At 36.9% G+C, this 143,348-nt stretch overlaps 9 protein-coding genes, 4 long non-coding RNA genes and 1 other non-coding gene across 26 annotated transcripts; 9 read left to right on the forward strand and 5 right to left on the reverse strand.

Moving 5' to 3' along the window:
* Positions 1–16,952: 16,952 nt before the first annotated feature.
* Positions 16,953–18,882, reverse strand: LOC147549554 (F-box protein At5g07610-like). Its single transcript, XM_086669418.1, has one exon. It carries the CDS (start codon positions 18,654–18,656, stop codon positions 17,418–17,420), a length of 1,239 nt encoding a protein of 412 aa, XP_086525544.1. The 5' UTR covers positions 18,657–18,882; the 3' UTR covers positions 16,953–17,417.
* Positions 18,883–41,010: 22,128 nt separating this feature from the next.
* On the reverse strand, positions 41,011–44,250 carry LOC147549555 (uncharacterized). The gene is made up of 4 exons (XM_086668322.1): positions 43,536–44,250; positions 43,012–43,454; positions 42,481–42,906; positions 41,011–41,706 (listed from the first exon to the last, which is right to left on the reverse strand). The coding sequence occupies exons 1-4, from the start codon at positions 44,248–44,250 to the stop codon at positions 41,179–41,181; spliced, it is 2,112 nt and encodes a 703-aa protein (XP_086524448.1). The 3' UTR covers positions 41,011–41,178.
* Positions 44,251–45,410: 1,160 nt separating this feature from the next.
* Positions 45,411–45,885, forward strand: LOC147549556 (uncharacterized). The gene is made up of 3 exons (XR_015238532.1): positions 45,411–45,503; positions 45,646–45,692; positions 45,766–45,885. It is a non-coding gene; the product is annotated as an uncharacterized LOC147549556 (long non-coding RNA).
* Positions 45,886–45,920: 35 nt separating this feature from the next.
* On the reverse strand, positions 45,921–46,888 carry LOC147549557 (uncharacterized). Its single transcript, XR_015238533.1, has 3 exons — positions 46,557–46,888; positions 46,362–46,399; positions 45,921–45,976 (listed from the first exon to the last, which is right to left on the reverse strand). It is a non-coding gene; the product is annotated as an uncharacterized LOC147549557 (long non-coding RNA).
* A 1,165-nt stretch (positions 46,889–48,053) lies between these two features.
* Positions 48,054–51,486, forward strand: DER2.2 (DERLIN-2.2). 5 transcript variants are annotated; one of them, XM_086672670.1, is made up of 7 exons: positions 48,054–48,326; positions 48,636–48,735; positions 49,225–49,439; positions 49,527–49,610; positions 50,537–50,590; positions 50,740–50,923; positions 51,068–51,486. In XM_086672670.1, exons 1-6 carry the CDS (start codon positions 48,228–48,230, stop codon positions 50,920–50,922), a joined length of 735 nt encoding a protein of 244 aa, XP_086528796.1. In that variant the 5' UTR covers positions 48,054–48,227; the 3' UTR covers position 50,923; positions 51,068–51,486. The 5 variants fall into 5 exon arrangements, with proteins under 5 accessions (XP_086528796.1, XP_086528792.1, XP_086528793.1 ...); XM_086672666.1 differs by having other exon boundaries at positions 51,161–51,486; XM_086672667.1 differs by having other exon boundaries at positions 51,176–51,486.
* A 590-nt stretch (positions 51,487–52,076) lies between these two features.
* On the reverse strand, positions 52,077–57,267 carry LOC147549559 (tobamovirus multiplication protein 1-like). 3 transcript variants are annotated; one of them, XM_086672663.1, is made up of 12 exons: positions 56,961–57,267; positions 56,662–56,836; positions 56,306–56,396; positions 56,172–56,224; positions 55,560–55,652; positions 55,207–55,278; positions 54,595–54,667; positions 54,431–54,476; positions 54,261–54,324; positions 53,573–53,626; positions 53,155–53,232; positions 52,077–52,499 (listed from the first exon to the last, which is right to left on the reverse strand). In XM_086672663.1, the coding sequence occupies exons 2-12, from the start codon at positions 56,821–56,823 to the stop codon at positions 52,407–52,409; spliced, it is 879 nt and encodes a 292-aa protein (XP_086528789.1). In that variant the 5' UTR covers positions 56,824–56,836; positions 56,961–57,267; the 3' UTR covers positions 52,077–52,406. The 3 variants fall into 3 exon arrangements, with proteins under 3 accessions (XP_086528789.1, XP_086528790.1, XP_086528791.1); XM_086672664.1 differs by having other exon boundaries at positions 56,662–56,841; positions 56,961–57,179; XM_086672665.1 differs by having other exon boundaries at positions 56,662–56,833; positions 56,961–57,132.
* Positions 57,268–69,550: 12,283 nt separating this feature from the next.
* On the forward strand, positions 69,551–69,622 carry TRNAW-CCA (transfer RNA tryptophan (anticodon CCA)). The gene has a single exon. It is a non-coding gene; the product is annotated as a tRNA-Trp (tRNA).
* A 44-nt stretch (positions 69,623–69,666) lies between these two features.
* PPR336 (pentatricopeptide repeat 336) lies at positions 69,667–71,402 on the forward strand. Its single transcript, XM_086670458.1, has one exon. The coding sequence runs from the start codon at positions 69,862–69,864 to the stop codon at positions 71,050–71,052; it is 1,191 nt and encodes a 396-aa protein (XP_086526584.1). The 5' UTR covers positions 69,667–69,861; the 3' UTR covers positions 71,053–71,402.
* Positions 71,403–90,789: 19,387 nt separating this feature from the next.
* LOC147549562 (two-component response regulator 24-like) lies at positions 90,790–94,927 on the forward strand. 5 transcript variants are annotated; one of them, XM_086671115.1, is made up of 5 exons: positions 90,828–90,953; positions 91,389–92,364; positions 93,655–93,732; positions 94,167–94,462; positions 94,667–94,927. In XM_086671115.1, exons 2-5 carry the CDS (start codon positions 92,283–92,285, stop codon positions 94,811–94,813), a joined length of 603 nt encoding a protein of 200 aa, XP_086527241.1. In that variant the 5' UTR covers positions 90,828–90,953; positions 91,389–92,282; the 3' UTR covers positions 94,814–94,927. The 5 variants fall into 5 exon arrangements, with proteins under 5 accessions (XP_086527242.1, XP_086527243.1, XP_086527244.1 ...); XM_086671116.1 differs by having other exon boundaries at positions 90,790–92,364; XM_086671117.1 differs by lacking the exon at positions 93,655–93,732 and having other exon boundaries at positions 90,796–90,953.
* A 6,864-nt stretch (positions 94,928–101,791) lies between these two features.
* LOC147549563 (two-component response regulator 24-like) lies at positions 101,792–106,594 on the forward strand. Its single transcript, XM_086668323.1, has 3 exons — positions 101,792–101,885; positions 106,092–106,207; positions 106,421–106,594. The coding sequence occupies exons 1-3, from the start codon at positions 101,792–101,794 to the stop codon at positions 106,592–106,594; spliced, it is 384 nt and encodes a 127-aa protein (XP_086524449.1).
* Positions 106,595–121,526: 14,932 nt separating this feature from the next.
* LOC147549564 (two-component response regulator 24-like) lies at positions 121,527–125,623 on the forward strand. Its single transcript, XM_086671120.1, has 3 exons — positions 121,527–123,129; positions 124,878–125,173; positions 125,364–125,623. The coding sequence occupies exons 1-3, from the start codon at positions 123,015–123,017 to the stop codon at positions 125,535–125,537; spliced, it is 585 nt and encodes a 194-aa protein (XP_086527246.1). The 5' UTR covers positions 121,527–123,014; the 3' UTR covers positions 125,538–125,623.
* A 2,245-nt stretch (positions 125,624–127,868) lies between these two features.
* Positions 127,869–131,515, forward strand: LOC147549565 (uncharacterized). Of its 3 annotated transcripts, none has more exons than XR_015238803.1 (7): positions 127,869–128,188; positions 128,334–128,430; positions 129,924–130,064; positions 130,167–130,266; positions 130,415–130,464; positions 130,564–130,766; positions 131,268–131,515. It is a non-coding gene; the product is annotated as an uncharacterized LOC147549565 (long non-coding RNA). The 3 variants fall into 3 exon arrangements; XR_015238804.1 differs by having other exon boundaries at positions 128,007–128,188; positions 130,415–130,455; positions 130,699–130,766; XR_015238805.1 differs by lacking the exons at positions 127,869–128,188; positions 128,334–128,430 and having other exon boundaries at positions 129,942–130,064; positions 130,699–130,766.
* A 1,711-nt stretch (positions 131,516–133,226) lies between these two features.
* Positions 133,227–137,018, reverse strand: CLS (cardiolipin synthase). The gene is made up of 8 exons (XM_086668715.1): positions 136,315–137,018; positions 135,073–135,139; positions 134,927–135,001; positions 134,742–134,793; positions 134,333–134,418; positions 134,176–134,250; positions 133,895–133,989; positions 133,227–133,800 (listed from the first exon to the last, which is right to left on the reverse strand). The coding sequence occupies exons 1-8, from the start codon at positions 136,860–136,862 to the stop codon at positions 133,686–133,688; spliced, it is 1,113 nt and encodes a 370-aa protein (XP_086524841.1). The 5' UTR covers positions 136,863–137,018; the 3' UTR covers positions 133,227–133,685.
* A 238-nt stretch (positions 137,019–137,256) lies between these two features.
* LOC147549567 (uncharacterized) lies at positions 137,257–137,923 on the forward strand. Its single transcript, XR_015237503.1, has 2 exons — positions 137,257–137,347; positions 137,546–137,923. It is a non-coding gene; the product is annotated as an uncharacterized LOC147549567 (long non-coding RNA).
* Positions 137,924–143,348: the final 5,425 nt, after the last annotated feature.

The following is a 143,348-nucleotide window of genomic DNA, read 5'->3' on the forward strand; positions in this document are numbered from 1 at the left end:
GAACGGAAAGTTCATGTCAGAATACCTCGCTTCGGAAATAATGGTAAAAAACGTCGAATAAAGATATCACGGAAGGAGTAAGAGCCTTGGGCCAAGTAGCCAATTTAACAGATAAACACATGGCAGCTGGAGCTTTACCCTTGTCTACCAAAGAATGGACACTAGCCCTGGTCCTGGAAGCAACGGCACCACCTCTAAGCAAGAGTGGAGCACTAGAAGAAGAGCTGATGGGGACAGAGGGAGAAGTCGGACTACCAGATTCGTGAATAATAACACCATCCAGGCTCCGCCGATCACAGATTTAATATGGGATTTTTTCAAACCAGAAGAGGATGGAAGATCATCGCCCGTAGCCCGTTTTCTAAGGAATCCTGATGACACAAAAAAAAAAAGAGAAGAACCGAAACATAAATATTTATAGAAGGAAATCATCATAAAGAGCATTCCTAACAAAAAAAAACCTCACCGGAAGAGAAGGAAGCATTTGAGCCTGATGGAGGGCCTGAAAATTAATCAAGTTCTCGGGGATTAACCCCTCTTTTCCCTTGTCCAAAGCAGTCAAAGCCTCATGACACTTGATGTCTTCGGCATCAGGAAGGATCTTGGGACGATCATGAGAAGAAACAGGAGCACGAGGAGTAAACCCAAAATCTTCAGTGGCACAAGAGAGGCGAACAAAAAGAAATTTCTCCTTATAATCTTTGGGGATATTAGGAGCAGAGAAGAACGGACCAATACGAGAAGAAAAATAGTACCAATTCCGATCATTGGACTTAAGAGAGAAGATCTTGTCAAAGGCATAAAGACTAGTTTTCTCAACCTGTTGAAGACAAAGGAAATAAAACACCATAACGGTCATCAGAGCATTAGGACTCAGCTGAAAAAATTGGAGCCCATAGTGATTCAGCAACTCAACGAGAGCCTAAGTTGAAAAAGACTTCATAGACTCCGACGCGACGATCATCGGTGTAGCAAATCCTATCGTTAGGAGACGGGAGAATAGGTTCAATAGTGTTCGCAATCATATGATCAGACCGGAGAACTTCTAGGTCATGCTGGGTCATACGACTGCAGGAGCGCATCTGACCGGAAAACTCTGAAGCAGAAGGGGGAGTAGCCATGAAAACCGAAGCAAGGAAGGCGCGCAGACGAAAGACGCAGAAGGGGAAAGAGAAGATGAAGATTTTGGCTGAAATAAAGAAGACGGGAAAGGAACGAGTTATAGCAAGCCACCACGCTTGAATACAGAAAGACCGGAATCCGAGCCAACGCAAAAAGAACCAATGGGAACAAGACACGTGGCGGCGATCACCGTTGGTAAAACCCTAGCGTTTCCTTTCAATCAAGGGAAAAAATCATCGACGGTCTGGATTAATCCAAGACGGCGCAAGGAATTAATAGAACACTGGGGAACTCTCCCACTAGCAAGACACCACGTGTCCACGCATGCCGAAAGGGCTGCCGTGAATAGCAATCCAAAAGATCAGCGTCGAAAACGGGCAGTCAGAGGATCAAATTTATGACGTCACCAAATCACGCATGGAAAAGAAATCAATTACTTGCGCAGGAGATGAAACGTGTCTCGGGAAAGTAAACCACACGTCAAGATGAAAGCACAGCTGGGATGGCTCTAGCTAAAATAACACTTGGTCGAAAAATACCTCCACTTAGCCGATACCAATAAGCTCTGGAGCATCAGCACAACACTGAGTTCCACCAACCAGCCCAGGTCTAGGTAAGACCCAAAGAGTTTCACGAAACAGCTCTTGGACAGGTATTACTCTCGACTTCAGACCTTCAAATAAGTAAAAACACACGAGTTACTTCTACTCCTTAGTCTCTTTACTTTCAACTAAGGAGTGGCGGGACTCATGATGATGCATAAAATGTCCAGAAGTTGACTAACGTCTGAAGAGTTAAGATCAGACCTGAAGTCTCTTGGAACGACTCGACTTAAGGCATCAGGACAGCTAAACACCTGACGGTCCGCCATACGTTCCCCTAACTGGAGGGTCGGCCGAAAGAAACCAGCTCTGCATTAAACGCCCTTGGCATGAATAGGTCAGCCCTGGGATCTTAAAAGGAATAAGGGGGGTCTCCACGGGTTTGCCCCATATCTTACGCCCAGAACTGGGGAGATATCAGCTCTGCGCGACCTAATGACTTAATCCCGAAATTTCTAGAAAGATCTCAGACGGCCTCACATCTTGAAGTGTTTAAGCGCGATTGGACTCCACGTATCTAGAAGAGGAAACTTCTCCTTTAAAGTCTATCACTCCGGCAAGATATGTACAAAGTATCCTTGAACTTAGGAATTTTCACTTATCAAAGATCCGGGATAGACTCGAAGAGAAACCCTAGATATGCAAAAGAGGTAACTTCCCTTACGGTTTGACGGCCACCGCCTCACCACCGCCACTAATCACAATCGGTTTAACTTCGCCTATAAAAGGCCCCCCACTTCGTCCTTCAGAGGACATGTTCTCTTCACCTCAGAAAAGATCACCCCATACTCAGAGTTCTCACAAATCGCCCCCCAAAAGGATCGATCAATATTCATTATTTTACTGCAAAGAGCACCCTGACTGTCTTAAGTGTCGGAGCGGTTTTCGAACCCTTTGCAGGTTTTCCCCGCCTCGGGAACAGACGAAAAGGAGCAAGGAGTTGGAGCAAAGAAGCAGAGCGAAGCAGAGCTGAACAGAGGAATCTCTCCTCTCTAAACAGAATGTACCATCATAACAGACGCTGTCATGCATCAACTCCCTTTTTCATGTTGATTTAACCGGGAGCCAATTTTCGACATCAGCGGAGGGTATGAACCGCAAATAAAATGGTAAGCTCTAAGGCCTTACCTTATGAATATTCACGTGGGCGAAATATGAAAGGCCTGACTTCCAGGAGATATAAAGTAACTTGCCTACTTTGACCGTCCGGGGAGATAATGGTAGGTCGCCCTTGATAATACGATTGTCTGGTCGCCCAGGAGAGAGAAAGGAACGGTCGTCTGGTCGTCCAAAAGAGGGAAAGTAATGGTCGCCCTTCCTGGGTCGTCTGGTCGACGAGGAGAGAAAAAATAGGTGCTTTCTACCACAAGGCCCTGTACTTGATAAGATAACCCTGTACTTGGTAAGATCTTGTATACGGATGCAGTAATAATACTTATCTGAGAGAAAGGAAGCAGGACTATGCGATGAGGCGGGACTCTCTCAAAGAACAAGACTCTATTAAAGAGAAAGTGAGCTGATGATACTTTGTATGAGATAGAAAGTAATGGGATTCGCTGAATGCTTGATAATCCAGTGCTTTAGTCGGGAATTTGATCATGCTCTAAGAGAGAGAGAGTAGTGGGGTGTGTTCGGCGATCACCAGGTCCCTTGTATCATTCTTGGTTCTGTCATTTTATAGTGTCTTGGGTCGACCGTTGCCTGATGATAGTTGTCATCTTTAATGGTTGTAAAGGACGGGTTGTCACCATTAATACGGACTTCGCAACCCCTGAACGGACATATCTGGGATATTGTCGTCATGAATGATTGTAACGTCTTTCCAACGGATATACGGCAGAAGGTTTACTTGAGACTTCAAGGCGGACCTCTTTATCCAGGGTTGGACATGCCGTATTTAAACATTGATTCGGGGTGTCTAAAGATAAATGGGTCGGCCCCATTAGCCATTAATTCACGGGTTTGGTCACCGTGCAGGCCCATTAGTCATGGATTTCTGGGGGCGCTCCTGATGACGTATTTTGGCCCATACAACAAGCCACGACGCGTCTGGGAATCCTGGTGCATCACGGCCTAGGGCCGATACGCGAACACCACCACTTGGCCAAACACATCTTAAGATGCGTCTGGGCCACAGGACATGACGCTTTTTTGGGCCAGAATATGTCGGCCTGGACGCGTTTTGGGGCCAGAATATGTGGCCCATGGCTGAGACATGCTCGACTCATGCCTAAGGCATACCTTGACCTTGGCTCAGACAAGTCCATAGACCTTAGCCCGAGAGGGTCCCGGGCCTTGACCAAGGCTTGTCTCGGGCCATTTTGAGATCATCCCGAACCGCGGGTTGAGAGTTTTTCCGGCCCTTCACTCGAGTTGGAGTTTTTCAGATTTTCCTCTTTTTTTTGCACCTGTTCCACACAAATTTTTCTGAAATTGACCCGAGCTGTCTGTAGGGCCAAATAGAGTTTTTCTTAATATTGATTTTAGAAATCATATAGATAAAACAGAAACGCATCACTACTACAAATTTTGCGAAAATTGACTTGAGGCCTGTTTGGCATAGATTTTTTCTCGAAAAGCGATCTAGATTGTAGCGAACCTAGATTCGACCCTTAGAGACGAATCTTATCTAGCATGCATACTTTATTATATTATGAATGTCGTATTATTGTGTATGTATGAATGTGATTTCGGAAACTAGTATGGCGATAGAAGTTTTTCTATTCTTGTTTTGAAGCATAAATGTGTGCCCGATGTAATTAATTTTAATTTTAAGTTTCATACGATATCTGCATCGTTGAGTCTTGTAATTAGAGTTTAAGGTCTACAGAGTCTACTAAAGAACTGAAGGATGTGATCATGGTTCGAGTGGGAGAAATCAATGGAGGTTAAACGATGGAGATCCAGACAAACCAAAGGCAAAACACGAAGTATCTTAAGAAGATTAGATCTCTTAGGATAGGGCCACACTAGGATCTTTATGTCGTTGATTTATTTTCTCACATTTACATATTTATTTGCGTTTTACATCGTGGATGGTCATGTAAGAGTTCACCGTAGAGCATGCACGACAAAAACTTTTAAGTCCTTAAAAAGACTTTTGACTAAAGCCTACCTAGACAAAGACGCCTTCTGCACCCTTGTTAATTGGTGGGCCTACACGTCTGAATAGTTATTCTGAACGAATCAGCAAAAATGTTTTAGATATACAAATGATGAATCAAACACATTAATGTGTGATTCATCAACCAAGAGTCATAAGAGTGTGACGAGTAAAGAGTTTATTCACCCAGGACGACAGGGTTGAGGGCAAGGTCCTAGTCCTCTTAACCTTGAAGAAATAGAATCTTGGAATCGCATTATTCAACCTAGCCCGGTTTTCATTGGAGAATGTGGCGAAAAACTGTTTTTGCGATGATAACAAGTTTTAGTATTTTGTTTTTCTTTTAATGAATTGTATATATGGCTGTTAGAAAATTATTTTCCACCTTCGTTCGATCCTTTAGAAGGAACTTAACGAAAGTAATTTCCTTGACTGAAAAAGAATCCGAGAAACGTTCTCAGATTCAAAACAAAGAAAGCGTTAGAGAACATACAAATCCCAATGTTTACTGTTACCTCAATGGTCGAGGATAAAAACAGGACATGACTATCTGGTAAAGGTCAAAACGAGTCTTCGTGAGCATCCATAGAATTTTCTCTTTCGAATAGATTAATGAAATGGATGCATACACAATCATTCAACAGCCAAAGGAAGCGTTCCTTTAAGAGCTGTGAATGGAATGGTATGATAATACCTCTAAGACAATTCTGAAAGTCATCTTGAGATGGAAAAATCGAAGGTTCTCCTAACTTCGATGTGATATGTCTATTTGAAAACATGGAGCAACTAGGATTCCCTTATTATCAAGAAAATACGACAGATTTTATCGCCTGCCAATAAAATACAGAGTGAAGAAAGATGGGTAAGACCTTTGACAAGTCACTCCGGTTCTGGAAGACAATTGAGCAGAACATATGGGAATGCTAACGTCTAAGAAGGCATACATGGGATTTTCAGCTTTGGAAGCAAAACAAAAAAAAGGCATACATGGAAGTTTCTAAAAATAGGGTTGCACATGCTGCTGGTCGGACGCATCCAGAAGACGCGTCCCGGACACAGCAGCAGACGCGTCTTGGTCTGCTGATCGAGACCGTCTCGGATTGCATATCCGAGTCGGTTGCATCTGTCATGGGATAAGGGCGCGTCCCAGACGTCCCGATTATGTCTCGGTCTAGCACCCGAGACATATGCGACTACTAAGGGCGCGTCTAGGACGCGCCCCAAGCAGCCCTAGAGTGTCTCGGCCAAACCCGAGACACACGCGACAACACCAGATGCGTCCAGACGAGTCTGGTGGCTCGGGTAACCCGAGCACGTCTTAGATGTTACCCGAGACGTCTAGAAGCTTCCACCAGTCGCCATGGCACGTGTCTGGTGCATCCTAGGCATCTTGGTCTTGGGCTGAGATGGCCAGGAGTTGCGGCCAAAGCGGTCAGATGCATCTGAACGGCCTAGGGTTCTCGGACGTCTCCCGAGACACCCATATGGCTCGGCCTGAGGCCTAGACACGTCTAGGATGCGTCTAGACCTAGGCTAAACGTCCTGACATGCGGCCAGGACGCATCCTAAGCCTCGACCGAGCCCAAGATGCATCTAGAAGCGTCTGGCTCGGTCAGACTCTGAATGGGTCGCTCTTGGACTGAACCTATTCTAGACCCGACTCTCTTTGAGCCAGACCATCCTAGTGGGCCTTGACTTCCGAGTCTTAGGCTTTGACTAATGGATGTTTTGGGCTATTCCGAAGTTGACTAGGGTCTAAGGGCCAAAGTTCCACGAGTCTTGACTTGAGTGGGAGTTTTTCAACGAAAGTCTTAACTTTTTCTCCCGATCCCACCAAAATATTATCGAAATTGTATCGGGCCACCCGAAGGCCCGAAATAGGTTTGTCTTAGAATTGATTTTGAAAATCGTTAAGAGTCAAACCAATTTTCCGAAATTGACCCAGGCTTTCAAAAAAAACCCAAAACGGAGCTTTTCTTAAAATTGATTTTAATAATCATAAAAGATAAAACCGGAACGCACCACTAGTCGAGTTCTTTGAATTTAGACTTAAGGTTCGTAATGTGACATGAGATGTCAACAAAAGTATCTCCCGGATTATCATGCACATATAATATCTTTCAAACCAATTTTTTCCGAAATTGACCCGGGCTTTCAAAAAAAAACCCAAAACGGAGCTTTTCTTAAAATTGATTTTAATAATCATAAAAGACAAAACCGGAACGCACCATTAGTCGAGTTCTTTGAATTTAGACTTAAGGTCCGTAATGTGGCATGGGATATCAACAAAAGTATATCCCGGATTATCATGCATATATAATTCTTAGCCTTTAAATATTATATGAATGCATTTGATGTGAATGCGGGGAACTCGTATGGTCATAGAAATTGTTTCTTTTATTTTTTGTTTTGAGCACGGATGGGTGCAAATTTGTAATTAATTTTAATTTCTAGTTTATTCGATGTGCGAGTCGTTGGAGTCTTGTAATTAAAGTTTAGGGTCTATGAGTCCATTGAAGAACCTCGAGGATGAGATCCAAAGGCGAGTGGGAGAAATCAATGGAGGTTCAAAGATGGCGATCTAAGGCGAACCAAAGATGAAACAAGAAGAAGCCAAAGGAGATTAGATTTCTAGGTTAGGGGCCACACTAGGATCCATGTCTGCTTGATTTACTTTCTCGCGCGCATTTACTTACTTATTTACGCTTTATGTCGTGGATGTTAGTTAGGCTAAATAGTTCACTATAACACATGCCAGACTAGCATAAAAGTCCCTAAAAGTAATTTTGAGTGAAGTGGCTATCCAGATTAAGACACTCGTTACGCCCTTGTTCGTGATGGTGAGTCGGCCTTCGCAGAGTACCATCTCTACCTCGGGACAATGCGGGTAGGCCTATGGAAGAGGTGTACATGTCTAAATGGTTCCACTCAACGAGATCAGCAAAGAAGTTTTGGATACTCAAGGCAGAAGGATAGATTAGTCATTCATCAATGAAATCTATCAACCGAGAGTCATAAGGGTATGATCAGTGTAGTTCGCTCACCTGGAACGACGGAGTCAAGGGCAGGGCCCTAATCTGCTTTACTCCTAAGAACTGGGATCTTGGAATCACGTTATTCAATCGGGGATAATTTTATATTGAATAATGTGGGAAAACTGAATTTTTCCAAAAACGTTAACGAGTTTAAAACTTTGCAATTCTTTTATGTAGTTTTAAGATGACACAAGGAAACGGGTTCAACCTTGAAACACACCTGGAGGTGTTGAACAATACTATCCATGAAGGGAGGAATCAAGAGATACTTCGCAGATTGGATTGAGAGTTTGAAAACGAGTTAGATGTCTTAGACTATCCAATTTCAGGATTGGATGCTATTTCGACTGCTGAAGAAGTAGAGCATCAAAAGGATAATCGAAAGAGGGTGGAATCGGAATCAATAACGTCCTGGATATTATCAGCCATGGAGGTCACTCTTGATGAGAAACCTCTTAACATGGAAATCCCCACCATGACTCGACAAACTGAGGAGTCAATCCGAAGAAATTCGAGATCGGAGAGGTTTGATACCACCAAGAAGTTACTGAGTCTTCGCCTCGAGGAAGGAAAACCAATAGGTATTCATGTTCGGCAAGTGATATAACTCTTTGCTAAACTAGAGGGCCTGGGTTCTCCTATTAGCCAAGTGGCGGCTAACGATATAATCCTCTATTCACTTCATAAAGGGTTCAATCTATTTCGGATGAACTATGGTACGAATGGATGTAACAAGCCCTTAGATGATCTTGATGCAATGCTTCAGGCAGCAGAGCGATTTATAGTGGACATGGAGCCAATGGAAGAAAGGCAGAAGAAGAAACCTGCGTCAAACCTAAAGACAAAGGTTGTCCTTCTAATGCTAAATGTTTCTACTGTAATGGCAAGGGCCACTGGAAGAGAAACTGCCCTAAGTTCTTGGAGGACAAGAAAAACATAATAGTAGTTTCCTGTTCAGGTATTTACAGTTAACTAGGTTTCCTCCCCGTCCTACGGACGGGGAAGATCCCTCTTGGCTAACGCCGTTAGATTGTATATTTCTTATTTTCTTCAACCATACAGAAACAATCCAAATTAAATTAATGTTGAAAGTTTTTTTGGAAAAGTAGTTTCTTTGTGAACAATTTTTGAGTATTAGAATCTTTGGAATAAATTTTGACATAAATAGAGGAAGTTTTAGAAACCGATTTTCAAAACCAATTTACCTCTCTTGAAGAGTAACCGTGAGGATTAGTGGAGAGATTTGAGGGCACAACCTCCCCTTTTTTCTCTCTATTCTAAAAGTGGGATACTTTTACTTAATTACCCCAAAAATATTTATGTAATTACAAAAATGTATTTAAACAGTTTTTATTCATGAATTATCGTCCGTTGGATCAGGCTCCAACCAAATCTCTAAAACAAAATGGACGGCCAGACTTATCCCCTGGATAACCGACCGAGCTGTTTTAATATAATAGATAGTAGTTTCCTGTTCAGGTATTAACAGTTAATTTATCAAAGACTGGAAATTCCCAAGTTTTGGTATAAGATACCAAAAATGCCCTATCATTGTGAATGTACAGGAGAAACTGGGAACTGAGTATTTGACGAAAGGAAATTAGATCTAAGAGGGAGCAGAAGCCTAGACTGCTAAGGACGCTGAAAGGGATCAGAGTCTTCTTTAGACACTAATCTAGATTAAGTATTTTTTAGTTTAACGTCATCTTTGTACCAAGTATTATGGAGAATCAATAAAGAAGTTCATTTCTATATTCAGATGTTATAAAAGTGCTAAATCAACAAATTATACCGAAAGATTCTAAACTTGGTTAAGTCTGCAAAGAGACATGAGACTCTCATAACAGACTCATCCCAATGACAAAAGGGTGTCCAATATAACCAAGAATGCTTAAGAAAGCGTTGAATCGACTGAGAAGAAAGAAGGTATTGAGTCAGAAACAGAAGTTGATCGTCGTCATACTTCTAACCTATCCAATATGGAACACCCAATAGGATAAAAATGAAAAAGACGAGTCTAACCCTGTCCTCCAAAATCCACTAAATCTAGACACAACTTCCCACATATTACAAAAAATCCGTCTAAAAGCTAAGCCTGTGTAAAAACATTTTACAAGGATACAAGAAATTAGCTAAAAGTCTGACGCAATTTCTTTAGAAAATTGGGCTTTTTCCACAACCGATCAGAGAACAAGGTGTTTGTTGCTCATGATGGTATTCTTGTATTAGTTAGCGTAATAAGGTACTAATTATTACAAGAATAAGTGGGAAAAAAGTACAAGTCGATTTAATTCGACCATGAGAAAAGTCATGAGGAACAATCATGCGAAGGGAAGTTTTATAAGGCCTCCCCAATTTTGTTAAAAGGCCTCCCCATGAACCATTTTACATGGTAAATTATCATTGAGGGGGGCCTTTTAACAAAAATGAGGGGGACCTATAAAATCTCCCTCATGCGAATTGTATATGTCGATTTAATTCGACCAAAAGCAACAAAACTGTTAAAGACAGTTAACCGCGGTATCACGAAAGGAAACAAAAGGTAAAGATGGAATCTAAAAACCTACCCGCACATAGCGAATGTGATTCGCAGGAGAACTCTCAAGTAGTTGAAAGTAGGTCAAAACGAGAATATCTCAAGTAGTTGAGAGTAATCTAAATTGTTGCTCAAAAGCCCTTAAGGTCAAAAGTTCATCTCAAGAACTCAGAAGATTAAGTTCTTTCTGAAGAGATAAAAGACCTGCGCAGAGACGGAAACCGACTCTAGCTTTTGGCCAGAAGTCGAAAAGTATGGAACCCATATCTCATCAAGCCATGAAGCTTGATAATTTAGTCAACGGATGTAACACCCCTATTTTCTTGATATACCAAATTAGGTGGAAATAATAAAAGTCTAGGTCAGTTTTGTTTAGATGAAATACTGGTGGGTTTAAAAACCCTATTTCTCTTCACTTTTGAGGAAACCCTAAAGAAAAGAAAGAGGGTGCAGCCGCTCCTTAGTGAAGGGATGATGAATAAAGAAGAAAAGTGATGGAAATAGAGTTCTCTAGTGAGAGAACAAGCCATGGTTGTGGTCTTAAAGTCATCTAAGGCGAAAAGAGGTAGATTTCCTATCTCCTAATTTTTTTGTAGGCTCTTTAAATTTATTCCATGATAGGTATAGTATTGTTAATCACATGAAAGAAAGATTAAATGGCTTAGAGACTAGTTTTATCTAGAATTTCATAAAACACATAGAGAGGACAGTATTTTGGTCTAAATTCAACTTACATCTGGTATTGATATATGAAGAATCTCGGTATTATTCTTATATTTTTGGAAAGGTATGTTTGTCTACTTTCTAGGAGTTCAAACGGTTCATTAATCCGAGTTCCGAGTGAAGAGTTACGATAGTTTTCGTATAAGGTGTCAGAACAGTGTCTACTGCACGTCGGTTTATATTAAAATTAAATCTGGTGTAGATATATAACGAATCTAAGTCTGATTCTTATATCTTTGGAAAGGTCTCTTTGTCTAATTTCTAGTGGTTCAAACGGTTTGCTAATACGAGTTCCGAGTGAAGAGTTACGATAGTTTTTGTACAAGGTGTCAGAACAGTGTCTACTGCACGTCGGTTTATATTAAAATTAAATCTGGTGTAGATATATAATTAATCTAAGTGTGATTCTTATATGGTTGGAATTTTTGTTCGTCTAGTTTTCAGTAATTCAAACGGTTCATTAATCCGATTTTCGAGTGAAAAGTTATGATTGTTTTCGTACAAAGTGTCAAGACAGTCTCCAATGAACGAATTTATTGAGATAATTCACATGGTTTCTGTTCTTTAGGCAATGTATCTCCTAGGTAGATAGATACCTTCTAGTGGTGAGTCTATGTTTGTTAATTATTATTTTTATTTTCTTGTTTGAGATTGTGATGGTCCTAAAAAGTTACCTAAATAGGTTTCCACCCGCAAGTATACGGGCGTCAAGTAATAGTTCCGGTAAGACCGGTTCGTTCCTCAGAGACTAAGTTAAACTAATTCTAACCTTAAAACTATTGAGATTTAAAATTGGTTTTGATGGTGATAAAATAGAATTATAATATAAAACTCAAGAAAAAAAAAAAATAAATAAATAAATATTTCGATATTCAGAAAAAGGGAACCTAGGGTTTTCGAATCCGTTTTCCTAACAATTCTAAGGACAAATTAATTTTGGTCTAATTCGATAGTTCTTTGTATAACTCAGGTTTTCAGTCCATGAACGGTCTAAAAAAAACCCGGAATATATTATCGTTAAAATAATAAAAACTGTAATAAATTTATCATTAGAATAATTATTTAAACTTCATCTAAAACCCTAGATATAAAGGACTTAGCTACTCATGGTAGAAACGATAAATATTTGAAGTAATAGAAGAAAAAGAAGAAAGAAACTTACTTTTCTACGCTTCTTTCACCAAACAGACCCTTAAGGAATTGATTTCCTTCTGTTTTTCCCGGAAATCTGCCAAACGCACCCTCAGGGAAAACGATTTTCTCGTCTTCCCGGAAATATTTTCCTCTCTGGAAATTTATTTTCTCACCTTCTTCAACCTCCTGTTTCTCTCTCTAAACTTTCTGTTTCTTTCTCTTTTCTTAATCTTTCTGTTAATTCTCTCTCTCTATCTCTCTCACAAAGACAAAGTAATTAAAATCAAAGAGATATAAAATTGAAATCAAACATTACCTCCATTAAAGCTCTCGGGTTTCTCTCTCTCTCTACAATATCTCCCTGTTTCTCTCTAACTTTCTCTCTTCCTCTATAATCTCTCTCTCTCTCTCTCTCTCACTAAGAAATTAAGATTACAAATCAAAGAAACAAAAATCAGAAATTAAAACAAATTGAATTTAAGCTCTCGGTTTCCCTCTCTCTCTCTCTCTACTTTCTTCTTTAAACCGTCCCCCTTTTCTTCTCACTCTCTCTCTCTCTGTTTTACTGTTTGTAGTTGAGCTTTCCAGAGGAGCCTGATCCCCCAGCCGAGAGATTCTATTTTAGAGCATTAATCGCCAGCAAATCTCGTTTTTCAAGTCGAAATCTGATCTCCATGATACTCTCGGTTCTGTTATAACCAACATCTCCTTCCAAATCTCTTTTTCCATTCCCTTCTTTGGTTTGAATTTGAGAATATCAGGGAAGGAGGGAGAATCAGTTTTACGTACAATTGTATGGAAAGGTTGGGATAATCCGGTGCTTCGCGGCCAGAGTATTGAGAGTTACCGCACCGGGTCTTGTGAAGCCACGTGTTGCCTAGATTCAAATAGATGCCGATCCTTGCGGGGCCACCAGAATAGGTTGTAACGAAACACACGGAATCAGCACTCAAGATGTCCCGTGACTTTGTCGACAGCTGTTAGGGGTGAAATTCGCTGTTGCTGGGACCATCGAGATTACGTACGTCCCCCTGAGCACGGCCGTCTGATGGATCTGACCAAACCACACGTACTTTCATCCGTTGGATTACAGAGACCCACCTTCTTATCTTGTGTCGCGCTACATGTCAGCAAAAACAAGACAATGTGGGAGTGACCCCATTTGTAACCGACTGTATACCTCAATCGTCCAGATTGCTCCACGTATTCCGGCTAGATCTGTGCCACGTGTATTTAAGTGATTTGGTCAACCAAATTTGACTCCAACTTTGACTTTGGCTAATTTGCTCGTCCGGACTCCGATTTGACTCCCGTTTTCGCCTACGGGCTCGTCTTGGACTCTACTTTCCATCCGAACACTAATCTTGACCAAGAAGTCAGTATCAACAAATGACCAAAATGCCCCTAGTCTCTATTCTTTCCGACTTTATCCGTTTTGCACGCGTAACTCTGTAAAAAGGTACCTGAACATAAAAGAGAGTAATTCGTGAGAGTAACTGCTCTAGAGAGACTAACTCGTCTAAATTAAGAGACTCAAATGGGACATTTCCATGTCTCATCAGATTGCGATCCACGTGAGGATCTACTATGAGCATCATCCCTTCTGACTTGTCATGTGATGTTGACTTGAATTGTTTGGTGAGCTTGTTTGTAATTCTTGATATGGGTCAATGTTTGTTGTGTATTGGTCTGAGATACCTAAACGAGAGTTTGATGATTGTGTCTTTCGACATAGTGTGTTTGTCGACGTACATGTCAAGTTTGTGGCCATAAAGGTTTACCTTAGTTAAAGGCATGATATTTTCTATCTACTGAAAAAAAAAAGGAAAGATCGTTGTATTATCAGAGTTAGTATTAGATTAAAATAATACGAGAACCGGAAAACCTAATAATTAATCAAAGGACATAAATTATTAGTTTCGAGAGGTATAGGATAAATCTGATATATTATGTTAGTATTCACCGTTAAATTTCAGATAATGCCAATGATGAATATGAATGCAATGCTTCCTTGATTGGGGATTGAGCTTGCCTACCCGAGACTTAGGTTTGAGGAAATCTACTGCAGTTGGGTTTAACCCAGCTATTTTGTTTTTCAGGTAACTATTGTGCACTCATGGTAGGTGTTGCTTGTGGATCCAGTTTGAAGGTCTCAAATCTTCGATTTCAAGGCTGTTAGCTTGAGATTTGGGATTTGGGGCGCTACAAAGTGGTATCAGAGCTCTAGGTTTAGTGGTCCTAGTTTTGTATTGTGGGTTTGATTGTCGTCGTTAGACACGTCATTGTTATGAACACTTTAATTAGTGTCTTGCACAACTGGTTGAATCTAGAATGTGCTTTTGGAATTGCTTTCTTGTGAAAACTTGAAAGAAGTTGTCTTTGTGTTTTCGGAATCTAAATTGTGATTGCAAATTTTCCATGGGAAGGATAATGGTTATTGATGTGATGTACTTTTTGTTTGTGATGCGTGCGAGTAAATGTCTTATTTGACCGTGATGTCAAACCTATTTTCTTGATATACCAAATTAGGTGGAAATAATAAAAGTCTAGGTCAGTTTTGTTTAGATGAAATACTGGTGGGTTTAAAAACCCTATTTCTCTTCACTTTTGAGGAAACCCTAAAGAAAAGAAAGAGGGTGCAGCCGCTCCTTAGTGAAGGGATGATGAATAAAGAAGAAAAGTGATGGAAATAGAGTTCTCTAGTGAGAGAACAAGCCATGGTTGTGGTTTTAAAGTCATCTAAGGCGAAAAGAGGTAGATTTCCTATCTCCTAATTTTTTTGTAGGCTCTTTCAATTTATTCCATGATAGGTATAGTATTGTTAATCACATGAAAGAACGATTAAATGGCTTAGAGACTAGTTTTATCTAGAATTTCATAAAACACATAGAGAGGACAGTATTTTGGTCTAAATTCAACTTACATCTGATATTGATATATGAAGAATCTCGGTATGATTCTTATATTTTTGGAAAGGTATGTTTGTCTACTTTCAATTTATTCCAGGTTCGTATCCAGAGTACATACAAAAGATTGAGTACAACATAGAAATGTTGATAAAACAGGTTTCATTTCACCCAAAGAGTGTACTCTGTTAAGCCTGCTAGAGGCAACCAATATCTATCTTCTATTCTCTCAAACTCCTGTTAAATTTTCTTTTTATCTTTCTCTTTAAGATCCTCATCTATCTGTCCTCTGAAATTTTAGTTGTAGTTGGATTTCTTCGTTTTGTTGTTCTTTTATTATTGTTCTCCATTTGTTGTTCTTATTTTTTCCTCTTTTGTTTGTCATTTTTTCTATGTGTTATTTATTTTATTTTTTTCATTTTTTTTCCATCTTCTTCTTTATTAAGTAGATGGGCTTGATGTAGAGAGAATTTGGAAGGAAGTATTATTTAGAGTGCCTATACAATCGGGGATACCAAAATTGAGATATGTGCTACTATAGAATTTCACTTGTCATTTTTACCCGCGGCACTCACCGTTTTTTTACTTCAACAGAAAATACTTTAGTTGTGAATGCACATAACTAAAATGGTGAGTACATTTAAATTTCCCTTTCCTCTCTAGAAAACTCAATCACTCAAAAAAGTTAAGGAGACAAAAGAATTTTTATGGGTCGCTCAGATAAAACGTACACCAACCAAATTCAGAGTTTCTCGCATAACGTTGGCAAGCAATATTTTCACCCCCTCTCATTTCTTTACAAAACCCTAACCTTCGCCTTCATCAAATTGATCCAGCCTAATCACCATCATGAACCTCTGGTTCAATGTTGAGGCTTGTAGTTGGCAGAAGTGAATCTGCGTAGAGTGCCAGAGCATGAACATTTGGAATTCAGTTGGCTCAGTTGAATGAGGCATCCACAAAGCTGAGTTCTGACCTGAAAGTGGTCTAAAGATAAGGCCTTGTGTTTATTGGAGTAAATCTCCATGGGAGCAGGACATAGTTTTCCTCGGCTTGGGCAGTCAAGGGTAGACATTGAGTAATGGGATGATCCATTACTCCGCAGATTTTGCATCCTTTTGCAAATAGCTCCAGGATAATTTTATTACTAAATTTGATTACCTTGTCTTCATCAGTGAAGATAAGGTTGAGTATAGCTAAGAAAGGAGTTCACACATCGTACACAAACTTAAGTCGAATAAAGGAATTAGTCACCTCCCCAAAGTTTACAGGGAGCATTTGGAGGATATAACCCATGCAAGAAAATATGGTTGACAAGTCTTCCTTTATTCTGTAAAGGAGGCACATCCTTTAGAATGCACTACATTGGTAGAGGTGGTGGTCAGAGTGCGGGTGGTGGTGGTGGTTGGAGTGGTGGTGAAGATGGAGGAAGAGAGGTAGAATCAAGCCATTCAGAGGAAGGGATGGGGCTATAGACAAAAAGTGGTGCCCTAAAGAGATTCCCTTCAGTTACTATACACAAGGCTCATAGAGCCTGCAAGGATGTTCAACTCAGAACAAAGATACCGGCTACATCCAGAAATCAAATTAATTCAGAACAAATAGCAGAGATAAAAAGAAATCAGATTAATAACATTAAAGAAGGTTTGTTGAAAAAGGTTCAAATATCAACGAGTATCATTTATTAAAATTATGTGAATTTTAGCGAAGATAGCCTACTTATGATAGAGAAATACCCTCAATGATGGTAATTTCTATGTAAACAGAATGAAGTCAAGGAAAGCTCAAGCATGAACAAACATATCAAATGAATAACTAAAGCATGAAAAGCTTCTTTAGTAGTAAATACTTCTTGAAGACATTACAAGGATAGAAGAGCAAGAGGAATAACCACTACTCCACAAAACTATAATATTCTCTAATCACCAATCAACTTTAGATAGTTCAAACAAAAAACTAGATATAAGTATCTTCACAAATTAAGATAGAAACCACCTTCGGACAACTTCAAATAGCAGTTTTTCTAATGCCAAGCTTCTAATTAAATCCATCATACATATGAGTGAAGAGCATGGTCTTGATTCCTGCCAAGTGATTCTTCGCATATACTTCTTTCATACGCATTTAGTAGCAAGACAAAAAACAAGAAAGGTATGAACTAAAAGGACAATAACTAAATATACGAGGAAGTCTTCAAAGAAACCCAAGAGAGACACATCAACATGAAGGGGTGGGTAGTCAAGCAGTGGTTAACTATTAAACAGAAGTTAGTGACTCAATATATTGATGAGCATGAGACCAGTGATATGGAAACGGATCATCGTAACTCTCTGCCTCCGGGTTGGGTTCTATATTAGGAAGTTTTTTGAAGCTCATTTTGTTGATATCACAACAAAAGACATTGTCATATCCTACACGAAAAATCATTCGCGGAGATCGTTCTTCTTCATTCTCCTCTTCAACAAGAAAGACAGTGAAACCATTGAACCCAACTATACCCGGATAAGAAGTAGTCAATGATTCAAGATTTATATGATATTTAAAATTCCACCCTATGTAATGAGTCTCCATTTCAAAGACATCAAGAAGCGTGTTACGGTCATTGCATACTCTAACAAGATACATATGACCTTTACACTCCCCAAAGTACCCAATCCTCCCTTGATACTCTCCGGAAAGAATCGGAGGCATAGGCATTTTCTTTACTAGTTCTTGCTCTAGATCGAAATAAAGAGAACGAGATTCATCTACCAAACTGCTTATCCAATGCAAGTTACCGTTCCAGAATACACCAGCTATAATAAATGTATGTTCATACCCGTGGAAAGGTGTTTCGCAAACCCTCCAAGACGATGTTTTCGAAGAATAAATTTCAATATAACATAAATGTGGATTGGATTCTTTTATTGCAATAAAGACAACTTGATAATGTGGTGATATAAGTGGATCAAAAGCTAGGCTAGCCATACAAGTTGTGCCCTCATATCTCATTTCAATTGAACCATAATAAGTTTCTATACGTGTAGATGAAAGAGGAGGAAGGATTTTGTATTGTTTAGTGGTGGGATTAAAGATGTAAAACTCAAGATGTTCATGCCAATGATAGAGATTGGGAGAACTCAAACAGAGAAGAAGACCATTAACAGATCTTGAAATCCTTGATTTTACAAACATACCTCTGTTACCAAAAGGTAAGGCATTGAAGGGAGTGAAGTCAGTCAAGCTGTTGCTGCCGTTGACAGCTCCTCCCTTCACAAAATTGATATGACTGTAACAAGGCATTTGCAAGAAAATAAGAGAGGTGGGAAGGGTTTTTCTAAAGATGAAATGGTTGGTAATGAAAGTTGGATTGGAGATAAGTGAGTACCAATCTTTTGAAACAGATTTAAATACAAAGAGGGGTTTCCCAGGTAGACGAATCAGTATTTGAGTAAGGAGATCAACATTACTTGCTACTATTGATGAAGATGATGAAATCTTAGTAGACAACTCCATTATCTTAATGAAAGATAAAAAAGAAAGAGAGATAATACTTGATAAACAAGAAACAGAGCCACAGAGGTACTAACCTGAAATTCAAAGATAAAATACACAGAAGATGCTCATGAAGAAAGCTAGAAAGGGGAACTCACATACCTCTCTTTCTAGACCAAGTATCTTCTGTATAACCCTGATCATAGAGAGAGACAGAGAGTCGAGGGTTTAAAGGTTTATGAGTATTATGGGTAAAGTGCAAAGATGTCAATGGGTAGTGGTTTATCCATTCGGTTCTGGAGCTGAACCAGAACCATTAATATTGGGTTCTGAATATCCATTCCATGCTGGATAAGCATTTAGTATCAACAAGTATTATTGGATACCTTAATGGCTTAATCTAATATGATTTCACCACAAATAAGTACTTTTTTTTTTTTTGTTAAACTCACAAATAAGTACTTGCTATCCAACTCTGCTAGGTGATTAATTGATTTTTTAATTTAAATGTCAAAATTATTTCTTGTATATTGCTCATCAGATTTCTCTCATTGAAGTTTTTCATCAATGTTTCTAGTTGAACGTCTAAATCAGAACAAGATCTGAGGAATTGAAATTCCTAGGTTGATATATTAATGTACTAGTAGGGCTAAAAATCTGATATACATCGGCAAGAAAAATACTGTTTGGTCCATTTTCTTCTAATAAGGTGGTTACTTGACCAACAACTGTTAGTCCAGTTAGTAAGCGCATTTACTTCGCAATGCAATGGTTCTAGATTCGATTTTGTAGAAGTGAAAATCTAGGAATATTAAATTTTGGTATAAATAAAAGTTGTTTCTGTGGGTCAATAGTAATTCGGCAGTTATCGTAGTTATCACAACCCAATGCCTTTGGAATGACCATTTTAATCAATATATTAAAAAAATGATTACATTAGATTCATTAACTACTTTTGTAGAACAAAGTAAACCATTATTTATGCTTTTAATGATTCAAGTTTAAAAATTTCAAATTTTTACTCTAGTGTGAATTGAATATGAGACGTCTGAAATTTAGAGTAAATGCATTACCGACTGGACTAACAGTTATTGACCTGACTGAATTTGGTACAACATAAAGTGTCCCCAAGAACCTGAACAAGGTAAATTGATGATGTTAATGACTAATGGTGCAAAATTGTCTTGTTGGACCATTTTTTGTCGGCCGTAGCATTGCCCATATGGGTAAAGGGTAAAGATGTCAATGAGTAGTGGTTTATCGATTCGGTCCTCGAACTGAACCAGAACCATTTATACGGGTCTGCATCTACATTTCATACCCAATAAACATTCGGTATGGACAAGTATTATTAGATTTACTCTTTATATAACTTCACAACTCATTCAATGATTTTCAATAGATACTTGTCATCAAACTCTATTAGGTGATTAATTGATTTTTTTACATATTTATTTATCTGAATTAAATCTGGCATACTACTATAAAGGTCCATGTTCTTTCACGAGGGCTTCTTGCCATGGGCTGGACAACCGCTTACCTATTTTATAGGTGAACGAGGGTATACCCCGTATCCAATGGGCACATGTAGTTCTATAATCTTAACATTTTAGGATAAGTAATCTTAACATATAGAGCCAAGAATCAGAGCCTATTTTGGCTCGAGCCGACTCGTCAAACTCAGAAACGGAACGCGCCATTGCGTTCGTCTCGTCGAGCTCTTCAATTTAGAGCCAAGAATCACTCAAATCCGATTCCGGATGAATGAGAAATTCAAGGTTAAAGTTTGAACGAAGAACGGTTGAAATAGGTACTAAATTGTCAAAAAGGACAAGTCAAGTTGAGGGGCATTTGCGCGAAGAGGACGCGCTCAAATCTGAACGGCCAGCGTTCATCGCGCGGGTTTGCGCCAGATCCGACATCTGGCGTTCACTCCGTGTTCGGGCACGCGTAAGGCTACATCTAACGGTCGGTTATTCATCTGTGGGACAGATTCGGTATGATCTGACGGATCAGATTCTGGCCGAGTTTTTCAAGCGCGATCTGATGGCCCAAGATGAACCGACCCTCTTATATTCAGTTATAGCCCCTGGTTCCGAACAATTGTGTTCTTTAACCCAAAAGACACTATACACCTATTCAATTCCTATATAAACCCATCAAACTCACTTCATTTTTCATCAATTCCATTCATTCTCTTCTTCTCTTCCCTTCTAACAATTAGAGGTTCTGGTTAGCCTAGAATATCTAATTAAAGAAGTATTTTCTAGAGGTTCTGGTTAGACTAGAATATCTGGAAAAGGAAGAAAGAAGTCTCGAGTGAAATTTGAATTTCAGAAGCATCTAGAAGATCATCCGCATTAGTCCAAGAGCTCATAATACTGACAAAGGTTCGTCCGCTTTCAGAATATAGAAGTACCATCTTAAAATTCTGAAAGGTTAGTCGTTGTATCCCGAAGGCATTCACCCTAACGTTTGGTACTGTTACGGGGGTGTAAAATGTCTTAAGGAAAGAGAATTTATTCTTGCCTCGACTACATTAACACCTATCTCGGTTAGTCCGAAAGAAGGAATATTGATTAATCATTATTCCTTATTAGTTTATCTCTCTATAAGTCAGAGAAAGGAAACTCTGTCTAAATTAAGCCAAGACAGAGAGAAATCGACTTATCGATTAATAACCAGAGAACAACAATCTTAAGACATTTTATAGCGATTATTTCTCTGGTTATAAGATATTAATTTGGTATACTTTCTGTGTGTTTCAGAAAAGGAAATGGCACGAACAAGAACCACTCTACGAGTTATTCCGCCTAACACAAACAATGGGGAAAAACCAGAGAAGTTCAAGGGAACTGACTTCAACCGATGGAAGTTGAAGATGATGTTCTACCTAACGACATTGGGTCTGGTTAAATACTTAACCGAAGAGAGACCCACCCATGCAGAAATAGAGGATGAGGCACAACGTACTGCTGAAATAGATGCATGGAAACAAGAAGACTTCTTGTGCAAGAACTATATCCTGAACAGTTTAGATGACGGACTCTATAATCTATATTCGGTTATAGAAACGTCTAAACAACTGTGGGACACCCTTATCAATAAGTATAAGACTGAAAAGGCGGGTGTCAAAAAGTTCATCGTAGGACGATTCTTGGACTACAAGATGACTGATTCAAAACCAGTTATGACCCAAGTCCAGGAACTGCAGAGTCTCCTACAGGAACTACAGGCAGAGAACATGATAACGAATGAACCTTTCCAGGTCCGAGCTCTGATTGAAAAATTACCCACGGGGAGGAAAGACTTCAAAAATTATCTCCGCCACAAGAATAAGGATATGAGCCTTGAAGAACTCATCCTAAAGCTTCGAATCGAAGAGGACAGTCGCACTGCCGAGAAGAACTCTGAAAGACTCTCGAATGTGAACGTCGTAGAGACTGGTCCAAGTAAGAAGCGTAAGCATCTGTCTAAAGACGGAGGAAAGCCGAAGAAAAAGACGAGGTTCGGCCAATGCTACAACTGTGGCAAACGAGGCCATATGGCAAAGGATTGTCGTTCCAAAACCGGCAAAAGACATAAGAAGCCGAATGACCAAGCCTCGCTGATAGAAGATACCGAAACTCAGAATCTATGTGCTATGGTTACTGAAGCCGAAGAAGTGACTGAGAAACTTCAGAACTTGAACCTCTGTGCAGTGGTATCTGAAGTCAACCTGGTTAACAACCAGAGAGAGTGGTGGGTCGACACCGGAGCAACTCGTCACATTTGTGGTGACAAAGGCCTCTTCTCCTCTTATAACGAAATAAGTGAAGGAGAAACCCTGTTCATGGGAAACGACTCAACCACCCAGGTCAGAGGAAAAGGGAAGATCATACTAAAGTTCACTTCAGGAAAGGAAGTAACTTTGAACGATGTACTTCATGCTCCAGATATCCGAAAGAATCTGGTTTCTGGTTCTCTTCTAAGTAAGAATGGGTTCAAACTAGTCTTTGAGTCAAACAACTTCGTCTTGTCTAAGAATGGGATGTATGTTGGGAAGGGCTACTTATGTGGGGGGGTTATTTAAACTAAATGTAACCTCTGTAACGCCAAAGGCGTCTATTATTAATAAAATTAATAATTCCGTTTATATTGCTGAGTCCTTTAATATTTGGCATGAAAGACTAGGACATGTGAATAACAAGTCATTAAAGAAATTAATGAACTTAGAGTTAATTCCGAAAGTCGAAATTGATTCAAAACAAACATGTCAAACATGTGTAGAATCAAAGATGACTAAGACATCATTCAAATCAATAGAACGAGACACAGAACCTCTAGACTTAATTCACAGTGATATTTGTGACTTAAAGATGGTTCAAACCAGAGGTGGTAAAAAGTACTTCATCACCTTTATCGATGACTCCACTCGGTTTTGTTATGTTTACTTACTAAGGAGTAAGGATGAAGCAATCGATAAGTTCGAGCTTTATAAAACCGAAGTGGAAACTCAACTTAATAAAAAGATTAAGACTTTGAGAAGTGATCGAGGTGGAGAGTATGAATCTCCTTTCGCCGAGATATGTGCGAAGAATGGTATAGTTCATCAAACTACGGCTCCTTATACACCTCAACAAAATGGTGTAGCAGAGCCGAAAAACAGAACATTAAAAGAAATGATGAACGCTTTCTTAATCAGTTCTGGTTTACCTCAGAACTTGTGGGGGGAGGCGATATTATCGGCGAATCACTTATTAAATAAGTTACCCCATAGAAAAACCGGTAAAATTCCATATGAATTATGGAAAGGGAGGATGCCATCTTTTAAATACACGAAAGTGTGGGGGTGCCTAGCAAAGGTATTAGTTCCTCCTACTAAACGGGTCAAGATAGGACCTAAAACTGTGGACTGTGTATACATAGGGCCCGCAATAAATAGTGGCGCCTATAGATTTCTAGTACAGAAGTCTGAAATCGAAGATATACACGTAAACACCATTCTGGAATCGAGAGATGCTAAGTTCTTTGAACACATCTTTCCTTTCAAACAGAATTCAGAAGTCTCATCTGAAAGTAGAAAACGTGTAAGAGATGAGGAAGAGGAAAATCTAGAAACATCTAAAGAAGATGATATGGAAATCGAGGAAACAACACTCGAACCTCGAAGAGGCAAAAGGACAAAGAAAGCTAAGACATTTGGTCCTGATTTTCTAACCTATATGGTAGAAAATGAACCTCAAACTTTCACAGAAGCAATGGCTACTCCAGAAGCTCCATTCTGGAAAGAAGCTGTTAATAGTGAAATAGAATCCATCATGCAAAATCATACATGGGAGCTAGTAGACCTCCCACCAGGTTGCAAGCCTCTAGGCTGCAAATGGATTTTCAAAAGAAAATTGAAACTCGATGGATCTATAGACAAGTACAAAGCAAGACTTGTCGCAAAGGGATTCCGACAAAAAGAAGGGTTAGATTACTTCGACACCTATTCTCCAGTTAGTCGAATCACCTCAATAAGAGTGTTAGTAGCTATAGCATCCTTATATAATCTAGAAATTCATCAGATGGATGTGAAAACCGCTTTCTTAAACGGACAACTCGAAGAAGAGATATATATGAACCAACCAGAAGGGTTCATAGCTCCGGGCCAAGAAAAGAAAGTGTGTAGGTTAGTGAAATCACTATATGGGCTAAAGCAAGCTCCAAAGCAGTGGCACTTAAAGTTTGATGACACATTATTATCAAACGGATTCAAGATCAACGAATGTGATAAATGTGTCTATACAAAGGTAACTGCTAAAGGATGTGTTATTCTATGTTTGTATGTAGATGACATGTTAATTATGGGAACTAATTTAGATGTCATTAATACAACTAAAAAGATGCTTTCGAAAACTTTCGATATGAAAGATTTAGGGAAAGCAGAGGTCATTCTTGGAATTAAGGTTTCCAAGACGGCTGAAGGGATAAGTTTATCTCAAACACATTACGTTGAGAAAATCTTAGAAAAATTCAGCAAAGATGACCTAAAAATGGCGAACACTCCGATAGATCCAAGTATTCACTTAATGAAGAATACAGGGAATGCAGTAAGACAATTAGAGTACTCTCGGATTATTGGAAGTCTAATGTACCTAATGAACTGTACTCGACCAGACATAGCCTACTCAGTCAGTAAGCTAAGTAGATTTACGAGTAACCCGAATAACACACATTGGAACGCCATAACGAGAGTGTTACGGTATCTAAGAAAGACGAAGGAGTACGGACTCCATTATACCACATATCCCGCAGTCTTAGAGGGATATGCAGATGCAAATTGGATATCAGATACCGACGACACTAAGTCAACCAGTGGATATGTGTTTACACTTGGAGGGGCTGCCATATCTTGGAAATCTTCGAAGCAAACGTGCATTGCTCGATCAACAATGGATTCAGAATTCATTGCTCTAGATAAAGCAAGGGAAGAAGCAGAATGGCTGCGACAATTCCTTGAAGATATTCCAATATGGCCAAAGCCGGTGCCTGCAATCAACATACACTGCGATAACCAAGCAGCGATTGCACTGGCACAAAGCAAGATGTACAACGGTAAGTCTCGACACATTCGTCGGAGACATAATACCGTTAAGCAACTTCTCTCTGAAGGGATCATAACTATAAATTATATAAGATCCAAAGATAACCTAGCGGATCCATTTACAAAAGGGTTATCTAGAGAGTTAGTAGTTGCATCATCAAGGGGAATGGGGCTAACGCCTAAAGTAAATGAGTAAAGGCATGGTGAAACCCTACCTAGATGACTGGAGATCCCACGATCTAGGTTCAAAGGGCAACTGAAGCTATATCCTGACTCGACAGTAACACTGTAAGAGATCTCTATCTCTTACCCATTCCTAGGATGACAACAGTGTTACCTGCATTGAGAGGTTAAGCATTAAGCTTTTAATGAATCCGAAAACTTAGAACTTGATTCTAACGTGAGGTATAGCAGGATACCTTATTACGGATAACCTATATGTGTGTGAATTGATGCCGGTTCTATGGGAAGGTCGTCTAGGCCGACTTCTCTAAAGCACACACGAAATCGGGAATGTTCAGGGCCGAAATGAACACAACCGAGAACCTAAGTCGGTAAGGGATTAGCTGTGTGATAGCTATTCAGGTTTACAATTTCCAGGACTCAGTTCAAGACGATAAGTTCACTGCCGTCCTTGTAGACCTTGTAGTTATTCACTAGGAAAGGTTCAAAGTCGAAAGACTACCTTCTTCCGATGCAGCGAAGTTCCGCTTATGAGCTCTGTCAGTGTCAGTCTGTCAGTATAGTATGTCTGCATATATCATAGCATAAAACCTCAAATTTTCATTCATGTGGGGGATTGTTGGAATCGGAGCCTATTTTGGCTCGAGCCGACTCGTCAAACTCAGAAACGGAACGCGCCATTGCGTTCGTCTCGTCGAGCTCTTCAATTTAGAGCCAAGAATCACTCAAATCCGATTCCGGATGAATGAGAAATTCAAGGTTAAAGTTTGAACGAAGAACGGTTGAAATAGGTACTAAATTGTCAAAAAGGACAAGTCAAGTTGAGGGGCATTTGCGCGAAGAGGACGCGCTCAAATCTGAACGGCCAGCGTTCATCGCGCGGGTTTGCGCCAGATCCGACATCTAGCGTTCACTCCGTGTTCGGGCACGCGTAAGGCTACATCTAACGGTCGGTTATTCATCTGTGGGACAGATTCGGTATGATCTGACGGATCAGATTCTGGCCGAGTTTTTCAAGCGCGATCTGATGGCCCAAGATGAACCGACCCTCTTATATTCAGTTATAGCCCCTGGTTCCGAACAATTGTGTTCTTTAACCCAAAAGACACTATACACCTATTCAATTCCTATATAAACCCATCAAACCCACTTCATTTTTCATCAATTCAATTCATTCTCTTCTTCTCTTCCCTTCTAACAATTAGAGGTTCTGGTTAGCCTAGAATATCTAATTAAAGAAGTATTTTCTAGAGGTTCTGGTTAGACTAGAATATCTGGAAAAGGAAGAAAGAAGTCTCGAGTGAAATTTGAATTTCAGAAGTATCTAGAAGATCATCCGCATTAGTCCAAGAGCTCATAATACTGACAAAGGTTCGTCCGCTTTCAGAATATAGAAGTACCATCTTAAAATTCTGAAAGGTTAGTCGTTGTATCCCGAAGGCATTCACCCTAACGTTTGGTATTGTTACGGGGGTGTAAAATGTCTTAAGGAAAGAGAATTTATTCTTGCCTCGACTACATTAACACCTATCTCGGTTAGTCCGAAAGAAGGAATATTGATTAATCATTATTCCTTATTAGTTTATCTCTCTATAAGTTAGAGAAAGGAAACTCTGTCTAAATTAAGCCAAGACAGAGAGAAATCGACTTATCGATTAATAACCAGAGAACAACATTATAAAGGTCCATGTTCTTTCACGAGGGCTTCTTGCCATGGGCTGGACAACCGCTTACCTATTTTATAGGTGAACGAGGGTATACCCCGTATCCAATGGGCACATGTAGTTCTATAATCTTAACATTTTAGGATAAGTAATCTTAACATATAGGTAAATCACATCCTGAACCGCCTGTATGAAATTTTTAAGTTCTACAAGTTTCCACATTTAAAAACGTGTATATATACAATAGTGAGATGTTAATGCGGTCTAGGAGGCTGCAAGTCTAACACACTTGATGATGAGGTAATTTAGTACAGTTGGTGTCAGCTATACAAAACAAAGGTCGGGTTAGCCAAGTCATCACGTGTGGGAAAAAAACCAATTTACGGAGATCATTCTTAATTGGTATAGTTTGTGGAACCCAATGTCTAAGGCAGACACTACTCGCCTGATCCAATTACGCTTACATATATCACAATTATATCTTACTTATGTTTCAAACAAGCTAGAGGAAAAAGAGAAGAGAGATAGCGGGGAAGAGAGGAGAAAGGGAGGGGACGAATAAATATGGTGATTAAAATGGAGGTGGTGGTGTAAGTTGATGCCATGTGCCCCACTAATAGACGGAGCATGCCCCTGTATTTGACAGAGGAGACGAAAATTCAGTCCTCTTTGTAAATCAGACTGATCGTACGTGAAAGATAAGAAAGCGTAAAATCAAGCCATTCATAAAAGTCTCAATTGGGTTTTCCTTATTGGTGTGAGCTATCCTTGTGTGCCCCTTAAAGCTTCCGTCAATCTTTTTTTTTGGGGTTGCCAGTCACAAGGATGGGGCTAGACAAAAAATGGTGTCTAACAGATTCCCTCAGTTATTATACCCAAGGCTCATAGAGCCTGCAAAGATGTTCAACTATATGTCCCAGATAAACATTCCAATCAAGTTAGTCAACAACCCTTGGTCGGAGTGGTAAGAGGTATAGTTTTCCAACTTGGAGGTCATGGGTTTGAGACACGCTGAAAAATTCAAAAAAACATTCCAATCAAGTTAATAACACAAAAGAAGGTCACCGAAAAAAGGTCCAAATATCATATATTTAAATTATGTGATTTTTTTGCGAATATGACCTACCCCTATGATAGAGAAACACCCTCAAGATGGTAGTAAATTCAATGTAAACACAATGAATTCAAAGAAAAGCTCAAGCATGAACTCACATATCAAATGAATACCTAAAGCATGAAAAGTTTCTTTAGTACTAAATACTTCTTGAAGAAATTACAAGGATAGATGAGCAAGGGGAATAATTAACCACCAATAACCTAACTATAATATTCTAATCCCCAACAACTTTAGATAGTTACAAAAAAAAAAAACTAGATATATAAGTTTCTTCACAAATTAAGATCGAAAACACCTGCCCACCTTCCTCCATAGACATGTGCAAAAATCTCAAGTGATCTGAATAGAGGGTTTTCAGCAATGGGAGAACTTCAAATAGCAGCTTTTCCAATGACAAGCTTCTGATTAAATCCATCATACATATGAGTGAAGAGCATGATCTCCTGCAAAGTGATTCTTTGCATATACTTCTTTCACATGCATTTAGTAGAAAGACAAAATAAGAAAAGTATGAACTAAAAGGACAATATCTAAATATACGAGTAAGTCTTGAAAGAAACCCAAGAGAGACACATAAACATGAAGGGGTTGTCAAGCAGTGGTTAACTATTAAACCGAAGTTAGTGACTCAATATATTGATGAGCATAAGACCAGTGATATGGAAATGGATCACCGTACCTCTGTGCATCCGGGTTTGGTTCTATATCAGGAAGTTTCTTGAAGCTCATTTTGTTTATATCACAACAAAATACATTGTCATATCCTACACGAAAAATCATTCGCGGAAGTTTGGCCGGCCGGCGACCCTGCCGGAGAAGATGATGATGTGGCATGGTCAAATGATGGAGAGAAAATGTGGGTGAAATACACCTTTAAAGGGGGTTTTTTTCACCCATTCAAAGAGGGGGGCCCTTTAACCAAGCTAAGTCAAAGGTTTTTTACTAAGTCAACGAAACCATGGGGAGGCCTTTTAACAAAAACGGGGAGGCCTTTTAAAATCTCCCTTAGAAATTTATCAGCAAGCAGAGCTGACGGATCTTATTTAAGTATTAGTAGGCGAAATAAAGTGATGTTTAATATACACACTACACAACAACGATCCTTATATAGTTAATAGAAATGGGTACAAAATATCGGAATGTAAATGATGAGAGGATGATCTAACTTCAAGTAATAAAACACAATAGGGATTTGATGCTGGAGTTGAATACTTAATTCCAAAATCGGATAAGTTCCAAACATAAACTCCAATATATAGTATTGATTATTCAAATGTTTGCTAAGATGGGGCTAATAAATTTGGTCAAATTGGAAAAGCTAGGAAAATAGCTTCAACCTAACATTGAAGTTTAGCAATTCAATAAGTTAGATAAATAGGGAAAGTAGTTAATTAATGAATCATATCTTCAATTGAGTTCAAGCATCTAATAATTAGCATTACTTACTTAAGTAATAAGTATAAGGTAAGATCAAATCAAAAACATGAAGTTGCATCAATATCTCAATTTCAATTCAAACATGGGTTTGATTCACACTCCATGTTCTGAGAAATATTTACCATCCGAAAAGAGGAAAAAACGGAGTCTTTGTCTAAAGAAATGCGTTGAGAAAGGGCAAATGTAAAGAACCCTTCAACGAGATAGTGTTTTTTCAAATCTCTCAAAATGGAATCTGTTCCAAACATATATGCCATGGTTCCTTACTTCGACAGGGTGCAAATATCTAGACATGGAAGGGAAGTAGGCTGAGAGTGTTTCTATCCAGAAACCGTTGCAAATTCTACAGAAGAAATAAAACCTTAATACTAGTAAAGATTACTAGAAATTATCAAGGTTGAAGAAAGCGATCTTCAAATTAATTAATAATTGGCAAAGTTTAAACGACTACATCCGTACGTAGTCAAACTAAACTGTCACCTAAGACAAAGTATGAGACTCATACACAAGTCTAAGGCATGAGGTATATTTTTAATAAACCTTGACAAGTAAATTGAGTGGTTAAAAGGAGTTTTATGGAAGAGGCTCAAATTTACAAACTCTCGTTATCAGAAATAAACTAGTTATTTCACGGTCGTCTAAATTTGGTTTAGTATTTAAACGACATCCCACAGATAATAGAACATTCCGAATAGGTTTGTCAGATACGTGATCTGATAAATGAAATCCTATTAAGTGAACTTGAAATATTTATTATCATCTCCCTAGTCCAGGTCGTTACATGGACAACAATGACTAAGGAAGACTAGCACGTGAGGTCGATGAGATAGCGCAGTTTCATAGGCTATAGGAATAGGAATCTTCGGCACGACTATGTGGGTGTGTAATGGGGATTATACACTGGATAAACCTCAAATGAGAAGTACATCACTCGTGATGCACGTCAAACACTTCTTATTGGCAAAATTGGAGAGATTCCTCAAAATCTGAGTGCTCCACTCATCTTATATAAGGAATGTCCGACTTTGGTTACGTTAAACGTCGCGCCGTAAAAGGAGTTTATAAAGGCGGATACTGGGAAGGACATGATAGACATGAAGTTAAGTGGGAGTGCGAGAATGAATTGTGTCATCCTAATTACATTAGGTAAAAGTGTATCAGTGTCGCTTGATGAGTAGCAACTGAAAATACTTGTCCTCGGCATCAAGAAAGTCTGAAAGACGTGACGTATCAGATGAGATACAAATTGACACGAGAATCGAGCATTGCACTTGTTCTAAGTACAAGTGGGAGTATGAAGGAGATGTCTTTCAACCAAGAATGCAATGCGAGAAATTTGTCGGATAGGACAATTGATGAAGAAGATCATCAAGTCCGGTTGATTTAAGGGTCGTAGTGTTTAGCTAGAAACCAACTACGATCCTCGAATTACAAAGTAATTCGCGGCTAACTTCGATCGGATCCTACAACGGGTTACACATAAGAATGGCTATTTAATCGGATGATATGACTAGTGGAAATGAGATATATAATCATGGGAGAGTCCCATAAATATGTCTTATAGGCCCAAAAGAAGTTTGGGCAAAGATAGCACAGAAGGCTCAAAAGAGGGGTTTTGGGCCTAGAGCCAAAAAGGGACTTTTTTTGGGCTCGGATTGGACTGAAAATTGGAGGGTAGGTTCCCCTAATAGGGAAGGTTAGGTCTGCTAATTTTGGCCGGGTTTGGACGTCCCCTCATCAAGGAATTGAGAAAATAGCAACTAGTTTCTATTTTCGACTATTTCCTTAATCTTATTCAAACGGGTCTTTTAGGAAACCAAATTTGAGTAGAACTCTTATTAGAGTTCTATATAATGACCCTTAAGGCAGTGAACAAGGTGTGGAATTTATCTAAGAGCTTTCTTACTCTACAACATTAAATAGAGAAGAGAAAGTGAGCTAATTCCCAAAAGCTATCAACTAGTCAAATAAAAAAGAAGTTGCTCTTCTTATTATCAAACTACCATTGGAGTTCTAGCTAGCTTACAAGGTGGGAGATTAAGTAGACCATTCGGAGTCCCAAGTAGAGGAGCTACAATTGGAGCTCTTGGTCTTCTCAAAGCGATTGGAAAGGTTCGAGGGAAAACTAGCGATTAAGGTAAATCTCTAACTCTTAGTTGATTATTAGTGTATGCATGCGATCCTGGGATACTAATGTTAGACATGTGATGTTTGAGATTCCGGTAACAACATTAGTAGACACCACCAATTCTCAAAAGGAAAAACCTCAACATTTGTTGGGCCTTCTATTCCGGGACCATCATGACAATTACAAAGCAATTCATCTAAGAAAGTGGGTCCAGTTTCTTTGTTTTCTTTTCATGTTTCAAAATAGTTTGTTTCCGGTGCTTCAGGACAGAAAACTTTTTTCTCTCTTTCTGGTAGGGATTTCCTTCCTTCTCATAAGTAGTAAAAGAAGAGCATGGAGATAAACATGGCTTGTAACCTCATTTGAGATTCTTCTGGATTCACATTTATTCATAGATTTGTTGGGTATGTGAAGATTCAGTAACTTTGTTCGTGCGTTGCAAATATTATAACTCATGAATTTTGAAACACTTACATTATCTGTTCATTTTTCTATGACTATTGAGAAATGGCAAGCAACATCAATGAAAAGCAACATCAACAAAAAACAACAACCAGATGATATATACACATGTGGGAATGTGTCTTGTCAATTTTGATATAATTATAAGGAAAAAGGGGTGTGGTCTGGAAACACAAAAAGTACTTACGTTTCAGTTTAATCGATTTATTTCTTTGACAAGAACAAGGTTTGTTTGTAAAAATGGATATGATGATAATTATTTCATATATCACTTTACAGGTAGTCTGGTAACTAATTGCTTCCTAGTGGTTTTGAAGCAGGGGCGGGTCCACATAGGGGCCCGTGGGGGCATAGGCCCCCACACCCCTAATGTGAACTCCTTTATGCATAGAGGTGCCTTTAGTGTCTTTCTAACAAATTAATTTTGTTAAGGGGCAATACGCAGTCTAACAAAACTGTTGGTCATCATTAATTACAAAGAGTTAATTCCTATATGGCCCCCTACTTTGTGACCAGCTTCCTTTATGGCCCCCTTTTTTTCGTAAATTCAAATATGGCCCCCTATTTTTAGATAAATGTCATTACTACCCTTCTTAATTCTAAATTTAAAACAAATAAAAAAAATTATTTCCACCTCACCCCTCTCTCTCTCTCTCCACCTCATCTCTCCCTACACCTCATCTCTCTCTCTAATTCACCTCTCTCTCTCTCCAACTCTCCTCTCTCTCTCCAACTCTCCTCTCTCTCTCCTATTCACCCCTTTCTTCTCCGGCAAGGTGGCCGGCCGGAAAATTTTCCGGTCGGCCACCTTCAAACTTAAAAGAAAAAAAAATTCCTCTCTCTTCTCTCTCTCTAAAACTTTTTTTTTTTTCGAAAAATATCTCCACTCTCCCTCTCTCTTAAACTCCGGCGAAGGGGGTTTCCCTTCGCCGGAGTTTAAGAGAGAGAGAGAGTGGAGAGATTTTAAAAAAAAAAAAAATTTAGAGAGAGAGAGGAGAGAGAAATTTTTTATTGTTTTTTTAAGTTTGAAGGTGGCCGGCCGGAAAATTTTCCGACCGGCCACCTTGCCGGAGAAGAAAGGGGTGAGTAGGAGAGAGAGAGGTGAATTGGAGAGAGAGAGAGAGAGGGGTGAGGTGTAGGGAGAGATGAGGTGGAGAGAGAGAGAGGGGTGAGGTGGAAATAATTGTTTTATTGTTTTAAATTTAGAATTAAGAAGGGTAGTAATGACATTTATCTGAAAATAGGGGGTCATATTTGAATTTACGAAAAAAAAGGGGCCATAAAGGAAGCTGGTCATAAAGTAGGGGACCACATAGGAATTAACTCAATTACAAAATTAACAATTCAAATGGCCCATGGCCCACCCGTCTTTTTGAGGGTCATTGATTCTTATGACCCTCCATTGTTTTCAAGGGAAACATTAAAAACACTCACCATTTTTGTTATAACACTCACATCTTTCTTGTAACTTAAACGAAAATTACCTTTATGTGTGTATATGTCAAAATTGGTGAATGTATTTAAAATTTATTTTGTTGTTTTAAACAAACTAATTGCCCCCAACACATCCACTCACCCTATCAACCAAGGAACATTATTTTTACTTTAACTTTAAAATTATTTATCGACTAAGAAAAATAAGAAAAGAATTCCATTCCATCAGCCTATACTAATATTTTTTTTCATATAAACTAACTTGAATCCTAATTCCAACCCAAATAGGACATAAATAAGAATCCAAAAACTATAATCTAGTCATTTTTTCTTTTCTTTTTTTGAATTGTTCAGCGTGTGTCTCGAACCCTTGATCTCTAGCTGAAAGATTGTACCTCTTACCACTCCAACCAAGGGGCAGTTGGCTAGTCATTTTTTTCTTCACAAAGTCATGTTCTCATCTTTTTTATTGGTCCTGACATCAAAAGAAGATAGATCATGATTTTTCTTTTCTATTTTCATCTTTATTTCAATGAAACTGAAATTTATGTCATTTTAACTTGTTTCAGTCAAAACTTTTTTTTTCTCTCAGTTCCAAAACATTTTAAAATTTATCTGGATAGAATAAATATTTTTTACTTGATACCATAAGTAACGAAGTTATTATGCAACGATTTAAAAATTTTATTAATTAATAAAAATCATTTTCTTATAACATATGAATTTGTATTTTTTTTTTTAACTTAAATGTGCCCCCACATAAGAAAAATCCTGGCTTCGCTACTGTTTTGAAGAACTATACTTTTCATAGTAGAAGGTAGGCCAAGATTTGATTGACAATGAATTAATTATGTAAGATATATTTGGATTAATCAAGTCAACTTTCCTGTTTAATTATAGGTGTTTGATCCTTGCATATCATTATCTACTATTTGATGATTTTGCGACCTAAGTTGAAATAATTTATGCCAAACATGTGACCAAATTTTACAACTTGCAATAACAGAACCTTTATCCCAATAACAAGAAACCGAAACTTCAATTCAAAGCGGTAGACATTGTTCAGAAGCAGGTAATGCAACTACTGCAAAGACAGAACGAAATTAAGTTGCAAAAATATAACCTACAAATTCTAACTTTAGTTCAGTAGCAGAGACTCTTTCAAAGACAACAACAACCACAATCACATATTGTGAGAGTCGGTTGGGTGAGATTCCTTATTATGAGAGTCGGTTGGGTGAGACTCCTTTTACTAATTGGACTCAAAGATTGGAGTCGGCTAACTTCCTATTCTTAGTCGGTGGATGTATATATATATAGGAGGTTTGAGCAATCATTAACATCAACACAAACACAACAACTATTCAACATAGAGTGGGAGTAAGTAAGAGAGAAATAATATTCATTGTTTTTTAGCGGTGTTTAGTGGAAGCGATCCAACGGCTTGTACGAGGCTTTGGCATATGCGCCTTGAGCATATGTCGGAAAAGGGTTTATCTTTGATTTGCGGGAAAGGCTTGTTGAAGGACATGAAGAAGCCTTGCATGGAATTTTGTGAGGATTGTGTGTTCGGGAAGGCACACAGGGTGACGTTCTCTTCAAGCAAGCACAGGAGCAAAGAGGTATTAGACTACGTATATACCGATGTCTGGGGACTGGCAAAGTTAGCTTACAAGGGTGGTTCCAGGTATTTTGTTACATTCGTTGATGATCATTCGATATTTGTCTGGATTTATTTTCTGAAGCATAAGAATGAAGTATTCAACACGTTCTCGATGTGGAAAGCAATGGTTGAGAACAAAACTGGTTGAAAGCTGAAGACGTTAAGATCGGATAATGGGACCGAGTACACGGATGGGGCATTCAAGGAGTTTTGTAATCAGGAAGGCATTGTGAGGCACTGGACAATAGTAAACACACCTCAGCAGAATGGAGTCGCAGAGAGATTGAACCGTACACTACTTGAGAAGGCTAGATGTATGCGCTCCAATTCGGGATTAGGCGTAGAATGGTGGGCAGAATCTATTGCTACAACTTGTTATATTGTGAACAGGTCTCCACATTCTTCTTTAGATGGCGGCATACCTTACGAGCTGGGGTCAGGTGCACATGCAGATTGCGGGAGACTTAGGGTTTTCGGTTGTACGGCCTGTTACCATGTTAAAGGTAACAAACTTGATAATAGAGCAAAGAAGACAATTTTCTTAGGATATGCTACAGGAGTCAAGGGTTATCGGGTATGGTGTACGAAAGACAAGAAGTTTGTAATCAGCAGAGATGTGGTGTTTGATGAGTCATCTATTGTAGTGGAGAAAGCTACGGTGCCTAGTTGCGGTGATGTTGGGTCTACTAAAGCTCAAGTAGTGGAAGTAAAAGCCGAAGACTAACGGGTTTCTAGGAATCATGATTAGGTGGAGCATCAGGATAGTACTCCGGATGAGGAAATTGATGAACCCGATCATGAGGAGGTTCAAGGGGAGGGTACACAAGTTTTACAACAACAGCAGCAGGATGTTTCGGTACACACTAGGCCGAAACGGTTATATAAGCCGGTACAGAGGTTAGGGTCAGACAAACCTCTTAGGCATTACGGGCAGGCAAATGTGGTTGAATATGCACTCTCGGTAGAAGACGACGAGCCGGTCACTTTCAAACAAGCTATTACCGCGGAGGAAATAGGGAGTTGGTTAGTTGCTATGCAAGAAGAGATGGAGTCTCTTCACAAGAACAAGACATGGGAGGTTGTCCCATTGCCCGAAGGTAAGTCTATTATTGGTTGTAAATTGGTGTACAAGAAGAAAGAGGATTCTTTCGAGATCAAGGGTACAAGGTATAAGGCAAGACTAGTGGCCAAGGATTATGCACAGAAAGAAGGGGTCGACTACAATGAGATTTTCTCCCCGGTAGTGAAACATACTTTTATACGGGTGCTATTGAGTATTGTTGCTCACAGTGATCTTGAGCGTCAACAACTCGATGTTAAAATCGCCTTCTTGCACGGAGATCTAGAAGAAGAAATTTCTATGTCTCAACCTGAAGGATACAAGGTTGAGGGTAAAGAAAATCAAGTATGTCGTTTGAGGAAGTCTCTTTACGGATTGGAACAATCCCCACGCCAATGGTATAAACAATTTGATTTTTTTCATGCTAAAGCATGGTTTTCGCAGAAGTGACTATGATTGTTGTGGATGACATGCTTATTGCTTCTCGAAGCATAGTGGAGATAGATAAGTTAAAATCTCAACTCAGTCAAGAGTTTGAGATGAAAGACATGGGCGCTGCAAAGAAGATACTGGCAATGGAGATTAAGAGAGAGCGGTCAAGTAAGAAGCTATACTTGAGTCAGAAAAAGGTTACATCGAACAAGTAGTTTCTCGGTTCGGGATGCAGAATGCGAAGGCGGTGTCAACACCCTTGGCACCACACTTCAGGCTCTCGGGAAGACAATCTCCTACTACTACGGTGGAGAAGGATCATATGAATCGTGTACCGTATGCTAGTGCAGTTGGCAGTTTGATGTACGCTATGGTGTGTACTCGTCCGGATATTTCACAAGCGGTCAGTGTGGTTAGTAGGTTTATGGCAAACCCGGGGAAGACACATTGGGAAGCTGTGAAGTGGGTCTTGAGGTACTTGAAGGGTACCATTGATACGGGTTTGTGCTTTGGTGGAGACACATGTCAAGTAAGCGGTTATGTTGACTCGGATTATGCTGGCGATCTAGATAGAAGACGATCTACTACAAGTTATGTATTTAGGGTACATGGTGCTCCAGTTAGTTGGCGATCGATGTTACAATCTACAGTTGCGTTATCTACTACGGAGGTCGAGTATATGGTTATGGCCGAGGGTGTGAAGGAAGCATTGTGGTTGTGGGGTCTTCTGGATGATCTAGGGATTAAGCATGAGTGCGTAGATGTATGGTGTGATAGTCAAAGTGCGATCTACTTGGCGAAGAATCAGGTTCATCGTGCTCGTACTAACCATATCGATGTCAGATATCACTTCGTCTGAGATGTCGTAGAGGAAGGTGGTGTTTCTCTCATGAAGATTAACACAGATGAGAATCCCGCGGAATGTTGACTAAAGTGGTGACGTGTAGCAAGTTTCAGCATTGCTTGGAATTGCTACAAATCGGCTCGTGTTAAGTTGCCCGAAAGGGCGTAATGACGACAAGGTAAATTTTATGTGAAGGGTTGGTTGAACTACGATAAGCTTGATCCTGTAAAAGGGTACGTAGGCAGCCATGGTCATATGGTGCAGTCGGATGAAGTTACAAGAAGCAGGTGTTCGTCCAAAATTTGAAGTATATCAAATTGCGTACGAGGTGGAGAATTGTGAGAGTCGGTTGGGTGAGATTCCTTATTGTGAGAGTCGGTTGGGTGAAAGTCCTTTTACTAGTTGGACTCAAAGATTGGAGTCGGTTAACTTCCTATTCTTAGTCGGTGGATGTATATATATATATATATATATATATATAGGAGGTTTGAGCAATCATTAACGTCGACACAAACACAACAACTATTCAACATAGAGTGAGAGCAAGTGAGAGAGAAATTTTATTCATCGTTTTTTAGCGGTGTTTAATTTCTTGGTCGTCGAAGATATAGTATAGAAGGTTAATTTCTATACGGTACCATCTTGGGACGAACTTGCGGGTTGTGTGAGTCGTCTTCATCTATCCTTCAGTAAAGTTTTTCTTGTTCGCCCGAGGACGTAGGCTTTAAGCCGAACCTCGTTAATTCTGTTTTGCATATTTAGTTTCTTGACTTAGCTTTTCGATTAATTTTCATAGTCGGATCAATTTCTAAGATAGGTTCGATAACTTCCGCGAACTTTTAGTACTAACACATATGCATAGCTCACTTAATCTAAGCATTAATATTTTTTACAACCTTGAAGCAAATGTAAATGCAAGTTCTCCGTGTGATTTTTTAACATATTTCGACAGCCCCATTAGCACATAGGTAAAAAGATTAATTAGTATTAGGAAAAATGGGTCTTAGGTCTAAAATGTGAAAATTTATGAAACGAAGCATGACTCATTTGAAATATAAGCCAAAGGTCCAAAAGTAAACAACAAGAATGATAATTAGATGTGAACATGTGGTTCCCCTAGTGGTTGATTGTGTTGACATAAATTCCAAAATCCTGGAGGTCTCAGGTTCGTTTCCTATAAGAAGTAGAATCCATGATTATTGAATTTGGGTTATTAAAGGTATAAATAATAAGTTTGTCGGGCTTTAGACCTCTTTAATATGTTGTTGGATTTTGACCTCTTTCATTCCTAATTTAATTTCGGTGGTTATCATGTTTATCACATCTTGATGATGTATCAATGTCATGTAATGTGTAACGTAAATTGTAGTCCATATTCATGAAAAAAGTTGTATCTCTAAAATTAGAATGATAATTAGAACGATGGAGAATTTGTAAAATGAAAAATTTGGCAAGAAATAAGAAATAGATGGTCCATTTTTAACATGTTAAATTTTCGGTTAATAAGGGTTGTTCTCTGTTAGTCCTCACATCTGCCCTCACAATGTCTTGAGGGTTTTTATATGAGTTTCAATTTTTCTGATCATTTGATTGAAGCTAATGGTTTCAAGTACGCTCTTTCTTCATAATCTGATTCTTTTACCTATATTTGTTGTTAAGTTTCTTAAGATTGGATCGGTACATTCAAGTCAAATACCTTATTCATCAGCACCTAAAATTAATTTCTCTCTTTCTCCCCTTTCTTTCTCTACCCATTTCAGTTCTCACTTACTAACCAAGTACTTTTAACAAAAAAAACTTACTAACAAGGTAAAGAATTTACCTGAATATACCTCGTACAGTCGTACTATAATATTCACCAATTGTCCATCAGTCCAGATGTCTATCAAAGTAAAAAAAAAAATTGAACATTAGTAGAAATATGTTATTTTATATGATATGATAAAATCAATGATGTTACGATAATAAATTTCTGTCAATTTTCAATAAATGTCCACGGATATCTAGATGTCAAAAAAACTCCAAAAATTTATTTTTGTATCATTAGTAAAAATATATTATTTCTAGTAATAATAATTTTTGTCGCAACAATCCCACATTGGTGGTAAGACGGAGTGTGGTGCTTTTCTTAAGAGGTTAATCACCATTCCCTAGTGAGGTCTTTTAAAACCGTGAGGCCTAGGTGTGCCAAAGCGGACAGTATCACTAGCAGTCCAGAAGGCTGGTTCGCACCATCCTATAACACGTCATCGGCACGATTTGCTCAACTGTGATGTGGTTTTGGGAGGGTGTGTTGTAAAGAAATCCCACATTGGTGGTGAGACGTAGTGTGGAGTTCCTCTTAAGAGGTTAAGCTCCCTTCCCTAGTGAGGTCTTTTAAAACTGTGATGCACAGGTGTGCCAAAGTGGACAGTATCACTAGCAGCCTAGAAGGCTGACCCGCACCATCCTATAACATAATAACATATTCACTACACATTTTTTCTATAAACTCAATATTTTGAAATATCCCCAGGACATTTTGACTATAGACTAAATGTCTCAATGTCTTGAACTGTCTAGTCTGTAAATAGATGTCATGAAATGGTCTGAAATGTCTACAAGACATTTTGTCCATGAATGTCCCTCGAAATCTCTATCCACTGCTACCCCCTTGTCCCCCGCCCTTACACTTTTGAAGGGAAAAAAAATCTACTACAAACCAGCGTATTTTTGTCGTTAAATTCTCTAATGAAACATTAACTGATCACCCAAAGGTAATTGGGCATGGTAAAATTTCTATCATGATAAGTGAAATTTGGTTGAAGTTGATCAGAAATTAAAATAAAATGCCAAATGAATTGATTTATCAGATAAATTTTGATTAATGCTCTTTATCCTTACAATCACTAAAATATCAATATCACCTCACATTAAAGGCCAACTATTAGCAATTATAATGGCTTAGAGCATCTCTAATGGGACACTCTAACAAAAACTCTAAAGTTTAGTTATCAAGTGTCAAATAAAGATTCTCCTGACTGTCAATGTAGAGACATTCTAAATTTTTTTGGTCTCCAGTGAACATCTCTAAAATCTTTCTACTTAATACACATGTCACTCTTAAATTGAATATGAAAAAAGTAGTTGAAAAGAAAAAGTTTTTATTGGTTTAAATTTTAAAGTGACACTTAGAGAGTCTCAAAAAGACACTCTAGTTTTAGAGTTTTTCTCTTTAGACACTCTATAATAATGGTGTGTTTGGATGCAGGAATCATGAATCCACGGATTCATGAATCCAAATGATTCATGATTCCATGGATTCATGAATCCAAATGATTTTTTTTTGTGTGTTTGGTAACCTATAAGAATCCTAGAATTCTTGTTTCCTTCATCTAAAATCCTTTAGCTTGTTTGGCAAACATAATTGGATTCTTACAAAATAAGTTTTTAATTAAAATAATACCTTCATATTCATGAATAATATCCAAAAAAGAAAACCTCATCCAAGTATTGTCTTAAAAATAAAAAGTAAGTACTGGTAAAAAAAATAATGTCATCTCTTGTCCATGCTAAAATAATTTGCTCTCGATCCACATAAGTTGTTCATCTGGTTCCATTGTTAAGAAAAACCTCCTTCTTTCAACATCATGATGGAACCATTCCAAGCAATTGATCTTTGTCTCTATATCTAACTGGAGGGTGTCAAGTGCTTTCTTTACGTCTTTCCAGCAATTGTCGTCCATGTTGTTCCTTTGGGCCATTGCATTAGCAACATTTTCAATTGCGACACGTACTCCGGTCATCTCTTGGCTCAAAGTTGCTGAAATAGAACGACTACGCTTATTGCGTGTCTCTAGAACGGAGCCGCCACGTTTAGATGAAGATGAGCGACATTGATCACCGCCAACATCAAAAGAATCGCAGTCAACATCAACTTCGGTAGAAGGAGCTCCTTCATTTGTGTTAGACTCATCATCGGTTGTAAGATTAGTTGTTGTTTCTCTATCCCCAACTGCCGGTTCGTCTCCGAACACTTCAACCATCTCTAGGTACAAGTCAACGGACTTGTTTCTTAAAAATTTCAATTTTGGTCTTGCCTACAAATAATAGAGAGAAAACCATAAGAAAACCACAAATAAAAGCTGGAATCATAACTTTATAACAAAAATGCATGGAAGTAAAGTTTAACTGCCTCACTGATTTGGCTTAATTTGCAAAGAGCATCTATTATCACACTGTATGAAACAACATCAGGAAATAAATTCCATATTTTTACCATCTTGGTTTGGAATTCCATAGCAAGACCCACTTCACCAACTCTACATAGGCCAGTTATAAGAGTTCCACATGTAACATTATCAGGTCGAATCCCAGAGTCAGTCATTTTATCAAACACTTCAAGGGCAGCACTAATATTTTTCTGTAGACACAGTCCTTTAATAAGTGTATTACAAGTGATCAAATCAGGCTCATACCCACTCTTTTGACATTTTCCCATTACACAAAATGCATAGTTTACCTGACCTAATTGACAGCAACAGTTAATCGAAATATTAAATGTGAACAAATCCATTTGGATTCCAACCAAAATCATCTTTTCATAGAGGGTAAACACATCTGAGTAGGATCTAGTTTTGGCAAGTGAACTCAATAGTTGATTAAAGGTAGAGGTAGATATAAATGGTTTAATGGAAACCAATTTATCAAAGTAAACAAGGGCATTATCAAGATTCTTAATATTCCCAGACTTACATTGATTAGGGAATTCCAAACCAAGATGGTAAAAATATGGAATTTATCTCCAACCGAAGCATTCTCATAACTCTAGTGATAAATTCATGTAAGATAGTCATTGAAGGTATTTAACTTACTTGTATAAGTTCATCCCATACTCGATCCTCAGCAATAACCATATTCCTACTAGAGCTCCAACCGAAGCCGCTAAGTTTCAGAAGTTCTTCCACACCGTTTTTTAACTTCTTCATTGTTTTTATTCGATTTTGAATGTTAGCTTTGCTGATTTTTTGTTGACATAAGGGTTGAACAGCATTTGAAATAGCAACAAAAGCAGGTCCTTTCCAACCGGCATTACCACCTTTACCTTTGTTGCCAAGAAGAGTTTGTTCTCTTAAAGTGTCAAGCATCGCTTTGTCCATTGGAACAGTCCATGTCACATTCTCCTTTTTTTGCGAATCAACTTCATTCATCTCTAATAGTTCAACAAAATAAGAATGTAAATAAAACAAGTATACAAATTCGTAATTCATATCATTCTGAAATATCAATGACATATCATTCTAAAAATCAAATACGTATCATTCTAAAAATCAATGACATATCATTCTAAAAATCAAATACATATTGCTCTAAAATATAAGTTCATATTATTCTAAAACATGTTAACGCTGACACTCATTCCACATCCTAAGCGCAAGAGCATCTCTAACTCTTGTCCAATTTGGATTTGGCTCGAGTCCTACTACATCATCCCTTTGATTAGTTACTTCATCATGTTCTTCCTCGACGGCATCTTCCCATTCATCACCATTATCATCTGGATCTATATCTCTTATTATATTGTGCATAATACAACAAGATAGAATTATTTTTATTTGCGAATCCACAGAATAAAATGGAGATGCTCGTAAATAGGCGAATCTTTTCTTCAAGACTCCAAACACTCGTTCTATCACATTACGTAAAGATGAATGTCGATAGTTGAAAAGCTCCCTTGGGTTCGCTGGTTTACGTCCTTTATAATCAGACAAATGATATCTAGTCCCACGATAAGGCGTCAGGAAGCCCGGTGCAAGTGGAAAACCGGCATCACCAAGGTAGTACTTGTCTATCAAACAAAAACTGTGCATTAGTACATTGTACAATGATGTCAACCATCAACAAAGTTTAAGAGGTGGCATAGCTATACCAGAAGGAACTATTAGCTTGTCTTCACACGTTGTGACAGCAGATCTCAGCAACCTACTATCATGTACAGACCCTTCCCATCCAGCTAAAACATATGTTATCTTCATATCAAATGAGCAAGCTACTAGAATATTATGTCTAATATCTCCTTTGCGGTTACGATATCGTGGTTGGTCTTCTATAGGTACAGTTGCAGGTATGTATGTACCATCTATTGCACCAACACAGTCCTTAAAATATGTTAATGGCCAACCACATCTATTACCCATTTGTGGGGAAAAAGTTTCACGTGCCGGCTTCACCACCTCAGGACCAAGTCTTAAGACAAATCGCAACACATTATGAAAATGTCGATGAACTGTTTCAGATGACCTAATCAAATCGAACCCGTTATGCCTCACACGCGAGTCGTGACCAATAGTGAGGAGGAATATAGCTACTTGTTCTTTCACACTAACCCACCTACTAGGTCGTAGCCCTTTGCCTACTAACATACAACACAACTTATTAAATGTGTTCATATTCATCCGAAGCATTGCGTGACAAGTTATATCATTTTCTGAGTATAGTCGCTCAAGAATCTGGTGCCTCTCAAATTCACGACTCCTAGGTGGCTCTCTATCTATATACAACTCCGCCAAACATCTGTGATAAGAAATCCAGGCAACAAGAATAGATAACCATGCAACAATCTCAAAGTCATGCGAGAAAGGCATCTTCCTACATTTCAAAACATACAAATTATTGGTTTAAAAAGTGCTTTATGGGCTGCATAAGACAGACGGATTTACAAGAACATGATACTAACAACAACCACATGAAAGAATAATCAACAAGGAATTCGAGCCACACACAACATATCACTTCCCCAATTTCAGTATGTCGTGTAACCAATAGCATGACTACTAAGCAACATTCAGACATCATAGTATCTCAAAACAAACCATCTAAGGTGTATCATAATTATCGTCTATAAAGTACGATGGTTAATGTTTAATAAGGTACTTAAACATGAGCCTAAGATAAACCTTGAAAAGTGTGTGCTTGTTAATAATTTCAAAATGATTTTTTAATTGTGACAATGAGTAATGAGGACCTAGATGTTTTTTTTTATTGTGACAGTCTTTTTAGTCTGCATGACATTATTCTCGAATAAATTTTCAACGTCAGGTATTTTAGTGACTGACTATTCTTACAAGATCTAAAGTGAATATATATGGTTGTTCTTTTTCTAGAGGACACACAATTCCCTTCAATCTAGGGCAGTGAACAGAGAAACTCTAAAGAAGGAGATATAGTAGGTTTTTCCACAACTATGAAGTATTGAGTTTCATAGGAACCAACAATAAAAATAACAAAACTGGTGAATAATAGCAGAAAGAAAAAAGAAAGAGACACTAAAAGAAGAAGGAATCAATATATGATTAGATAATAGCAAAAGCTTAATAAATTCATGTCCCAATTTAACAAAAGCAAGAAAACTAACTCAAACATAGATATACCCATACATCTAATATCAGTATCAATCATAAAAGCAAAAAAAAAAGGAGAAACTTAAAACCATTTAGAGCAACTCATTGAACAGTAACCACCAATCCCCACCATTGTGTTGAAACTTAGTAACATACAAAGTATCGGACCTATGATCACTTAAAGAATCGCTATACCGGAGCAATGGGGGGCTTAAAATACAAATACTTCAGTACCTGGAGCAATGGATTTCTATTGCGAGAATGCAACGTTTTCTAGCTAACCAAGTCTATTGCTAATTCATTAATACAATGTCAAATGTCTTAACAGTAGAGTGACTCGTGTGTGAATTTGAACAAGATGGATATTGTGGTTGTTAATAATTCCAATCTCAGGTAAAGGATAGGCATCCCAATCTCTACTAGCAACTTATGACAATAATGCAATAGCATATAAGCAAGGTCAATTATCATGAAAGATCACAAGGGGTTAATCACAGGTATTTATATAATTCAATAGTTTCTAGTATTTTCTTCTTCTTTGAGTTCAAAAATAGAAAAGTTTGGAGGTGCATAACCTTTTGGTTTGTATTCAAGTATATGCCTGAAAGATCTAAAAGTTTTATGTCAATTACTGTGCAGATTCGATCTTTTTTCTCGCATCGAAGTTTCTTAAATCAACTTCTCAGGTTTGTTTTATGGTCAATGGAATTCTGCTGTTTCCAATCTAAATCCTATCTTACACTTTTAATATCTCTACAGGGTGCAGCAACTACGTGTTATGTTGCTTTGAGACCAGAAATAAATGGTGTTAGCGGTAAATACTTTGTCGATTGTAATGAAAGTAATTGTTCGAGTCTAGCAAACGATGAATCTGAAGCTAAGAAACTTTGGAAGCAAAGTCGTGCATTGATTCACCTACAATCTTTATGTTGACAAACTTGAGAGCCTAACTCCTATAGATGCCATAAACCTAAAATCATGAAATAGAGAAAATATAAAGCATTTCTAACAGATATGAAGATCGCATTTGAAAACCCTAGAAGATGAAAGAGGGAAGTGTGTATACCTTCAGAGGGTTTTGTGGATTTGGAACTATTATATACCTAGGTAGTTGTTCATTGGCACAAAGTGATAGAGTAAACAATAGAGATTTTGAAACCCTAGGTAGTAAATCAATACTAGGTATACTAAATTGGTCAATTATCATATATACCCAAGTTGATCAGAACAATAATCGAAAAACCCTAGAATTTAAAATGCTAGTTTGACTGAAAACTAGATATCAACCATTGACTGTTGCAAAGATATAATCAAACCCTAGAGAGAGAGATACGAGTTAGAATTCATGAAAATACCTCACCCGAGCTTTGATCTTCAAGCTTCACAAAGAAATCTGAAAATCACAAAAGGTTAGAGTGAGACAGTTAGGGTTTTGAAATTACTAGATCCGGAACTTCAAGATTTGTGGAGAAGGAGAGAGTGATACGAGTTAGAGAGAGAGAGAAAGAGAGAGAGAGAGAGAGAGAGAGAGAGAGAGAAAGAGATAATACCTCACCCGAGCTTCAGCTTCAAGTTTTTCTCTGAAAATCGGAAGTGTTGGAGAAGAAGACGACTGGAACTCCGAGTTTGAGATCTGTCCGAAATTCGGGAGGATTTGGGTTGATTTGAGAATTGGATTTGGGGCGTAAAAATCTAAAATCCTAGCAAATCTTAGGGGGTAGGGTGGAATTCTGGGCTAATACAAATTATGGAATTAGAAATCCTTGGGATTCAAGAGTCCTAGGATTTTGTGTAGCCAAACAGACCAAGAATTCATGAATCCTACCAAATCCCATTTTTGGTAGGAATCCTAGTTAGGAATCCTGCATCCAAACACACCATAAATGTATCCACCTCATAATAGAGTGTCTAACAAAGTGTCCCATTGGAGATGGTTTTTTAACAAAAACTTCAAAAAGTCATATATGACACTCTAAGAGCATCTCCAATGCAAAACTCAAAAAAATCTCTATTCATCCAATGTGTCAAGTTTCAATTGAGATTTTCACTCCTTGGTGGCGGTAATAGAGATCCTCAGTTTTTTTGTGTCTCCAATGCAAAACTCTAAACTTATCTTATTTACTTATGTGACATAGTTATTTTAGTAAATAAATAGTTAGTTATTTTAGAAAATATAAAAAACTTGATTTCTATTGGTTGAAAATCAAATATTGATGAGTTGGACAATTAGAGATATTTCAAGAGGACACTCCGAAAATAGAGTGTCCTCTTGAGATATCTCTATTCCACCCTCGACACGTCATCTTAGATATCCAAATAGAGTGTTGCATTGGAGAGGATTTTTAAGAAAAAACTCTAAAAATCCTAAGTGGCACTCAGAGTTTCTAAGATTGAGTGTTGCATTGGAGATGCTCTAATGCAACACTCAAACTCTAAATCTTAGAGTGGCACATAGGATTTTTTAGAGTTTCTTTAAAATCCATCTTTAATGCAAAACACAACATGAATCTCTACAGTGATGTGTCAAGATTTATTTTAGAGATCCTTAAGAGCACACTCTAAGTTTAGAGTGTCCTCTTGAGAATCTCTAAGTGCCATATAAGCAAATCAATTAGTTTTAAACCAAAATATAGGTTTTTAGAGTTTCTCTTGAGTGTTGCATTGGAGAAGGTTTTGCAATAAAGTGTCTCTAAATGACAAACCATTTAGAGATCCATTTCTCACACTTGACAATACGATTTTTAGAATTTTTCTCAAATCTTGCATTGCAGATGCTTTTAGAGATTGAGTGTCCCATCGGAGAAGCTCTTATGAGGTCCAAAAGAACACTTGTTGGCCAAATCACATAGATCTAATGGTCATTAGATCGTGACGTACGAGAGAGATCAAAACACGTCGATAAGGAACTACTAAATAACGAAACTTTTCCCACGTAAGCACAAGTAAAGTGACGATAGCCGAAATAACAAAAACACCCTAAGTCCTAACTAATCTATTATATTACCTCTTCTATATAAAGTTCACCGCAAATATGAAAGGGTATTTCCGTCACAAAAATCAACATTAAAATGTTATGAAATTCTCAGCCTTTTTCACTATCAGATCGAAATCCTCTCTCTCTGTCTATCTGCACCTTTCAGAGATTTGTAAGTCTGAAATTTCAGTTTTGAGCTTATCCATAGCTGGTTAGGGTCTTGGGTATTGAATCGAAAAATCTGAAAATGGCTCAAGCGGTTGAGGAATGGTATAAGCAGATGCCTGTCATCACTCGTTCTTATCTCACAGCAGCAATTGTAACCACAATTGGATGTTCTCTTGAGGTTTGATTTCTCTCTGTGTTTCATTCTATTATTAACATTTTTATTTCACTTTTCCAGGACCTTTAGAGTTTGTTTTTTGTTTTATAATTTGGCACCTTTTTTGCCCTTTTAGTTAGATATTTCGTTTTTTTAATGAAATGTGTCTCAATGATTTGTGTTTATATAAATTGGGTTTTTGCCAATTGAACAGAAAATTGATCATTTTAGTTTCATGGGTTTTTTTTCCCTTTCCCAATTGATATTTTTAACATTTTTTTATTTGCTTATGGTGATTAGAGTATTTATCAATAATTTGTATTCATATTGCAGATAATCTCTCCTTATCATTTGTACTTGAATCCGAGACTAGTGGTTCGGCAGTATGAATTCTGGCGCCTCTTCACTAACTTCTTATACTTTCGCAAAATGGGTAATCATTGAACTTCTTAGTTTGGGAATTCTATTACTGTTTTAATTTAGTAGCATTTGAGATATTGAATGTGGCGAACTCGTTCATGGGTGTTATAGCCTGTTGAAATAATCCCACATTGGTTGTGAAAGGGGCAGGGGGTGAGTTTATAAGTTTAAGGAAAGGGTTACCTCTTGGGCTAGCTTTTGGGGTGAGATGGGCCCATGACCACCCAACTCAACTGTCAAATATGAAGTTTTCATATCCTTTAGGAAATGAGGTCTTCATGATGCTACATAGCCTTTCCGTTGTCTGTCAAGCTTTCTGATAGCCTCATGTATTTGTCCGTGACTTCTCTTTTTAGTCTTTACATTACGATTTATTATGATCGATAATGAGTTTGAGGAGATAGCTTTACTCTTTTAGGTGTATTTTAAGTTTAGTTGTGAAGAAATGCTCAGGAAATGTGTTATCTAAATGGTTGAGTTAGTTACTTATTGATTTTGACAGATTTGGACTTCTTATTTCACATGTTCTTCCTTGCCCGTTACTGCAAGCTCCTCGAAGAAAACACATTCAGAGGAAGGACAGCTGATTTCTTTTACATGCTCTTATTTGGTGCCACTGTTTTAACCGGGATTGTTCTTGTCGGTGGAATGATACCTTATGTTTCAGAATCTTTTGCACAAATTTTCTTCCTCAGCAATTCGTTAACCTTTATGATGGTCAGTTTCTCTAAAATGTAGTATGCTGGATCCTTTATTATTTGTTAGTTTCTAATTAGCGAGTTCCATTTATATGTTATATTTCAGGTATATGTGTGGAGCAAGCAAAATCCCTTTATTCATATGAGTTTCTTGGGGCTTTTTACCTTTACTGCAGGCTATCTACCATGGGTAAGTGTGCTTTAATTGGTCCTCGGCTTTTATGCCAGTCAGTTGATTCATTTTAAGACACTCATGTTCTTCTTTCTGTTCATCTACATTGGGCTATTAAACATTAACATGAATGGACTAGATTGTTATTTGTATTATTTTCAACTTTGAAACTTTCAATTGATGGTCACCTAATTCTGGAGGGTTATCTAATCAAAGTGGAATTGCTCTGAAGGTGTGTTTAGTTGTGGATGTGTCTTCAATATCAAAAGACACTTGTAGTGAACACAAGTTTGTGTAGATTATACATTTGAATGGAGAGTTACAACTTGGTAGGAAGAGACGTAATTTGGGTTATGGAAAGTCTCTATGAACTTCATGTAAATCTTTCACTTATCCTGTTTAGGAGATAATTATAGTAGGCAATAGTTGCAGAAGCTTGAGAGTCTTATTACATAGTTGAGAGTAGTTAGGAGCCATGTGGGAGCACAATAATTCGTCTAGTCCGCTGGAATGCGTATAATAGAAGTGCGACCTTTTGTGTGGTCTTTGCATCTTCAGAGATGTAATCCAAAGAATTATGATCATTGCTTGCATGTTTTAAGAAATAGAATCCAATTCTTGACACGGTTATTAATTTGATAAGTGTACTTTCTCGTTTTTGTATTTCGTTTTAAGTTTGCATGATAATATATTTTTGAAGAAGCTGATTGCAATATTCTGCAACACTTAACTGATATTGTTTTTCCCCCTACTGTCTATATAAAACTTGAATAATGAGTCTTAAGAGTTTATCTTTCATTATACAGAAACTACCTATGATATACAATTGGATTGTTTTTGCCATCCAACTATTTCTTTTAATTGCATCCCCAATACCAACTTTTTTGGATTTTGTTAGTTTGTTATGCTTGATCATAGAAGTGAGATCGAACTTTTGTTTGCAGGTACTTCTGGGTTTTTCTGTACTCGTTGGTACCAGTGCTTGGGTAGATCTACTTGTAAGTTTTTCCCCAGCAATTAGTATCCGTATTACAATACTGCAAGTTTTTATTAATTCTGTAATGCTCAAGCTCTTATCATATACTGTAGCGAAAAACTAAAACGGGCTACTTCTCATTTTTATTGATCTCGACTTGTTAATGAACAGGGAATGATAGCAGGCCACGCATATTATTTCCTGGAAGATGTGTATCCTAAGATGACTGGTCGACGCCCACTAAGAACTCCAACTTTGATCAAATCACTGTTTGCCGACGAGACTGTCGTGGTCGCTAGACCAGCGAATGTGAGGTTTGCTGCTCCACCTGTTGATGAACTTCACCAAGACTAAGGTGCTGTTTATATATATTTTTGTTAAATCTGAATCAGAATTCTGAAAAAATAATGTGTAATTTACTTGTATAGTTTGAGTACTTGCATGTGTTTACTTCTCTAATAAATTTAGATCTTAAAACAAGTCTTCTTCTCAAATTCAGACTTGTTTTGAAAGCTGAAAACATATGAATTGGATATAAAAGACTTGTCTCAAGATCTTAAGATAAAAGCATGCAAAACAACTAAAATTACAGATACAATCATTTCAGATTCAGATCTACAAAATGAACAAACGGCACGGCACCTAAGCCAACCCCAAATTGAAGAAGACTGACAATTTGGAGTGTGTTATGTTACTGATCTTCCCTGCAAATATTTGTTAGGACTTCTGATTATGATAAGAAACTAACAGAAAATATGATGGTGTAAAATTTATACTTTGTTCTTGGTTAAGTTTTTCTTTTCATACCAGTTTTGTAATTTGAATATGGAGTTGAGGTAGGATGACTAATTGAGTTCTCTCTTCATATCTGCAATGTCAAAAACATAACTATTCTGAATAGTGAAGTTTATTGTTTAATTCCCTTTTTAAAAGTATACACAGATGGCTTTTTGTGTTTTCGGGAAGGGCTCGACAAGATCAGTGAAGTAACCTCTCTTTCTCTCTAATTTGACCACTGAGTCGATTGCATTTGCTGAGCACTTAAAGCTTAGCTCTGTTTTCTTCTTCATGTCAATCTTTCTATGGGAATTTAAACAGATATATATTCAATGTACCAATGCAGAATATGTTTTTTCTTTAGATTATTGATTTTTTTTTTTTATAATGGAAGACTTTTAGGGGTCTAGATGTTCAAAAAATGAGGTTTCTTTTTGCCTCTAAGATGAAAGGAGTAAATATGAAACCAAATAGCTCTTTAGAAGTTCAATAAATCTAAGGAGATTTTGACATTTACCCCATTTAATAGTAGTATTTGGACTAGATCTCTATTTTTTTGAAATAGTTGGTGCAACTGGATGAAAATTGTGTGCGCGAGTGGCACAGAAGCAACCGGATGAAAATGTCCTCCAAATTTCCGAAACCACAAAATAAAATTAGAAAGACTTTTATCCAACATTAACATCATAAGATAAGAACTGAGAGCCTGAGACAAGCACAATAAATAGAGCTTTTTGTTTCCTTCAATGTGAAAAATAATTTTAGAACTATCAAACATCCAATACTACATTCTTTGGCATGATAGTATTATTCAAAAATCCCTCCCCATCCATCAAGAAAAATATCACAACTCCACCAACAGTTCCCGTTAAACCCAATTTACCAAAAACCTATTGATTTTAACCGTTTCAGAAACCAAGCGCTAGTGCAAGCTGGGAAGACAACTAAACTGTATATAAATTACACCAAGAAAGAGAAAGAAGGGCCTCCATGGTGAAGAATTAACCGAATTTAACTACACGTTTCTTCGTTCTCTTCTTGCTTCAGTAGGTTTCATATGGTTATCGGATTGGGTGGTACTGAGCAGAAACCCTTTTAGGAGGAAGCTTGCGCAAGATGAATAGCACGAGAGCTGAAGGTAGAATTTCGGCAAGCTGTTTTTTTCAGGCAATATGGTTAGTCAGACATTTCACTAGAAGCCCACAGGAAATTTTGAAGAATGTTATGCTTCTTGATCATAAACTATCTTTCAAAAACTAATATATTTAAGATATCATGATGATTGCATCATAAGGATTCACTACAGATCATGATTTTATATCAAATGTCATAGAAACATCAAAGGATGGAAATAAGCGCATAAAGTGCCACGGGAATTAACCCTGGAAGGCCATAGAAACTAACCTTGAAAGGTCTTGAAAACCACTTCATTTGCACCTATAAATTAAATGGAGTACTTGAGAGAAAACACAGTGCCAGTATCTATCCCATGACCTCTTGTTATTTTCGAGGAACACGACCAATTGGGCAACAAGCCTATGTGATAATTTCTACGTATTGTATCACATCCATATTTTTATTTTATGACCTCTTGTATCATTAGAGTCATGTATTTGATACAGTAACAAATGTAGACTAGTTGGATCTTTAGGTATGAATTAGTTTTTGAAGGTTTTTGGATCATGTATCAAACAAGTATACTTGCACAGTGTTCCTCTCTTCATTCTATTGTCTATGGTTCAAGCATAATTTCGGCAAAATGTTGTAAGGAGAAGAGGTAAGTGCACTAGTTGAAGCATAAGAGCTTACCAAGTAGTATATTAAATTCAATACTGGATGATCCAAAACGTCAAGAGATGCGTCCTTGTCAAAAGCAGATAGAGCCACCTGCCGCAGGAAAAGTAATAGTTTATAAAATTGTGGAGTAGCTAGTAACCAATCTGAAAATACATGTGCCTCAGTCTCCAGATATAAATGTGCCTCAGACTCAAACAAGAGGTAAAAATGATTCGAAGGGCGAAGGCGAAGGAGCCAACCTCCCTGCATTTGAACCCTGCATATCTCATCTTTGTGTGACACAGGAAGTTAACTTCTTTCAGTTCTATAACCTAGATGCTTATACTCTTATCAAAGTGATCAAGATCCCTTAGAAGAATTAGGATTCTGGGAATAAGTTATATGACAACGAAAGTACTTGTACAGAAAGAGGTTGGTTTCAACTACTCACCACAAAGCAACTAATAAGAAAGCAGGTAAAACAAACAGCTGTTACAGATCCAACCTGTACCAGATTCAGAAAATATAAAACATTAGCAGCCCAAAAGATTTCCATTATATATTTTAGAAAAACTCATGCTGTTTTATGTAAATGAACGAAGAAATATGCACATGTTTGACCAACTTAGCAATGTCTATCTGAAGTTCATATTTTAAGAACACTATTATTATTCTGAAACTTTTTGATAGCTTTAACTTTTTATGCTTAAAGTGGCTCCAAGAACCAGCATTTCAGATGAATTCTGCACAAGTTATCTCGGCTTCAGATCTAGCTAATGAATACCCTCTGAACATGCTACCATTCCACATGATATTGTCCTCTTCTAATATATGCATATTCTGAACAACCTCTTGCAACTTCTTCACTTTGAACAGAAGCCATAATATCGTATATCATACTTAAATTAAAGAAGGTACGAGAACCACAATTTCTTTGTGTCATGAAATAAGTATCAGTAACACTAGATATACATGTCAATATTTTCAAGAAAATCATACCAGCTCTTTCTATAATTTCTTGCTACCACACTTTGGACTTCCATATAGATTCGAAAACGGAGAAGTACGGGATATAGAAATCTCATTGACAGCAAATCTGATTTATGGACTAACTGAAAGAAAAAAAAAAAAACACAAACCTCACGAAGTTTGTTTTTTCGTCCTTTAGATTCAACAGGAAAGTTCCTCAGCATTGAAAATAGTCTGTAAGAAGGAAAATGGATTTCAAAAACTGCTTAGAACCAAAATCTTGAGATAGCATGAAGCAGATAAATGCTACAACAAGAAAAAAAAAATTTAGAATTCTAACCTTCCCCCGTAAACCAGGAAACCTAGAGCTGCAATGAATGATACAGCTGAAAAGCAGAGAAGGAAACAAGCATAGTTATTCAAAGGAAACAATGATAATGCCAACTGAAAATAAGAAGGCTAACTACCGCCCCCTCAGTTCTGAGACCTCCAACGAAATTATACCTGAGAAAAATATCTTTCCAATAGACTCTGAAACATTGTTGTCATTTATCCATGTGTATACCCAGAGGATCGCCTGGGACCAAAAAAAAATGTAAGATCAGAACATCAGTAGTCCCTTAGGGAACTAGAAAACCCAAGGTTGTGTAAAGCCCTGCTCTCAGATCTGTTAAACAATGCATCATGTGAACCCGTGATACTTCGTAAAATAAACTAGAGTATGGATATAAACTTTGGGTGCGAAAAGTGAACGTAATACTTCGCTTGGGTGCATTAGAAGTGTAACACAGACCATCATAATCCATAAGTTAAACAGCTCAAATATTAGAGCTGTTATACATTCACCAATCAGTCGGCCGATTTCATGATCCTAACCATTTATTGCATCACTATAGGCTATGGATATTTGTAGCTGATGAGATGGTTAGGTACTTAGGTAGACGAACAGTGCCATTTCAGTATATCCAAGGGACATACCACACTTCTTTTAGCAACTAGATAATTCACACAGAGTGCCACCATCATCCAATGAAATCAAATTCAGATTAATCAATTTATGGAGATGTATTTTATTATTAGGAAATACAGAAAATAAGAGGTAGTTGAGGAGAGCACCTGTATGACATATACGACACAATTGACTGAAATGTATACAATCCTAAGCTTGTCTGTAGGAAGACTTCTTGCCTGTCCATGTTCAGAGATGAAAATTCGATCAAGATGAATCCTTAACCTTTGCTATCTGATTTAAGTATGATAACTAGAATCTCTTCCAGAGTTCGAACAATTTTTATTTATTCATTTTGATAAAATGCAAATATATCAAAACTAAAACCAACTAAACCGAAGATCTTTATTTGCTTCTTCCCTGAGGTTGAGACCCAGTAACGTCCTTTTTTACTTGAATGAAGTAATATAGAAATAATATACATCATAAATAAGAATCTGAAAGCTGCTTTATCACTTGCCTGATGATATATCTCCGCCCAGAATAGGACAAGCAGTGTGTAGGTAGAGAAAAATAGGAGTCCGGGAAGGTCCAACAATAACAGAGTGAACACCTGGTACAAGAAAGCAAAAGAAAAACATCGTTAGTTCATACAAGAGACTTACGGAACACCAAGTCACCATTTATATATCCCTCCCATTTATTGAAAAGAATTTTCTAAACCTTATACTTCGTAACCTACTGAAATACAATAAACTAATAGCTTAATTCTATTTCTCAAGCCAGTCATTTACGTGATAACTTCACTGCACAATTTTCTATTCCCGACTTTACTTCTTTGGATTCTTTTATCCTAGTAGCCTCCAGGATACCCATGAAGCCACAATTTGCAGCATGTTCCTCTAAATTTATAGACAATAGGATTTCCTTCATTATTTATTTCGTAAGTGATAATTGATAGTTTCGGTAAAGAATAAGAGTTTCAGACTACTCTTATCCAGAATAGGTACATCCCACATTATTCTGGAGCACACCCGAGTATAACGCAAATGATAACTAGCTACTGTTATGGAACATCAAGTAAGAGGGTGGTAGGTCGAAAAAAAACATAAAAGATGGAAATTCAACTTACCCTAATCTTGAAGAGAAATATATTTTTATGGAATCCAAATACAATTGCCCTAACTGCAGCATATAAGTTTCAAATTAGGCAACAGTAGACGAGCATATAATGGATTAAGTAGCTATAAAACCACCGAGATTCACCTCCATTTACAATGAAATTCATAAGATGAAAAACTTTCTGAGTTGTCCATCCATATTCAGGTACTCTTACTTCAATCCTTATTAGTTGAATCTGCACAATTTCAACAAAACATTCTCCACTTAAAATTCGGAAGTTTCAAATTCAAATAAGCTTATAAGAAAGCAAACACAGTAAGAATTAATCCTAATTTAGAAAAGAATAGTTGGTACATATTTAGGGCAATCTTAACACCAAATAACTTAAGAAAAAAAAGCTGATCAAGCTAAAAAATTGAAGCTGAAACCCTAAATTAACAAGTTAAAGATCAAATCAAGCTCATGAAAAGAAAAGTAAATCAAGATAGATGAAGATTAACCAGAGCAACGAGAGAAACTAGGGCATAAGCAGCAGAAAGAAAGAAGAAGATTCCATCCTGCCATTGAGTTGAATCGTTGATCTCATTCCACCAATCAAAAGAGGCATGAGACAGGTATGGCGTCGTCAACGATGAAGAGACATTAAAGGGTAATCTCGTCATTTAGCTTCTTCTTCTGAGCTTGAACAAAAAAGTGAGCTCAGATGAAAATCAAAAGGTTAGAAGAAGAAGAAGAAGAGATAGAGACTTGAGTAGAGAGAGAGAAATGAGGAAGTAGAGAGAGAGAGATCTAGTAATACCAGACAGTCCAACTTAATCTTCTTTCCGGTAAAGACTAGAGAGAGAGAAGTCTTTGTTTGCCTTTTGGTGGTTGAAAAAGCGGTTTCTCTCTCTCTATCTCGAATTCTCGATTCCAACTGGTCGACTTTTTATTCTTTCATTCTCCCCGGTCTAATAAAACAAGTTTTCTTTTCTTTTCTTTTCTCCAAATAAACGTGTATCCAATTTACTATATGCCCTAATGTTAGGGGATAATTACATTATACTCCTACCGGCATCATACTTCTGCGCCTCTCTCTGCGCTAGCAGCCTAGCAGTTTGATATGGGGTAGGTCCGGATTACGTTTGGAGATTTCGAGGGATTTCGAGGAATAGAGTTCAAGGGTGTCTCGTTTTTTACTTGAAATATAAAGAGTTAATTCCTATATGGCCCCCTACTTTGTGACCAGCTTCCTTTATGGCCCCCAAATTTCTGTAAATTCAAATATGGCCCCCTATTTTCATAGAAATGTCATAACTACCCTTCCCATTAATATATTTTCAAAATAAAATTAAAAACAAAAACCTAAATTCCACCTCACTTCCCTCTCCACCACTCATCTCTCTCCACGTCACCTCTCTCTCTCTCTCTCCAAGTCAGCACTCTCATGAAGGTCGCCGCCCGGAAAATTTTCCGGCCGGCGACCTTCATACTTAAAAAAAAAAAAAAAAAAAAATTTTTTTTCACTCACCTCTCTCTCTCTCCAATCAGCACTCTCATGAAGGTCGCCGGCAGGAAAATTTTCCGGCCGGCGACCTTCAAACTTAAAAAAAAAAAAAAAAAATTTTTCACTCACCCCCCTCTCTCTCTCCAATCAGCACTCTCATGAAGGTCGCCGGCCGGAAATTTTCCGGCCGGCGACCTTCATACTTAAAAAAAAAAAAAAAAAAAAAAAAATTTATCACTCATCTCTCTCTCTCTCTAAAAATTCCGGCGAAGGGGGTTTCCCTTCGCCGGAATCTGGTCTGTTGAAGAACAGACCAGATCGGCCTGTTCTTCAACAGACCAGTTCGGTCTGTTCTTCAACAGAACAGACCAAATCGGTCTGTTCTTCAACAGACCAGATTCCGGCGAAGGGAAACCCCCTTCGCCGGAATTTTTAGAGAGAGAGAGATGAGTGATAAAAAAAAAAATTTTTTTTTTTTTTTAAGTATGAAGGTCGCCGGCCGGAAATTTCCGGCCGGCGACCTTCATGAGAGTGCTGATTGGAGAGAGAGAGAGGGGTGAGTGAAAAAAAAAAAATTTTTTTTTTTTTTGAAGTTTGAAGGTCGCCGGCCGGAAAATTTTTCGGCCGGCGACCTTCATTAGAGTGCTGATTGGAGAGAGAGAGGTGAGTGAAAAAAAAAAAAAAAATTTTTTTTTTTTTAAGTATGAAGGTCGCCGGTCGGAAAATTTTCCGGCCGGCGACCTTCATGAGAGTGCTGACTTGGAGAGAGAGAGAGAGGTGACGTGGAGAGGGAAGTGAGGTGGAATTTAGGTTTTTATTTTTTATTTTATTTTGAAAATATATTAATGGGAAGGGTAGTTATGACATTTCCATGAAAATAGGGGGCCATATTTGAATTTACAGAAATTTGGGGACCATAAAGGAAGCTGGTCACAAAGTAGGGGGTCATATAGGAATTAACTCAAATATAAACTATTTTCAATTAAAAAACGATGGTACACTCTGTCAGTCGCTAAATCCCGTCAGGTGACGCAGACGGGTGATGTGGCCAGACCAGATTTAGAGAGAAAAAGTGAAAATTTTCTAAATCTGGATCGGCCACGTCATTCGGTCGGGATTCAGCTGGGAGACTGACTGGACACACCATCACTGTTGTTTTCAATTGTGGTTGAATTTTATCAAAAACCCAAATCTTTTGGAAAAATTAATTGTTTGCTATTTGTTTGAAAATATATTTTCGTGGAAAAAAAGTCATAAGAGACTAATTTGTTTTACCTCACATTTCCCTCGTATCACTAAAAAACGTGATCTATATCTTTTTTCACCCTAATTTTCTCTTTTCAACAAAATTTCTCTTTCGCCTATCTATCTTAACTGAACTATCTTTGTCATCTATTTGTCTTGACTCATAAAGAGAATCAATTCCTTGTATTTAATTAAATTTGATCCACCAGTAAAATCCACACGTCTTTCTTTACTACTAATTTAAGAACTGAGTCGACTTCAATTTTTGCGTACTTATTTCTTCTTGATTTTTTCAATTTTTAGTTTAGAATAAAAATGCTAACCATGATTCTAGACAATAGGATGGAATCGGAAGAAATCTAAACTTTGATTGAAATCCCCAAACATCTATATAAATCTCAAACAAAAATTGAACATAAACCCCCAATTATATTCGTGAATCTCGAACAAAAAATCCTAACTTTGAACTTCAAAATCGCAAAAATATATATCCCCAATTGAAATTCCAACACATCTCTGTAAACCATCAAAAGAAAAAGTAGAGATATTTTTGCAGTTTAAGGAAACAATTCAATGAGTCTGAGTGGAAAAGTGACATTCGATTCCTTTTAGGGTAACCCGGTATGCTTAAATAGGTTTGGGGGAACTGTAGGAGTGTGCGGCTGATATGATGCGACGATAAGGAACTGGCTTTGATAATAATCACGTGTGTAAAGTGGTTTGGGAGATAATATTTGTTAAGTATCTTCTGACACTGACAGATCTTCTGACACATAACAACTCATGTGTGAAAATCAGATTTTTGGCTTTATTCTCCCTTTTGTGTCATCGTTTATTTCTTTAGACAGAGCTCGGCTCGAGGAGTCGAACTTACTCTAGATGATCTCTCTAATGTGTGCCTCAAATCAGGGTAGGGCTCATATTGCGAAGGTGATTCGGATCCACCTTCCCTTTTGCCTCGAGGCAGAGTGGGGATTAAGTTGTCGATCTAACTTGCGGGCCTCCCTCAACTGTTCCGAGATCAAAGCAGAGCTCTTACCAGAGCTGGTTCAAAATCGTTTCCTTCTGAGCTAACACAAGGTTCAAGCTAGGTGCCTGTGATGCTCATGGTGACCTCCCATATCAGGGTTCAAGTGACAAAGTTCTGTCCGATCCACCTCCTTAATGGCTACGACGACGGTTTGTTTACATACAATCTCGATCAATCTATTGACTTTTTGAATTGGGCAAAGGTGGGCAATATTAAGCCCATCATTTATAAATATTGAAAAAAAATCTTTAACCCCTTCAGTCAGTACCCGTGGACAAAATTTTAAAGGCACTCAGTTTAGTTCATTAACACACCAATTTCAAGAGGCGTCCATTATTTTCAACATTCCTACCAGCCTAACTTGATTTTACATGTGAAATTTTTTATTTTCTTTCTAATTAGAACAAGTTCATTTTGACAACTTAATGTTTTTAAACGAACCAACCAGACTCTTAATAAGAGTTACTCACCTATCATAGGTGGTTTATTTTTTCTATTAATAACTCAAAGTCGTTAATGCCAAAGTGATAAGTAAATAACTCAAGCAAAATTCTTTTTATCTTTTTTTTTCCACTACTATTCTTGCATGAACATCAATTTTAACTTAATTGAGTTAGAATTATTCGACTTCATATTGTACATAGAAGAACTCAGAGGAGGTAGTCAATCAAGATTTTGACTGAAATCCTAAAGTTTGCGAATATCTTCGAGTTCAATCACGGGAATTTCAAAGTGAATATCAGGGCCTTCAATCGCGAACATTTTAAAGTCTGTGAATGTCTGAGATATTCATGTCTGAGATATTCAATCACATATATCTCAAAATCCGCGAATGCTCGATATAACAATCACAGACATTTCAAGATTCGCGAATGTTAGGGTCATTTGTTAATCCATGGACTTTGTTGGATTTAAACTTTCATTGACATTTTGGTGGATTCTAGTAGAGAAAAAGATAGTCAAATTTGTTAACCGAAAAATGAGTAAATTTTGTGGATATTCCGGTGGAATTAGTTTAGGAACAAAAATAATGAAAAATGATGATAATTACAAAAGAAATATTAACAAAAATAATAAACAGAAAGTGCTCACCACCACTTTATGTAGTGGTTGGACACCTACTCTCCTACCAAAGGTCCTAAATTTGATTTACGTAGAAGTGGAAATCCATAATTGATTGAATTTAGGTATAAATAAGATTGAAATATGAACAAATGGGCTTTCATGGCCCATAAGATGCCTCTTTAAGGGTTTGTATATGGACCTTAAGGTTCAATATGTCTTTGAGATGGTTGCTATTGAGCTTATTCAATCCATGATGTATCAATGTCATGTACTGATTGACCGACTCTTGAGATTATGTGAAGTACTTAAAAAATATCAAAGCCAAATTTATCCGCTAAAAAAAACAAATGACGGTAGTTAAAGTGAAGGAGTACTTAGAAAAACATTAAAGCCAAATTTGTCTGTAAAAAAAGACAAATAATGGTAGTTATCGGGTTTATTGAACTCACGTATCTATTCATTATGTATCCATCCATATCATTGTTGAATGTTACTCTTACAGTCCGTGTAAAAAAGATATTATAGTAGCAGAGGCATCCATGAATTAATTGAGGGCGAGCTGAAATTTAAAGTACACATAACCATTCAAATTTAAGTTTTCGAGTTTATAATTAACTGAACAAGGTTCCATAGAAAATATGATCTATATAATATTAGAATAACTATATTGTATATATATGTATATCAGAAAAATAGCTACCGTATATCTATCCATGTTTGATAGATATGTACACCAAAAAAGAGCAAAAAAACCCAAAAAAAAAAATCGTCGACACCACGAAATCAATATATACCAAAAATAATATAAAAATTATTCAAGTTGTACCCTTTGGTTCTTCAAGCGGTTAAAATCATCTATTATCGACTCCTCATCAATGTCTTTACCAAGTTCTCTCTCAATGTGGGCAATCATGCAGTCTCTAAGAAACTCGTTTTTCATTTTGCTGCGGAGTGATGTTTTAATAATAAGCGTTGCAGAAAATGTTCTTTTTCTTGTTGCCATAGAAACATGAAGTGTCAACACAAGGCGTAATAATCTTCAGACTTTCTTGTTTCCATCAATCGCTTACATAATGCCGAAATAGTTTATATACTTTGAAAATCTGCATGATTAGGAATATCGAGCTTATAATGTTGTAACTGACTTTTCAACATATATAGTTCATGTTTGCTGAAATCATGTGGGTAAAATTTTTCAGCAAGAGTATAAATATCATCGATATTTAATAATTTAAAATGAACACTAGGATCCAAAGCACAACTAAGATAGAGGAGCTCTATTGTTTGCTCAAGAAATTTGTTACTTAACTCCATAAATTGCTTATCTATTGCATCATTAAAAATGACAACACGGTGGTGGTGCTCTATTGTAATATCATCATGTTGTTGACAAGATCGACTTGTACCCACCATATAACAATCAGTAAAATCGGGTATCTCAATGTTATGATCCTTGCTAAGTAATTCTACTTTCTTCTTAAAAGTATCCCAACTATATTGTCTAAATAATTGGAAACGAGTTTTGTAGTTCTTACTTGATTCATAACATTAATGATATCCTGAGTTTTTTTTGTTGAAGGAGTTGACAAAATATTTCAGTGGTTCCCACAATTTTACTAACCAAATGCATAACAAAGACAAATTTAAACTATTTTATTTTACTATGAACACATTTAGCTTCTCCACGCATACTACGACTTCCATTAGACTTAATGCTTTAAAACTATACAAGTTGCATCAAACATATCTATCAAACTACTAACCGATCAGAAATGAGAACTCCAACGATTAGCTCCAGCTCGTTGCAAGGTACCAATTTGGTTAAAACCCTCTACCAGTCTCAAGCTCATTTAGGTCTAATTTCTTAGATATTTCAGCTACTTGAGTAGATTGCAACTCACCATGACGTTCCGGGGAAGCAGGAACAAGATTGACAATCGAATTCAACATTGAATAAAATTTCCAAATAACTCTGACTTCTTTGGAAATTTCAACTAATGTTAGTTGTAGTCTATGGGCAAAACAATGCACGTAGTATGCAGACGAGTAATTTTTAAAAAATAATGCTTGCAATCCATTCCAGACATCTTGAGTATTGTTAGCCCCGACGTAACCTTGACTTCGTATATTCTCTACTTGAAGGTTGTAACAAAACAAAATATCAAACATCTCTTTCTTTAAAGTCATTGCAGAGGTGTCTTAAGTACCCTGAATATAAAAAAACGTTATCGAATATATCTTTCAATATCAACAAATCTCAAGCCAATAACCATTTGTTCTTTATTAGATTCATCTTATGCGTCATCAACAAAGATGCAATATTTTGCATTACCAATTTCCTCACGAATTTGATCTTTCACCTTGCTGGCAAGAATATGAAGAACCACTTTTTGAATTTCAAGGGATGTATACTTTGCATTCCTGAAGCATTATCTAAGACAAATTCCGCAATATATATCTTTGTTGATTGATGTAGAATACTTGACTAGTTGAATAAAATTACCATAGTTTAATGATTGTGCGGATTCATCATGACCCATAAACCTAAATGCCTAATTTGCAAGCCAACGAATACAACTGATTGTTGTGTTCAACCTTCACCTATTTTTTTTCACTTCTTCTTTAGATTGTGCACTCATGACCGTGTTGATGTGTTGAGAAGGTCTCATTAAATCTTCACAAGATCTTACGACATCTGATGAGGAATGAAAATGTCCCATCTGAATCTCTTAACTAAGACTAGTAAGTCCAATTCGAGCAGTTACTCTGATGAATTGTGTGTTTCTTTTGTCCAGGTGTCTTTTACAGAATTGAACGCAGAAAAACTGATAAAATCGGTAGAATGACACACTAGAGGGCATTTTGGACAGTTGGAGGTTAGAATATTCTGGAAATTTTAGTGCTTGAATGAAATATAGAGTCAAAGACGGATCCGTAGGTGAAAACGGGAGTCAAATCGGAGTCCGGACGAGCAATTTAGGCGAAGTCAAAGTTGAGTCAAAATTAGTTGACCAAATGTGGGCATATGGTGGTCAGTGACATGTGGCGCGAAGAAGGGAGACAAATCTGATGGCTCGGAACGGGAGCGGTCACTTTTCGGTAAGACGTGTTTGTGTAACGGGACGAGACGGAGTTCATGATTTAGTACAGTCGAAGCAACAGTTGCATTCGTACTCCTTTACGCGCGGGGCTCGATCTAACGGTTGGAGATCCCTCCTTTCTCGATCCATCAATGTGGCAGCACGTTGCACCTTCTTCTGTTGGGCCGCAATCTATCTTATCAACTCTCTTGACAGCTAACGGATTTCTTAACCGAGTTGCCCCAAATCTTGGGAATCTTTCTTTATCTCTCTCTCAATAGTCCTCTTATATATATTAAACCGAGAGAAAGAAGGATACAAGATAAGAACCAAAAGAGAGATTTTCTCTCTAATTCAACAATATTTTCAGAAAGTTAGAGAGAGATGACCGAGCATGATGGAAGGGAGTTAGAGATTCGATTTTATTTTTGATAGAGCTGGATACCAAGAGAATAGAGAGAAACAGATTGGGCCGAGATTGTATGAAGATGAAACTGAAGATTTTCCGAGTTGGTTTGGGCGAGATTTGAATTGATCTTTTTGGGTTTATAAAACAGAAGGAGAAGCACAGAGAAGAAATAGACGTTTTGGGGAGAACAAGGAACAGAGAGAGAGAAAGAGACCATTATCATTCTCAGATCTTCATCATACTCTTTTGTTTTATTTTCTTTTTCTGATAATCTCTTTTTATTGAGAGAGAGAGGGTTTACAAAGAGAGAGAGTTTACAGAGAGAAAGAGTTTGTAGAGAGAGAGATTTATATTAAGTTCATGTTATAAACTCATTGTTGATTGATTTCATTATGATAATTTCACTCTATTCGGTTATATTAGATAGAAAGGAAGAGTTATAGTAGAAAGAGAGAGAGAGAGAAACAGAAAGTTAAAGAGAGAAAGAGAGTTGGAGAAGACGATAAAACTATTTTCCCACAGAGAATTCAATTCTGAGAAGAAGAGAAAATCGTTTTCCCGTAAGGCGCGTTTGGCAGATAAACGGGAAAATCAGAAGGAAATCATTTCCAGCGAGAAAAAAGTTATGTTTTCTCCACTCTTTACTTCTTACTTTATTTTCTGATTTTGATCATAATTTCCATGAGTAACTAATTTTTCCATCTAGGGTATTAATGAAACCCATAACGAGAATTTTATTGATTCGATTTATATGCAAGTAATTACTGTTTAGATTAAATCTTATTATATATTAAAGTTTTTATTGCTTTTAACAACACTTTCCGGATTCTAGAGCGTTCATGTTATAGAATCTGAGTAAAACAAAGTACTTAGTTGACTAAGGCAAATACGTCGTCTTTAGGATTGTTTCGTGGACGGATTCGAAAACCCTAGGTCCCCATTTTCTGAATATCAACTTAATTGTTATTTAAAGTTTATGTGTTATTTTTATTTGAACCATATTACCATCAATTCACTTTTAAAATCATAATAGTTTTAAGGTTAGAATTTGAGTTTGACTTAGTCTCTGAGGAACGAACCGGTCTTACCGGAATTTACAACTTGATACCCGTGCACTTGCGGGTGTAGACCTATTTAGGAAACTTTTTAGGCCCATCAACATCCATACGTTGAGAATTGTGATCTCCAACATGAGTTAAAAACGAACATTTTTGGCTATTGACTCTCTTCCAACTTATAAATCATTCCATAATGAATGTAGGGCGTTTGGGTGGATCTGTTTCGAAAAGAAAGCAATGAAAAAAAAATTAATGCATTCTTTGAAGGAGAATACTCTAACCAAGGATATTGTTTGAACCATGAGGATTGAAACGAAGAAATTGTTTCCCCACATAGTGTGACGATATTTTTTTAGGATGGGTTGATAAGCCCTTTGATATATGTTCGTCAAATCTCACTTTGTTGATAAACTGAAAGTTTCCAAATTTGAGTTCTCAATCCCGGGTCGCGTTGAAAATTGGTGGAATTCCCAGGTTGCACAACTCTCTCATCTTCAAGCACTTCTTTCTCGACCCTTTGAGATCTCGAAGGTTGTTCTTCTTCGATATATCAGTATTAGGCAATAAAGAAACGCTACTAATTAATGTGTCATTTTCTACTCGTTTGTAAACGATAAAAGAGTTTTTCTTTTCTTATGGGCTGGAAAATGGTTTGACATTGTAACCTAAAAAAAACCATCCACAAAGAACTTCAAAATTCAATAAATAAAAGGCACAATCAACAAATTATTTTGTAGACTATAAGTGACAACTTACACAAACTAGTTGAACATAACAAAGATCAATATTTAATTAGAAAATCAATATATAATATTATAATTTATGAGATTTCAGTCAACACACCATTATTCAAACAATTTCCAATCAATTTCAGGTAATAGTTTTGATAGTACTCAATTAGGGATTTTGGGATTAACAATTTTCACACGTAAGTAATGTGTTTTTGATCCTATGAACTATAAATAAGAAGTGAGAAGTTTACCGTCATTAATCAACTAGTTCCACTTTTAATCTTTCATATTTTTCTAATTTCAATGTAAGTGCCATTGAAATGATGATGAGAATCTATAAAATCCATTGAATCTCCATTGTCAGTGAAAACGTCAATCTGAAGTCTATAACTGTCAATCAAAATCTGGACTGCCGCCTCTAAAGTCGCCAAATAATGTGGACAAATATTGTCTCACTCATTTGGATAATAATTTGAAAGTGATAGTTTAAGCATCAGTTCAATTGACCGACTTGTAAAATCAAGTTGTAACAAGCTCATCACATAAAAACTAGGGCAAAATGACTCCTAAAACGTCAAACAAACAATCGTAACTATTTCAAATTGAGTAACTTAAGAAAAAATCACTAATCTAACAATCATAAGTAAAGACGACAACTAAGAGAAGTTATGCCACAATTTTCACACAAGAGAGAGGTAGAGAGAGCAACTGTACCTGTAAAAATCATTTTTCCCTGAATTGATTGATACTTGAAGAAGAAATAATAAAGAAGAACCCCAATTGGATGAAAAATTGAAACCCTAGACGGTGAAGAAAGGGAATGAAGTGACGAGGAGAGAAAGTCAAGCTGAAGTGAACAAAGGGAATGAAACCTTCACTTTGTTCTTTGTCGATCTATTCTGAATGGTTTTGATTGAATTTATTTCATTTTTTGTGGGAAACCCCTCTTTGTAATTAAAAGAAATAAAAAAACCAAATATAAAAATTTGTGAAATGGGATTAACTCTTGTTTCACGTATGATGTTATGCTCGAGTGGCACGACACGTCAGCACGCCGGAATTGACCCGGGATTGAGACTGGGCATAGCATCATTGTTGTTTGTCAAACTCTTGAAGACAAGTCACTCCCTCACCTTCAACCTCTCGATCGAGTTTTTTTTTTTTTTTAAACCAAGCGAAATCATATTTTATTCATAAGTGATATAATCACAAAGTTACATGGTGATAATTGTTATTCCTCTGAGAACTACATGAGAGTTACATAAGATAAGTTCATTAAACTTTTGAATGTAAAGTGCCTCATGAAGGGAAAGAAATTGACAAGACACAGACTCAATGAAAATACCCTAAAAGTCTAAAAATGAAAAGATCTTTAAGATCAAGAATGAAAATACCCTAAAGGTCAACAAATATAATTAAGACTTAAAATTAGGGGTGTTCGTTGGTTCGGTATCCGGTATTTTGGTGTCATCCGTTAGTGATTTTTCAAACCGTTACCAAACCGCTCGTGGTTTGGTTCGGTTACTAACCAAACCATCATAAGTGGTTTGGATACTACTGGATACCAAACCATCTATAAAAATAATTTGTTCTCCATGAAAATCGGTGAATCGAGTTACTTTCTTCATACATTGACTTATAAAATCAAGACAACGCTCCTTAAAAACCTGGAGAACGATCAAACTAACATAATACGTCGAAAAACATTTGAAACATTAAAGACATGTGCAGGCCATCGACCGAAATATTATATAATATCTAGTAACATTAGTAACACATGAATTGTTTTAATCTAATACTAGATAGTGACATTATATTGTAGTAGTGTTGTTGTTTTGTATGTGTAGTAGTTATTCTTGTTTCTGGCAAGAACTTGATCAAAGATATGTATTTGTATGAAATTATAGAAATATGATAGATATATGTTAGAAAAAATTATGTAAACATATAATATAATTATACACAGAGCCGACCCTACGACTTATGGGGCCCAAAGCCATTTACAATTTTGGGGCCCTCAATGTAAGTTCTTTTAACCACTTTATACAAAATTGTTGAAGAAATGACCTTGTAAGGACTCGAACCCTGGTCAGTTCGGTTGTAAACAAGTATATGAAGCAATCTACCAACTACACTTTTGTGTTGGGTATTGAACAGAAGTAACAGAATAAACATATATACTTTATCAAGAGGCCCTCTAAAACTGGAGGCCCAAAGCCACCGCTTTGGTGACTTTTGGGCTAGGGGCGGTCCTGATTATATATAATGATTGAACTTGACTGGTTCGGTTTGGTTTTAATGGTTCCTAAAAATTACATCCACTTACCAAACCAAACCAGTTGGTTTGTGGAAATCTACAACCGTACCAAACCACTCGTTGTTCGGTTTGGTTTGAAAACCGACTGGACCGGTTTGGATCGATTTGGTTTGATTGGTTCGGTCTATTTTTGCACACCCTACCCCAATCGAGTGAACCACCGCCGCCATTACCAGGAAGTCGCCGCCACCACTGAAGAACCGCCAATTTTATTATACTAAATAACCCCTCTGTTCTACCTTTTTTCGCACCACCACCACCGCCACGGAACCCACCACTAAAAACACCACCATCGCTAAATACCACAGACCACACCACCACCACCATAAAACACCACAGGACCCACGCCACCACCACACCACCACCATTAACCACAACCCTCTTCTCCACCACCACACCACTACCATCACTAAACACCACCACATACCCACGCCACCACCAAACCACCATCACGAAACACCAACAGATCTTGCCATAAAATCCAATCGCATCACCAACCGCCACTATAACCACTTAACACCACCAGATCTGAAACTCAACGCCACCATTAAACACACCACCACAACCAGATCTTTCCATGATCAATACGCACCACCAAGAACAGATTAACAGTAAAAGAGAGAGAAAAAGGAAGAAAGATATGAAACCCTCGCCGGACTAGCGAGGGTTTTACTAGACAAAGACAAAGAGAGATAGAGAGTGACTGAGAACGAGAGAATATAGAAAGGGAACAGTTAGAGAGAAAGAAAATCAAAAGAGAGGCGGTGCCACCACCATACAAAAAACCGCTCCGCCACATAGAGGAAGGGAACGTTTTTTTTTTTGTTGAAGGGAGGAAGGGAACAGTTAGCACGCGCAATCTATGCCTCACTGAAAAGTCCGCTGGATCGAGTTAACGTTGCATCTGAGTCCTTGGATGTTAGTTGTTTTCGGATTATTTGTGTTTTGCTTCATATGTACTCATCGGTGGATCCGTGGCGCAATGGTAGCGCGTCTGACTCCAGATCAGAAGGTTGCGTGTTCGATTCACGTCGGGTTCAAATCTCCCTTCCCACCCCAATTATTTTCATTTCTCCCAATATTTTAAACCTAGTTGGGCGGAAATATCAGTTCCCAACTCAAAACCCTAATCATGTTCCTCCCCAGTAGTTCAGTACACTCCCAAATGCGCTCACCATTTCTGCACCTCAGGAGCTAAAACCCTCTCTCTCTTCAATGTCTACCTCCTAAAACCCTAGTTTATTTTTTCTCCCTAACAGTAAGTTCTGAAACCCTAATAATGGCGTTTCTTTCTCGCGTACGTTTTAGCTCCCTCGTTAACCGTCGTTACTTCTCATCAATTCTAAATCCTGATTCATCAACTCCACTAACCAGTAAACAAAAATCACGAGCTGCTTTATCTCTTCTCAAATCTGAAAAAGACCCTGAAAAAATTCTAGATATATGCCGTGCCGCTTCTCTTCATCCCGATAATCATCTCGATCGAATTGCTTTTTCAGTCGCAATCTCCAAACTCACTGATTCAAAATCATTCGCTGGAATTCGTTCTTTTCTTGAAGAATTAAAAGATCGACCTGATCTTAAAACTGAACGATTTCTTTCTCATGCTATTGTTCTTTATGGTCAATCTGGAATGCTCGATCACTCTATCAAGACTTTTCAACAAATGGATGATTTAGGTATTTCTCGATCAACAAAAGCCCTAAATGCTCTTCTTTTTGCTTGTATTGTTGCTAAGAAATTCGATGAGGTAAATCGAATTTTCCTTGAATTCCCAAAAACTTATAGAATTAAACCAGATATTGATACTTATAATACTGTTATTAAAGCTTTTTGTGAATCTGGTTCTTCTACTTCTGTGTATTCAATTCTATCTGAAATGGAAAGAAAAGGGTGTAAACCTAATGGTACTTCATTTGGAACTCTTCTTGCTGGTTTCTATAAAGAAGAAAAATATGTTGATGTTGGGAAAGTATTAGAAATCATGGAAAAACAAAAGTTTCATCAAACTGTTGGTATTTATAACATTAGGATTCAAAGTTTATGTAAACTTTCAAGATCTTCTGAGGCTAAATCATTGTTTGAAGGAATGTTGTCGAGGGGAATGAAACCTAATGCTGTAACTTATTATCATCTTATGTATGGGTTTGGAAAGGAGGGTAATTTAGAAGAAGCAAAGAGACTTTTCGATGAAATGCCGAAGAAGGGTTGTGTTCCGGATAGTGATTGTTATTTTACTTTGACATACTATCTTTGTCAAGATGGTGATTTCGTTACTGCATTAAGGGTTTGTAAGGAAAGTATGTCTAAAGGATGGGTACCTAATTTTTCGACTATGAAGATCCTTGTTAACGGACTTGTTAGTGTTTCAAAGGTTGATGAAGCAAAAGAACTTATTGGGCAAGTAAAGGAGAAATTCTCTAAAAATACTGACATGTGGAAGGAAATCGAAGAAGGTTTGCCTCAATGAGAAGGAACCTAAAAGCGATAATGCTCGGTTTTTACAGCAGAAGACAATGGAATAAGAGCTCGATAATTTCTGGTATGGAAAGATAACCGTTAGTCTTGAATTTGTTCTTGATTTAAGTAGAGATTACTCTTTGGTTATCTGTTTTTCTTGAATACATCTAGAAATGATGCAATTTTTTTTGTTCTGTCCAATAACTTCTTATCCATAATGTGGGTACATTTTTAATATTGGGGCCTTGTTGTTTTAGTTCTAGATTGTCTCAGTGTTTATTTGACTTGCTCCAGTTATGATGTATTGAACTCTCATTTCTTTCATCCTTATGCGTTATATGACAAAACCCATTTCCGTTCTATGTGTTAAACTGTGAGTTGTTATTACTAGGAAATTAGATTTGCACTTCAATTATTGAAACCTTAACAAATAGTAATCATTCAATATCTTAGTTAAGTCACTCCAAACGTTAGAGCTAGAGAAATATATTTAATGTGGGTTACATTGTTACCAGATACTCTATCCCTCCTCACGTACTGCGTACTCGATTCCCCGTACCCTTTTTGGGCGGGTTCACGTTCTAGTTCCCCCAAACTTGGCGTATTGGAATTCTCTATCTTAATTAACCCAATTTCTTTATAAAAATCAATAAGCTAGACCAGTTGAGTAGTTAACTACAAAATTTTCTTATTTAGCTTGTTAAGATTTTAAGTTTTGTGGAGATAAAATGTCTGACAGTTGATTTATCTATTATATATGTATCATAGTTCATAGATAATATAACCAACGAGTGCAACCACATTGAAAACAGTAATGGAGCATTACATCGACCTACCCCGTGTTTGTTGAACAATCTTTAAATTCTGTAGTTGATTCTGATTTCAGGTCTTGCTTTTCAAACTTTAAGTTCTAAAGTTCAATCGTTTATAGTGCTGCTAACGTGGTTCGTGAGTAATTTACTGAGTATGTGACATGATCTCCTGTCCGGGTATCACCGTATCAGTATCTGGCATAGGTACGATATGATTAAACACTGGAAGTAGAAAAAATGCCAGTATAGAGATATAGCCATGACATTTATACATATGAATACGTAAACATAGATTAGTACAATAAGATCCTTACGGAATTACATGGTCAAGATTTACGTACAAAATATCACACTTAACCCACGGAGCTTACTGCATATGACCATCAAGAGTTTCCCTGTTACATAGATTACATGGTTTGTGTTGTGTTTGTTTCAGAAATATTTACTCACCAATGATAAGTTGTTCTCCCGTGAACATGGATTTTTTTTTCCTTCTTTAAAGAAGAAAACAAGAGGGGAATCAATTCTCATGGACCTGCTTAAAGTGGAGAGAAGGCGTTTCTCCAAATGATAAGTGATTGTGGTTTGTGACCTAATTAAAACCCAATTGCATACTTATGTAGGTATATTTTGAACTAGACTGTTTTGTTGCCACAATGTTTCATCATGTGTGACGCAGGATAATCTAATCGTTCACTGTCAACATTTCGTAGAAATGTGGATCTCGGAAACAATGACAGTGAAAGTCAGACAGATTGTTGAGCTCGACTGTGTCAATATAGTTTTGTTCTGTCTCGAAATAGTCCATCATTGAAGAAGTAGAGAAGGGGAGTAAACGGCTATTTGCGATCGTTGACCTATTATTCATTGTAGTGAGCATATATCATTCCCATCAAACCCTTAAATTCAAGTTACAGAAAAGGTGCGAGAGGGATGCTGGAAACGAGTTTCATAACTGCTCACCTCTGTTTTTCCTAACCCATTTTGCTAGAATATCTACTTAGATGTTATGATGGCAACTAACACCGATAATAAAGAGTGATAAGAAGACTGACGATGCTTGGTGTGTTGGACGATTGCTTTCGGTTGCCACTCTATGGCATTTGATTGACCTTGTAGATGATTCATTAGATTCTGCTCGTCTCCTTCAATGATGAGGAAATTCATATTACCTGTTAGTGCATGAAAGATCCCTTTAGCTTCACTTTCTTCGCTTGTGCGTGCCCTTGAGTGAACAGTCGTGCTGATATAGAGTTTGAATTGGAGTCATGAATGATTATGACTATACCTATCTATATCTTCTTGTATTTGATTTGAATGATGCATCTATATTGAGCTTAAGCTAGCAGGGGATCCTACTTATGGTTTTATAAAGGGTCATAAATCTGGACCACAAGAATCATAATTTAATGAACTGGAAGATAAAATCCCCAGAAGCACAACTGCTTAATCCTAAAGAAGTATAAGGGTTCCGTGACTCCTCATACCCAACTTCGCCCTAGATCAAGCATCTTTCTTGAACTAGGATCACACTCTTCCCAGAGTATCATCAGACACTTCAAGCCTACTTCATCCATCATCCTATATAACAGATTTGATCTCATCAAGGATATCCCTGATGCCAATCGGATTTTATCGACATGGAAGGAAATCAATCGGATTTCACTCTGTCCCCTGATAGATCTAGTTTACTTTTGCTTTAGCCTTCAATATACATATAACATATTGCTTATATATTAGTTTCTGTTGGTGTCTATTTCCTAGCAAGTACTCATTCTCAGTTTTGATTGTTTGGTTGCTTATTTCATTCACCTCTTTATCCTATCTGTTCTTTTGTCTCTTTCTTATTGTATTTGCTCAATCATGCAGATAACCCTTAATTTTTCAGTATTAGCTTGGAACATGCAGAGTTGCGGGTCATGCCTTACCCGGAAACGTGTAAACAATTTGATCAACACCTAGAACTCTAAATTCATTTTCCTCTGAAAAAACAAAACATAATAGTGAAAATCTAAAAAATCCATAGTGAAAAACAAAAAAAATCGAGAAGTAATTTTTTGTCCAAGGTCAGAGCTCTCATGTTCCTTATGCGAACCTTTAAGTTTGAGTAGATCCAAACGGTCTGGTCAGTCTGGTACTTCTCGTGTCAAAACGGTATGTCCAGTCTGTCACCCAACATGTCCAAGTTGAACCGTTTGGTTGTGAAAGGTCTCGGACATGGCCAACCCTAATACGTAATCTAGAATTAAAATTTTTTGTGCCTAGACCAATACAGCCATGGGCATCTTTTTTTTAGGCCGCCAATATATGGACAATCAACTTTGTTACGTGGACAACAGAAAGAATGGGCGTAAATAACAGGCCAAATTGAAGAGTCTAAAATTGACTAGAAGTACTTATAATGTGAACAGATTTTCCGGCATTGACAACAACAGACGGTGATAACAACAACAGATTTAGCCTACGATGAAGGAAATTTAAAGGTTAAAATACTACTACAAGAAGGTGAAGGAGATGGAGAGTTAATGATGATCTGAGAACAGGAAATTGGGCAGGAGGCCCAATTTCTTGTATTTTTTTGTTAAAAAGACAACCCATCTTTTTAACTAGCTAGGCCCCAAGTAAGTTATAAAAATAGACTTGAAGGACATTTTTAAAGGCACCAACTTTTTAAGAGTCAAAAATACCCTTCATTCAATTAGAAATACCTAATAATAATCTAACTAATGAATCAGGAACTTGAGTTTTTCTCATGAACGAACCGAGTTGGATTGTCGACGCCGATTAAAATTTCTGGGGGGAATCGATTTGGCTATAAGATAGGTTAATGTTTTTAGGTTTTGGTGATTTAATCTATTTGCTTGTTGTTTGAAGAGGCTTTTAAGGGGTTTGATTTAGTTTTTGGTTCTAAATTTTAGAGAGAGAAAGTTTTATATACTTTCAATGGAAGGAGAATTTGATAGTGTTTCAAGGTATAATCCAACTTCTTCATTGCTTTATTTTCATTGAGTTATGAACGATGGATGACAATTTGTTAGTTTTGATGTTTATGTTCAAACTTATTTGTTGAATTTATATGGAAATTGTGAAAGTATAGTTGATGCAAGCAATGTGTTTGATAAAATGCTTGAAAGAGATGTTGTTGCTTGGAATGCAACGTTAGTTGGTTATACAAGACGTAGGTTGGTTGAAATATATATATATAAAGTTGTTAGATGAAAGGCTTAAGAGAAATATTTTTTTCTTGGACAATCATGATTGGTATTTATGTTCAAATTTAGAATTTCATGAAAGCTTTGGAAGTTTTTCGAAGAAAAGTAAAATGATAGTGCTAGAGCTTATAAAATGACTATTATGAATTTGTAGGGGTTTTAGCTAGTTTTTCGATACAACATTTTATTAGACAAAATATAATAATTTGTAACAAATTTTATGTTAAATCAATTCAAAACTAATTTGCAAACCATTTGCATGGCATTGCAAGGTGTTTGCAAGGCTTTGCAAGGTGTTTGCAAGGCTCTGCAAGGTGTTTGCAAAGCTTTGCAAGGCTCTGCAAGGTGTTCGCAAGGTTGTGCAAGGTATTTGCAAAAGTCATGCAAGGTGTTCGCAAGGCTCTGCAAAGTTTTTGCAAGGCTCTGCAAGGTGTTTGGAAGGCTCTGCAATTTGTTTGCAAGGCTATCCAAGGTGTTTGCAAAAACCATGCAAGGTGTTTGCAAGGCTCTGCAAGGTGTTTGCAAGGCTCTGCAAGGTGTTTGCAAGGCTTTGCAAGGCAGTGCAAAGTGTTTGCAAGGCAGTGCAAGGTATTTTCTTAGACTAGGGTTAGGTTGGTCTTTTACTGAAATTGAAAATTACATAATTGCCATCAGGGAGGTGAAGCCTAAAAAACTTTGATGAATCCTTTTTAACCAAAATCATAATTTCTTAGGGAGTTTTGGCCAAATTCCCCAATTTGAAAATATAGATTTATGGTGAGGAAGCTAGAACTACTGAAAATTATATCATCTGAGATCTTATCAATATAACTTGAAATAACTAGAAGGATAGAACAAATGCAGAGGAATAACAATTAACGATGATTTTAATGAGAAAATTCCCGAATCAGATTGGGAGGGAGAAACCCTAAATCTCTTTTGCCAAATAGGGAGAGAGAAAGCTAGAAAGGATAATATGTAATGTGTTGATGAAGGTGAATAGGATGAACAATGGAGAACTTGAATATGTTGGTGATGGTTGTCGGGAAAATTGGGTCATCGACAAAGGTCCATGGTTGGCGGTGAAGAAAGTAACGATGAAGAACAACACGAAAAAAAATATTCAATTTTAACCCTCCAACTTCGTTCGGTTATTTACACCCAATTATTTTGTCCATTTAAAGAAGTTGATTGTCCATGTATTAGCTACCTTTTTTTTAGGGTTATTTCCCTAATGGCCCCCTACTTTGTGACCAGCTTCCTGCCTGGCCCCCTACTTTACAAGAAATACCCATATGGCCCCCTTCCGTTATAACACCGTTACTCTCTCTCCTCCATCTCTATTTCTCTCTCTGCCATGTCACGCCACATCATCTATTACGCCACCTCATCACCTTCTCCGGCAGAGGTCGCCGGCCGGCCGAATTTCCGGCCGGCGACCTTCAAACTAAATTTTTTTTGTCTTCTTCTTCTTCCTCTCTCTCCTGTTTTCTCTCTCTTCTTCTTCTTCTTCTTCCTCCCTTTCTCTCTCATCTTCTTCCTCTCCCTCTCTCTCTCTCTTCCCCTTTCTTCTCACTCTCTCTCTAAAATGGCCGGCGAAGGGGGGAACCCTTCGCCGGCCGTCGGTCTGGGAAACCAGACCGACGAGGTCTGGTTATCCCGGACCTTCGAAGGTCTGGGAAAAACCCAGACCGACGAAGGTCTGGTTTCCCCAGACCTTCAGATCTGGGAATTTCCGGATCTGGGGAAACCAGACCTTCGAAGGTCTGGGATAACCAGACCTCGTCGGTCTGGTTTCCCAGACCGACGGCCGGCGAAGGGTTCCCCCCTTCGCCTGCCATTTTAGAGAGAGAGAGAGGAAGAAGAGAGAGAGAGGAAGAAGATGAGAGAGAGGAAGAAGAAGAAGAAGAGAGAGAAAACAGGAGAGAGAGGAAGAAGAAGAGAATTTTTTTTTTTTTTTTTTAGTTTGAAGGTCGCCGGCCGGAAATTTGGCCAGCCGGCGACTTCTGTCGGAGAAGGTGATGAGGTGGCGTAATAGATGATGCGGCGTGACATGGCAGAGAGAGAAAAAGAGATGGAGGAGAGAGAGTAACGGTGTTATAACGGAAGGGGGCCATATGGGTATTTCTTGTAAAGTAGGGGCCAGGCAGGAAGCTGGTCACAAAGTAGGGGGCCATTAGGGAAATAACCCTTTTTTTTAAGATGTCATAACACAATAGAATGGTGAATATCTCAACCCAAATTATTGTCCAGTATATTTGAGTTGCCTCCCTAAAGTGTCTGATGCCTTATGTTGTCAGCGGTAGAGCACTTTTACCCGTTTTGGAAAAGAAAGATTGTTAAAGATTTTATGGAAGAATAAGATAGAAGAGAGAATGGAGGTGAACTTGACCCTCAAATACCTAAATTAGTTGCTTTAGTGTTTACAGAGAACTCGGGATCAATGACTATTGACCCGATTCAAGAAAAGCTCCTTTCACTTATAGTTGTTCTGGCGGGTGTGTTTAGCCGCACCCTTCGACAAATCAAGCCATCTCATTCCTTTTTGGAAAGATAACATTCCCACAAATATAATTTATTCTAATGAAATATGATCCGTACACCACATCTCAAACCAAAATGTTGTTTTTCCTGGTTTTTTGGGTCATTTTTACGCGAAAGAAAAGTTCTTCCCTTGGATAAAACTCAGAAGCTTAGGACATCAAATAATTCAGAAATTCATAGAAAAATTACGGCCATTTCTCCTTTAGCATGTATGCTAATGATTTAAACATTTATGATGAAATTATGAGTTTGTTCTCAAATAAGATTTCCTCAACTCTGAATGATCTGCTTACCGATATCCTAAATAATGAAGAAATCGACCGTAGGACTCGACTCCTGGCCAAAATGGTTACGCCTCTTTTTTTTTACCCGTCGAACTAAAACATGATGGAACCAAACATATGTGGGATGGCAAAAGATATCTTCAAAAGGGCTAAATTCCCCATTTAAGTAACCATTCCAATAGACTTCAGACCCGTCATATTCTTGAACACGACTTATAAAACTATCAAAAAAATTCTAGCGAAAAAGACTCAATCCCAACCAAAGTGATATTATTTTCCCTTTCAATTAGCCTTTCTATCGGGTACACAAATACCGAAAATATCACTGTAGCACATGAATAAATTCACACCTTCAAAGCTTAAAAAGATAGCAAAAGCTACTTCGATCTCAAGTTAGATGTGTCTAAGGCCTTTGCTCGCCTTGGCCATTTTTGGATGCAATTAAACTTCTCCCTTGCTCAGTTGTATCTCGACCCTTTTGGCAGCTATCCTGACCCACAACCACCCAGGTCTCAGTACTTTTCATCCAAACAGAGGGTTGAGACAAGGGGTCTCTTATCTCCTTTTCTTTAAATCTTAGCCATGGAACGCTTGAGCATACTCTTATCTGAGCAGTTGATAAAACTTTTTCCTACTCACAATTCCAACTTACATAATCATCATATTTTATTAGCAGATGACTGCATCACCTTTAAGAAAAACAATCTCGAGGAAATCCACCCCCTCAAAAATCATTGTCAAAGTATTTTATGACTCCTCTGGTCAAATGATAACTTACTCAGATATTTGATATTTTCTTCTAAAAAAGCACTTGTGCAAAATTCAAAAGAATGATTACTCGTAATTTAAAGTGCACATCAACTCTCCATCGGACAATTATATTTAACTTGACAGAAATGAATGACTTAAATGAATGAGGGATTGGGCAAAAGGCCCAAAATGGGTCCATTAATAAGAACCCAGTCTGCGTCAGAAAAAGAATGTGAGGCAGGTCCATGGCGTCAGGTTTCGCCATTAAAAGATGAGAACCACTATTTTGGTATTTACTGAAATGCCACTCAATTTTGAAAAGACCTATTAAGGCAACTGATAGGCCTAGAATAGGTCTATTCCCGCAAGTATACGGGGTCAAGTTATAGTATTTTAGTAAATTCGTGAATCGTCCCAAGGGATAGGTAGGCACTTCGGATATTGACGGCGAGTTTAGCCCAATAATCAAAATGTCAATAACTAACTTAGAAAAAACACACACACACCCCACTCATAAATTTGATTTGATTGGTAAGAAATAAGAAAACAAAAGGAACTAACTAAACTATCTAAGTGAGAGGTGAGAGAGATTCAGGAAAAGAGTCGCAAGAAGTCGGATAAGATTCGGCTTGAAAGTCAAGTGAGAGGGATACTTTGGTTCACAAGATTGATAACGATTTCTACTAATTATCTACTAGAATGGGAAGTTAATTAACTTCACCCACATACATTGACACTCCAAAGTATAATGCGTCACAATAAGTATAATCGATCACAAGTTACTATGCATCGACTATCTAGCTATGTACGCACTATCTAATTAAGTATCAATGAACTAATATGACATTCCAAAGTATAATGCGTCACAATAAGTATAATCGATCACAAGTTACTATGCACCGACTATCTAGCAATGTACGCACTATCTAATTACGTGTCAATCGACGATTAAGATCGAGGCCTCTAATTCGTAAAATTAGACGAAGTTTATTGAACTCACATTTAAGAAATAATAAGTAATTCATCATAAATCAAATCATGCTTCACAAGTATTCGAATACAAGAGTTAGCTAAAATATTGAATGAACAATAAATGGAAAAGAAAATGATGAGAGAATCCCCCTTTTTCGATGTGGTTTGAGGTTAAGATCGTCGGAAAATATGAGTTTTTAGTTGCAGCCGATCTCCCCTTAGCAAATTCTGGGTTCCCCATAGCGACCACAATCATCTTCCTCATTTAGAACACAACCTCCATTAAAGCTAAACCCTAGCTTTCTCTCTCTAACAATCTTCAACCAAAATCAATTCAAACTACATGGGAAGCAAGCCAAGGATGAGGGAAACAAAAGCCCTAAGGTTTCGGATAAAAAAGGTTGCCGAAAAAGTCATAAAAAGTCCGGCCAAGTTGAGCACAAATCCGGCCAAATGATGAAGTTCCGACCAAAAATGGCTAGATCCGGGCCAAGAGCTACTGTCCCTAGGCCGTCCCGTGCTCTACCCGAGCCGGTAGCTGCTGTCCCGAGCCTGTCCGAGCTGCAGCCGCGTCCGTGAGTGAAGTCCGAGTTGCAGCCCGAGCTCGCGATTTGCAGCTGCTGCTGCTTCCTTGCTGTCTGCGCGTGCTGCTGTTGCTGGAAGCTTCCGGCTGCTGTTCCGCTTCAGCAGCTGCTACTGCTACTACTGGAAGCTTCTGTCAGAGCACGGGAAGCTTCCCGAGCAGCAGCTCTGTCCCACCCTTTTGGTCGCATCCCGTGCACACTCTTGTGCCGGCCAAGCTTGGCCGGCCTCCTTCTTCCTCTCTTTATCAAACTCTCCTTAAAACTCAAGAACAAGAAAACCCTAGTTTCTTCCTTGCCTCTTTTTCTCTCTCTTTCTTTTTTTTTGGGGGAAGAAGATGAATCGTTCCTTTGACCCTTTTCTCTAACTTGATTAAAACCCTAGACTTAGTCAAACTTGACTAAGTCTTTAGACCACAAATGGGTGCCCATAAAATCCCTACACATTTCTTCTTCTCTTAGTATTTCTTGGGCTTGGACTTGGTTTTGGGCTTTGATTTATAAACCAAGAGGGTGCCTTTAGCTTCTTCTTTACCATCTAACTTCAAGACAAGACTTCGGCTTCTTTCATTCACAACTTTCCCGTCTGAACTTCAAATTGATTTCCGTTTTCACCGTCGGACTCGTCATTACCTCCACTTGTAATTTGATTTGCTTGAAGTCATTTTCTCTTATTTTGGGCACATGAAATGATAGTGATAATTCACTCCTTTTATTCCGAATCTGACGCTTGACTCCAAAATAGGTACCTAACAAGAAAAACACATAAAATATTATTGATAACACTCGAAAAGCACTAGTTAGTCTAAGTTAGGCTCCAAATGTGACATTTTCGTGTCACATCAAGATCCCCAAACTTAAACTTTGCTAGTCCTCGAGCAAATAAAACAAAACAACAACCTAACTCACTTTCGGAGGCATCCCGGTTGCATTTAGCGTATGCAACAAGCCTTTAAACCCCTAGGTTGCCCTAGTGGACGAGTGTGGTCTCGTGAGGGTTTTCATAGATGACACCCACAAACATCATGGTTTCAAATACAGAAGTGTTCAACAACCACATCATAAATAAGCATGGTTCATATAGTGAAGGGTTTAAGCATGTCAAAACATAATGAATCAAGTAAACAAGTTCATGTGAAAGTTAAAGATCTCTTCACTAATGGTCTTACCCTAAAATGCTAAGTGTCATACCATAATAAGCACATCTATGTTCCGAAGTCACAAAACCTTGATTCCCAAGTAGTACATTTCGCCTCGACTTCGGCCTCACGGACATATACTCCAAAAAATGAAATCACTCAAGAATGGTTCGCTCGTATGTGTGAGTGTGGTCACTTAACTAGGACTCAACACATAAAAAGGGGTGAGGACAACATTTTGGAACAAATGATCTTCGAAAAGGAATTAGCCACTAAATAGAGTGGGGAAGCTCACTCGCCCTTCTCACCCATTCTACCCTCTAAAAATGCCTTCTAAAATTTAGCGGATACAATAGATGATGTGATGGTGGTGGATTCCCGAGAATTTCGACCTCTTCATGATAGAACCTCTTAAGCACTTCGACATTTGTTTCTTGCTTCGAATACTTATTCATGAACAAAAACACCAACACATATATACAATCACATCACTCACACAAAGGAGCTAACACATGCTCAAACATACACAAAAATCACTTTATTTCACTTTTTGACTTTTTTTTTTCATATTACTTTTTTTTCATTTTTTTTTTCTCATAACACAAATTCAATCAACCAAAATAAAATACTACACACATAACTCTATTCTTGCAATCAACTTTTCATTTCATACTTGCTTTTGACATTCTTCATTCTTCTATCTCATGTCTTCATTCTCGGGATATAAGATGATGGATGGTGATGGAGTATCCGCTATCCTCTAGTTGGCATTTTCATTGGGTTTCATGGACTACAAGGGCAAGGTTAATTCGCTATCCTAATGTCACACTAGTGGCTAAGGAAATTGAGCATACGAGATCAAATGAGCTCTTTTATAAGTTACGAGGTTGAGTAGCTTTTCATTCTACTCGGAGTTAGCGCGGAAGAGTACACTCGAATGACAATTTAGGCTTTGAGCTCTCACATGGGTTAAGTCTCCACTAATGACTACTTTAGGTCTCTTAGAAATGTTTCTTCTTCACTAAGATGTCACTCACATGGCACAACACAAACACTAAAAGACTCGACTTTCATGCAAAGGCCATTAGCAATCACAAAACTCATCAACTCGACACATATGCATCAAAATTCTTAAAACTATCACTAGAATCACATGCAAATCTACTTAAAATGTTCAAAATTTTCAAATTTTGGCTAATTTGAACCCTTTTGTCTTTGAAACCCATGGTCATGCATTGGTTATGGTCATATCCCGCATCCCCAAACTTAAAACTAACATTGTCCTCAATGTTCTAAGCATACACTCACCAAAAGATAAAGAGACACATCAATTTAAAGAGAAGAGTGGAGAGATATTACCATAACCGAAGGAGATAAAAGATGATACTACCAAGGCTCATGTATAAAGAGGTTCCAAGTTGATGCCAAGCTCGCGCCATCCCCAAACTTGGAACAAACCACGCCTTAGAAGTAAAACAAATAAGAATTGCTCCTAAAAGAAGAACAAATGTCATGAGAATGAATCACATAAAAGACATGACCACATACAAATCTACCACTAACGTGGGTATACACGATTGCATTGAGCTATGCAATTAGCCTTTGATTCTCTTGATTTCACACAAGAACACGAGTTATGTCTCGTGGAGGGTTTACAGAGATGATACCCACAAACATCAAGACCCATCTCAATCGGCCTAACGATCATAAAGCAAAAGACGGAAGATTTGGGGGTCAACCCAAAGAAAGCTATATACAAATGGTAATCGTCTCGCAACTATGTATAAACTATAAAGTGCAAGTAAGACGATTGAAGAAAATAAGTCATCCCCAAACTTAGTGGATGCACGGTCCACTAAGTAAGCCTAAATGCTAGGGGCGACGACTAAGAAGTCGTCAAAAGGATCGACATACAAGTGAAGGGCTAAGAGGTCAGTCGAAGGCAAAAAGTCAGCTGCAAGCTTAGTGGATAGAACATCCACTAAGTCCGTAGACATCGGTAAGACGTCTGAAATGTCCCAAAAGGGATCAACAACCGAGTTTGAGATCATGTGGAAAGTCGAACTAGACTCTAAGGGTAAGGCAATAGGCTCGGGGACCAAGTCAAGGTCCATGGTTTCCTTAGGTAAATAGTCTGACAAACTATCCAACATGTCTCTAACTACTACGTCATCAATATCCTCAAAGGCATCTGGAGCCTTGCAGTCAGTTATAACATCATGTCTGACATCTAAGACTGACTCCCTACAAGTGTCGAAAAACGGAAAGTTCAAAATAGTGTCATTCCCAAAATATTTCGTAGAGCCATCATCCTGAATCTCGAAGTCTAATGTAGTCCTATGATGAGATGACACATGGTGAGGAAACGAGACAACAAGGTTATCAGTTTGTTCAAGTTCTTGGGTCCTCTCAGTTGATTCGTCGACATTTAACTTAGTACTAGGGTTAGACGTATTACCCTCGCCATCAGACCTAGTACCCTCTTGAGTTTGGGGTGGTAAAACCCCTTCCTCGTCGGCTAATAACTGTGACATCATCATCTGTAATGGATGATTTCGAGATTCTAATTGATGATTTAGAGACTCAAGCCTCTGATGTAACTCTTGTTGCATTTGAATCTGCGTCTGTTCAAATCGATCTTGTGTCTCTTCAAGTTGTAACATCATTTCAGTCAGACGACTCATAGACTCTAATTGAGATTTATCTTCAAGAGTCTCTTCATGATAAGGCTCACAAGTGTAATTAAATGAAGACTCTTGATAATAACTCCCACCGTACATACTAGGATCATACCTGCCTCTAAAATCATTGGTCTCAGAATAGTGTGAAATGTAAGGTCTCTCATACATATTTGATGTCGGACCATATCCATCACTAATCTGATCGTCTCTACACATCCATCGGTATTCTCCTAGGGTCATACGAGATCGGTCAGGCTCAAATGGTCTATTTCCCTCACTAATCAGAGCATCCCTACACATCCTTTGGTATTCACCTAAGGTTATATCTGGTAGGTTAGTGCGGGGAATCCTCAAAACAAGCTCATCATCATCAACATCGAATGGCCAACCATTATAAGAACGGGCCATGATCTCACAGTATTCTAAGATGGTAACACATAATCACAAAATGGGAACTAACAATTATAGAACTAAACAATCGCACAAAAGTAAGAAGGAAGAGATAGAATGCGATACTATCGACTTTTCGCTTGACTTCTCGAATCCTTCCTTTCCTTCGCTCTTATGTCTCTTCTGGCTATTTCCTTGAAATGGTACCTTAAAAAAAAATACAATTAAGAAAATAGTAAAACAAATAAACAAATGTCTAAGTAAGAAATTAACACTAAACTAATGAACAAACAAACAAACGATATCCAAACTACTAAACCTATCCCCGGCAGCGGCGCCACAAACTTGAGCATACTATGCATCGACTATCTAGCTATGCACGCACTATCTAATTACGTGTCAATCGACGATTAAGATCGAGGCCTCTAATTCGTAAAATTAGACGAAGTTTATTGAACTCACATTTAAGAAATAATAAGTAATTCATCATAAATCAAATCATGCTTCACAAGTATTCGAATACAAGAGTTAGCTAAAATATTGAATGAACAATAAATGGAAAAGAAAATGATGAGAGAATCCTCCTTTTTCGATGTGGTTCGAGGTTAAGATCGTCGGAAAATATGAGTTTTTAGTTGCAGCCGATCTCCCCTTAGCAAATTCTGGATTCCCCATAGCGACCACCATCATCTTCTCCATTTAGAACACAACCTCCATTAAAGCTAAACCCTAGCTTTCTCTCTCTAACAATCTTCAACCAAAATCAATTCAAACTACATGGGAAGCAAGCCAAGGATGAGGGGAACAAAAGCCCTAAGGTTTCAGATCAAAAAGGTTGCCGGAAAAGTCATAAAAAGTCCGGCCAAGTTGAGCACAAATCCGGCCAAATGATGAAGTTCCGGCAAAAAATGGCTAGATCCGGGCCAAGAGCTACTGTCCCTAGGCCGTCCCGTGCTATACCCGAGCCGGTAGCTGCTGTCCCGAGCATGTCCGAGCTACAGCCGCGTCCGTGAGTGAAGTCCGAGTTGCAGCCCGAGCTCGCGATTTGCAGCTGCTGCTGCTGCTTCCTTGCTGTCCGCGCGTGCTGTTGTTGCTGGAAGCTTCCGGCTGCCGTTCCGCTTCAACAGCTGCTGCTGCTGCTACTGGAAGCTTCCGTCCGAGCACGGGAAGCTTCCCGAGCAGCAGCTCTGTCCCGCCCTTTTGGTCGCATCCCGTGCACACTCTTGTGCCGGCCAAGCTTGGCCGCGAAATAAGAGCCCAATCCGAGGGGGGCAAAAAATTAGCGGCAGGTCCATGACGTCAAAGGTTCAATAAAAAAGAGGGAAACAACCTTGGGAATTTTAGAATTCACACTTCGTGTGATTGAAAAATACCCGAAACATCTAAAAAGAATATGATGCCCCTCCCATCAAATCTTCTACTTTCCACGAATTCATAGAATTGCCCTTACGGAATTTATCAACCTGCCATTTACAACATTCTTTCTCTACTCTTTAACTTTCTCTCTAATTTCCTTTCCAATTTTTCTTTCTTTTTCTATATTTTATTATTTTTTCTTTTCTCCCACACATACTCTCTCTCCAATCTCAACAAATTTCTCTTTCTTTAAAATTGCTTTTCTGTTTTTTTTCTCTCCAATTTTTAACCAATTTCGTATTTCTTTCTCCATATTTCTTTTTCTTTTTAAACATATTTTCTCTCTCTGATCTTAACTACTTTCCTTCTCTAAAACTTGCTCTCTTTATATAATGCAATATTTTTTTTCAAAGATCTTCTACTGTAAAGATAATTATGCCATTTTCTCAAATATTCTCTCCTTATATGATAGACGATTATAGGCCATTCCTTCCAAAACGTAAATTATTTTCAATGAAAAATTATTGGATATTTTAGTATGTACTGTACTTTTTTGATGTACTGGGCATTTTGATATGTACTGGACACTTTTTGAAAAGAAAGTATAGAAAATTTTGTTATGTACAATACATAATAAAATTTCCTATACATTCCTTCCAAATTGTATACTATTTCACTGAAAATTTATACGACATTTCGTTATGTACTGGGCATTTTGTTTATGTACTAGGCATTTTGTTATGTACTGAACACTTTTTGAAAATAAAGTATAAAAAATTTTGTTATGTACATCCTATATATTCATTCCAAAATGTAAACTATTTCATTGAAAATTCATAAGACATTTTGTTACGTACTGGACATTTTTTATGTACCGGACATTTTGTTATGTACTAGACACTTTTTGGATATAAAGTATAGGAAAATTTGTTATGTACATCACATAATCCAATGTCCAGTACTGTACATTCCATTTCAAGAAAAAATTCATTCACAAATTCAGGGAAACTAAATAGGATAAAACAAATTAGATTTTTTCATAAAACATAGTGAAATAGATCTGATTTCATTCACATCTTACAAATCTCTTACAAGTAAACCCAAGTTTGATCACAAATAGTTAACCAAATCAACCGAGATCTTCAATCTGGGTTAAAGATACCAGATTTGTTGTTATTCGATTTAAATTTTTTTAAAACCCTAATGCTTGATTTTAGGATTTTAAGATCCATGAATCCAGAAAAATCAAAGATTTCATCTCTTAATAAGAACCTAACAGTACGAAACCGATTATAAATCAGCAACGATCCTTGATCTTCTGAACCATATGTAGTCGATCTTTGATCATCTTTTAGAGAGAAAAAGAAACCCAAAATATCGATCCTGAAAAAAGAAACATTAAAGGAAACCATTCACTTGAAAAAGAAGAACAAAAAACTTTTAGATGTTTAAGACCTTTGGACATATAAAAAGAAGGAAGAAGGAATTGAAAGAAAATAATGGGCGAGATCCGAATATTTCAGAAAAAATTGTGCCATTTATCAAAATTTGAAAGAGAAAGAGATCTGAATGTTTTAGAGAGAGAAACAAAACAATGGAGGGGAATTAATGTTCTTTCTGTCACCGCGTCAGATTGTCAGAAAAGTTAGGAATGTCCCGTGCAAGGGCAAGAGGGGAAGAGAAAAAATCAGGAAAAGTTGTCATTCACCTGACCTTTGGACCTGATCCTACTTTACCCCCTCCCCTTTTTTGGACTGATAGCACATTCTTCCGGTTTACAATGCGTTCCAACTGTACATTTGGAAATGTACTCTACATAGAATAATGCACCATACATTACATGGCTTTTCTTGAAATTTACAAAACATACTATGTGAAACTTCTAAGATGCAAATGATAACAAAACTATACAAAGTGAAACTTCAACAGTAGATTCCTGTGCAAAATTCGAATTAAGATACCTCGTCTGGCTTAGTCTAGAAAGCGTTCAAAATGTACATTTTGAAATGTACAGTACATTCGGAAATGTGTAATACGTTTTGAAATTCACAATACATTTTCTTATGTGCACCAAATAGAAGTTAAATTCACAATACATTTTCTTATGTGCACCAAATAGAAGTTTTCACCCCACAATTTGTAATGTACTTGACATAAAACGATCCACCCCACATTTGGACGAAAAGGTGTATCGATCACGCTGAATATAACAAAAAAGTGGTACAATATTCGAAGGGCACTTTAAGATGTGTAGTGAAAAATGATATCGGAAACTTATCAATGTATAGTAAATATTTTTTTACACATTACATTTCAATATTCTCCCGAGAAAGAATGTAGTGTGTATCGTGCACAGACACAGGTAACAGGAACTCGATAATGTAGCGGGAACTGAAGAGTGTACACTACACTTCAACACGTAAATGTATATCTATGACGTTAAACTGAAGAGTGTACTCTATATATTGTAATGTAAAATACACAAAATATTTTACTAAACATCCAACGACTTACTGTACAATTCTTAATTTCCTAATATCATCATCATCATCATCCTCATACTCACAAAACGAGACAAAATACTTTCATCTTCAAGCTTTCAAGTCTCTTACATATTTTAAGAAGATTATAATATAACTAGGGTATAGCCGGCGCCCGTAGAGCACGGTTAAATTTCTATATTTATGTTATACAAAATTATCAAATATTTTAGTCTTATACAGATATTGAAGTAATAAAAATATATTAAAAATAATAACCGAGATTATATTGAGTTGTTTGAAGGGAGAAAAGAGAAAAGAAAGAAAAATAATTAGAGAGTTTATAAGGAGTGGGTAGTTATTTTGACGGTTAAATATCTATCTTTTCAAAGACTATTTAAAAAGAAAGATCATGATTTACAAAAGAAAATTGGACGACTGAAATTTATAAACCAAAGTTATGACATGGCACCAAAACCTATGTCATTTGTTGTATAGATTTGTTAACATCAACAAATAAATTACATAGTCATCCTCATTTATCATCATCAACAACAAACATTGTACATAAAAAACATAATCCTTCTCAATATCGTAATCAAATGTATCAGAAAAATTTAGAAAATTTCATTTACATATATGAAACAAATTTTGATTCACACATCCAAAAAATTACAATCCTACAAATCACGTAATGAAAACAAAATTAGGGTCTTGAATTTAGATCTAAACCTCTTTGATCTTCACCCGGAGAAAAATATCAGATGTAAACTTGGTAATGAATCTCCTCTAAAACTAATGAAGCCCTCTCCAAAATCATAATCTAAATTGGTTGGCGGTCAATCCTAATAAAAAACGAAACTAAATGTAAACAGGTCTAGGTTTTCAAAAAAATTTCTGATGGGTGTTATTGTGTTCTTGAAGAATAACCCAACACTCCAAAAATTTAAATCCAAAGAGTTGTTCTCTTGAATCTGGAGAGTTGAAGTAGTTTGGATGGGTGCTATTGTGTTCTTGAAGAAAAACTTAACACTCCAAAAATCTAAATTTAAATCTAAAGAGTTGCTCTCTAGAATCTGAAAGTTAAAGTAGAGAGAGAAAAATAAGAGTGTTGCAGAGAGATTAGGCGTAGATAGAGATAAAAGGTAAGGCGAGAGAAGTGGGTAGATAAACAAGCTTGAAGGGCGTTTAGGATATTAGTAAATATTTGGTTGTCATTTTTTTCCGGGGCATACAAATTCTGACCATTTGGACCTCTGTCCCATTTTCTTTCTAACTTGGATTGTTGGCCCATTAGGGAGGGTGTTTTTGGATCTTTAACTCATTTTTCCTAAATGAATAGGGGTTTTAATGTGAAAAAGTTGAAACAAAACGAGTCCAATTCAATCGGCGGAGTCCACCACCTTTTGGTGTAGTGGTAGGACATCCCTCAGCCCATGAGGTCTTGGGATCGAATCTCGGTGGAAGCTGTTTATCACCAAAATTTATCCCACGTAATTTAGGCACTAAATAAAGTAGATCTTGTCGGGCTTTAGGCTCTATGTTGTCGACTTTAGGCCTCTTTAATTATTGGTTTAACTTAGGCTCGTAGCAGATTATCATGTTTATCACATCTTAATGATGTATCAATGCCTCGTAGCCGATTTTTCAAAAAAAAAAAATCAATCCGTGGGATTTTTAAGTACAAAGAATAACTTTCAACAAAAAACAAGTACGAAGAACAGCAAATTACTTTACGGAAGGAGGATTACCTCGAGGCCGAGTGAAGGAACCATATTGCACCGTGTCATTTTTGATAACTTCTTGTATGCCACAGTCTAGGGGTGGGAATCGGTTCGGGCGGCGGGAAACGGACACCAACTCAACCGGTCCGGGCAGAACGGGCACAAGTCCTCAGTGTCCACTCGGACATCCTGACAAAACGGGTGGGCATTTCAGATTTTTCTCCAACAAAGTGCCCGTCCCTGACCGTTTTGATAGTCGGGTGAACCGGGTATCGGTCGGTCGGGCACCGGTCACTAATGAAAAAATAAAGAATTTTTTATTCGGAATTAAAACTGTTTAGTAGCTAAATACAACTTTCGGAACTCTCACTTTATAATTCCAAATAAATAAAAGAAAACAAAATTAAAAGATAATCATTGAAGTTTTTCATGGATTGCGATCGATTCTATTCTTCTTCTCATAGATTACGATTGGTGTATTGTGGATTCGTGGGTTATGATGAGATATTGAGATTTTGAAGGAGAGAAATACCAGAGAAGTACATAGGCGAAAACAATATTAAGAAAACTGAATTTTAGGGTTATGTATTTTCCACTCTTGAAATCTAACGGATGGTCGGACGGACTATATAAGCGCGCGAACTCGGTCGGATCACCGGGTAAGGACCTATATCCGTGTCCGTCCGCTTAAGCTCTTTCGGTCGGGCGGGTATTGACCGATTCGGGCATCGGACGGTCACGGACCCTTTCGGGCATCGGACGGTCGCGAACCCTTTGGATTCGAACTGTCGTGGGCGGGTTCTGGGTTTCCGGGCCAAAATCCCACCCTTACCACAGTCCCAAGAACATGCTCTAGGTCTCAAGAAAAAGAACCATTTCTCATGTACCTATTTGTTAACATACCATGGGATTTATGTACCAAAACCATGGTATGTAACTTATCAATGGATTGGGATCTACCGACATGATTGAAAAGTTCCAGAAGATCTTCATAAATCGTTTTACAGGTACTAAAATTAAGGTTGAAAATGTTGTTTTCATAACAGTCTAGTTATCTAGGTGTTTATTTCTTCATAATCTTGGTGATGCAATTAGAAAGCAAATTACTACATTGCAGTTTTTTTGCCTCATTCAATAGCCACTTTCACCCTTCTGTATTAATCCACCAGTTTCAGTAACTTGACATCTTAAAAGATTAGGTTTTTGATTCTAAGAAATCAAAATTCTCAACATTCTCTGTTTGGGAACCCGTTTTAGGGTATTACAAGTATGGGTTTTGGGAGTATTTTCTGTTTTTAACATTTAAAGCACCAAACTCATTCATCCCTAGTGAGCCTAGAGTTGTTTCCAAATGAGATCCATTTCCAAATGCTCAAATAACTTCCAATGTTTTCCTTATATTGCTATGATATATAACTGGTGTTATCCTTACTTTTATATAGAAAAAAGATGAACTACTCAATTGTGGGGAACAAGAAGATGATGAATTGCAGTCGTTCTTTTTTGTTGTCGAATAGATTGTCCGATATTCGAATTAAATGGTGTTGCTGAGCTTTATCTTCTTCATAGAGTGGGTAAGCAGTTTCATTTGATTAAGATCTCCATGGACTATTTTGTGGAGCAATTTCGACTGAAGAATCAACTTGGAGGAACTTATGAGATGTCAGTGTAAAATGCCGAATTCTGCAGTTTGTTCTCAATTTGTAATATTTTGTATTATTATAAGATAACATGAATTGGGGGGAACAGAAGTCACTTCTTTAGCTGCATTAGAGCAAAGTATATTGTTTTACAACTTCGTCTAGCTCCTTCGAATCCAATTTCATCCAGATTGAGTAAGAAAAAGAAATCACATGTAAAAAAATTCAAAGCAGAATATAAGCCGAAAAGTGTTCAAGAGATCATCAGTTCGGATAGATTTGGAGGGGAATATTACTGGATATTGAGTCAATCGGTTGCTTACTGTAGACGATTATGAAGAAGAAATTCAACATAAACCCATAAATGTGGGAGTGCCGACTGCATCGCTAGCAAACAGCTGTATTCACATGTCACTAACTGCTACAACTCACCGAACGAAGGGAGGAGTTTATTCCGAACTAACACACCAGAAAAGAGGCTAAGGAGGATCTCCTACTCTGAAAACTAGCCGCATAAAAACCTTTAAGCTGTTCCTTCCTCTCGGGTCCTGCTACCAATTTGGAACTTAGTATCATGTACTCTTGCAAAGGCCAATCATTACAAGCCGGATTAAAATAAAAGGCACATATATAAAATCAATAAACAGGTTTTTTTTTCGATAATGCCTCTGTTGATAGTTGAAGTACCATTCCCGTATGGTGGGAATTAAAGGGACAACAGTGACAAGGAAAATATCCATCCTTTGCCTACGGAGGTGCAAGTTACTACAAAATTCAAGTAAGCTTTCTTTGCTTAAACTCTGCTTCTTTTAGTTAGGCTTACAAGTCACTTTCATGTAGTGTATGTACGTTATTGACGTTTCATCATATATTATATAAATAATCAAGTTTCTTTTTTAATATCTATACTTTTTGTCTATGCTATACAAACATACAAACAACATAAGGATCCATAGTCGATCCTGACGCAGAGTTTGAAGCATAGAAATGAAGGCTTAATGCTAGACTGAGAGGCGTCTAGAGCTCTAAAGCTGAACGAGGAAGAGTTTCATAGAGTCTATATCTTATAAGTACTTAAGTTTGTTACTGGCTTGGGCAATTTTCTTGATTGGTAGTCGGGAGTATCAACCAAGGCTACCGAGAACCACATAATGCTTGAGCGTACTTCCTACAGGCATTTACATGGCATGTTGTGTCTCACATTTCCTTTATACGTTCCATCCAATTTATCATACACTGTTCATATTCATCTGCCTACTTCATTCACTTGGAAATAATTGAAAAGTTTGTTTTCTTTTTTGATTACGATGATCTTTACAAATGTTAGGTTTTCGGACATTCAACTCAAAGCCATTTGACAATGATTAAAGAGGACCCAGATATTATATTCTTCGATATGAGAGTACCCTTTGTCCATGTGAGACTATTCTCACGCGCCCCCTCGCGTGTGACACAGTTTGAGCCTAACACGTGCACGTGCGGCCATGGGGGCTTTTAACGTCTGAGATGTGCTGCTACGTTAATTTTGTAGATATGTAACTCAAAACTTATTGGCAATGAGTGGATAGGAGTAAACTTATATATTCTTGGCTATGAGTATCCTACAATCCTTTGTTCATCTGGGATTATGCTCATAGATTACATATTGCCTTTTGTTAGATCGTTTTGCCATATTCCCTTGCCATATCGCAGTTTATATACTTTTAGACTATTTGTCACTCAAGTGGCCCGTTACTAAACAATGAAAGTATATAACTAAAGCAGAATACGCCATTTGAATTGGTCATAATCGTAGAGCCTTAACGTGCACCTTGATTTACCCTAGGCACACTTTCACTACTGGAACTAGGCCTTCTGTAGTTCCGTTATAGGCAAGAATGCAAAACCGGGGACCGTCAAATGGTTTGACGGAAAAAGCATTTTTTTTCTTAAAAATGAAAAAATTGACATACAGGCGGTGATTTCGGTGTTCGAACACGTGTGTTGTTGTAAATCTTTAGGATTTACATTTTGAAATCCTTACTAAGATTTTGATATTTGATTTTCATTAATGAGGCCTCCTTTCTAGAGCTCTATAAATCGTTGAAGTTTTGGCGCAGAATCATATACAGTCTCAGAAGAAGTCCTTTCTTCAAGAACGTCTTTGGTAGGTCTTCTAGGTTTTTTCTTTCTCTATCTGCCAAGTAATATGCTCAGTTAGAATCTAAATGCATACTTTATATCCATGGTAATCTAGTCAATTGCGTAACATCAATTCATCTATAGGGTTTTGATGATGAATAGGCTGAAGGTCTTTCTATATCTGTAACCCCAGAAGATTCCGACTGAAGACATATGGGCAATAAACCCACTACAGAACCAACCAAACCATCTCTTATATTTTAGAAGCTATTTTGTTAGTTATTTATAGAGTTTTCATTTTAGGCCTCATTTAAATTTCATCTTGGATTTTTTCTAGATTATATCTATATTTGGGGTTCTTTCTAAGTACTAGAAGCATGAATTATTATTTGATCTTTAATGATACATACTTATATCAAACTTTACTTGTTACTGATTATGTTTTGTGGCATATATCAGGATCAACAATGTCTGAAGAACCGTCAGTCGTAAGCAACAGGGTCATCACCTATGACTTCTTTAAGGATGAAGCCCCACCAAGTGTGCAATTCTTTACCCCCTCAAAACCGCTCACTGTACTTATCGGCGATGATGCCAGAGTGGAGCGCTTTCTTCATTCAGGTCACTTCAGATGCTATGGAATTGAGGCTACCGCAGTCGAGAACGGGCTCGAAGCCGTTAACCTCATTGAATCGGGAATGCAATTTGATCTGATACTCATGGATCACCGTATGCCTGTAATGAGGGGTGCTACGGTATATATATCGAATCTCACTTTCTTTACATTTACATCTATTATTAGCATGCAACTTCCAGTCTCGACAAATTCAGTAGGCAGCCTTAACTCGCTCTTATCAGTAGTCAGTACCATAGCCTGCCAATACTCTGCTCGTATAATTTTCACTTTCAAAACTCTTGTATGTTAAACTAACGTAGAGATTTTTCTTTTCTTATGGCAGGCAGCAAAGATTATGCGTTTGAAAGGTGTGGAGAGCATTATAGTGGGATTGACGACTACCTATGGATCTGACAGGGAAAAGTTCATCGAAGCTGGAATTGGCATCTTTTATCCGAAGCCCTTAACTTGTCGGGTCTTAACCGTGTGATGCGTTACATTGAGGAAAACATGTGAATCATCATATAACATGAAAGTCTATGGTTGCTCTTGGTTATGTAGAATGCTATATTAAAAACTAAATAAAGGCATTCTTAATGAAAAATCTTTACCTTACTAGTATTTTGTTGAGCCCTAAATTGACTCTGAATTTGATAAATGCCCCTCTAAGTTAATCTAAACTTGAACAGAACCAGAATTGTCGTTGGTTCTACATTTCATATTCGCTACGAGTTTCGTATTCATGGAAATTACCCAATTCGAAATGACAAGATTACAATATCCATAGATTCATATCAGATGTATATATTGCTATTCTATTAGCTATGCTATGAGCTCTGGCATTATATTTCCTCCCCCATAAGAGAATTTGACAGAAATTAATTTCTTTTTCATTTCTTCAATATTTTTGAATGGTAGCTTCACAGATCCTTGTAATTGATTTAAGATTGATTGGTTGTCATAAAGGGTCATAGAATTCAATAAATAATTATGAAATCTAGCATTCCTAATTTATTGAAACAATTATTAAATACCAAATCTCATCACTGGTCATTGTATGCAATAATAGATTGTGAAATCTATTTGTATATCTAGATGGTATATAATAAAGTTACAAAGGTAGGTTGTTTTAAGTGTAGGATCTACTCAACCACTCAATTTTACTTAACAACAAAAAAAAACTATTGAATTCAACATATTTTAACAGGTTACAAATTTATTGTAAAAGTTACAAATCTTTCTGTATCAATGACTCATGATTTAAATTGATGAATTTTCCATTGAATGTAAATTTCGTAGTTAGATGTAGATGTTCTTAAGTAGCAAGTCCTTGTTAGGTTTCCTTGGTATGAATTTTAATCTTTTATTTCAATCAATTCAATTAGAACAATTACAAACTCTATTTATAAGTAGAGTTAAGAGAAGAAGAGAAATTCTGTTAGAATAACAAACAAGTAGTTAAGGTAGTTTACTAACTAACTAACTAACATTTATTGTTACAGGTAGTTAATCACTTTGGAGTGCCTAAAGTGAAAGAGAAGAAACTTTGCTGAGCTGGGCCAGAAGTCTACTGACCTTGACTAGTTGACTTGGACCAAAACCTAGTCCATGACTATTGACTATGGTTGACCATATATAAGTTCACATTTGTGACCAAAGTCTTATTCATCTGTTTCTCTCAAACCTTAGCTCTCACAGCCCCCCTCAAACTGATGAGGAAGAGAGACAATGAGTCATGAGTTTGGATCGAAATTTGTGAAACAAATCGAAAACTAAACCCTTGGTGAATATGTCTACGAGTTGATCTTGAGTTGGAACATGATGAACAACCACCAAACCATCGGTAACCAGATCCCTAACATAATGAAAATCAACTTCTATATGCTTCGTTCTCGCATGAAAGACCGGATTGGAGGCAAGGTACTTGGCACTAATATTATCACAATAGAGAGTAAAGGGTTTCTACAAAGGAAAGCGAAGCTCGGCCATCAGGTAAGATATCCAAACAACCTCTGTTGCCATTGTTGATAGAGCTTTATATTCTGCCTCTGTTGAAGACTTGGCTACTGTGGCTTGCTTTTTCGAGCTCCAAGAGATGAGATTCGACCCCAAAAACACACAATATCCAGCAGTAGACTTCATGGAGTCAGGACATCCTGCCCAGTCTGAGTCGGAATAAGCTGTGAATGTGGTGAGATTACTAGAACACAGTCGAATACCAGAACCCACTGATCCTTTAAGATATCTGAGAATTTTCTTAACTATGACCAAGTGAGTTGAAGTAGGGCAATGCATGAACTGTGCAGTATAGTTAACTTCAAACGAAATATCTGGTCTTGTTAGGGTTAAATATTGAAGATCCCTAACCAAACTCCTATATTCAGTAGGATTTGGAAGACCTTCACCAGCATGAATAGAGACCCTTTGTCCACTAGAAACAGGAAGTTTAGAGGGTTTTGAGTCCAATAACCCTGCTTTCTTTAGAAGCTGTAATGTGTAGTTATTCTATGTTCACAGCATGGATTGAGTGAGATTATCATAAGTGACCTCAATGCCCAGAAAATATGATAGAATACCCAAGTCTTTCATCTTGAATTGGCTGCTTAAAGCAGTAAGAAGAGCTGAAATCTGATTTGTTGAACTTCCTGTCAATATGATATCATCTACATAGAGTAAAAGTACCAAAATATCTGAATCCTTATGAAGAACAAACATAGACTGGTCTGATCTACTCTTTTGGAAACCATATGCATATAAGAAGGTTGCAAACTTATTGAACCATGCCCTTGGTGCCTGCTTTAAGCCATATAAGGCTTTGTGTAAATGACATACATGGGTTTCTTTACCTTGTTGAATAAACCCAGGTGGCTGAATCATATAAACTGCTTCATCTAAAATGCCATGCAAAAAAGGCATTTGACAGATCCAGTTTCTTGATGTGTCAAGATTTTGTGATAGCAATAGAAAGTACTAACCTAATAGTGTTCGATTTTACCACAGGACTGAAGGTTTCTTCATAGTCCACTCCTTCTTGTTGGTGAAAACCCTTTGCCACTAATCTTGCCTTGTATCTTTCTATGGAACCATCACTTTTTTGTTTCAACTTAAACACCCACTTGCAGCCAAGAATATTCATAGTATCATTATAAGGTACTAAAGACCATGTCTCATTAGCTTGTAGTGCTAAAAATTCCTCATGCATAGCTTTTACCCATTCAGCATGTTTAGAGGCCTCTTTATAAGTAGTAGGCTCAGTGAGTAACTCCAAAATGGATAAGAAAGCAACATTCAAAGAGTGAGATGATGAGAAGTGGGCAACAAAATCAGATGGCAATTGTTTTTGCTTAATAATGCCATTTCTGCCTCTAGTGGTAACATACTCAGTGTGTTGTTGTTGTAATGGTCCTAATGAGGTTGCTGGTGTACTAGTACTAGTACTAGAAATGCCCAACTCAGAAGGATGCAAAGAGCTAGATACTGAATTTGCTTGTGGATTAGTGGGAACACCAGATGTGCCCAAATCAGTTGAGACATACTGAGTAGTAACTAAGCATGACAGAGGTAGTAATATCTGAGAACCAGAATTCTGATCACCACTAGGCACTGACTTAATGATGTTGGCATAGGGAAAATTGCTCTCATCAAAAGTGACATGCCTAGACATATAGATTCTCTTAGAAACAGGAACATAACATCTTTATCCTTTGTGCTCAGCACTATATCCTAAGAAAACACACTGTACACTCTTTGGACTAAGCTTATCTTTTCTAATTTCTCCAAGATGTGGGTAGCAAGCACAACCAAAAACCTTGAGTTGTCTATAATCAGGAGAAACATGAAAAAGGGTTTCAAAATGAGAAAAACCTTGTAAAGTTGGTGTTGGAAGCCTATTTATAATGTATATTGCAATACTAAAAGCATCATACCATAAATGCTTTGGTAATGAACTATGAAAAGAGATAGTATTACCTAGTTCAGTGATGTGTCTATGCTTTCTTTCTGCCTTACCATTTTGTTGTGGAGAGTAAGGACAGGAACATCTAAATAAGATGCCATTAGAGTCCAAAAACTTCCTCAAATCCCCATTCTTGAGTTCTGGTGCTCCATCAGATTGAAAATAGACAATCTTTGTTTTAAGAACATTTTCACATGTTGCTTTGAAGTAAGTGAAACACTTTATACTGTCTGATCTAAGCTTCATAGCATATACCTAACTGTATTTACTTAAATCATCTAAGAAAATGATATAATATTTAGCTCCATTTGGAGTACAAACAGGGGCTGGTCGCCAAATGTCACAATGCACCAAGTATAGAGGTGTATTGGTTGTCGATGAATAAGTATCAAATGGTTGACATTTACTTTTACCCAATTCACAGGATTTACAGAAAACCTTATTAGTTGCAGTAGACATAACAATCTTATTATCCTTATGTAATTGTTTAAGTATCCCACTGTGAGAGTGACCTAGTCTTGCATGCCAAATGTCATAACTAATGGCTGCCTGAGCCATATGAGCATTAACAGTATGTAATTTGTTTGAGTGAACTTCTATTGGCTATAAGTTGTTTTTGACAGGACCCTCAGCCAATACCTTTTTGCTCCAAATGTCTTTGATATTGTATCCCCATGGTGAGAATTCCACAGAACAAGAATTCTCTTTGGTGAACTTATAAATAAACACTAAGTTTCTCTTTAAACTAGGAACACGGAGAACTTTATTCAGAGTAAAGTCATGGCTAGAAATTGATAATTGAGAAGTACCAGTACTAGATATAGGCAGAAGCTTACCACTACCCACCATGACAGCTTCTGTGCCATTGTATGTCTGAATAGAAGTAAGATTGGTGGCAGAATGAGTCATATGACTGCTGGCACCAATGTCAGCCAACCATGCCTGGTCCTTTGTATCTGAATTTTCTGAGGTAGTAAGAACATGACACTCTTCTTGCATAAGAGAACCACTCAGACTGTCTGAAAGGCAATCTGAAAATATATCATCATCATCATCAACACATATAGCTGTGTGACATTCATGAAAAGTCAGCAACATCATCATCTTCATACACATAGGCATATATTACTGCATTATTGCATTTTCTAGAAGAGACTCGTCTTCATAGAGATAAGATTGAGACTCAATTTGCTCTTTTTGTAGATCAGAACCTTGACCTTTTGGTTGAGGTTTAGACTCAGTATGATAACCAGTTTGACCCTTGTTCTTGATAAATCTGAAGTAACAAACACCAGTAGAATGACCCCATCTCTTACAAATACCACAAGGAATAGTAGAGAAGTCAAAATCATCTGCCCTTTGATTCTTGTGTTTGATATTATCTGGATGAATCTGTTGCATAGATGATGAAGAAACATCTTTCTTTTCAGAATATTGATTTCAATAATATGTAGGAGATGGTCTATTTGGTTGCTTATTGATTGTTCTTCTTACATAGTAGGCCTCCTGATCTTGTTCCTTAGAAAGAATCCATTGTTCATGTTGAGTAAGTCTGGATTTTAGTTGGATGAAAGAAAGATGTTCATTATTTGCTCTCAAGGCTATAATAAATTGATCATAATCTGAGCTAAGACCTTGAATAGCAATTCTAACCAAATCTGAATCACTTATTCTATCATGAACAAATAGAAAAGAGTCTAAAAGTTGTTTGATTTCTCTAAGATACTCAGAAATTGTTGCATTTCCCTTTTTGATAGTCTGTAACTTTTTTCTAAGTTGGTCTTTCTTGGATTCAAGACCTTCATTGTGAGTAAGATTCAGACAATTTCAGATATCTTGAGCTGAATTTAAACCATATGTATCATAGTAAACTGATTTTGAGAGAGTACTTTTGAGATAAGATCGTACAAAACTCTCTTTGCTCCTCCATATTTGAAAGTCAGGGTTAACTTGCTCAACCCCATGGATTACCTTAAGTTGAGGTGGTATTTCAATGGTACCATTGACAAACCCTAAAAGATCATATGTTCCTAATAAGGTTTCTACTTGATCTTTCCACATCAAGTAGTTAGAGTCATCAAGATTCTCTGTGATAAAACTAGTAACAAAGGAAATAGGAGGAAGATTACCTACATTTTCTCCAGCCATGATTGAATTATGGAAGCGTGCTTGAAGAAAAGTCTGAAGAAACAGTAAGTGTACTTAAAAAACCCAATTAAAGTTCTTCTTCTTTCTTCAAATTGAACTGTGAAATTTGTTGTGGATGTATGATTTTACTGAATTTTGATCATATTCTTGTTGTTGTGTTTGATTTTTGCGAGGTGTTAAATCGACTGCTCTTGAATTCAAGAAGGAAAACCCTAGTTTGTGGATCTAATCTGAGACTGATACCATGTTAGGTTTCCTTGGTAAGAATTATAATCTTTTATTTCAATCAATTCAATTAGAACAATTACAAACTCTATTTATGAGTAGAGTTAAGAGAAGAAGAGAAATTCTGTTAGAATAACAGACAAGTAGTTAAGGTACTTTACTAACTAACTAACATTTATTGTTACAGGTAGTTAATCACTTTGGAGTGCCTAAAGTGAAAGAGAAGAAACTTTGTTGAGCTGGGCCAGAAGTCTGCTGACCTTGACTAGTTGACTTGGACCGAAACCTTAGTCCATTGACTATTGACTATGGTTGACCATATATAAGTTCACATTTGTGACCAAAGTCTTATTCACCTGTTTCTCTCAAACCCTAGCTCTCACAACCCCCCTCAAATTGATGCGGAAGAGAGACAATGAGTCATGAGTTTGGATCGAAATTTGTGAAACAATTCGAAAACTAAACCCTTGGTGAATATGTCTACGAGTTGATCTTGAGTTGGAACATGATGAACAACCACCAAACCATCGGTAACCAGATCCCTAACATAATGAAAATCAACTTCTATATGCTGGTTTGACTATTAATAGAAATTCAATTCTTGATAAATTTCTAACTTGATGTTTGGTCCGTTTCACTTTTAGAAAACCCCTATCTCTCTATAAAAACTACTTTAAAAGAGAGAGAAAACCGTTTTAGATTTAGTTTATCCTCCGGCGATGGGTTGTCCCTTCGCCGGAATCTCTTTTCCTTCCTACTACTAGTGTATTGTTTTCGGGTATGGACTTGGTTCTCATCTATTTTTCTGTAATTGTAATTGCTGGATCAGAAAACCAATTCCTCTTTCTGTATTTAATCTAGTGTTTGTTTTTCTTTCTTTTTCTTCCCTTATCTTCATTATCTTTGATTTGTTTTAGTTTCTCATAGTTAATAAAAAAAACCTATTACTCTTTTCGGGTTTCTACACTTTCAATTTCAGTTATTCTGTTGTTGGATATACAATATTTTTGGAATAGGGGGTTTAGGGTTTTCTTTTGTTCTATATGATGGATTCGATTCAAAAGCAAGAAGTTGAAGAATATAATAAAACTTTATTAAATCAACACCCAAATCACCAAACAGAAGAAGGAGCCGATGGAGATGACGGTGGTAACATATACAACAACATCAAAAAGGGCTTCAACCAAAGATCGAGTTGAAGGTCGACGAATCAGGGCAAAAATACTGATTACATGTATTTATGTATAATAAATTCACGACCTTTAGGATCTTCTTCGTAATCTTTAGGATCTTTAATTTGTGACCTTTAAGGTTTAATATTTTATTTTTTGGAATCTTGTACCCCTTTTGTTTCATGTTGTCTCTACTTTTGTGAGTTTAATGTTGTAATTTACTTTAGTAAATCCATGGTGTACTCAAAGGAGTCAAAAACATGAAAACCATGTAATTTGTTGGATCATAATCCTTTTATGATTGAAATTCGGGTTTATCTAAAAAAAAGTTATAGGATTGTTTTCGGTTATATCTTTTTACATATACCACATAACTTATACAACAACTTTGTTATGTAATTTAATGAGTATTATCTATCCAAATTTTTAGATATGAATTAGTAACGTGATACACCAATTTAAGTAATATTCAAAATTTATTTAAAACTAATAAAGGTCTCGAATAATTTTTTTTCTTCTTAAACGTAATGGAATAGATTGGAATTAACAAAGAACTAGAGAGAAGGAAAAAACTAACGAGAGTAACATCCATGCGAGATAGATGTTATGGTGGTGGCTAAAACTCTAGGTTTTAATTCTTTTAGTTGTGGTATTATGTTAAAGCCGATTTTATTATTAGTCATTTGAATATTTTATGAAGGATAAATTTGTCTATAAATATTAAAAAAATCATTTCGGATATAGGAATCACAAACCCTCCCTCTCTCTAGGTTTGCTGTTACCCGTTTAAAGAAAATCATATTTCTACAGGGATAGGACTCTCCCTATATTCGTGCGAGGAATCACATTCAATTCCCGTGTATTCCCCGGCTCAAACATGGCCTTAAGGTCTTTGTCTAAGTCTTGCATGGGAGATGCTCAAAGAATTGAGGATTACCTCGAGACTCGAGTGAGGGAACCATATTGCACCATGTAATTTTTGATAACTTCTTGTATGCCACCGTCCCCAGAACATGCTCTAGGTCTCACGAAAAAGAACCATTTCACATGTACTTATTATTTAACAAAAATTGTCTGTTTTGGGTTTGGTGCATAAAACCATCACGAAACAGTTGCTGCAAAAATTGTATGTAACATAAATCCCATGGTATGTAACATATTTATTTCTTCATAATCTTGGTGATGCAATTAGAAACCAAGTTACTTCATTGCTGTTTATTTGCCTCACTTAACTGCCATTTTCACCCTTCTTTATTAACCAGTAACTTCAAATCCTTAAAAAAAAATCAAGTTCTCGATTCCAAGAAATCAAAATTCTCAACTGTCTCTGTTTGCGAACCCGTTTTAGGGTTTTGGGAGTAATATATGTATTTAACATTCAAAACAGTGAAACACCAAACTCATTCATCCCTAGTGAGTCTAGAGTTGTTTTTTCGACTTCAAACTTAGACCTTCCAAATATGTGATCCATTTATTTCATCAAAAAAAATATATGTGATCCATTTCCAAATGTTCAAATTACTTCCATGGGTTTCCTCATAGTGTTATGATATAGTTACTTTTATATAGAAAAAAGATGAACTACTCAACTGTGGGGAACAAGAAGATGAATTGCAGTCATTCTTTTTGTTGTCGAATAAGATTGTTCGATGTGTTGAATTAAATGGTTTTTATGAGCTTTATCTTCTTCATAGAGTAGGTAAGCAGTTTTCGTTTGATTAAGATCTCCATGGACTATTTTGTGGAGTAATTTCGACTGAGGAATCAGCATGGCGCAACTTATGACATGTCTGCAGTTTGTTTTCAATTCTTAATATTTTGGGTTACTATTGAGGGAGGGGGGTGGGGGCGGAAGTCACTTATTTAGCTGCATTATAAGCAAAGTACTTAGTTGTACAACTTCGTCAAGCTCCTTCGAATCCAACTCCATCTAGATTGAATAAGAAAAAGAAATCGCATGTAAAAAAATTTCGAAGCAGAATATAAGCCGAAATGTGTTTAAGAGATCATCAGTTCGGATAGGTTTGGAGGAGAATAATACTGGTTGCTTACTGTAGACGATTATGAAGAAGAAATTCAACATAAACCCATAAATGCGGGAATTCCAACTGCATCGCTAGCAAAAAGCTGTATTCAGGTATCGTTAACTGCTAACACCGAACGCTGGGAGTAGTTTATTGCGAACTAACACACCAGAAAAGAGGCTAAGGAGGATCTCCTACTTTGAAAACGAGCGGCATGCATAAAGCTTTAAGTTGTTCCTCGCGGACCCTGCTACCAATTTGGAACTCAGTATCATCATGTACTCCTGTGTCCTGTCAAGGCCAATCATTGCAAGCCGGAATAAAATAAAAGGCACATATATAAAATCGATAAACATGTTTTTTTTCGATAATGCCTCTGTTGATAGTTGATAGTTGAAGTACCATTCCCATATGGTGGAATTAAAGGGACAACAGTGGCAAGGAGCATATCCATCCTTTGCATCCGGAGGTGCAAGTTACTGCAAAATTCAAGTGAGCTTTCTTTGCTTCTTTTAGTTAGGCTTATAAGTCACTTACATGTAGTGTATGTACTTTATTGGCGTTTCATCATATATTATATAAACAATCAAGATTTTGTTTTAAAAATTTATATTTTTGTCTATGCTATACAAACATACAAACAACATAAGGATCCATAGTCGATCCTGACGCAGAGATTGAAGCACATAATGCTTGAGTGTACTTCATACAGGCATTTACAGGGCATGTTGATTCTCAAATTTCCTTTACACGGTTCATCCAATTTATCATGCACTGTTCATATTCATCTGCCTACTTCATTCACTTGAAAATAATTGAAAAGTTCGTTTTCTTTTTTGATTACGATGATCTTTACAGATGTTAGTTTTCGGATAATTCAACTCAAATCCATTTGACAATGATTAAAGAGGACCCAGATATTATATTCTTTGATATGAGAGTACCCTTTATCCATGTGAGACCATTCTCACGTGCCCCCTCGCGCGTGACACAGTTTGAGCCTAACATGGGGGCTTTTAACGTCTGAGACTAGATGTGCTGCTACGTTAAGTTTGTAGATAACTCAAAACTTATTGGCAATGAGTGAATAGGAGTAAGATTATATATTCTTGGCTATGAGTATCCCGCTATCCTTTGTTCATCTGAGATTATGCTCACAAACTACATATTGCCTTCTGTTAGATCGTTTTGCCATATTCACTTGCCATATCGCACTTTATATACTTTTAGACTATTAGTCACTCAAGTGGCCCGTTACTAAACAATGCAAAGCCGTAGAGCCTTAACGTGCACCTTGATTTACCCTAGGCACACTTTCACTAGTGGAACTAGGCCATCTGTAGTTCTTGAAGTTCCGTTATAGGCAAGAATGCAAAACCGGGGACCGTCAAATGGTTTGACGGAAAAAGCAATTTTTTTCTTAAAAATGAAGAAATCGACATACAGGCGGTGATTTCGGTGTTCGAACACGTGTGTTGTTCTAAATCTTTAGGATTTACATTTTGAAATCCTTACTAAGATTTTGATATTTGATTTTCAATAATGAGTCCTCCTTTTTACAGCTCTATAAATCGTTGAAGTTTTGGTGCAGAATCATAATACAGTCTCAGAAGAAGTCCTTTCTTTAAGAACTTCTTTGGTAAGTCTTCTAGGTTTTTTCTTTCTCTATATGTCAAGTAATATGCTCAGTTAGAATCTAAATGCATACTTTATATCCATGGTAATCTAGTCAATTGCGTAACATTAATTCATCTATATGGTTTTGATGCTGAATAGGCTGAAGGTCTTTCTGTATCTGTAACCCGAGAAGATTCCGACTGACGACATATGGGCAATAAACCCACTACAGAACCAACCAAACCATCTCTTATATTTTAGAAGCTATTTTGTTAGTTAATAGTTATTACTAGGTTTTCATTTTAAGCCTCATTTAAATTACATCTTGGATTTTTTCTAGATTATGTCTATATTTGGGGATCTTTCTAAGTAGTAGTGGAGGCATGAATCATTATATGATCTTTAATGATACATACTGATCTCAAACTTTTCTTGTTACTGACTATGTTTTGTGGCATATATCAGGATCAACAATGTCTTAAGTACCGTCAGTCGTAAGCAACAGGGTCATCACCTACGACTTCTTTAAGGATGAAGCCCCACCAAGTCTGCAATTCTTTACCCCCTCAAAACCGCTTACTGTACTTATCGTCGATGATGCTAGAGTGGAGTGCTTTCTTCATTCAGGTCACTTCAGATGCTATGGAATTGAGGCTACCGCCGTCGAGAACGGGCTTGAAGCCGTTAACCTCATTGAATCGGGAATGAAATTTGATCTGATACTCATGGATCACCGTATGCCTGTAATGAGGGGTGCTACGATATATATCGAATCTCACTTTCCTTACATTTACATCTATTATTAGCATGCAACTTCCAGTCTCGACAAATTCAGTAGGCAGCCTTAACTCGCTCTTATCAGTACCATAGCCTGCCAATACTCTGCTCGTATAATTTTCACTTTCAAAACTCTTGTATGTTAAACTAACGTAGAGATTTTTTTTTTCTTATGGCAGGCAGCAAAGATTATGCGTTTGAAAGGTGTGGAGAGCATTATAGTGGGATTGATGACTACCTATGGATCTGACAGGGAAAAGTTCATCGAAGCTGGAATTGACATCTTTTATCCGAAGCCCTTAACTTGTCGTGGTCTTAACCGTGTGATGCGTTACATTGAGGAAAACATGTGAATCATCATATAACATGAAAGTCTATGGTTGCTCTTGGTTATGTAGAATGCTATATTAAAAACTAAATAATGGCATTCTTAATGAAAAATCTTTACCTTACTAGTATTTTGTTGAGCCCTAAATTGACTCTGAATTTGATAAATGTCCCTCTAAGTTAATCTAAACTCGAACAGAACCAGAATTGTCGTCGGTTCTACATTTCATATTCGCTACGAGTTTCGTATTCATGGAAATTACCTTATTCGAAATGACAAAGTTACAATATCCATAGATTCATATCAGATGTATACATCGCTATTATATTAACTATGCTATGAGCTCTATCCATAGCTATGCAAAACACCCAAAATTGGACCAACAATAAGGCCCAGGACCGCGTTAGATGGGATATAAAGACCAGGTCCAAAGGAGTCAGACTTCAAAAACTGAAAACAAAACAGGCTTGCTTTTTCGCGGAATTACGGAAATGCCATGCACAGAAATCCCGTGCAAATCACGTTCTATATACCATTTGGTTATGTTCGAGACACTTGTACTGGGAATTTTCTTGTGTGTCGGGAATTGTTTAATGTACCAGTCACTGGTTATGTACTAGACACTTTTTGTACTAAGAATTTTCTAGTGTACCGGGAATTGTTTTATGTACTGGCCGTTTGGTTATGTACTAGACACTTTTGTACTGAGAATTTTCTTGTGTACCGAAAATTGTTTTATGTACTGTACATTTTTTTTTTATTTCCAAGACACTTTTGTACTGGAAATTATCTTGTGTACCGGGAATGTTTTTATGTACTAGCCATTTGGTTAGGGGTGGGATTTTGGTCCGGAAACCCGGAATCCGCCCACAACCACCCGAGTCCGAAGCATCTGTGACCGTCCGTTGCTCGAATCGGTCCGTACCCGCCCGACCGAAAGAGCTTAAGCGGACGGACGCGGGCATAGGTCCTTACCTGGTGGTCCGATCGAATCCGCCCACTTATATCGTCCGCCCGACCGAATCCGTCCATACCCGTTCGCTTATCCTACCCGTAATACCCGCCCGCCTATATGATTGATTTTAAGCCTTTAGATTTGTAGGATTAGCTACAACCGTTAGATTTCAAGAGTAAAAATATATAACCCTAGAACTCACTTTTCTTAATCTTATCTTCACCTCTCTACTTCTCTAGTCCCTCTCTCCTCCAAAATCTCAATATCTCAGCAGTAACCCTTGAACCCACAATACACCGTAGAATCCATAATGCACCGATCGTAATCCATGTGAAGAAGAATACAACCGATCGTAATCCATGAGAAATTTCAATGATCATCTTTTAATTTGTATTCATATACTTTTTGGAATTGTAAAGTGGGAGTTTAGAAAGTTGTATTTAGTTACTAAACATTTTTAATTTCGGATAAATTTTTTTTCATTTGTTCATTAGTAACCGGTGCCCGACCGACCGATACCCGGTTTGCCCGACTATCAAAACGGTCACAGACGGGCACTTTGTTAGAGAAAAATCCGAAATGCCCGCCCGTTTTGTCCGGATGTCCGAATGGACACTTAAGACTTATGCCCGTTCCGCCCGGACCGGTTGACTTAGTGTCCGTTTGCCGCTTGTCCGTATCGATTCCCACCCCTACATTTGGTTATGTACTAGACACTTTTGTACTAGGAATTTTCTTGCGTACCGAGAACTTTTTTATGTACTGTCTATTTGGTTATGTACTAGACACTTTTGTACTAGGAATTTTCTTGTGTACCGAGAATTATTCTATGTAGCAGCCATTTTGTTATGTTCTATCTACTGGGAATTTTCTTGTGTACCGGAATTTTTTTTATATACTAGTCATTTAGGGTTTATGAAACCACCTAGAAAGGGAAAAGAACCACTGACCGACTCATAAAATTCCCTCTTTAAAGAAGAAAAAAAAGACTCATTTCTAGCTAACTACTGCCTATGTTTAGTGAGAGGAGAAATTAAGGGCTTCTTCCAAACTTTTCTCTCTCATCAAACCAAAAAAATGAGGAAACTATGTCCCAACTGTGATCGTGAAGATGGACTTCTGTTCTTGAAGTTCCAATTCCTGAAGAAATGTTCACCACTTCAACAAAACCTAATGGTGCAAAATCATGGATGAAAAATCAATTACTACTCGATAAATCATCAACTCAATCAATGACATCTCTTTTTGGTGGTCGAAATTCGGAACTTCAAATCTTACTTGGTGTTGTTGGTGCTCCATTAATTCCTCTTCCCATCATTCTTCTATTAATCCAAATATCAAAGATTCCACCATGCCCATTGTGAGTAAACAAACAAACCCATTTTTTTCTCTCTCTAGATAGATTTTCCTCTTTCTCTTGATCCAGTTGAGGAAAACTTTGTATGTAGAGGACCTGAAATCCTGTAAATACATTAGTTGCAATGTCAAAAAGAAAAAAAAAATATCGGGAATAGTTCTAAAGATTCCTGTAAGAGGCAGTTTCTAAAACTCTTGAAGAGGCGGTTTTGAATTGGCACCATAGGCGGTCTATTGGCACCATATAGGTGGTTTCTAAATTTTGGCACCAAAGTAATTTAGAAACCAAAGTTCCTTTTTATGGGGCTTGATTGATATCTATATAAATAGGGGTCTTGAGTCTTTGTAACACACATCAACACAACTACTCAACAACAACTCTTCTTTAGAGAGCTAGAGAGAGAGAGCAAGAGTGAGAGAAATTTTTCATAGTTTTTGAGCGGTGTTAAATTTCTCGGTCGTCGAAGATTTAGTATAGAAGGTTATTACTATACGGTACCATCTTGGGGCGAACTTGCGGGTTGTGTGAGTCGTCTTCATCTATCCTTCAATAAAGATTTCTTGTTCGCCCGAGGACGTAGGCTTTAAAGCCGAACCTCGTTAAATTCTGTTCGCATATTTGATTTTGACTTAACTTTTCGATTAATCTTCATAATCGGATCAATTTCTAGGATAAGTTCGATAGCTTCCGCGACTTTTAGTTATAACAATTCCATCACTAAAATTTTTGAGTTTTACTTTTTTTATAGAGGAGTATTGATCTTTTAGAGAGAGAAATAGATGAAGAAGAAGATTCAGACACTGAAGATCATCAAATTGACGACAATGGCGGTGTCTCCTTCAGACCCAGTCTTTATCTTTTAGAGAGAGAAAGAGATGAAGAAGAAGATTAGAAATTTTCAACAAGATGCTAAATGTACAAAGAATCTTCGACAAGATGCTTGACAAAATACTAATTGAACGGTCCCGATAAAAGTCAAACTTTGAAAACCTTTGATCAACTTTTGTCTTATAGTGAAAATGAGTCATTAAGTCAAGAATTTTGTCAAGGACTTTGTACATGTAGCACTTCCGCCCGTTTAAATTAAATGCATTATGTTCTATCAGTCATAAAAGAAAACTGTTGCAGCCTCATTAATCGTGCAGGGGTAGTAGAGGGAGAAAAACCAAAAAGAAATTTTTTTCACGCAACTGGACCTGCCCCTCATTTCGTATCGTTGTTGGGTGGAACCCTATTAACCTTCACTTTTGGGGCTTTAAACCCATTTTCGGTTCTTTTTAATGGTACTTTGAGAGATCCTTATAATTGATTTAAGATTGATTGGTTGTCATAACTGGTCATAATATTCAATAAATAATTATGAAATCTAGCATTCCTAATTTATTGAAACAATTATTAAATACCAAATCTCATTACTGGTTATAGTATTCAATAATAGATTGTGAAATCTATTTGTATATCTAGATGGTATATAATAAAGTTACAAAGGTACGTTGTTTTAAGTGTAGGGTCTACTCAACCACTCAATTCTACTCAACAACAGAAAAAGAAAACCATTGAAATCAACATATTTTAATCGGTTACAAATTTATTGTAAAGTTACAAATCTTTCTCGTATCAATGACTTCTGATTTAAATTGATGAATTCTCCATTGAACGTAAATTTCGTAGTTAGATGTAGATGTTGTTAAGTAATGGATATGATCTACCTACTGAATTTGTAGGCAGATTTGGGAAGGATCCCAAATCAACGGGGTTAAATTGATTAGTTTCCTTTTTATTTGTTTTCAGATTGCAAAGAAATCTCAAGGGATATTTTGCGAAAGGGGCAAAGTAATGTTCCAAGTGATGAGTTTGGAGCATAAAATTGAAATCTTTTGAGTTTGGGGCATTGACTAACTTTGACTTAATTTTCCATCCAAAGATAACAAAAACTAACTTTTAACTTAACTTTCCATTAAAAGTTGGTGGAGACTAACAAATGTTAGTGTCAATTTTTCATAGCAAAAAATCAATATTTTGTTCAACTATGATATGCAAATTGATTAAACAACAAAACTATAGCAAAAAATGGAATGATAGATTGTTGTGAATCCTAATATTATATAAAAACAAATATAATAAACTAAATCCTAAAATAAAACAACAAAAAATTAAGAGCCCTAGATTAAATTAATAAACACGGTTAGAATGTTTGGGTCAAACTAGTCCTAATTTGTCAAAAAAAATACTTACTTGATAATAAAAACAAAAAAGTAAATAAATAAAGTGATGATTAAGAAGCCAATTGAACGTGAACCTGTGTTGGACTTAATAACGTGGTAGCTGACAAAAGTGTTTAGGTTTTTGAGTATTTTGTTGGGAAATTAGTTTATTTTGGGTATTTTGGATAATTATATTTTGTGGGTCAATTAGTTTTAGATTAAATCATAACGCCGGTTATTAATTTCCATCCATGTGAGATGATGGTAATGGCAGTACTGTAAATAAATGATAACGTCAAGGGTCTTTTTTAAGTTAGTTTTTAACAAAAATTAGGTCACAGTTAGTCAATGCCCCTAACTCAAAAGAATTCAAATTTGTGCTCCAAAGTCATCACTTGGAACATTACTTTGCCCCTTTTGCAAAATATCCCAAATCTCAACTATTGATTTGGGAATCCCTCCTATAGTTCTATATCTGCATATTATCACTACTCTTGTTTTATAGATTATGATTTGGATATCTATACTATGAAATTGACCATAAGAATTAACACTTTCACCATGTTGATATCTCTCTCTTGTTCAAGTTGTTAAACTTCATTGATGTTTACTGTTATCTGTAAAGATTTCATTTCAATTGGAATTTGGCAGATTCATAGGTTCAACTCTGTTGGATTCAGTGGAAACGTTCAATAAATGATAAATCTATTCGAATTGGCTTGTATCGATGGATCTCAACACCCCATTCCAATGGATTTCATTATATGTGGGTGTTGAGATCCATTGATACAAGCCAATTCCAAATGATGTAGGAGTAATATTTTCTCCAGAAAAACTCTTATGTAAAATTCAAAAGAATGATTACTTGTAAATTAAAAGTGCACATCAAGATTTATTTTAGATGTCCTTAACATGAGACTTTATATTTACAGTGCCCACTTGATGATCTCTAAGTGCCACATAATCAACTCAATTAATTTTATACAAAATATAGGTTTTTAGAGTTTTATTTTGAGTGATGCATTGGTGAAGGCTTTCCAATAGAGTATCTCTAAATGACCAAATAGAAAAGAGATCACCAAACAAGAAAATAGGAAAGATATCATTTAGAGATCCACTTTTCACATTTTAAACATAAGATTTTAAGGACATGTTTGGTGTGCCGGAATGAAATGTGATTACTAGGAATCGAATCCCCACAACGCGATTCTTGGGAATCAGACTATTTCGGTTTGATGTTTGGTTTGACTATTAATAGGAATTCGATTCTTGATAAATTTCTAACTTGGTGTTTGGCCCGTTTCACTTTTAGAAAACCCCTATCTCTCTCTAAAAACTACTTTTAGAGAGAGAAAACCGTTTTAGATTTAGTTTATCCTCCGGCGATGGGTTGTCCCTTCGCCGGAATCTCTTTTCCTTCCTACTACTAGTGTATTTTTTTCGGGTATGGACTTGGTTCTCATCTATTTTTCTGTAATTGTAATTGCTGGATCAGAAAACCAATTCCCCTCTCTGTCTCTTTAATCTAGTGTTTGTTTTTCTTTCTTTTTCTTCCATTATCTTCATTCTCTTTGATTTTTTTTAGTTTCTCATAGTTAATAAGAAAACCTATTACTCTTTTCGGGTTTCTACACTTTCAATTTCAGTTATTTTGTTGTTGGATATACAATATTTTTGGACTAGGGGGTTTAGGGTTTTTCTTTTGTTTTATATGATGGATTCGATTCAAAAGCAAGAAGTTGAAGAATATAATAAAACTTTATAAAATCAACACCCAAATCACCAAACAGAAGAAGGAGCCGATGAAGATGACGGTGGTAACATATACAACAACATAAAAAAGGGCTTCAACCCAAGATCGAGTTGAAGGTTGACGAATCAGGGCAAAAATACTGATTACATATATTTATGTATAATAAATTCACGACCTTTAGGATCTTCTTTATAATCTTTAGGATCTTTAATTTGTGACCTTTAAGGTTTTATATTTTTATTTTTTGCAATCTTGCACCCCTTTTCCTTCATGTTGTCTCTAATTTTGTGAGTTTCCTGTTGTAATTTACTTTAGTAAATCCATGGTGTACTTAAAGGAGTCAAAAACATGAAAACCATGTAATTTGTTGGATCATAATCCTTTTATGATTGAAATTCGGGTTTATCTAAAAAAAAGTTATAGGATTGTTTTCGGTTATATCTTTTTACATATACTACATAAATTATACAACAACTTTGTTATGTAATTTAATGAGTATTATCTATTCAAATTTTTAGATATGAATTAGTAACGTGATACACCAATTTAAGTAATATTCAAAATTTATTTAAAACTAATAAAGGTCTCGATTAATTTTTTTTCTTCTTAAACGTAATGGAATAAATTGGAATTAACAAAGAACTAGAGAGAGGGAAAAAACTAACGGGAGTAACATCCGTGCGAGATAGATGTTATGGTGGTGGCTAAAACTCTAGGTTTTAATTCTTTTAGTTGTGGTATTATGTTAAAGACGATTCTATTATTAGTCATTTGAATATTTTATGAAGGATAAATTTGTCTATAAATATTAAAAAAAATCATTTCGGATACAGGAATCACAAACCCACCCTCTCTCTAGGTTTGCTATTATCCCGTTTAAAGAAAATCATATTTCTACAGGGATAGGATTCTCCCTATATTCATGCGAGGAATCACATTCAATTTCCGTGTATTTCCCCAACTCAAACATGGCCTTAGGGTCTTTGTCTAAGTCTTGTATGGAGGATGCTCTGAGAAATGAGGATTACCTCGAGACTCTGAGTGAGGGAACCATATTGCACCATGTAATTTTTGATAACTTCTTGTATGCCACCGTCCCCAGAACATGCTCTAGGTCTCACGAAAAAGAACCATTTCACATGTACTTATTTTTTAACAAAAATTGTCTGTTTTGGTTTTGGTACATAAAACCATCACGAAACCGTTGCTGCAAAAATTGTATGTAACATAAATCCTATGGTATGTAACATATTTTCTGTTATCAATGGATTGGGGATCTACGGACATGATTGAAAAGTTCGAGAAGATATTCATAAAGAACATAGTTTTTTTTATAAACAAACATAGCATTAAGAGGAAAAGTTAGTTACAAAGTTGCTATGATGGGAAGAAAAGCAGTTAGGAAGGCAAGTAAAGTAAGAAGTGCCAGAGTTCCTACAGTTAATAGCAGCATCATGAGCTTTGCTATTTAACTTTCTATTTACATAAACAAAAATTAAAGACTCAACAGATGAAGATTGGAGTTTGATCTCCTTGGAAAGATGCTTTGTTGTCCAGTGGAGAAGATTCTTGTTCCCCATCACAAAGTTGTTTAGATTGAGTGAGTCCCCTTCCAAAACGAGCTTAGAAACTCCATGATTCCTTGCCCACAAAATTCCCATCAAAGCAGCGTCACTTTCGCTCTCATCTACTGATCTGTTGGAGGAGACTTTGGCCTCTCCTGCGAGCTGGGTACCTGTGCTATCATGAACCACAAAAGCCAAAGCAGATTTAAGAGATTTTGGATTATAAGAAGCATCATAATTGATTTTGATAGTCCAGGAGGAGGGGGTTGCCAGAAGGGTGGGATATTTAGGGACAGGGGGTCAGCTTTGAGATTGCTAGTTTGATATATGGATGAAAACTTTGGTTTCTTGGACAAGGGAATATATGTTTATAACATGTCCTTTAAGTATGACATCACATCTCTTTTTCCATAAGTGCCAAAGTGCAGTAGTGACAAGTTCTAGAGGAGTGAGGGAGGTGGATGAGTTTATGCTTGTGTCCAAGTGAAGTAGGTGATTGAACCAAGTGATGAAATTTGGTTGATTTCTCTGGAAATTTAGAGTTGGGAAGATATGGTGAAGGAAGTCTTTAGTAGTAGGACAATTTTGATAGAAATGGATGGGGCTTTCCTCAGCTAAAGAGCAAAGAGGACAGAGAAGGGAGACATTTGCTATCATTTTTGAGAGTTTGAGATTGATAGGAAGACTATCTTGAGCCAACTTCCAGAGGAAAAGTTTTATCCTAGGATGAATTATAAGCTTCCATAAGGGTTTCCAAATAGTGGGAGGGAAGTTGGGCGGGTTAGTGATATTTGTATTGGTTATGATAAGGGTATTGTGTTGATTGTGTATAAGGTGTTTATAATATGAGGAAACAGTGTATGTTCCTGATTCTGACAATTCCCATTTCTGAGTATCCACACTTGCTTTTAGGGGAAGAGATAGAATTCTTTGTTTGATGCTCTCTATGAATAGGAGATCAATAGCATTTTGATCCCAATCTCCATTATTAGTAATTAGCTGTGAAACAAGATTGAAACCATAACTGTTTGAGGGGATCTCCAAACAATTTATTCCTGGAATCCAATGATCAGCCCAGATGTTGACATGTGTTCCATCTCCAATGTCCCATATAATGTGTTCATTAACAGCACTTTGATTTCTTTGGATTGTTTTCCTAAGCCAGGAGTGGTTGCTGGTAATCCTGTGAGAAGGATATTTAGCATTCATAAAAGTAACCCAGGGAGAGTAAGGGTTTGTTTTTTATGTCCAGTTCAGTTAACTTCTAAGACCTATGTTATCCTGAGTGATTTTTCTGAATCTTGGACCTCCCAAAGATTTTGGCTTACATATAGCATTCCAACTTTTAAGATATATCTTGCTTTGTTGAGATGATTTTCCCCACCAGAAGTCTCTCTGAAGAGATGTCATGACTTTCTTGATATTGCAAGGAATATCAAAGATAGTCATCTGGTATCTGGGGACAGCAGCTAGGGATGATTTGAGGAGTTCACCCTTACCTGCCTGAGAGAGGAGGTTGCTCTTCCATTTGCTAAGTTTCTGCTTTAATTTGTTAATAATAGGGAGAAAAGCACCATATTTGTTTCTTCCAATGAAGATATTAGTCCCTAAGTATGGGTCTTGTTTGTTAATTTGCTTAACTTTAAGGATCTTAAAAACTAATTGGCATTGCTTGTGATGAGCATTGGAGCTGTAGAAGATCCAACTTTTTTGGAATTTTATCATCTGTCCAGAGGCTGTACCAAATTGATTCAGAAGGTTTAGAAGATTGTGAACAGATGGGATATCCATTTTAAGGAATAGAAGACAATCATCTGCAAAGAAAAGATGAGTGATGATAGGAGATGTAGTTGAAGTCTTAAAACCTTGGATGTGACCTTGATATTGGCATGAGTTAAGCATTCTGCTTAGAGCCTCCATGCAGATGATAAAAAGGTAAGGGGACAGGGGGTTTCCTTGCCTTAGCCCTCTTGTAGGTTGGAAAGTTGGGCCTGGGGTTCCATTTAGAAGAACTGAGGAGGAAGTGGTGGAGATACATTGGTGAATCAGAGAACAGAAAGAATCTGAAAAGTCTAAATTGGACATGATTTCCAGAAGAAATCTCCATTCAATTATGTCAAAAGCCTTCGACATATCAAGTTTCAGACCTAAATATTTCTGATTTCCTTTCATGGTTTTCATTGAGTGGCCTATTTCAGAAGCAATAATGATGTTGTCTGTGCCTTGTCTTCCTGGACAAAAGCACTTTGATGAGGACTGATGATAGTATCTAGATGAATCTTCAGCCTATTAGCTAAAATCTTTGAGATTATCTTATAAGTGGTATTACATAGGCTAATAGGTCTAAAATCACTAGGAGATCGAGGTGTTCTAGTTTTAGGGATTAGAGCAATATGGGTGTGATTTATAACTGAGGGAATGGTTCTTGTTTGAAAAATCTCTTGAACCATAGAAATGACATCCTCTTTTATTGAATCCCAGTGCTGATGGAAAAAGGATGCAGAGAAACCATCGGGACCAGGGGATTTTTCTGCCTTTAAATGGTGACACCACTAGGGATATTTCTTCAGTAGTAAGAATAGCTACTAGAATGTCATTCGATTGAGTTGTAATCATTGGTTGGAATAAAGAGTTTATTTTGTTATCTGTGGTAAGAGAAGTAGTGGCCAGAAGATGGAAAAAATGGTTGCCCAGATAGTTGTGCATATCAGAGGTGTCCATCAGCCAGTTTCCATTGGGATCTCTAAGGCCCTTTATTTGATTATTTCTCTTTCTGGAAGAAGCTAGAGCATGAAAGTATTTTGTATTCCTGTCACCTAAAGTTATAGTGTTGTCTGTGGACTTTCTTTTCCAATGAGATTCTTGTTCATCAAGTAAGGAATTGAGAGATTTTTGAAAGGCAGTAAGTTGATCTCTGTCCTTACATATTTCCATTTTGCTTGTGATGTTACTAATTTGGTAAACCAGTTGGTTGTAGTGATAGGTGTTCCATTTGCTAAGAAGAGGTTGGAGATGCATAAGTTTGTTATGTACCAGGGTAGAAGCAGAATCAGCCAGAGGTTTGTGTCAGGAGTCATGTATGAGGGAGGAGCATTCAGGATCTTTATTCCAATCAGGATTATATCTGAACAATCTTACCTTCCTTTCCTGATGGGTGTAAGTAGTTAGCAAAATGGGATTATGATCAGAGCCCAATCTTGGGAGATTTGTTACCAAAGATTCTGGAAATTTATAAAACCAAGAAGAAGAGACTAAGGCACGGTCTAGAAGTTGTTGAACAAGACCAAGAGGACTTTTATTGTTAGTCCAGGTGAAAGGGGCTCCTTGGTATGGGACCTCCATTAAACTCAAATCAAGAAGATTAGAGGTCAGTTGATTAATTTGAGACAGAGTAAGATTGTTTCCACCTAGTTTTTCATGAGGGTGCAGAAAGAGATTAAGATCTCCAATGACTAAAAAAGGAAAATCAAAATCCAAATTCTCCTCGCATATAGTTTTGAAAGATTTCCAGAAGGCTCTTTTGTTATTACTATTTGGTTCTCCATAAACAAAAATCATGGACAAATGGTCTGTGGAAAAAGGAGTTCTCACAGTAATGTGAATTCATGATTGGTTTTGATAAATTATGTTTACTTGCAATGAGTCAGTGAAGGCTAGAGCAAGACCTCCACTTAAACCTATAGGAGGTTGAAGAATGAGATTTCCATATCCATTTTGGGCAATGATAGAGGTGACAAAATTGTTGTTTTGCTTAGTTTCAGAGAGGAAAAGCAAATCAGGTTTATGCTTCTGAATTAGTTGTCTAAGACGGTGTTTAGTTGTTTTTTATCCTAATCCTTGGCAGTTCCAGCTTAGGGTTGAAATAGGATAAGAGGTATCAATACTATAACAGTGGTTATAATATAGAAGTAAAATAAGAGTAAAGGAGAGGTAGTAATCAATAGAATATAAAGAGAAAATAGATGTTACCTGAGATTTTGTAGCTGGTGGATTTTGCTCTTCAGTTGTTGGTAGAGATGTAGAAGCACACAGTGGTTTCGATATTTGGTTTTGGTTGATTTGGTTTCCTTGGATATTCGTTGTGGCATTATCAGAAGTGGATACCTGTATTCCTGTATTAGCTGTTTTTTGTTGAGAATGTATCACCTGATTTGATCTGTATTTTTTGGTCTTCCTTTGTTCCTTACTTTGTTCCAGAGTTTTCTTAATAAAACCAAAGACATGATCAAAATCAATGTCATCTGGAAATCTGCATGGGATGTCTGGCAGCGGATCTTTTTCAGATAAAGTGTTGTCTATGTTAGCACGTTCTTCTGATGAGAATGGATGGAGACCATACTCATTGACCCTAATATGGTTTATAGCCTCAAAGTTTTTATCTTGTCTAAACTTTTTCCAAAACGAATCCAAACCTTCGAGGAAGGAGTCTGGATCTTCGAAGTACGTAGCTCTGACCGTACCTTCTTCTACCACTTGCTTCCTTTTTTCCCTCAGACCAATAGGAGTGTGATCAGTAGTGATTTTAGCTTTTCCTTTCTCATTGGTGTTCTGCATGAGAGGTTTGTTGATCATATGATGATCTGCAGGCTATTGGATATGAATTCCAGTGTTGTTCTTTGTTTGGTTCAGATTGAGGTTTTGTTTGATAAACTGTTTTGTCTAAGGAGATATCTTGGAAGACGAGCTTTTTGAGTGATTTTTTGAACTGCGAGTGACTAGTGGCAATTGGTGTGAATTGGTAACTGAGGTGCCTCCAGAAATGGGTGTAGCTAGGTTTATGGTGGGTAAGTGAGTTGGTGGTGGGGCTATACTTGATAATAGAGATGCTAATGTGACTGGTAAAGGGGTGCCTAAAGAGGTGATAGGAGTTGGGTTATCCGTCATATGTTCAGAGAGTTGACAAGGGTGAGGAGAATGGTCAATGATTCTACAATACAAACAAGTGGATTTGGGAAAGAGTAGAATCTGTATGGAATCCTCACTGAATCTCCTTCAAGTCGAACAGTAGTTCCTGTGGGACAAGGTTTAGTGACATCCCAGACTATATCCACCTTGATCTTATTGCTTGTGAGAGTGGTCCATTGTGGTGGGTTAGAACAAAGGACATGGCCTAGAGGGCTTGCTATAACTCTTAGATCAGACTCAAACTGCAGACAAGGAGGTATTTGGGATAAAACCACTGAAAAGATATCACAGTTGAGTGGAGTTGTTTCAGGGTTAGTATCAATGTGCATGCTGTGAAGAACCATAAAGAAATCTAAGATAATATAGGGTTTGTTTTGGAGAACTCTTATTTTGTCTTTTTCGACTTGAAAAGTGAAAAGGAAGCAGTTTAGTCTGTTTGGAATAGGTTCTACCTTGAAAGGGAAGGAGACTTCCCATTTCCGCTTCAGCTGGTTTTGAACTTTGTATAAGGGTATGAAATGGTGGCTACAGATTCTACCAATAAGTTTCATCTCAATGTTGGGGATGTTTTCAACTTGAGTGAGCTTTTTCGGTAGGAAGACCTCTTGTTCATCTTTATTTGGTATGTTGAGTTGTTTTTCCATCTGAGATACAAGTTGGGTTTCTACTGAGCTTGTGCTTATGAGGTTGATAGTGGGAGGAGCTGTGTTAGATGGAGTTGAAGTTGAGGTTTGAAGAGGAAATAATGATGAAGTTAAGTTTTCCATCTCAGGGTTAGCGTGTGAATTATGTTGAGTTGATTTTCCAGTTAAGATAATAGTGCATATGCAGCCCAAACATTTGTTGCAATGTGTGGGAAATTGATAAGTGTGCATTGACGGCTGAGGAATATCTGCATTACTTCTCTGTTTTCCATAAAACTACTGTTTGAAACCCCTGGTATTCCTTGAGTCGAAATGTAAACCGTGCATCTTCCATTCAGATTTGGGATGAGGTTGTGATGAATGCCCAAACCCAAGCTTTGTATGTAAAGGTAAACATAATTAAGTGAGTGTATTGCCACATGTATCAGCAAAAAAAAAACGAAAGTTTGTCACGTGTCAATGTTGGATCAAGATCCAAAAACCACTTCTACACTAAACAATCATCAGCCAAGAACCGACGACCAAGCAATCCACCTGCAGAAGATATTAGAAAAAGATTTTTATGGTCGCCATGATATTAAGCTTAATTATTATAATGGTAAGAAAGGGAAAAACGATTGAAAAGAAGATAAAACGAAACAGAAGTTTTAGTGACAGAAAAATAAAGGAATAGAGAGAAATATACGAAAATGAAGATTTAATAGTAGAAGTAAAACAAAATACGGAAATGCTACTTAACCCAGCATTTTGGCCCAGTTGGTTGACCAGCTGAGGTGGAAAGAGGGTGCAGGTCTAATCTGGACCGTTCGTTTTAAACGGTCCAGATTAGATCCAATTTTTTTTATTATTTCAATTCCAAAAAGTGAATTTTTATTTGGATTCTCTCCGTAAACTCTCCCCCCATTCACTCAAACTCTCTCTCTCTCTCTCTTTTCCAACGAAACAGATATGGACTCTTAAGTCAATCCTCATTACCCATCTACTTTCTTTATTCTCTGTACTGTTGACAAAATCAAGTACAAGAATCATATTGCATACAAGATATTAAAATTCATATTGCATACAAGATATTATTAAACACAAAGACTAAGTGCCCTGACTTTACACCCATATAAGTGGTTAATCTACCAAGTTGAAGTCTCTCTATGTATGAACTTAAGTGAACATAGAGTTTGCAATGCCAGTAATTTCAACATACAACTATACAAGCAGTCATGGTTTCAAGGATTTCAATGACTAAAAATCTCACCTTCACAGACTACCAACGTCTCTTTTAGAGAAGAAGATGGATCCTCGTCCATTGGAGTTTCCATAGATTTCTGAAAATTGCAATCTATAAACCCTAACCTTAAGGTCCTTAAGATATTGTTAAGGAGCAAAGAAGGAACGATTGATGCTAAACTGGTCTAATTTAGACCGTTGGTTTTGAATGGTCTAGATTGATGCTAAACCCATCTTTGCAATGACGTTTTTTAATCTCTTTCTCTTGCCAAGTATAGTTGTCAACCAACTGGGTTGCCTAGCATTCCCAAACAAAATAAGTTTAAGAAGAGAAAGGACTAAGTAGTAGAGATGTCTGAAGAAGTTATATGGAGTAACAAACAAGATAGAGTTAAAAATGATCCAGGAAGAGAGAGCAAACAGAAGGTGTGTGCTCCAGAGTGTCTAGTCCGAGATGGTTTGTATTCCCTGCGATTTGGCTAGGGGTCCTTTATCTCCGATTACCCGCGAATGATAGATCGAGATCGTAGGAAGCTTTCCGCCGGTGATCAAGATTAAGATTACTGAAATATTATGACGTCACTTGAGAGCTTTTCTCTCACCAAGTTTTGATATCCCTACTTCTGATTAAATGATCTATTAGTATAAGAACATAGTTCGATTGACAGGAGTAAAACCATCACGAAACAGTTGATAAATCGTTTTACAGGTACTACAATTAGAGTTGAAAATGTTGCTTTCGTTACATTCTAGTTATCTAGGTATTTATTTCATCATAATCTTGGTGATGCAATTAGAAAGCAAGTTACTTCATTGTTGTTTATTTGCCTCACTTAACTGCCATTTTCACCCTTCTTTATTAACCAGACCTTAAAAAAATCAGGTTCTCGATTCCAAGAAATCAAAATCCTCAACTGCCTCTATTTGCTTGCGAACCCGTTTTAGGGTTTTTACAAGTATGGGCTTTGGGAGTAATATATGTGTTTAACATTCAAAACAGTGAAACACCAAACTTCATTCATCCCTAGTGAGTCTAGAGTTGTTTTGAAGATGAATTGCAGTCATTCTTTTTGTTGTCGAATAGATTGTTCGATGTTTTGAATTAAATGGTTTTTTTTCTGAGCTTTATCTTCTTCATAGAGTGGGTAAGCAGTTTTCGTTTGATTAAGATCTCTATGGACTATTTTGTGGAGTAATTTCGACTGAGAAATCAGCACGGGGCAACTTATGACATGTCTGTGTAAAATGTCAAACCCTGCAGTTTGTTTTCAATTCTTAATCTTTTGGGTTACTATTGGGGGGAGTCACTTCTTTAGCTGCATTAAAAGCAAAGTACTTTGTTTTACAACTTCGTCAAGCTCCTTCCAATCCAACTCCATCCAGATTGAATAAGAAAAAGAAATCGCATGTAAAAAAATTTCGAAGCAAAATATAAGCCGAAAAGTGTTTACGAGATCATCAGTTTGGATAGGTTTGGAGGAGAATAATACTGGTTGCTTACTGTAGACGATTATGAAGAAGAAATTCAACATAAACCGATAAATGCGGGAATTCCAACTGCATCGCTAGTAAAAAGTTGTATGCACGTATCGTTAACTGCTAACACCGAACATTGGGAGGAGTTTATTGGGAACTAACACACAAAAAAAAAGAGGCTAAGGATGATCTCCTACTCTGAAAACGAGCGGCATAAAGCTTTAAGCTGTTCCTCGCGGATCCTGCTACCAATTTGGAACTCAGTATCATCATGTACTCCTGTGTCCTGTCAAGGCCAATCATTGCAAGCTAGAATAAAATAAAATGCACATATATAAAATCGATAAACACGTTTTTTTTCGATAATGCCTCTGTTGATAGTTGAAGTACCATTCCCATATGGTGGAATTAAAGGGACAACAGTGACAAGGAGCATATCCATCCTTTGCATCCGGAGGTGCAAGTTACTGCAAAATTCAAGTGAGCTTTCTTTGCTTCTTTTAGTTAGGCTTATAAGTCACTTACATGTAGTGTATGTACTTTATTGGCGTTTCATCATATATTATATAAACAATCAAGATTTTGTTTTAAAAATCTATACTTTTGTCTATGCTATACAAACATACAAACAACATAAGGATCCATAGTCGATCCTGACGCAGAGATTGAAGTATAGAAATGAAGGCTTAATACTAGACCGAGAGGCGTCTAGAGCTCTAAAGCCGAAAAAGGACTCCTCATAGAGTTTATATCTTATAAGTACATAAGTTTGTTACTGGCTTGGTCAATTTTCTTTATTGGTAGTTGGGGGTATCAATCAAGGCTACCGAGAACCACATAATGCTTGAGCGTACTTCATACAGGCATTTACATGGCATGTTGATTCTCAAATTTCCTTTACACGTTTCATCCAATTTATCATACACTGTTCATATTCATCTGCCTACTTCATTCACTTGGAAATAATTGAAAAGTTCGTTTTCTTTTTTTATTACGATGATCATTACAGATGTTAGTTTTCGGAACATTCAACTCAAAGCCATTTGACAATGATTAAAGAGGACCCTGATATTATATTCTTCGATATGAGAGTACCCTTTGTCCATGTGAGACTATTCACAAGTGCCCCCTCGCGCGTGACACAGTTTGAGCCTAACATAGGGACTCTTAACGTCTGAGACTAGATGTGCTGCTACGTTAAGTTTGTAGATATCTAACTCAAAACTTATTGGCAATGAGTGGATAGGAGTAAGATTATATATTCTTGGCTATGAGTATCCCACTATCCTTTGTTCATCTGAGATTATGTTCACAGACTACATATTGCCTTTTGTTAGATCGTTTTGCCGTATTCACTTGCCATATCGCACTTTATATACTTTTAGACTATTAGTCACTCAAGTGGCCCGTTACTAAACAATGCAAAGCCGTAGAGCCTTAATGTGCACCTTGATTTACCCTAGGCACACTTTCACTAGTGGAACTAGGCCTTCTGTAGTTCTTGAAGTTCCGTTATAGGCAAGAATGCAAAATCGGGGACCGTCAAATGGTTTGATGGAAAAAGCATTTTTTTTCTTAAAAATGAAGAAATTGACATACAGGCGGTGATTTCGGTGTTCGAACACGTATGTTGTTGTAAATCTTTAGGATTTACATTTTGAAATCCTTACTAAGATTTTGATATTTGATTTTCATTAATGAGGCCTCGTTTTTACAGCTCTATAAATCGTTGAAGTTTTGGCACAGAATCATATACAGTCTCAGAAGAAGTCCTTTCTTCAAGAACTTCTTTGGTAGGTCTTCTAGGTTTTTTTCTTTCTCTATCTGTCAAGTAATATGCTCAGTTAGAATCTAAATGCATACTTTATATCCATGGTAATCTAGCCAATTGCGTAACATCAATTCATCTATAGGGTTTTGATGCTGAATAGGCTGAAGGTCTTTCTGTATCTGTAACCCCATAAGATTCCGACTGACGACATATGGGCAATAAACCCACTACAGAACCAACCAAACCATCTCCTATATTTTAGAATCTATTTTGTTAGTTAATACTAGAGTTTTCATTTTAGGCCTCATTTAAATTGCATCTTGGATTTTTTCTAGATTATATCTATATTTGGGGTTCTTTCTAAGTAGTGGAGGCATAAATTATTATTTGATCTTTAATAGTACATACTTATCTCAAACTTTACTTGTTACTGATTATGTTTTATGGCATATATCAGGATCAACAATGTCTGAAGAACCGTCAGTCGTAAGCAACAGGGTCATCACCTACGACTTCTTTAAGGATGAAGCCCCACCAAGTCTGCAATTCTTTACCCCCTCAAAACCGCTTACTGTACTTATCGTCGATGATGCCAGAGTGGAGCGCTTTCTTCATTCAGGTCACTTCAGATGCTATGGAATTGAGGCTACCGCAGTCGAGAACGGGTTTGAAGCCGTAAACCTCATTGAATCGGGAATGAAATTTGATCTGATATTAATGGATGACCGCATGCCTGTAATGAGGGGTGCTATGGTATATATCGAATCTCTTTTTCCTTACATTTACATCTATTATTAGCATGCAACTTCCAGTCTCGACAAATTCAGTAGGCAGCCTTAACTCGCTCTTATCAGTACCATAGCCTGCCAATACTCTGCTCGTATAATTTTCACTTTCAAAACTCTTGTATGTTAAACTAACGTAGAGATTTTTTTTATGGCAGGCAGCAAAGATTATGCGTTTGAAAGGTGTGGAGAGCATTATAGTGGGATTGACGACTACCTATGGATCTGACAGGGAAAAGTTCATCGAAGCTGGAATTGACATCTTTTATCCGAAGCCCTTAACTTGCCGTGGTCTTAACCGTGTGATGCGTTACATTGAGGAAAACATGTGAATCATCATAACATGAAAGTCTATGGTTGCTCTTGGTTATGTAGAATGCTATATTAAAAACTAAATAAAGGCATTCTTAATGAAAAATCTTTACCTTACTAGTATTTTGTTGAGCCCTAAATTGACTCTAAATTTGATAAATGTCCCTCTAAGTTAATCTAAACTCGAACATAACCAGAATTGTCGTTGGTTCTACATTTCATATTCGCTACGAGTTTGGTATTCATGAAAATTACCCAATTCGAAATGACAAGATTACAATATCCATAGATTCATATCAGATGAATACATTGCTATATATTAGCTATGCTATGAGCTCTAGGATTATATTTCCTCCCCCATAAGAGAATTTGACAGAAATGAAGTTCTTTTTCATTTCTTCAATTCTTTCTAATGGTAGTTTGAGAGATCCTTATAATTGATTTAAGATTGATTAGTTGTCATAATTGGTCATAATATTCAATAAATAATTATTGAAACAATTATCAAATACCAAATCTCATAACTGGTAATAGTATTCAATAATAGATTGTGAAATCTATTTGTATATCTAGATGGTATATAATCTATATAACAAAGCAGATTGGTTGTGACTAGGACAAGCTGACTAAGACAAAAAAGAGGAAAAAATTGCCAACTAGATTGTTTTGTGTTGACTAGGTCAAATCCAGAGATAAATAATCTTTAATCTAGACCTTTAGATTTCTTACCTTCTCAACAAAAATATTAATTTGTTCACCTTCTCTATAGATCAATAATAACCTCCCATTAAATCATTGATTTGTCTAAAATCAGTCAAGTCAAGAATTAATTAGCTTAAGACTTTGAGTTACAATTTCTTAAACTTTCGCTCTCCCTTTAGTAAAAAAAAACTCTCCCTCTCTTCATCCAATGCTCTCTTCATCTATTCTCTCTCTTTTCCAACAATTCTTATTCAATCCATCTCGACAATTGCTGTTAATTTCCTTTTAAACCCCACCCATTTGTATCCTCATTTAGCTGAGCCTAAGATTACAATATTAACCACTCATCCATTATCTTCTCAACACACGACCCAAACACCATAAAAATTTAATTAAAAAGTGAAATCGAGAAGTAAATAGATTCATTATTTTCCTTGAAGTTTGAAATTACTTATTAAATAAATCTAAAACTATAGCAAAGCTTGAAAATTCTGTGAGTTGTAGTTGTTTGATGAAAGTCCTCAACCAGTTCAGACATTGTATCTTCAAGGTTACGTCAAATTTGTGTTATTAAGGTATTTGATTATCTAACTTTGATGTTCTTACGTCAATTTTGTGGATTCAATATATTGTTTTGACCTTCATTCACTTTTGTTTTCATTTGTTGATGAAAGAGGGGGAATATTTTCCTTTATTATTTATTTGTAACAGAAGCAATCCTCACCAAACTAAATATTTTGTTATGTATAGAAGAATAATTCTCTTATAGAAATTGAAGTATTGTTTCAATGCACCGGGAGGAAATGAGTATCCTCCATGCTTAGACCTTAGTAGGATAAAATTCATTTCATCTTCCTGTCTCATTACATATCTCTTCAATTCAGTAAATAAGAGTTTTTAATTAGTCTATTCATTGTAACCAGGTGCAACTCGAAAGACATAGAGAACACGTTCCATATTTCTGAGCTCTACAAAATCTCTAAAACGATCTGCATTGTTAATAGTGAAATAGTGAATTTTAATCGAAGACTCCTGATTTTTTTTTCGCCAATATTTCATTAGAAATTACATTTTTCTTTGTCAAAATTACTACATTTATTCATATATATGCAATTTTATACAATTTGATTTTGCGGAGATGCTCTTATTTTCACTATTGGTACGATGATGTTTCCACTTAAATTTTCTAAATATTGTAAACTTAAATCGCAATAAATCAATATTTTATTTATATCAAAAATAAAATTTATTTTAGTTATATATGTTTATTTCATGAACCTTTATATTTTGTTATATCTTTATTGTTTATGTAAATTTATAAAGGTATGATTTCATCTTTATATTTATTATAGTCATATTTTTACCTCAGTTTCACTATGTAAGAATAATGAATTATAGCATACTATTATATATATACTGCGTTTAAATGCGTAAAGTGTTCACCGAACACGCCGTGCCATAGGCACGGGTTATGGCTAGTCTATATAACAAAACAGAGTGGGTTAGTGCTGACTAGGACAAAATTAATGCGAGCTAACTAGGACAAAGTTAAAGCACCCTAGACATCTAGACCGTTGAGTGAGATCAAGTGGAGAATTGAGTGAGATGCACGCACGACCCCTAATACCCAAAGTCCAAAGAGATCTCATACCCAAAACCCTTCGTCTCCAAACAGGCCTCTCTTTTCTTTATGTCACCTGATCGCCCAAAACCTTTCCTCTCCTACAGAGACTCCTTTGTCTATCTATGAAAGAAGCTTTTCGTTCTTTCACCTTCCTTCTCTATTCGTTCACTCACCGATTAAATTCAAAAACAGAGATCTTAGTATCCCTTCGTTTCCAATGAGGTTGGTTTTGATGTAGCAATTTCACTCTTCCAAACAACGTCTAATTACTGGCATTCTTCATCTATGTGCTTCTATTCAAATCCAACATGTTAGGTTTGATTGTTTGGTCTTCAATCATCCAAGGTGAGTCAAAATTGCAGACATGAGGGGTTTAAGACAGTCAAAAGTATATATATATATATATATATATATATATATATAGAAGTATCTATAGAAGTTTCAATCTCAGCTTATAATATCATCTCAAGTAGCAAGTTTCTATCTCAAGGATTCGGTTTCTATCTCAACTATCTATAGAGATGAAAAATCAAGCCAATGAGTCCCGTCAAGAAAGTATATTTTTGTGAAGGAGATTACATTTACAGGTATGTTTTTGGTTTATATCAATTAAGTTTTGGGTTTTCTTAGTCAGAGTGTGTTTTGAGATGGATTTGATCAATAAGTTCATTAAGTGACATGGTCTCCTAAGGACAGTAACTTATATGAATTACATTTGTGAGTACTCATACTTCATTATTGTTAAATTAGGGTTCATCAGATTTTCAGATTTATGTTTAGCTCATAGTTGACTGTGGTAAAGTCATGTTTAAATCGTTGTTAAACTATGCTTCTCTGTTGTTTCCAGTGTTGTATTATAAATCAGAAAACAACAAACTTAAATTATAAAATGCCCAGGTGAACTTCAAATCTTTGTACTAATTTCTCGATAGACACTACATGTTTGATTAAATGTCTATGTGAACTTTAATACAAGATGGGTTGTGATTTTCATCTTTCACTCACTCGGTCACTCTGTTTCGTGGTTTTCTAATATGGATAATGGACTGTTCACTAAACTGAAATATAATCATTCATGATTTTCTATTGTTAAACCAAGCTAGAAGAAGAATATCAAAACAAAAAACAGAAACTTAAATTATGTAATCATTACTTTAAAATGAGGTTACTTAGGATGCTTACATAGATTCATTTTCACTCTTTGGTCACTCCGTTTCTCGATATGTAATATGGATAACGGATTTCTCTTCATTCTTCATGTTAAACGCATTATCATAATGTGGTAGTGTGACACTAAACTAACTCATTCTAGAATATAAACGTATATTAATTTATTATGGTTGTTCATTGTGTTATATAGAACATGTTGTAGTTCAGCATACACATGTGCCATCTTTATATAATACTCATTGATCAAAGCTTGCGTGTTCCAAAAACAAGTATGTGTATTACATTGTGTATTCTTTTGATTGTATATACAATCGAGTTTATTCTTTAATATATCATCGTCTTCTTCTCTACGAGCAAATTCATTAATATTTCTTTTCGTCCTTTCAAGAATTATCTTATGATCTTATCAAGTTATTTCTATTTGAATATTGTACTATCAATTTTTTTCGTGTATTTTCAGTAAAAGAAACACCAAATAGTTTGATGAGGGTGATGTGTATTCATGGTTGACTATACCATTTAGACAGGCATTTACAGGCACCCTCTCTCTAAATATTCGTGATTCGTCGTCTCTTTGTTAGATAAGAAATCCTTTTGATTTTATTATAAAAACAAGCTTCGAAAGTGCCAAGTTCTATCACATACCTGTAATTTTAATATCAGATGGAGGTTCATTGGAAACCAAAGAAATAATTGAGGTGGAACTTGATGAACCCCTTTTCCAATTACCATATACTATCTTCTTATTTCAACAAAAAAAAAAAATACTATCTTCTTTATCATCTCAACAATATGCACAACTTGATGACTTCTTCTTTAAGTACAAAGATATCTCCTATTAGAATTGCATCTCTTGGAAAATATTTACATTTCTATTGTAGTGGCTCATATATTGTTTGAACTAAATCAGGTTCATTTCTTTTATTCATTTACATGTTGCGAGAACCTTTATTTTATGATGGAGTACTTCAATTATGGGGATCTGTTATGATTGTTGAGAAGTTTAGGTTGCTCTGACGAAGATGTTCCTCATGTGTGTATTGCAGAAGTTGTAAGTTGTGTTGTATATATAAGCTCTTATTCGTTAAATTTTACTTTCAAAGGGGTAGTTGGAGACAGAGAGGCAAAAGATTCTAAAAATACATTGTTGCAGGTGATGCTTCCATGGAAATATCTACGTTTACTTTGTGTGCTTTGTTGTGATTTTAAGCCCACTAATTTGTTGGTTGCACATAATTAATGGTCATATGAAGGTGAGTTTTGTTTCACAGCTTGTACATAAATTGTTTAATTCCGAATAACTCCCTTAACAACTCCAAGCTGCTAATACTTTTTAATGGTTGTTTACCAACGATAATCTATTTATTTTAATGCTTTCTACGTAACTACACATTCGTTCAGGTTATTTAGCAAGCACGTTGGATGTCAAACCGGTCAATGAGGTATTTAAGGTAAAAGCTTCTACTTTTATTTTTTTCTTCGTATTCTGATCATTTCGATTTATTTATTCAACTTCTCATGTTCTTTTAAACCCTTGAACTTATGTGCAGTTCTGCTGAAATTTGTGGGTGATTAGTTTCAACTTCTTCCCGGATTCTTGAAACTACTATTGGTTCATATTACTAGAATACGAGAATAAAGAGTTTCTTCTAATAGTTTGGCTTCATTTTTATATTTGATTATAGGGAAAACTAATCAACTCTCGATGTTAATGTTGTTTCTATGGTTCACCCTTCAGATTTTCCAATTCCAGGTATGTCAGCTAAACTCCTAAAATTTGGTCTTCCTCATTTTTCTTGGATTTTGAATGGAACGTTAGTATTTTGAGATCAAGATTGTAAGATCGTCCCACTTTTGCTTGGATTGACAAGTTCTTTTTTCACTTTATGTTTGATTAGTTATGTATGATCTTGGCTTGAATATCGGAATCGGATTTATTATCCACTACCACTAAAAGAGTTTTAGTGACTTAAGTGGTTCTTATATGCAATTTGGGTAAATAGTGCCAAATTTATTTTGGCCAGAAAGAGATGAACAATGTATATTATATGAATATACGAGATGAATGATTATTATGTTGGCATTATGAAACTTTCACTCCATCTTCATCACTTTCATCTTCCACTACCCAAAATGGATTACTTTAGAAGAAAACCTTTTTTATACAATAAAATTTACTTATAGGAATCTTTGTACACTAGATATTGGCTTACATTAATTGTCAGTTAACAATGCAGTGTGTGTATGTTGACAGATGGAAGTAATATTCTAAGCCTTTGTGTCCTTGGAGTCCGGAGATTGGGATACGTATTGAGGAATTCGACATGTATGTTACAGCAGCTGCTATCAACCCACTAAAGTACATTGGTGAAAATTTACTTCAATTTGTTTATTTCTGATGTGGTCCACAAAATTAGTTCTTCTCACTTTATGTTAACTTGGCAGATTTGTGAATATTGAGAAGAATATTTATTCGTTTTTTTATGCCTATTTGATTGAAAACATTACATGAGATGTCATCTACTACAACATGATTTCTTTGATGAACTGCGGAGTTTCAAGATTTTCAAACAAAATGGGCTTTTGAAACTCTACAAAGACATTGGTAAAGGGTTTTAGATGTTCATGATGACATACAGGACTGTGTTTGTAATCTGTCATGCATTTTTTATAATTGGACACAAATTCAGCAATGATATTACATATAATTGGGATTGCTTATACGGGCTTCACTAATTTTATGCATAAGTACAAATAAGGTTGTTTGAGTGACTTGCTGCTGCTGTAAGGATAATGGAAACCCATCCATTAGACATCAACAAACAAATCCATTGTAGCGATGCTCTGGTACTGTGTTAAAATTTATTAGGCCTAAGGCTCTTTTAAATCGTCTTATAAAGAGAGAATGTCCAAGACTTATACTTCACAAGTTATAAAGCCAAACGATGTAATATTATGCTAATGGAGTCATTTGAGAGGGCGGCGTGTAGAATTTCTCACCGTGCCGTAGGCACGGGTTATATCTAGTAAAGTTACAAAGGTAGGTTGTTTTAAGTGTAGGATCTACTGAACCACTGAATTCTACTCAACAACAAAAAAAAAACCATTGAATTCAACATATTTTAACCGGTTACAAATTTATTGTAAAAGTTACAAATCTTTCTTCGTATCAATGGCTTCTGATTTAAATTGATGAATTTTCCATTAGATGTAGATGTTGTTAAGTAGCAAGTCCTAATTAAAAAAAATAAAAATAGCAAGTCCTAAATAGTAAGACATCATGTTGGATATGATCTACCTACCGCATTTGTAAGAAATTTGGGAGGGAATCTCAAATCAACAGGGTTAGATTGATTAGTCTCCTTTTTATTTGTGTTTCAGATTGCAAAGAGATCTCAACTATTGATTTGGGATTCCCTCCTATAGTCCTATATCTGCATATTATCACTACTCTTGTTTTATAGATTATGATTTGGATATCTATACTATGAAATTGACCATAAGAATTAACACATCCACCATGTTGATATCTGTCTCTTGTTCAAGTTGTTAAAATTCATTGATGTTTACCATTATCTATAAAGATTTCATTTCAATTGAAATTTGGTTTTAATGATTTAGGATGACCTCTATTAAGTATCTATGACTGAATGATTAAAGCACAGAACTCATAATTGGCAGATTCATAGGTTCAACTCTGTTGGATTCACTGCAAACGTTCAATAAATGATAAATCTATTGGAATTGACTTGTATCAATGAAATCTCAACACCCAAATATAATGACAATCGTATATATGTACCATAACATGTAAACAGTAAGACCTGTAATTTTTATCAATACTGAAAACCTGTCTTAACAAAAAAAAATTTAGCTATTTTGTGTAATGAGGCAATAGTGGTAATTGGACCAGAACGATTGAAACACGATATTTACGTTCTCTCTATGCATCGACCCTTTTAGGGTTTTATGATTACGATCTACAATTTCCAGTGGAGTGACACTAGCAAAAATGTCACAATTTCTAGTGTAGTGGTTGAACACTGACTCCCAAAGTCCATATTTGATTCTCGTTTATATAGGTCGTGGGTAAGTTTGATAGGGCCTAGAGCCCTCTCATAACATAAGTTATAGGTCTTGAGATAAATTTAGTAGTCTGATTAGCTAGCTGAGCTCACACTTCCACGAACTAAGAAAAGAAGTAAGAAAAGTATGAAACAGAGCAAAGAATACTTTTTTAATTCTTTTTCTCTCCATAACCCATTATTAAGGAGAAAGTTTAGTATCCACTTCTCCCACATGCTTCAGATGGCCCCAAAAAATAGCGCCCAGTTTTGAACAACAAATACATAAAACTGGACTCAAGAAAGAAGAAAATAATTATAATTATAAATACTCAAACCCCAAGTCCATAAGCATATTCATCAAATACATTCCAGGTTATGCTGCCCTGTAATTCTCCTGCTCCAACAACTTCTACAATTGCAATTTCTGGATATTGGGAGATGTACCCTCAAATCCTTTTGGGTTTCCTAATCTACATAACTTATGATAAAGTGATCAGTCTGTGGAGAAGCCACTCAGTTTCATCGGGTACTTCTCTTTTCGTGCCCGAAGTAGCTTGGCCCCAGGGAGAATAATAGCTAACAAGGTCGCCCACGACTAACATATATCAACCTGACTTGCTTTTAAAGATGGATCTTCCTGCAACCAGAGTTCGACCATTCTGGAGATATTGTGCTCCATATGCCACAGTTGTTGCCGCTGTTGTTGACGCTACCAACCAACTGTTTAAATTTGAGAGACAAGTCAGACCGTCAGAGTATCTTTCTTTCGCTTTCATCAGAACATGTAAGTGCACGAAATGTACGATGAAATTACCTCAAGTAGGTAATGTATGCTTCAGTTTCCACAGTTCCAAGTTCTGGTTGAAGAAGAGCAGCAGCTACTAAAGCCAATTGGAAAACTGTATTAACCTGATGAATAAAATAGCGAATCAGGAAAATCTGCAACTTATTATGGATGAGCAACTAATAAAATCTGGCAGGGATTCTTCCAAAACATTTTTCAGCATAGTCAAGCAACAAAATTGAGATTGGGAAGAAGGAACTTGTAACTAGCTTTTAGACTCTAAAGATGCACACAAGAAAGTTGAAACTCACCTTGCTCAGAAAGAGAGGTTTGACCTTCTGCGCTTGGGTTCCATCAAGGTTAGTGAACTCAGCCCAACTTTTCCACTGACCCATAAAACAGAATTAGGAGGAACAGGATGAAACTGAATAATGATTTAGCGAACAACACATTATTGTGGTGACCTACCTCCCAACCCAAGCTACTAGCCCGATTATAGAATGCACCACCAATGAGACCAATGTCTCGGAACACAACAAGTCCGACAAGCCAACCTTCAATACCCAAAACAAGGTAAATCACGAAAGATTTACATTGAGACACAAATATCACCAATACAAACAAAATAGCTTCTCCGTGAGGAGCTAAGAACATGAGTTTGCTCGTCCATTTACAGTGACTACTGAAGCTCCTACTAGTCCATATTCAAGAGTCAAGCCACTGAGCCAGTACAGGGTGACTTGGAAGTTCGGACGTCGTAACCCATTATCATATATTACAAAATGAGGGCTGCCTATAGTGACTGGTTCGTGATACGTAACCAGTTATAAATTGATATTACAGTACTGCTCGTTTGAACGGAAAATTAAGTAGTCACCTGGCAAAAGATCCATTTCCACCATTGCTAAAGCAACACAGCCAATAAGAACCTACATAATCGGATACAGGGGACAACTAAGTTAATAAGGAGATTTGCAATTTGACCACATCATTCACTGGACGGGTAACCATAAGCATGAGTATATAACTTATACCAGAAAAAGTAAAAGTTTGACGGTTAACCTTGTCAGCTAGCGGATCAAGGTAGGATCCAATCACAGAATTAATCCTCATCTTCCTCGCCACATACCCATCTAGCTAAAACAAGAAGTAGCAAGATTAAGCACAAAAGCAAATTTGTAATACGACAACATATGGATAATCCATACCCAGTCCGTGAGTCCAGATATAGCCAACCCCACGAACGCTGAGAGATACCATTCGTTCATGATCATCCTGCATGGAACATGGAAATCATAGAATCGAATAATGTATCATGAAATCTAGAGTCGGTTAGATGCACAACAATTCAGTTATGCTACTCAATTTCATGGTCTCAGACTCCGGTCTTCTCTTCTGTTTCTTTCTTTCTTCTCCTTTCGTATTGAACAACAAAAAAAATTTGTATTACAGGTTACTGAAAGAACAAGTATATGTCAGACATAGCCCGTGATTCTATACAAAGCTCAATGTCTCAATCATCATGACGCCTCGAAAATAGCATTCCAAGTACTAAGAAAATTCTTATAAAAGATTGAAGGTGTCTGATTCTATTTCTTTACCCCATAGAAGATTAAGGTTGGTATCTCCACCTTCATAATTCCAAAGTTCTATCTATGTTTCTTGTTTTCCCCATGCCAAAATTATGACATCTTTACCTTTTGGGAATATGGGCTTTCCCAAACAGTCTAAAGAGTCTATAAATCAACATTTTCTTCATTTTGATATTGCATGTAGGGCTTGGAACTTCCATACATTAGTTGTTTCAGATACTCGTGTCATACGCCTGTGTTGATGTACACTTGGTCACTTTAGTTGGTATAAAGTGAAATTTTGGGTGTAAATCTTGTGTGAAATTGCATGCAATCGTATTACAACCTTACAATACCAATCCACGAGCTTTCTTTCTTGTTTATTACTTCAATGCAAGTATGCAACAATAAGCAATCCAGAAGCGAGTAATGTAAGTAAAGGAGGACCAAATCACCAAATGATTAAGACAGGAAAATATATCATATGTTTTGTATCCTCTTAATGCCTTGTTCACTAACAGTTTCCGACACCTTGTCGGAGCGTGTTATATACAGGTACCCGTAAAACTGCCCACTTTACATAGATTAATAGGCTTTAAGGTCTATAAAATTAGATGTTCACTCAGTGATATGACCTATACAATAATATAGAGAGCACTCAATCATAATCAAGGAGCTGTCCAAACAATTGTGTTTTCTAATAATCTTTTCTTCAAAAGAATAAAAATTGAACTCTGGTAATCACTATTTTCTCTATGAAAACAATTTCCACTTTCTACCCAACAAATTAAGCTTTCATCAATACATAAAGAGTAAATGAATATGAATATGAATATGAATATGAATATGTAGAGAGAGAGAGAGAGGGAAAGAACTTACCATCCAAGAAAAGGACCAGAAACCAATCGACTCATCGAAATCATATTCGGCAAATTAACAAAATTCTCTCCCAAACCCTTGATTTTCTCGACATTCCTCCTCAATTCCTTGTGATCAATCACGTTCAATGACCTAGGAACCGAAATAATTGACTCATACCCTAATTTCTTAGGAAAGGTTCCATCTTTGAGCAAATTCAAGTTAAAGTTTAAAGCTTTTGCCTTTTGAAGAACAATTCCACCAGGTAAATAAAGAGGGGTTGCTGATTGAGAGAGTTGCCATGGAGGGGATGATAGAAAGAGAGGACCTGAAAAAGGAACCCATCTAGAGAATCGAGGAGAGAGAAATCTAGAGTGACTTGATGTGAATGAAAAGGGGAAAGAGAGTGAGGTGGAAGAAGTTGCAAAGACTGAAGATTGGGGAAAAGAAGTGAAGATCGATGATATAGGAGGCGATGGGAATGGGGTTGAAGATGCGCAGAAGTTGAAAAATGATCGAGATTTAGGGTTTTGATTGATAAAAGTTTTGAAGGATCTGAATACCGCCATTAACGAAGCATTGGTCTTCTTCGTCAAGTGATCAAATTCTAGGTTTTGTGAAGGTTAAAGCTCAGTCCGGGTACTGACACGTATTACAATATACGACACGTATTGACACGAAGGAAGAAGAACTTTTGGGTACAAAGTTTAAGCCAAAATAATGCATGTTGATAAAAGGAAATCTTCTCCATATAGTAACAATATAGTCTAGAGGGATTCTTGATTCAAAAATGATGCTATGCCCGGCGGTTTTCCCGGCCCAATCCCGGCCAGCCGAGTTGGCAGGCCAACCGGGCATAGCATCCTGAGTTGGCATAGGAAGGGGATTAGTTTTACAAAGTTTACAATTTGGTCCCTCAAATTTAAACCCTTTTAAGTTGAGTCCTTTTTCTACTAATAACCTAAAACACGGGATTTCACTTTCACTTTCCCTCTTCCAACTAAAAGCTAGGGCAGAACAAGATTTTGAACTCTCCAATCCATTGCATCATCAGGTAAGTCCATTAATGGGTTTTTTTAGATTATTCACTCATCCACCTTTAGTTCTTCCTTCCTCATCTCTTCAACCCCTTAACTATTCATCCATGGACGAATCTCGGGTATTACTTACTTTGCCCTAATTTCATTCCATTTTTTATGGGTAACTGGGTAATCACTCTAGTCTATTACTGTTATTATTGTTACATTTTCAGGTGAAAGTTGGGGTTTTTATTCCTCTTCATGACAATCTAGATGAAAATAACTCAATCCCTAAATTCCCAATCTTCGAGGGCATCAATTCTGTAGGTCGAACAATATGTCCATTGCAGATAAGCGAGGGCAAAACTAGGTTCTCTTGGCGCCTTGGCGATGGAGACACTGTGGTAGCCATAGATATGGGAGAGAGATGACACTAATGGTGATGGTAGCAACGGATGATTTGTGGTTGGTAATGGTGATGGTGGAGAAGATGGAGTCTTCTTGTTTTCTTATTTTGAGATGAATATGATGTGATAATACATTAGTTTGGATATGTTTATAAGGTGTTTGATGTATTTACTCTGAGAAATTTTATGTTTGAAATTTTTTTATGATTATAAGTTTAATGATGTAGGACTGTAGGTTGAATGCTTCAAACCTCAACATAAAAGATTAGAAATTTGGTAGATTAATTAAACCATTTTAAGAACTTTTGTGTATCAGGCATTCAAAGTGCAGGAAGATTATTGAGCCAAACTCCATCTAAACTGAATCAAATAAAAAAAGTCCCATTGTTCTTTTGCTAGTCAATCTCAAATTAGTATTCAATACTAAGAGTGACTTAGTTTCAAGATTATGACTCCCCCCTCCCCAACTGCTAGCAATTTTGTATAGGGTGAAGTTAAAAGGTAGGGATTTATTGGCAATTGAAGTTAACTTTTGATGAAGGATATCCCCCTCTTTGCTGAGATTCAGCCTAATGGGGTACTCTTTTGGTTGGGTAGAAGTGTTTCTGACCATGAATAAAAGTAAAAAATCTTCCTTGACATTTGAGTGAGATTTACCGTCATCTTGTTTCACTGTAACAATACTATACATTATGAAATAGATATTCTAAAGTTAGGCTGCCGAAGATCGAACATAAACATGACCAAAAGACTGCATTAATCTCTTCCAACAAGTACAAGCTTATAGGTTTCAAATTGGATGAAGTTGGACGTAGTCGAAAAAAATTAAAACTTAGCAAGTCACAAAATCACTCTTCTACTCGTAGAAAATAGTCAAGAAGCTTGATACTACGCTTTCCTCTGCATGCGTCAATTGAGGCATCAATTCTGCTGATAATTACAACTTCGTTATAGAATAACAGTCGCAGAGTTCTCTTCTTCTCCTATAGAAGTACTTCTGGCTATTTATTTTGATTTCCTCGCTCCTCCGCACAATAAAAGATGAAATATGTAACACATAACGTGTAATATGTAGCGATCTTCACAACAATCTATCTTCAGCAACGTTAATGTACTCTCTTCCTGATTTTGTTCAACTGGGATGAAAACACTATTTTGGGTTCTGCAGGGTTTTACGGGAATCACATTATGCGCGACAACGAGTGTATTCATGCCAAAACCATGGCAGATGATGTACCTCTACACAGTCCTCCTTCACATCACTAGATTTGGAACTACAAGAATTACACCCAAATTAGTAACACAGTAGACCCCAATTAGTAACAAACAAACAACACAACAAATTAGTAACAGCAAATTAGGTCACACAAAATTATGTTTGTGCCTGAAATATGAAATACAAGATTTAGATTCCTTAGATTATGCAGTAATAACTAAGAAAAATGTAATGGATAATTTATTGAACTCCTCTTCTAGCTAGGACTTCAAAATTTCTTAACAGAAGACTTAGATTATGTATGATACCATAAGCAAAGTGTAAAGAGTAGAATAACAAAATCAATAACAAAACATTCATCAAATCAATAGCAACCACATTAAAAACTAGGCCAAAATCGTTTCTTTGACTAACAAAATCAGTTACAAAGCAAACTTGAAGAAGAACAAATTAGGTTAAAATGAGTGACAAATAAAGGGCTAAATCATCCCTAAAACGACTTTAGCAAGAGCAACAACCGGGTTCTTCAAATCGTTGATACGATTGATGTATTTTGTAAAAAGAGAGAGAGAGAGAGAGAGAGAGAGAGAGAGAGAGAGAGTGAAAATCTAAGAAGAACATGACCCAAAATGAAACTGTACCAATCGAGGAGAGAAGACGACGTGCTAGGTGATTTCCATCTATAACTCGTTAACAGCAATTAAGATGAAATTGATTTTACATCTATAATTGCTTATTATATCTAATTATGGAGATTAAATATAGGATCAAATCAGATTTAATGTACATGGAGACCGAACTTCAGTATACAAACTTGTATAACATCGGATAGTTATGCAAAAAAAGTTCATAAACCACGAAATTTTCTCCGCTTCTCCAGTACCACTCTATGCCATAAACTCAAGATACATACTTCAATTTTACATGGAACTACCTAAACTTGCATATAATATACAAATTTGATTTGCTTCCCTAGATTTTTCTATTGATAATAACCAAATTATAAAATCAGCTAATTCAAACTGAATATCTTGAAATCATGAAACTTAGAATATCTTCAACTTTATTAAAGAATTAGGGTTTCAATTCAATTCAATCCAAATACAACAAACCAATTTGTAAAATCAAAGAAACAACAACAAATATATATAATTAAAGAAGGAAATAATTTTAAAGATTGAAACTAAACTTAATTTTGATATATTTTGTGATTGTTCTAGTGGTGGTGGTGGTGGTGGTGAAGAGATAAAGGGTTAAATTTAGTGGAAGAGGATCAATAAAAAAAGAAAAAGAGTAAAATTAGTGTTGTTGTGTTATGGGGTTATACCTGGATAGGGTGAGAATTGCAAAACAACAGAAAGAAAGATACCCTATACTCCATTAAACACATAAAAACCCTAGAATTTCAACAAAATCTTACTAGTTATGTTGTTCGATTTTGAGTTCAAAAATTACCTGATGATGCCTGGAGTTGAATCGAGTGAAGGAGCTGTATTTCTCGAGTGATTTGAAGCAAAACCCTAGAATTTCTCGAGTGATTTGAAGCAAACCTTGCTGGAATCGAGTTGGAAGAGGGAAAGTGAAGTGAAACCCTAGGTTTTAGTTTTTTTTTTTTGTTGGCAGCTAAGCAAAAGAGGAAAGTTAAAGAATCCCGTGTTTTGGTTCCACTTATTTTAAAAAGGACTCAACTCAGAAAGCATTAAATTTGAGGGACCAAAATGTAAATATTGAAACATCCCTCCCTTCAAGCTGCCAACTCATGATGCTATGCCCGGTTGGCGTGCCAACTCGGATGGCCGGGATTGGGCCGGGAAATCCGCCGGGCATAGCATCATTTTTGTTCTTGATTTTCCTCTTTTTTCATTTGTATTATCTTTTAGATCTATAATAAGAAAATCCGAAGTAGACAAAGAGGAAGATGAAGACACCATTAACAATAATTCTATAATCGAGTGGTTTCGTCACGACATAAAGACGATTTGAAGAAGATTCAAACACGGATTTGATGAGAGTTTCTCACTCTAAAAACGGATTCAAGGACAGTTTTTGAAGTTTTCATAGTCGATTTATACATGGTTGTGATTGGTGGAGAAAAGAAGATGGTTTTCGGATATGGTTCGTTCATGAACAACAACGAAGATCTGGATAACAAGAATTAAATCAAACGACGGAAATTGACTAAGTTCTCTCTTCATCGGATTACTATTAATACTAGTATCATCATTACTATTTCTAATTTTCAATTTATTTGTATTATGAATTCTATTTTGTCGACCTTTAGGGTCTTTTCATTCTCGATGTGAAGAGGTAAATCACCTCTTGATAATAGAAGATTATAATTAACTGAACACAGAGAGAGAGAGAGAGAGAGAGAGAGAGAGAAATCGTGTGGGAGAGAGAGAGATGGGAGAAAGAATTCTCTGTGTGTTTATTCATCTAGTTTACATGAGTATTTATAGGTTTACATGTAGGTTACATATAGAAGTAAATCTAGGAAACATGGAAACTTCCTTTAACAAGTTATTACATAAAATAACAATTAATAGTTAGGAAACTATTAATAATTAGGAAACCCTAATTATAGCCGGTTGGGCTTCCTCTTGCTAGTCGGTCGGTCATCCCATGATGTTGGTGGGCTTGTGTATTCTTGGGCCTGGTGATATACCTTAACACTCCCCCTCAAGTTGGAGCAGAAAGGGACGTGATGCCCAACTTGCCAATAATATGTTTGAACGCATCTGCTCCAAGTGGCTTCGTGAAAATATCCGCTAGTTGCTTAGAAGTAGGTGTAAAACGGGGAGCAATGACGTTGGCTTTAATCTTTTTCCGAACGAAGTGACAATCAATCTCAATATGCTTTGTACGTTCATGAAAAATTGGGTTATCAGCTATGTGGAGTGCTGCTTTATTATCACAGTAAACTGGCATAGGAGAAGAGTGGTCGATACCAAGATCGCGAAGTAGATATTTCAACCATTGAAGTTCACTAGTTAAATGTGCTAGGGCACGATATTCTGCTTCAGCAGAAGACTTAGCAATGGTAGGTTGCTTTTTAGATTTCCAGGAGAGTGGGCTAGAACCCAACATAGTGAAATATCCCGTTGTAGAACGACGGGTGGACGGACAGCCAGCCCAGTCCGAGTCACAATATCCAGATATGTGTAAAGAACTGGTGGAAGATAGGAGTAGACCATGACCAATAGATCCTTTGAGATATCGTAGAACACGATGAGCAACATCGAGATGAGTGGTGCTAGGTTTTTGAAGAAATTGACTAAGATTATTCACTGCATAACTGATGTCAGGTCGGGTGACAGTGAGATAGAGGAGGCGACCAATCAGTCGTCTGTAGATGGTGGGATCCGGAAGAGGGTCACCATCAGAAGGACTTATACGAAGTTTCTGTTCCATTGGAAATGGAGAGGGACGACAGGCAGAAAGACCTGAATCTGTAATAATGTCAAGGGCATATTTGCGCTGACACAAGAAGATGCCTTGAGAGGAGCGAGAGACCTCGATTCCTAGAAAGTATTTAAGAGGACCTAAATCTTTGAGAGAAAAGGTGGTGTGAAGAAAAGATTTTAGTTGAGAGATGGCGATTTCGTCATTTCCAGCAATAACGATGTCATCTACATAAACTAATACGTAGAGATGGACAGATTCTGTGCAGAGAGAAATAACGAATAGTCGGAAAGGGACTGTGTGAAGCCCTTTTTGATAAGGACTGAAGAGAATTTAGAGAACCATTGACGGGAGGCCTGTTTTAGGCCATATAGAGACTTTTGTAAACGACAAACTTTAGACTCCCCCCGTTTAGAAAAACCGGGAGGTAGTTTCATGAAGACCTCTTCATCGAGGTCGCCTTGGAGAAAGGCATTGTTGACATCTAATTGATGGAGGGACCATTTTTTAACAGCTGCAATGGATAGCAGGACGCGAACTGTAACTAATTTGGCGACAGGAGCAAAGGTGTCATGGAAATCAAGGCCCTCTGTTTGAGTATATCCCTTTGCGACAAGACGAGCTTTGTAACGTTCAATAGAGCCATCAGCTTTGAATTTGATTTTGTAAACCCATTTACAACCAATTGCCCTTTTTCCGGAAGGGAGGTCTGTAATGGTCCATGTTTGATTAGCCTCTAAGGCTGCAATTTCTTTTTCCATTGCCTCACGCCAGTGAGGGGACTTGACCGCCTGAGAGAATGAAGTAGGCTCAACTGTAGAGATTACAGAGTTAAGGAAAACCTGGTGAGAGGCTGAAAATTGATTAAAGTGAAGATAGTTAGTGAGTGGATAAGTAACAGTAGAAGAAGGATAGGAGTGACAAACATAATCGTCTAGGTGCGCCGGGGGACGACGGAGGCATGAAGGCCGAAGGGAATGAGGTGGAGATGACGGTGCCTCTAGAGGTAGG

This window comes from Eschscholzia californica, unplaced genomic scaffold (genome assembly GCF_041429995.1).
Source record: "Eschscholzia californica isolate CP2 unplaced genomic scaffold, dmEscCali1.0.p SCAF_3, whole genome shotgun sequence".
Taxonomy (NCBI): domain Eukaryota; kingdom Viridiplantae; phylum Streptophyta; class Magnoliopsida; order Ranunculales; family Papaveraceae; genus Eschscholzia; species Eschscholzia californica.

Excerpts from the sequence above, each read along its gene's own strand:
- LOC147549554 (XM_086669418.1), bottom strand. The coding sequence starts at position 18,656 with ATGGAGTTGTCTACTAAGATTTCATCATCTTCATCAATAGTAGCAAGT.
- LOC147549555 (XM_086668322.1), bottom strand. The coding sequence starts at position 44,250 with ATGCCTTTCTCGCATGACTTTGAGATTGTTGCATGGTTATCTATTCTT. Across the intron at positions 42,907-43,011 it reads TGTGGAATGAGTGTCAGCGT|AATGATATGTCATTGATATT; the intron begins TAACATGTTTTA and ends TTTGATTTTTAG. Across the intron at positions 41,707-42,480 it reads TATGGGATGAACTTATACAA|GCAAGACCAAAATTGAAATT; the intron begins GTAAGTTAAATA and ends TATTATTTGTAG.
- DER2.2 (XM_086672670.1), top strand. The coding sequence starts at position 48,228 with ATGGCTCAAGCGGTTGAGGAATGGTATAAGCAGATGCCTGTCATCACT. Across the intron at positions 49,440-49,526 it reads ATTCGTTAACCTTTATGATG|GTATATGTGTGGAGCAAGCA; the intron begins GTCAGTTTCTCT and ends GTTATATTTCAG. Across the intron at positions 50,591-50,739 it reads GTGCTTGGGTAGATCTACTT|GGAATGATAGCAGGCCACGC; the intron begins GTAAGTTTTTCC and ends GTTAATGAACAG.
- LOC147549559 (XM_086672663.1), bottom strand. The coding sequence starts at position 56,823 with ATGACGAGATTACCCTTTAATGTCTCTTCATCGTTGACGACGCCATAC. Across the intron at positions 55,653-56,171 it reads TATTTCTCTTCAAGATTAGG|GTGTTCACTCTGTTATTGTT; the intron begins GTAAGTTGAATT and ends TTCTTGTACCAG. Across the intron at positions 54,668-55,206 it reads GTGTCGTATATGTCATACAG|GCGATCCTCTGGGTATACAC; the intron begins GTGCTCTCCTCA and ends TTTTGGTCCCAG.
- PPR336 (XM_086670458.1), top strand. The coding sequence starts at position 69,862 with ATGGCGTTTCTTTCTCGCGTACGTTTTAGCTCCCTCGTTAACCGTCGT.
- LOC147549562 (XM_086671116.1), top strand. The coding sequence starts at position 92,283 with ATGGTGGGAATTAAAGGGACAACAGTGACAAGGAAAATATCCATCCTT. Across the intron at positions 93,733-94,166 it reads TTTCTTCAAGAACGTCTTTG|GATCAACAATGTCTGAAGAA; the intron begins GTAGGTCTTCTA and ends GGCATATATCAG. Across the intron at positions 94,463-94,666 it reads CTGTAATGAGGGGTGCTACG|GCAGCAAAGATTATGCGTTT; the intron begins GTATATATATCG and ends TTCTTATGGCAG.
- LOC147549563 (XM_086668323.1), top strand. The coding sequence starts at position 101,792 with ATGACGGTGGTAACATATACAACAACATCAAAAAGGGCTTCAACCAAA. Across the intron at positions 101,886-106,091 it reads GGCAAAAATACTGATTACAT|GTCACTTCAGATGCTATGGA; the intron begins GTATTTATGTAT and ends TTCTTCATTCAG. Across the intron at positions 106,208-106,420 it reads TCATGGATCACCGTATGCCT|GCAGCAAAGATTATGCGTTT; the intron begins GTAATGAGGGGT and ends TTCTTATGGCAG.
- LOC147549564 (XM_086671120.1), top strand. The coding sequence starts at position 123,015 with ATGCCTCTGTTGATAGTTGAAGTACCATTCCCATATGGTGGAATTAAA. Across the intron at positions 123,130-124,877 it reads CAAGTTACTGCAAAATTCAA|GATCAACAATGTCTGAAGAA; the intron begins GTGAGCTTTCTT and ends GGCATATATCAG. Across the intron at positions 125,174-125,363 it reads CTGTAATGAGGGGTGCTATG|GCAGCAAAGATTATGCGTTT; the intron begins GTATATATCGAA and ends TTTTTATGGCAG.
- CLS (XM_086668715.1), bottom strand. The coding sequence starts at position 136,862 with ATGGCGGTATTCAGATCCTTCAAAACTTTTATCAATCAAAACCCTAAA. Across the intron at positions 134,419-134,741 it reads GGAAATGGATCTTTTGCCAG|GTTGGCTTGTCGGACTTGTT; the intron begins GTGACTACTTAA and ends TGGGTATTGAAG. Across the intron at positions 134,251-134,332 it reads CTAGTAGCTTGGGTTGGGAG|TGGAAAAGTTGGGCTGAGTT; the intron begins GTAGGTCACCAC and ends TTTATGGGTCAG.